The sequence below is a fragment of the Pholcus phalangioides genome, unplaced genomic scaffold (genome assembly GCF_987345545.1).
Source record: "Pholcus phalangioides strain wild (caught in Gottingen) unplaced genomic scaffold, Ppha-v1.0 ptg000015l_1, whole genome shotgun sequence".
NCBI classification, from domain to species: Eukaryota; Metazoa; Arthropoda; class Arachnida; order Araneae; family Pholcidae; genus Pholcus; species Pholcus phalangioides.
This window is the reverse complement of record NW_028301608.1, coordinates 83,494,829-83,631,477: the sequence shown is the minus strand read 5'-3', so window position 1 is coordinate 83,631,477 and position 136,649 is coordinate 83,494,829. Positions and strand designations below refer to the sequence as shown.

The 136,649-nt window shown below is 36.2% G+C and overlaps 2 protein-coding genes across 2 annotated transcripts; one reads left to right on the top strand and one right to left on the bottom strand.

The window, feature by feature from the left end:
* Positions 1 to 9,496: 9,496 nt before the first annotated feature.
* On the bottom strand, positions 9,497 to 21,513 carry LOC149076867 (uncharacterized). Its single transcript, XM_089244591.1, has 3 exons — positions 21,163 to 21,513; positions 17,418 to 17,531; positions 9,497 to 12,614 (listed from the first exon to the last, which is right to left on the bottom strand). Exons 1-3 carry the CDS (start codon positions 21,238 to 21,240, stop codon positions 12,183 to 12,185), a joined length of 624 nt encoding a protein of 207 aa, XP_089100717.1. The 5' UTR covers positions 21,241 to 21,513; the 3' UTR covers positions 9,497 to 12,182.
* Positions 21,514 to 36,951: 15,438 nt separating this feature from the next.
* Positions 36,952 to 116,323, top strand: LOC149076866 (band 3 anion transport protein-like). The gene is made up of 25 exons (XM_089244590.1): positions 36,952 to 37,191; positions 78,846 to 78,902; positions 79,489 to 79,660; positions 82,049 to 82,251; positions 84,038 to 84,228; positions 85,072 to 85,238; positions 86,169 to 86,247; positions 86,480 to 86,622; positions 88,205 to 88,353; positions 90,320 to 90,503; positions 92,576 to 92,798; positions 95,532 to 95,652; positions 96,805 to 97,014; positions 97,525 to 97,626; positions 98,905 to 99,091; positions 99,837 to 100,043; positions 100,992 to 101,140; positions 102,993 to 103,187; positions 103,890 to 104,090; positions 104,856 to 104,945; positions 106,274 to 106,428; positions 107,122 to 107,375; positions 108,814 to 108,983; positions 112,423 to 112,593; positions 113,881 to 116,323. Exons 2-25 carry the CDS (start codon positions 78,858 to 78,860, stop codon positions 113,953 to 113,955), a joined length of 3,843 nt encoding a protein of 1,280 aa, XP_089100716.1. The 5' UTR covers positions 36,952 to 37,191; positions 78,846 to 78,857; the 3' UTR covers positions 113,956 to 116,323.
* Positions 116,324 to 136,649: the final 20,326 nt, after the last annotated feature.

Sequence of the window (136,649 nt, the reverse complement as noted above, 5' to 3'; positions counted from 1 at the left end):
CGACGAACTGATTCTGCGACAAATTCGTACCGCGACGAACTGATTCTGCGACAAATTTGTACCGCGACGAACTGACTCTGCGACAAATTTGTACCGCGACGAAATGAGTCTGCGACAAATTTTCACCGCGACGAACTGACTCTGCGACAAATTTGTACCGCGACGAACTGACTCTGCGACAAATTTGTACCGCGACGAGTTTGTAGCACGACGAATTGACGCTGCGACAAATTGATTGCGACGAATTGTCGTGCGACAAGTTGATCGCGACGAATTGACCTAGACCCGCCCGGCTGAAAGAGAATCTAGTTGCGGCCGTGAGTAAAAAGCCTCCAATATTTAAGTGCAGATGGGCACACATTTGAAAATGTTTTCAGTGGACACTGTCGTCGATATTGACAAATGGTCTTATTTACGACTGCAATAGTGATTTGATAGTCATTCTCGAGTGTCAATGTAAACGCGGTGCACGCCCTGATCCCCTCCCCCGTTTGCGTACATTAATGCACTAGGTGGGAGGGAGGGGTTTGGAAACCCTGTTTTAGAGGGACCAAAAAGCTGTTTTTGTCCCTTGCCGCAAAAAACTTGAGTCCGTCCCTGAAAAAAAGCAATATATTTTTCACCTTCTTCCTTAGTTCATAAACAGAATTGAGAGGGAGGTTAAACAATCAGTCATTGAAAAAAAATCAAATTGGATTTTCAACAAAAAGTCCTCATTATAGTTTTTTGAAAGGGTAAAAACATAATTCCTTTTGGCGGCCCGATGTGGCCGCACCTTACGCACAGAGCCGCAGCTAAGAGGGAGAAAGCAGGGGGAGCCAGGTGCCCCGGGCGCTTGCTGTGCACTGCTTAAATAAATATATTACACTTATGCCATGAAATCTACATAATTGTAATCCTTGAATGCAATTTTTACACGGTGGTGTTTACATTGAAACGTTGATCAAGTGCTCGAGAGCACGAAATCGGACACGAGCATTGAGCACTTTTGGCACCATGGTTCTCACGAGCAACAGGTTGAAGATGACTGACCTAGAGTGTGTGCAATCATGTGAGTGAACTGCAGAGTCTGTGAGCATAGGGATGACAAAAAGAGTGATCTGCAGAGTCTGTGAGCGTGGGAATGACCGAAAGAGTGACCTAGAGATCAAGGAACCAAAACAATGTACAAGCATTCAAGTGACTAAAACAATGTCTAAGCATGCGAGTGACCAAAACTGCGCAAGCATCTGAGTAGCCAAAATAATGCGCAAGAAAGCATATGAATACCCAAAAGAGTGACCTCCTCCCCTCCCCCCCCTAGTTGCGGCCCTGAGCATGGGAGTGGCCTAAAGGGTACGCAGTTACGTGAGTGACCAAAAGAGTTTTAGAAACAGTTGTATTTGAGAAGGATCGTGGGAGCCAAGCGGGTTATAATAAGCCTTGAATTCGCCGCCCTGGGAGACGAATTCAAGGAATGAGTGATCAAGAATGGGAGAAGAGCTGTAAAATTTGTGAAGCCCACAGGCGGCAAAACCATAAATACGCCTCTGCTTACAATTAGATCTATTTGAAAAAGACTAGATTTCCCGCTCTATATATATATTTTTTGTACTGTTTTTCTTTTCTAGAAGAAACATCAAACGGAAAGAAATCCGAGTCGTCGCTTTCGCTGATTGTCGGCTGTTCTTTTTACTCAGTTAAAAAAGAAAAAAAAAGAATTCATTTATTCTTCTATTGAATTCACTTAAATTGCCCCCCGAGGTATGATCGTCGCCATTCAACTTTGAACCATTGATGGGTGATGGATTACTACTTGAGGAACAACGAAAGTTCGGCAAGTAGTAATTCACGTAGCTTTTGTGGTTTCGGTCTTCCTTGATCGACATCACAAAAGCTATAAATACCGTGTTTTTATGCAAGTTGTTTCACGGTGATGCTCTTTTCCCTTCCTTGCATATCTTTGTTGCGCTAGGACTGTGGTTCTCAGACTTTTGCTCCACCCACGACTTCCCAGAATAGTCTTTAAAAAAAAGAAAGCCTTCAAACCGAAGTTCCTAGAATATATGAGACTTTAAAGCACTGAATAAGCACTCATAAATCTCAACAGCGGGGGGGGAAGAGATATATTTTCCAAAAACTTTTTGGTTCGTTGTTCCTCCTTCAAAAAATTTTCACATCGTCTCCCGATCAGTGTTCGCCTATATATGTATATAAGCATGGAATTTAATTTTACTCATCCGAATTTCGATGAGGAGTGAAAATACACTCCTTCAAATCTTCGGTAATTTTTTTTTAATCGATCTCTGTATTTCTGTTTTTGATTTAAAAAAAGTACCTTCCCTCCAACAAAATTACTTAGAATTTTTTTTTCAGATAACGCTGCTTCTCCGAGTGAAAAAAGCCATAGAATCCTATACATTATACCCATATAGCTTCTACATCTCCCATGAGGCGGTATTGCCCACTTTGGGAAACACGACGGTATAGGACATTTAGACGGTATAGAATTTTTTTTTTTTTTCATCGCCCCCAACTTAGGAATCCCAAGAACCCTATGCTGGTATCTTTCACGGACCCTTCTATAGTTAATTTATAACGTAAAACAAGGCCGTAGCGGGGGTGGGGCATCTTAGGGGTCTAGTTGCGCCCCCGCCCCCCCCCCCCAAATGTGAGAAAATTACCGAAAAAAGGTGGCTTATCTAAAAATCTATTGTTCTACCACTTTAGTCCCCTTCCGAACGAAATTTCTTGCTACGGGCTTGGCGTGAAAAGTAAAAATGAGAATTGCCCAGAGCCGTCAGCTCCGCCCTTGTGGGGGGCCTAAAAAAAACTATTATTTTAGGCATACTTATATATCACTGCTAAAATACAATGCAGCATAATACACTATAGTAACTTATTGTATTTTCGGCATACTATGTTTTACTGTATTGTTGTTAGGAACCATCGAGTCGATTTCGACTCTTGGTGACTATAGATCACGGCTCACCAAGCTGGTCTGTCATTCACAGTATTATAGTCATTCAGTCTGTATTATACTGCATTGTATTTTAGGCACGGCCCGGCCTACACACACATGCTCCGCTTCCTCAATGAACACTATACCAGGGACCCAAAAATTCCCATTTGGCCGAACTTGCGTTCACCAATACTCATCTAGGTGCGTAACACACATCAAAATTCAATTTTACTCCAAATTTCGTGAAAATACTCAAATTTTACGTGAATCACATTCGCACGTTTTTTTATAATTTTTTTTTTTCTAACAAAGAATACTCTTAACAAAATTACCCCCTCAAAAGTTTTGAGTGAAATTACTCTGGGAAATTTTTTCTGGTAAAATTAAGTTGAACGTGTAAGGTACAGGCACTGAATACCGAGGGTTCTTAACCATTTATAACCTCAACAATACTTTTTAAGCAAGGGCAAAGACGCATTTTGACGCTCCCGTATAATGTAGGAACAGCAGTTGAAGGACGAAATTTTGGAGTCCCTTCTAATCAAGCGCCCAGGGCACCATACCTCGGGTTTAACGATTGACTTATGGGAAGTATTTTTTAAAAATGTTAAATTTTTTTAAATTGACATTTTTTTTAAACTAAAATTTCATAAAATTTTAACGAACGGCGAGATATCTGAGTTCGAGGTCTGTTTTACTAGCACATGTCGAATAAACATTTCTGCAAAATTTCAGAATTTTTCGGGTAATTTTTTAAATCTTACGGATGAACTCGAAAACTACATTCAAAGTTGTTTTTCTTGTATAAAATTTACATTAGTAATTCATTCTTTCTTTCTTTAGAACAAATTAACCGATTGACATGAAATTTTTAATATTTTATTTTCAATTGAATGGAATATTTTTGAAGTTATTTTTGAAAAATCAGCTTCGAGAGCCTTTAAGGGTAAAATTTGCGCCCGGCTGGGCTGGAAGAGATCTAGGCAACGGGATAAGTCCGGTAGCAGTCTTGGCGCTTATTCATTGCCCTAGACCAGCGTTTCTCAACCTGTGGTCAGCAGACACTTGATAATTCAATTCTAACTGGGTGGAAAATTATTCAATTGTTACAATTGATATTATAGTAATCCATATGGGGATTCACAAATAAAAATTGTACCTTCATATTTGGGGTAATTATACCTCAAAAGAAAATGCTATCCTAAATACGGGACATCACTAATTTGCAGCCCAAAAATGCAATTTACGACAAATTCGCTAATTACTGCAAGAAAAGGGGTGAAGGGTGGGCAGGGCCACAACTAGGGGGAAGCAGGTGGGTCTGGTGCTGGACCAGAAGGGGCGCCGAATTCACCCTTAACTGAATCTTATACTTGGCAAGAGGCGCCAAAATGCCGGTTTGCCCCGGGTGACAAAGTATTTAATTACGGCCCTGAGGGTGGGAGAAATAAAAGGTTGCTACAAATCGCAGTAAACAAAAATTCAAATGATTACTGTAAAATAAGGGACGTCACCAACTTATCTAAAGTGCTCTTCATTTGATGGTAAACGTAGGCAATGCTCGCGATTCAAGAAAGGTTGAAGACCCCTGCTTTAGACAAATATTTATTTTGTTTTTCCGATACTTCAAGAAGTTTTTTCCCCCCAATATGCATTTCAAAATTTATAAAAACACCAAATTCACCAATCATACCAAATTTATTTTTTCGGAAAAAAATAATTGTGGCCCAGAGATGAACACATTAAAATAAACCCGCATAACGAAACATACATCTTAAAATAAATATATCCAGGGCAAAAACAAAATAAAACTCACTATATACTACACTTGGCATATCAAAATCATATGCGAAAAAAGAAAAAGACAGTAATACCGTATATACTGGAAAAAAAAAAGCATTGCATACATTCAACTCGACACAAAATAAAAATTTCAGATCCCTGTTTCTCGAACTCGAATATTGAGTTCAAGTCAAAAATAAAATAAGAAAAAAAAAACTATAGCCATTGTGTTCAATTTACTACACAGGAACAGGTATTATTTGAACTGAATCTGGCTCCTGATGGGAGCCAGAGACGTAATTACAGGGAGCGAGGTCATTAGCAGTTATAGTCCAGGACGGAAAATCTGAGGAATGAGTGGCCAAAACAAAATTTGAGTAGAACGGGAGAAGGGCAGCAAAATTTTTATGTCCCACAGTCGGTAAAACCATAAATCCGCTTCTGTCTAAAAATCGAGTGGACCTACAGAATATGCAAGCATGCCAGTGGCCAAAAGAGTTACCTAGAGTTTGCAAGCATGTGAGTGAACAGAAGTGTCACCAAGTGTTTGCAAGCATGTGAACAGAAGTGTCACCAAGTGTTTGCAAGCATGTGAACAGGGGCGTCGGAAGTGTTTCGAACCTGTGGGTGCCCGTCTTGAGATTCATGCAGGAAATTTCGATTTTTGAATCAATTCTGTGGGTGCTCGAACCTGTTCTACAAACTTCCGTGGGTGCTCGAGCACCCCCGGCTCCGACGCCACTGCATGTGAATGAGCAAAAGAGTGACCTAGAGAGCCAGGGGATCAGGTCAATAAAGTAACCTTGAAGAGTTTGCAAGTATGCGAGAGAACAGGTCTGTAAATGACCAAAAGAGTGACAGGGGCTAAGTGGGCTATAGCCTAAGGCAGCGAATTTGTGGGAGTCGTCAAGGAAACTAATAGAATGTGGGGGGGGGGAGGATGGCAGAGCTATGACTACCTCTGACTGGACCTGTTGGGATTTGAGTCAAACAGGGAATTGTTAGAGATTCGTTAATATACTCAAGAACTAAAAGATTTTTGATGGGAAAAACCCTGTTCAGTGTTTTTTTGACGCGTGTCATTTTGAAAAACAGTTCAAAAGTAGCACATAAACAGAAAATCTCACAAATACAAAATTTCAATACAGATATCCCTATCAAAAATACATTAACAGCTTTTGTTATATATAAAAATACAATTTATCACACCAGGGCTGGGACATCACAAAAAATCTAGGTGCCAGAAGAAATTTTTATCCAAAGAAAAAGGTCTAAAATAATGCTTCTTTTGACTTTTTCAGGGAATAATGTCTTTGTTTCATATGTCAGAAGATATGCTGCTATAAATTCCAAACATTTTGTGCTGCCCGCGGCCTGTAATTTGGCAACTACACAAATAAAATTTCAGGCATCAATACCAATTTTTTAGTCTCCACCTGGCGCAAGGGATTTGTCCAGCTGTGTGATAGAAAGTACCTGAAATGACTGCTAGTCTTAAATAGGTCGAGGCACAAATGCAAGCCTATCTCCTGGTTAAAAATCTCGGCACAGAAACAAACAGGCCTACAAAAGTGCAATCATTACACTTCACATAGAGAAATCAATGGCAGTGCTACACATAACAAGCCATTACGCAGAAACAAACTTCACGATAGGTTCACAACATGTACACACGTACCAATTCATTGGAAGTTCTGCAGAGGAATATAGACGAGATGTATGTGTGGTTTAGCAGTTTTAAATACGTTTCTACTTTCTACAAGAATTATTTGTACAAACATATGTTACAGTTTTTCCGATAAATACTTTACATCATTTATACCATATACAGGGTTGTTGTCCTAACATGGCCTGCTGCTGTCTGAAGGAAGATATTTTTAGCAAGTGGTCAAAGACCTGGACCATGCTCTGGAAGCTCTGCATGTACGTGTTGTGAACCTAATGTGAAGTCTGTTTCTGCACAATGCTTGTTATGTGTAGTGCCATCATCCATAGTAAATTTTTCTAACTACGAGTGAAATGTAATGATTGAATAATTGTATCGTTCTAGGCCTGTTGTTCTGTGGCGAGACTTTTCAATGGGGAGATCGGCTCTCATTCACACCTTGAAGTTGGAAACCGAAAAAAAACCAACCTCATCCGATCACCACTGTAGCAACGGTGGGGTTCAAAACAGGGTCCTCACGATGTGAGCACATCACTATGAACACACCATCACAGTGACTGGGTGTAACTTTTACAATAGAACCTTGGGCCAAAACACAATTTAGTTGGAAACGACATTGGCAACAGGAGAGCTGCCAAGCAAGCAGCAACATATCCAGGGCAGTGCTTGACCTGAATGGACTGGGCTGCCTGCGATGCCATGCATTTTCTTCATTTGCCCAATAGTACTCTTGGATGCCACTTTGAGCAATTTCTGTGAATGCTCACATAGCTTGTTACATTCACAAGTTTTACGTCCTCTGATATCCGCAACCTGCGGCTATTTCTGGACTTGCTTAGTTTTCTGATTGAATGTATTTTGCCCTAGGTTCCATTGAAAAAGTTATTTGTCTTTAAGTGTACAATCACCCCTAGAAGTTTGTCAAAGTTCCGAACCACCCTGTATATATACATACACAAGGTTAATTTCCTTTTTTTTTTTTAACAAAAATATTGCAATTGCTTAAAACTAGGCAAAATATTACAATGCATCTGACCAACACAGAAAAGTGAACAACTAGTGAGTAAAATGATTCCACTCTAAATTTGATACTAAAAAATATTGACAGACACTTGTCAGTACAAGTCTCACTTTACACGTTCTGTAAACAACCTTCGAAAATATCACAATCATTCACATTAGGATCGCTTTCTTATATCAACATTCTGATTGCATTCTTAGTATAATAGATGTTTGTAAATGAGCTCTGGCTAATTAATTTGAAAGCGAGTAAAGAATCACATTTTAGTTTGATGGGGGAAAATTTTTTTAAGTTTTTTCCTTTATAACATTCTTTTTTTGCATGCAATTTGGAACAAAATACACAAACATTCCTCCATAGAAAATGGATGAAGTATCTTTCACATTAATTTTCTAACCAGGGGTCTGTCCAGACTTTTGTAGGGTCTTATTTCTATGAATATTTTCCTTATTTTTATAAAAAGGATAATTAATTTTGTGAAAAATTCTGTGGCAAGCGAAATACTATAATCACAAAAAAATGAAATGCCAAATTTATGGTTCAATTAATTTTAACTGTGAAAGGTCAGTTTTTAGACCCAGAATTTTACAAAGGGCCCAAAAAAACGGACCCAAATTTTGGCTAGACAGACCTCTGCTAATATTGAATAGATTTTTATACTCTACATCATATATTGGTCATCAATTTTTAAATCATTCTTTATAATACTTTTCCATGACGGGTTAATCAGAAAGTCTGAATGTAAATCAGTCTACTATTGAGAATATATGAAAAATACAACATACATACAGTATTTAAAAACAAATCTCAATGCAAAAATATATAGCACAAAATTTTCAAAATGTAAAATAGATTCTGTTTATCTAAATTTTTACATTACAGTAAAACCTCCACTGTTGGCTGACAGCCAGCACATACCATGTGATTCTGCGCGACTACCTAGAGGAAGTCCATTCCACAATAGCAGTTGCCTTCCTTACACCTCCCACTCTTAGATTCGTATAAAATTGTTAAAATGAAAATGGTCAGAATTCAATCGGTGTAAGTAAATTTTCTGAAAATGACTTTCAACAACGAAATGAAACTTGCAACGTGAAACCAGTGCCATCTTAATGCATGGGGCCCGGGGCCTCGAGTAAAAGGGCCTCACAAAAATGAAATCTAGTTGAAATTTTCAAGAATTTATCTGGTAGGGCCTCCGAGAAACCACTTGGCTCAGGAGTCCACGATATTTTTAAGATGGCCCTACATGAAACTTTCAGTTGCCCTTACTGTGGATGCCCTGAACTGGTTCTCAACATCAAATAGACTTTTTACACTCAACATAGCTTTCTATATCACAGAGGAATTTAACAAATAATTTCATAAATATATCTAGAATATTCCAGTTTCCGCAACATAAAATATTTTATGAACCTTTAAAAACTAAAAAATATCTCAAACACATCTTTAAACTATACACTCAAATATGCACAAAACATATTTCAAGTATAAGCTTCCTTGATTAATATAGATCTATATATTTCTTGACTAAATATGTACAGGTAAAAGATATGAATATATTACAGTGAATTCAATAAATCAGGATTATGCATAATCAATGACCATTTTGGTTAGTTTGATAAATTTTACCACTTTTACCAGCGATTTATGCATTTTATCCAAACGTCATTGGTAAATATGAAATTTATCACTTGCCAGTTATAATGCATAATCACCATTTCTTATAGGTAAATATGATGAATTGTTCCCACATTGCCATTAAAAGATTATATACTAGCTATAATACCCGACAGACCAGACACATCCAGCTCTGTCCCTCCCGGGATATAAGCCTTTTACCCTTACGGGTTGGGTCGCGCTGGGGAGTTAGCTATAATACCCGGCACTGACTGGGTTTTCTTCAATTACTGAGAGGATTGAAAAAGTGACAAACCATTATAAAGGCATATGCATGTCTGAAATGTATTGCTAGGGAACCATGGTAACCCAAGTTAACATTCACTTTGGGAATGTTTAAGCCCAAAAACCATTGTTGCCTGACAGTTTTTCGCCCATTTCAGGTATTTGCCCTACTCTGACAAACTTTTAAAATAGCCTATCATTCAAGTCAGGTCCCGTTTGATATACAAAATTTGGCGACGATCGATCTAAAATTGTATATTTTTTATAAAGAACATACATACAGAAAATCCATTTTATACATATTAGATTTAAATGATCATACTTGTGAGCCAAAGTCTGAACCAGATACAATGAACTCTGATTTAACAAATTTTTCTGAACATCCCCCAAAATAACTACTAAAATTAACTCCTGTTAGATGAATTCTGAAATTGGAACTTGATAAAACAAAACTCCTGTTTAACAAATTTTACGATCACATCCCCAAATATAATAAACTCTCCATTTAACATCATTTAGGATTTTACCCCGATATTACAAACTCTCCACATAAATTCAATTTAAAGAATTTTTACAAGCTTTCATTTAACGGATTTGCCCAGGGACTGGATTAAAAAAATATTTTAATTGCAAAATTCATTAAATAGGAGTTTGTTATATCTGCCCCAAAGCAGAATGTTTTGCATTGTTCTGCAATGAGCCCTTTGCTGAGCTGACTGTTCTGCAGTAAAAATTGTCACAATAGTGTTTTCTACATTTTTCTGAAAATTCTTCCAGATTGTTCTGCAGTAGCACTGATTGTTCTGTGACGTACATCACTGATTTTGGCATATTTTGCTTTGGAATATATCGGGGGAATCAGACTATATTCAAACATACAATCGAGACTCATTTGGGAATATTTTTATTTTAATCCAATCCACCTACACTAGGATATTATGTATAACTGCTGATAAAAGTGATAAATTTATCAAACTTTAATTCATCAGAGCTTGAAGGCTTTATGCTTTCAGGCTATGTTTAGCTTTCTTAGAGAAAAATGTCTCCCTGGACAAGTCGCACAAAATTCAAAAAAATAAAGAAAATCTACAAATTTACCTTTCTTTTCCTTAGGAGGGTAAAACATTACTGACTGAAAAAATTTACAAATTTACCTCATATTTTTTTAAACTGAAGTCATCACACAGTCTTGGAAATGCATTACCGATGCAAGTCAGGGGATTTATTACTATGCAAGATTATTTATAAAACCAATCAACACAGACCATGCAGATTAAAAGAAAGATCAGGTAAAGGGTACGCAGGTGAAGAAAAAAACTACTGCAGTTTAAAATTGCAAATGACAAAAACTATGAAACTTTTCATTCAAAAATACCTCATTCTCCCTGGCCATTTTTTTTAACGACAAGCAATTATATAAGTACACTCATGTATAAATGAAAAATTTCAAAGCATAAAAAACATTGAAAATAAGCATTTAACTTGATGCAAAAAAAAAAATTAACAGTGGTAGGAGGTGGTAAAATGGTGTTCTCTTCCCCCCCCCCCAACAAAATCCTAGTTACGGGCCCCCCCCCCCCCCAATTCTGATTAGGGCACCAGAAAGATATTTTTTCCATGGTTTCGTTAAGAGGAAAAATATTCTGAAAATTCTGTCCTAAAAAAAAATTATGCTGATTTACGTTGCATTCATGACATGTAATAAGATATTTAACACACATCTGAACATTAAAATATGGATATTAGCATATTGCACAAAACAAAGATGTCTATAAAACATTGTATAAATTTCTAGCAAATACTTTAGCACGCACAAGAAAGAAAAGCACAAGATATTCTTGACTTAAGAATATAAGTTTTCAGTCATATACTCATCATATGGTTGCAAGTTCTGGAAATCCAAAAATGCAGATGCACAAGCATAGTTTCCCCCCCCCCCCCATCACTATGACGAAGTCACTACACTATTTTTGTCAATTGTGCGTTGTGAGCAGTTTTGTTTAGCCAAGGACCTTGCCTTTGATCGTGTCCCACCATGATAACTTTCTACACCCAAGGACTGATGAAACTAAAACCTTGCAGTTTACTGCAGATTCCAAACATCAGCATTTGATATTTCTTTTATACGTATGTAATACGCCGAAAGGTTGGTACGTTAATTGCCTTGGGAGACTATCACAGAAATGCCTTCTGTGTAAGAAAAGATTCTGAGAGGGACGAATTTTCTGGTATCAAACTCGCAACACTTCTGAACATTCATTGGCACAGTAGACATCTGATCAACCTAGGCCGTTACATCCGATTCCATTTTCTGTTTACATTTAGTGGTATTTTTTAAAAAGCTTTCATAGCATTCATGTTGAGTGTAGAAACAAAGTTTGTTTTTTTTAGGGGGGGGGACTGCTTTTTGAAATTTTTTAAAGCAATTACTGTTTATTTCAGTTGATGCATATTTATTCTGGAAATCTGAAATAGCAGAGAAGAGGGGGGAAATCTTAGAAATGTGGTCACCAATATTGCGGACGGTTAGTATATCATATCACAGATGAATCAGAAATGTCATATGCATAACTTATCAAAACATTTCCAAAGTTGACAGACTCTGAACCCTTATATAACAATCACATGTCTAAGAATAAACGATTTTGAATATTTGTTAAATTCTAACTCCAATAAAATATCATTTGACAACTTTAAAAACCTTTCGTGCAAAGCAATATAATAATGCTTACACAGTTTCACACTGTTTTCACGTATCAGATCTTTGCAGACTTCACATAGATTTAAATGTATTTTTTTTACCGCTGCTATTTGGATGTGGTCCGATCGATAACATGTTTGCCTTCAGCAAGTATATGAACGATAGACTAATCGTTCTGATTTGCAACTGTAGACGAGTCTTCAGAATTTTCAGATGAAATAACAGCCACAGATTTTTCTACGTCCTTCTTCTGGACTAAAATTTTGAGCTTACCATTAACAATCTTACAGGGAACTCCTTGGGTGACTTTCTTAACAAGTCTGTTCTTCCTCTTTGGAAAATAACCATTTTGCGAATGGGAACTCTCTGAAGGCGTTTCATCAATCTTACAATTATTTTGCAACATCTTATCTAAGGGTGCCAAACGTTCTTCAGCATCTTCCATGACTACTTTGGAAAGCTTATTGTTGTCTTTGTGCTTATATGGATCGATTCCCGCCCCTTCAAAACAATTAAACGGGACGTCAACTTTCACAGGCACAAGCACACTTCTCGTAAAGATTTCTTCGATAATTCTCTCCTGTTTCAAATCTTCTTTCTGGAAAAAAAATACTAAAAGAATTAAAATGAAAATTCATGGATTTCTCAATCAGAATAAAAATACTAGAACACATCAGGAAAAAAAAAAGAATTTGATCCATTTGTTGCACCAGTCATTTTCTCCAATGAAAAATTTGATCTCACGTCCACACATGATGCAACATTTAATAATGACCTATTTTGGTATAACACTGCTTGTGAGTTGCGGGAGCAGTAGTTCAGTGCATTCCTTATATTCAGTGAGTAATGCATAGGCAGAGATAAGACTTGGAAGTCTGGGGGGGGGGGAACAGCCATTATTGCTGAGGGGCACGATGATGTCAATTCATATATGTACATATTAAATTAGATCAATCGACTCCGCCTTTGACGCTGGGAGGCACTGCCCCCCCCCCCCCCCCCCGTATCTCCGCCCATTGAGTAATGAAACATTGGTCTGCACAGTAGCCTGTGACAGAGATTTGGTGGTTATCGAAAATGTGACGCTACACCTTCAAGGCAAATAATTTGTCAGCAATAAAAGACTGTCTAAACCTCTTTACTGGTCACTTGAAACTTTGTCAGAATAACCTTGGATACAGATCATGATTGTCATTTCCAAGATGGTAATACAATGCAACCTCTATCTCAAAATCCACCAGAGCAAAACAAAATTTAAGATGGCGTTCGAAAAAAAGTTTATATACAAAGAGGAAAAATATGACAAATAACAAGCATACTCTTCATATTTTTTTAAATCAGTTCCACCAACTCTGGAATTTCTTCTGCATTGTGCCCCAAAGCAGAATCTGTCAAAAACTGCAACGTACATCGAAGAATAATTATTTGCTGCTGCAAAACAATTTGGAAGAATTTTCAGAAATGCTCTGTGGTAAAAATTCCCCATAATAGTGTCTGCACTTTTCTTGTCAATGGTTCTTGTGAGCGAACGTGTTGCTCCTGATGGTGGATATGGGTGGTTGGTATCTGCCATGACCTTTGTGGTCACTTTTCTGCTGACTAGTTTTTTGAAATCCTCCGTTTGGAGGGCTTTTGTTGTGGCGGAGTTTCTGGATGGTTTCCACCACTATGACTGACGCCGCTTGGATTTCTAGATGCATTGGGACACACTCCCTCAAGAGTTCTCCCTTCACCAGTGGACTGTTGGCTCGTTATGGTAATGGTTCAATCGTGTCCACTGGCTGTATCATTTGCGCACTAGGCGTCTCGATCAGCTGTTTTGCTACTTCGGCACTATATCTAATCAGAAGCCTCTGTGTGTGTGTTGGAGTGGGCTCTTTTATGATCACTGCATCAGTGGGCTGTACTGGAAAGTTTTTTTACTACCAGAAAACCCATAGCTATGACGATCACACTCTCAGGTGGATGTTTAGGTGCAATCATTATGCCCTACATACTGAGACCACTTTTCAGTGCGGCAGGCATGCACTACGGCTTCCTTACACTGTCTGGAATTTGGTTGTTTATCAGCTGAGGGTTCGTTGCAGAACAATGCAAAACTTTCTGCTTCTGGGGCATTATGTGAACACATCCTTCAATATCAGGAAAAACTACTGTTTTGAACTTTTCAATTTTCCTGATGTTTTCACCTTTTACTCTTTTTCTGATTACACTGGACAACAATGAAACTGCGACTGATATGAAAATGTACAATTTCCAATGGTTTGAACTGTTGAACATAATCAGAGACATATGCAGGCATAAGAAACCAGTGCTCCCAAAGCAGAAAGTTTTACACTGTTCTGCAATGAGCCCTCCACAGACTGAAGATGTTCTGTGGCATTAATTCCTATAATAGTGTTTATATACAGTTTTCTTAAAATTCTTTCAGTTTGTTTTGCAGTTGCACCGATTGTTATGCAACATACGTCAGATTCCTGCATATTTTGCTTTGGGGACCATTCCCCCCCCCCCCTCCCCAAGCCAACCAAAATTTTATTTATTCAATATTGCTTGGCCGAAGCCCATACAAGAGAGCGCAGTGATGAAATTTGACAAAGTTGATGATTATGTTAGAAATAAAATCGGAAACAGTTGTGTAGTTGATAATATTTGATGGAAGGTTGTTCCAATCAGTTATAGTTCAAGGAGAAAAAATAAATATGAAACAGTCTGTGGATGCAGGGGTGGGGGGAAGAGTTAAAATTTTTTGGAAACGGTTAAGTCTATTGGAAAAATGTGAGGGTTGGGTGAGAATAAAGGAAATGTCGATGCTAAAAAAAATCATGGAGGATTAAGAAAAAAATAAATCGAGCGATATGTCTATGGGTGGAAAGCGGTTAGATATTGAGTTGGTGCTTAAGTTAATTTTATTGACCCTTGTTTTTAAGGTAGTCAAATCCTGTTTTAATCAATACCACTTTAGCCAAAATCTTGTTTTAATGAATACTTTTCCCAATCCCTCCAGATAAATTTTCCTAGGAACAATGCAAAAACCTGTAATGCCTTTATAACAAAATTTTGCTATAACGAAGTGATTTCTCCGATCTCTTGAAGTTCATTATAAGGGGATTCGACTATTACCCTGTTGACAGTTTAAATTTTCTTTACAAACATTACTGTATAGTATAAAAGTGATAAGGATCATGGAACAACATTACCAAGAAAAATGATCACGCTCAATACTGGCGACTACTGCTGGCATGCACAGACCTATGGATGGAGAGGTTCCCCTTCCAAGTGAAACATGAAATATTGCTCCTAATGTATATTTGCTATTCATGAAATTCTTAACTTCTATATGATATTTCATTAAGTCAATCCATTGAAAATTACATGTGTCAACGTTTTTGATTAGATAACAAATTCAAGAAAACTTTAACTAAAAAAACAGGAAAAACGGGAATGGAGGAAAAAACTGAAAAATGGGAACATTCCCTGAAAATACAGAACAAAATGTAGGATGTATGAATCACCTTATTCACAGCAATTTAAACTCACCCCTCCCAGCAGCAAGCTCTAGATCCACCCGACTGTTGAACAATTGTAAGAGGTGCTGCTTTATGTCCAGTACAAGTATTATGCAAAACAAAGTAACGATAAACTAAATTGTGTTTAATACAAGTGTTTCTATATAGACTAATTTTGTGCCTCTGTATATTGAAGTTTCTATATTTTTCAGCTGTATTTTTCTGTACATTTGTTTTGTTTTCTATATACTTATGTTGTGGTTCAATAAATTAAATAAGTAGCAAAAATATCCGGCGCTGGCTGGGTTTTTCTGTACACTAGGAACATAAGAGAAGTAACAAACCATCGTAAAGAGAAACATTTTTAAAACGCATTGGTTGGTAACCACAGCAATCAAAGTAAACATTCCAAAGGTCACCATTGAGGCCGACGAACCATTTGTTGCCCGATATATGTTTTTGTCCATTTCCCGCATTTGCCCAACTCTGACAAACTTAGCCTACCATTCGAGTCCAATCTGGTACATATTCCAAATTTGGCAATGAGTGGTCTATTGATCTGACAAGTTAACGGAAATGGAAAACATTGTTCGTGAAAAACACCTGCTTTGCAGGAGATCTCTGGGCTCCACATTGCTGAAATAAAAAGGGGTTTTAAAAAGGCAAGATATCTTGTCATTGCTGCTGAGAGGGTTAAATTCAATTGCATCCAGTGGTATATTCACACACAGGCAGGGCCATCTTATTATCTTGGGCCCCTGGCCAAGTGCTTTTTCTGACTCTACCTGGCAAATTTACATGCTCGATCTCAAAATTTTAACCAGATCTTATTTTTGTAAGACTCCCCTCTTCTCTTGAGGTGCCTACTACTTTACCAAACACGAACTCCGGCCATATCGCTAAATTACAATTTACTGCCATTAATGAATTAAGTTGGAAGTGAAGGCATCATTTATCAGTGGTCACTTCAAGCTCGTTAGAGAATATATTTTTATTCCCTTTCCCCCCCCCCCCTAGATTGGAACCTGGGACTGACAGCAACCTTCACGTGGTAGATGAGCATCTTACCACCACACCGCTCAGGTGCAACCTTGAGGTGCCTGGCACTGTTTACAGGGGCAGTAATTTTAGCAGGCTATAGAGCCGGGTCACAAGTTCAGAGGCTGGCAGAAAATTTGAAGAATGAATGGTCAAGAAAATTAGAATAGGAGAAGGGCGGTAAAATTTGTATAAACCAATAAAATCCACCTCATCTCAGACAGCAAGGGACTAGGTGAGTGAATAACTTGCAGAGTTTGCAAGCATGTGCATGAGCAAAATAGTGACCTATAAAGCAAGGAACCATGTCAGTCAGTGACCAAAAGAGTGATCCAGTGTGCCCAAGTATGTGAGTGACCAAAACAGTATGCAAGCACACACACACGTGAGTGACCAAACCTGATTTACAAAGTGTGAGCAGGGAGTGATTAAAAAAGTGACTTAGAGACACAGGTGTACTTGCAAGAGGAAACAAGCAAGCTGTAGCAAAGGGTGGTAAATTCTGAGAAAGAGCAGCCAAAAAAACTAGGAATTTAAAACTATAATAGGAGGTGGGCGGGAAAATTTGTGTAGCCCACAGATGGGGAAAACCATCAAATTGCTGATCTCAAATCTTTTAGGAAGGTACGCACCTTTGCACCATTACGAGGAAGTGTCCCAGGTTTATATATTTTTTGTTTTAGATACAAACCTGTATTATAAGCATAGGTGTATGCAGAGTTTTTTCAAGGAAAGAATGGAGTCTTAATTTTTTCTTCCGAAAACTGCATTTTACAGCAAACACTATAATCTCAGCTCACCCCACCTTCTCCCACATATGCAAATTATTACAAGTGTAAGAATGATCAACTTACTGTTTTCCGACGTTTCACACAGCATGGCTTTCGACATGGACGTTGAGCTGGAGGCACATGAAAACGTTTAACCTTCATGTCCCGACACTGATTTGTTGTATGCGAAGGATCATCCTAAATAAAGGAGAAAAGTAAAAACTGAATATCAAATGATTTTACATACATTAATACATAACACTTTATCAGGATCAGTATTAACAGCACCATAGGAGACCCCGGAAAAAAAGTGATGTTTGGGGTGCCCCCAGCCTCATGGCCCCAACAATGAACAAGGGTGGGGCTGGAGAGTGGGATGAATCTGATTTTTGTCTTTTCACACTATAAATTCACTATAGAAAGGGGGTTTCCATGAAGATCCCAGCCAAGGGAACCCCTGCTGCATGAGGGAGAGGGTGGCATGTGCCTTCCACTTGACCGAAATTACCCGCCTAAAAATTTACATATCTACTTCGAAAAAATAATAGTGTCAAAATTATCATGAAGTGCCAGGGTGTACCAGTGCATCAAAGCAGTCTTCAGTAATGGCATCAGAGCCAGGGGTGCTTGAGTACCCACAATAATCTGCAGCATGGGTCCGAGCAACTCCACAATTGATTCAATAACAAACTTCCTGCATAAAGATGAGCACCCTCAGCTTTAAAACACTTCTGACACTCCTGGTCTTGAGCCTTATGGGACCCCTGGCTGTTACAAAATGTAGACATTCATCAATTTTTACCAAAGGTGTGCTCAACCTTTTACACAGTGCAGGGCCCCCTTAAATGTTCAGGAACCAGTCTTCGGACACAGGAGTGCTTATGTTACTGCTTGTGACAGAGCTTGGGTATCTTGTAGTTTCTCCAGTGAAAGGGAGAACAGTAAAATCATGTTTGCCCCTCCCCTAAAAAATTCTAGTTACAACCCTGCTCTAGCAGTGTCAACCCAGCAGTTCCCAGGGTAGCCATAAATAACAGTAACAAAAATTATCAGAATGGACATCTTTACAAATTTGGAGGATTTTCAGATGGAGGCTCTTAAGATGGCCCTGCAAGGTCCAATTCAGGGAAGTAAAGAGGATTTTTATGGGGATTTCATTTACTTCTGCCCACCATAGACATATGCTACGAATCTGGTGGGGGTGATCTAGAGCTGGACAAATTTCAAGAAATTCTCATGCCTGAATCAGTATTTTAAATACTAACATAGCTGCCAACTTTGGAGAAAGAATTGGGTATTATTTATAATCGAATAGATCCAAATTTCCATTAAAAAAATAAATATAAAAGTGATTTTTGAAAAACAATATAGGGATCTTTAAGAAAAGTAATGTAAGGATTTTTCTCCTGTGAAAAATGTGACATCGTGCAAACCATCGCTGATTAGCACCAGCGTAGTAGTTGGTGATGATTAGCACCAAGTTGCCAATCATCACCAACTACTATGTTAAATTGCATGCGATTACTACTCCCAAATCAAATCTCGCCAAAAAAAAAACAAAAAAAAAAACCACCATTCTGCTTGAAACACTGGACAGACTCAACAGGACATATAGTTGAAGCAGATACAAGTCATCTTGTCAATTTCAGATGTCAAGACCGAATTGATATTGATTCTTCGTAGTTTTTCTCCCTGGCTGTTTTATGAATTGTCTTACCCCTCTCTCCGAAAATGAAATATTTTTTCGTGATTTGACGTAAACATTTACTTCACTTGTGTCATTTTGAGAACAAAAAACAAAATTGGCTTTCTTTTGGTGTAAATTATTTGGAAATAATTTTATCCCAAAAAGTAGATTTTTTTACATCCATGATTGAAATTCGGGAGACATAAGAATTTTTCGGGAGTCCCAGAAATGGAGTAGAAATTTGGAAGGCTACCGGAAAATCCAAGAGACTTGACAGCTATGTACTAATGTCAGGCATGCCCAGTCAAAATTTTCACATGCCCAAGCAAATACATTTATCCAGCCTTGGGAGCGATTTCTTTTCCCAAGAACCCAGTGGGAGAATGGGCCTGCCTCGTCAGTACCATTTAACACAAGGAACGAAACAAAAATTGGTAGCCAGGCATTTCTAACCAGGTAGAGGGCCTCAGAAAAATCACTTCACTTGGGGAACCCATGATACTCTCAAGCAAAGCTGCAACTAAGAGGGGGCAGGCATAGGCGGAAATAGACTTGAAAGTCTGGAGGGAGAGGGGCCATAGGGTCATTACTGTTGGAGGATCAGGATGTCAATTCATATATATACACATATACATTAGATCAGTCGACTCCACCTTTGACCCTTGGGGTGACATGCCCCCATATGTCTACCCATAGGGACAGGTCGGTCAGGTCATGGGGCACTGTACATGGCAGATTTTGTCTGGGAGGCCATGACAAGAGGGACTAGCAGGGCTCCAACCCTAAAACGATTCCAAATTTATTTATTTTTCCAAGACAAATTCACAATAGACGAGACCAGTCTGGCAAGGGACCCTGCACCAGGACGTGTGTGTGTGGGAAGGAGCGATGCTCATTACCCCCTGGATCTGCGCCTGCCACCACAGAAGTAATGTAATTTACCCCCGGACAGGACAGTCATAAGGTTATCGCGAGTCAAGTGATTTCTGGCAGGTTTTCCTTGACAAATTTACATGCTGAAGACCCGTTTACACACGTCAATAGATTTAGTAGCTAGTTCACTAATCCAGGACATATCGCACTAGGGTGCGCTAGATTGCTGGAAGAAAATTCAAAAAGCCTATTTAAATAATATATATTCCTGCAGAAAGACATTCTGTGACATGTTTTCTTCAATATGCTTGAAGAAAACCAGTCTAAAGAAACAGCAGATTACTGGATGGGCAGGATCTGCCGTAGAGAATCTACTGCACTTTAAAATACATGCAGACGTTAAGGGCCATTCACACGCCGCTAAGTTGTCAAATAATACGTCTAAGTGTATAAATGATTTAGTTTAAAACTAGATTGTTTTCAGTTAAGTAGACCTATATACATGTCATGTGTCAGTGGGTGGGTCTCAAAAATTAGCCAGCCAACGAGCATTTACTAAATCCATTTAACATAGACACTTTTGAGAGAACTTCACATTTTTAAATTTAGTTTACTAAATCACTGAACTGCATGTAAATGTACCTTAACTCTCAAAAATTTCACCCAGATCCCTTTTTAGTGAAATACCTGGTTGGACCCATGTATTGGACTACCACACCCCCCATAAAGGTAGGACTGATGGGATACTTTTACCATAATTTTTTGTTTTTTAAAGCTATAAATTCACTATAGAAGGAACCCCCATGAAAAGCCTGGCTTGGAAGCCCGCCAAAGATACCAGCTCTAGGCAAGACCATCTTAAGAGCATCATGGGCCCCCGGGCCAAGCGGTTTTTTGTGAGGCCCTACCAGGTAAATTCTAGGGAATTTGAATCCGCTCTTGTCTTGAGGCCGTGCCTGGGTGGGCCCATGCGTTAAGACGGCACTAGCTCTAGGATATGGGGGGCACGGGTCCATGCATTAAGACAGCACCAGCTGTCGTGACCCAGTTCACACATTATAAGTTTCGTGAACGAATCGATTTCAACATATTTTTCCGTGAGTTACCAACGAAAAAAAATAACAATTTAGAGTCCCCCGTCCAGACACCACTATTATATATAGTGAAGAAAATAATTTCATGTAAACATTACCAGTCAATATTCATTAATTAATTAATGTAATAACAAAACATTCATGCGAACTAATACTAATGAAAATAATGAATTACCTCGTCGTTTTTCGGAGACGGACTCGAATTAATTTCCCGGAGACACGCGGCAACTTCGTTGCGCCACATTTCGGACATTTTGTATGAGGAAAAATAATTTGATGCAAAATCCCCAAAAACGCAACCATGGGAATGGCACGGAAGAAGCTCTTTAAATACAGCTTTACTGAATAGATGTTGCCAGCTGAGTTACCAGTTCCTGAAGAAATTTCCAGCCAATAGGATCACTAGATTCGAAAACTGAGAAAAGAGGGCGCCTGCGCGTGCCACTGAGCTGCACCGCGGGGCTAACGAGAAAGAGAGCGCGGGACACTCTTTCTCCCGCGTAGAACCAAAGTCTCCTAGATACTGCTTCTAGGAGGCTTTGGTAGAACTCCTTAATATACTCCTTAGGCTAAACGCAAATTGTGTCGCGTGCAGCGTTCGCGAGCGGGCGGGACCCGAGTACGATGACGTCAACACGCCCTACGCGTAGCGAGGGGATGCGCATATTGGAACGCGTTCCCAGTGCACGAGCGTTTTCGAAAGGAAACGATTTCGGGGGACTGGAACCTTGTCATTTGGGATTTTCCCGGATCCTGGATTATTGGTCATCAAAGTTGACATTAATGAAGACATAACATTAATTAAAAAGAAAATATGAATTAAAATACCGTATATAAAAACGTGAACACAAAGAAATAAATTAGGATTGATGAGACAATTCAAAATCAGCGAATAATTAAAAAACTATTGAAAATTCAGATGTTTCTGATGAATTATTCCTTAAAAAAACTAAAGGTACATAAATTAATGAAAACTTTACATTAATTAATCAAAATTGAAAATGGATAAAAATGGAGATAAATTTAGGAGGGATAAAAATTTTAATGAAAATTCATGGCTTACGAAAATTAATGAAAATATAAAATTTAAGAAAATTCAAAATTTAGAATGAATCACACAATAAACTTAATTAAAGATATATAATAATAATATATAATTAATTAACATATAATTAACAGAAATTGGAATGAATTGATGTTCCGAAATTAATCCCATAACGAATGAAATTTGGAACTTATTATTAGTTAAAACAAATGAAACGATTGATCACAATTTAAAATTAATAAATAATTCCAAAACTGCTGGAAAATTCATATTTAATGGAAAACAACCAGATTAATGAAACACCAGAATTAGTGAAATTAATAATTAAATTTCAGATTTAATGAAAAATTATTCCTCTATCGATCGATTAAATATAATTAATGAATATTCGGAATTAAAGCCGAATTCGGAAATTTAATGGAAAACATTTCGTAGGCTATTAAAAAAACAAAAGTGGATTTTTTTTCTCTAAAAATTAATAAAAATTAATGAAAATTCAGAATTAATGACAAATTTTTAAATTTGGAATCACAAAATTAATGAAAATTCCGTGTATCAATGAAAATCCCGAAATTAATGAATCCCCCCCAATAATGAATTCCGAAATTAATGAATTCCATAATGAATTCCGAAAAATAACTCCATAATGAATTAAAATTTAGAGCTAATGAAAAACCTTGGAAAGAACAATAATATTTAATAAAAACTCAGAAAGAAAGTAAATAATTCAGGAAATAATTATAAAAATAATTGATAATATATGTAAATAACGTTGATATTAAACAACATTTTTCATAAGAGAATACGAACTTTATCAAAATGACGGTTTAGTTTTTAAAAAACCCCTACCGAATACGAAGAATCGTGCGCGCGGGACACGAAAATCTGCGGCTCAACAGCAGCGCCAACGAGTGCGTGCGTACACGCGCTTAGCGTAGTGTCACCTCGTGTCTCAATTTGCGCTGTCCCTCTGATTTCCGTTGGCTGCAAAACAGGGTGCTGCCCTGCTTCTTGTCGCGAACGCTGCACGCGGCTCAATTTGCGCTTTGCCTTATAGACGTATATGAAGGCGTCTTTGCCCCGCGCGGACCCTCAGTGACGTCATTTATCCTAATATTGACGATAGATGGCGTCACTATTTTGACTAATATAGAATAGGTCACAACAATAATTTTTCCTCTCTTAGGGACACATAGTTTTCTATTATGTTTCTGAAAAGATACATCTTCAAGTGTAAAAAAAGAAGAAGGGTTTTTTTTCCCAAGAAAGTCTATATACACTGCTCAAAACAATTAGGGGAGCAAGCAAAAAAGTGAAGAAAACCGTGCGAGACAGCCACGTATTGGCATACAATGGATAGTACACGCGCGTATCAATGCGCAATACAGAAAAAAAACGTAAAAAAATTTGGAATTAAGCTTTAATTCTTTGAAAATATGGAAAAAACATGAAAAGATGATTTAGGGCAACAATTTGGTTACATGTAAACGATAAAAGAAAGTATTGTTTAGACATGATGCATGAGTTTTAATAGGGCGTGTGGTCTCCTCGAACAGCTAAGACTGCTGCACACCTGTTTGCCATGGATGCGATGAGGTTATCGATCAGACTTTGGGGAATACTGTTCCACTCCTCAAGAAGTGCAATCTGCAAGTCTCGGACAGTAACAGGCGGCCTTGGTCGCGCAGCAATGCGTCGTCCGAGCCATTCCATACGCTGTATTGTTTCAGCTTCAAGCATGTTCTCCACCAGACGAGCTCTATGCGGTCGGGCATTATCATCCTGGAAAACAAAGGAATCTCCAATGGCTCCAGCGTAAGGGATGACATGAGGTCGCAGTATCTCGTCTGCATACCTTCGGGCCGTCAAAGTGCCATTCCGAATGATATGCAGGTCCGTACGTCCGCCTATGCTGATTCCACCCCGTACCATCCAACCAGCTCGTCTGTATTGTGACCTTTCACGAACGAATGCGGGGTTATTTCGGATGCCCCTGTCCCTCCATACCAGAACACGTCGGGTGTCACACTCCAGACTGAATCGGGACTCCTCTGTAAACAGCACTTGGCTCCAATCATGTTGCTCCCAATCTCGATGTTCAGCAGCCCATCTTCTTCGGGCCGCACGGTGGCGTGGGGTCAACGGAATGCAGACCATTGGCCTACGTGCATAGAGCCCTCCCTCATGAAGCCGATTACGTACTGTTTGGCTGGACACCCTTCGTCCTGTTGCCAAGAGCAACCGTCTTTGCAGCTGCGTAGCATTCTATGTTCTGTTTCGTACATACCGGTCATCAGTTGCTGTAGTGGCGCGTGGCCGACCTTGCCCTGGTCGACGTCTAACATTTCCTGTTTCTTGGAATCGATTCCACAGCCTTGCAACAACACTTCTGGCGACTCGAACAGCGTCCGCGACACTACGTTGTGTTTGCCCGGATTCCAGTCTGCCTATAACACGCCATGCCATGGATTCCGGTAAATCACGTTGTTGAGACATCCTCAAGTCACCTTGTCTCAAAAAAAAAAATACTGCGCAATCGAATTTCACAGTTACGGCAGTAAAACAGACGTTTCTGCAACATCCCGATTTCTGCCCTTATCTCCTTTTTCTGGTTTTTGACGTCACGAACTTTGATTTGCATATGAAGTTTTCTTCTTCCGTTTCCTGCTAGGCTTTAAATTATGGATGATTCATTTTATGTTACTTATCGGTATACATCTTTGCGTAATTTTGTTAAAACCATGTGCTCCCCTAATTGTTTTGAGCAGTGTATATGCTTTTCGAGAGGGAAACACCGAGTCTTTTAATTCTTTTACAATTATTGATAAATTTGGAGCATAACAACAAAGTAATATTTGTAACATAAAAATACATTTTGCCAATCCTGGATACCCAAAATAGAAAAGGAAAAATTTTGATTACATTTTGATAATGAACATGTTTTTTTTGTGATACAGAGACAGTATCACTTCGTTATTTCTCAAGATTTTTTTTGTAAATATAATGGAATATTTATATGTAAATAATTTGAAAATATTAGCTAGTGTTACCCGGAACCTATTTAATCGCATATAACCATTTAAAAAAAAAAAAAACAACTCCTGACAGAGAATATATATATAAAATAAAAATCTATCTTTTCTCCGAGTAATGACTTGGAAACAGGGGTATATTATTGAAGAGATAATGTTTTCTTGAGCACAAAATTACAACAGTGCACAATAAAATTAGTGTTTTTTGCATATGTACATAGAAGTTATAGATTACAGAGATATGTTTGTCTCAAAAGAATAAGGAAATATAATTTTTCACATGGAACCTATTTATCAAAGTTAATGCAAAACTGGCATATAAAAAATAGATTATGTAAATATATTTCGACATAAAAATTGCAGATGAAAATGTGCAAATGGGCATAGAGGGGCTCATTATTGTATATGTGCTAAAATACAAATAAAACAAAGATTATCATAATATAATAGTGTAGGAAAAGAGAAATTTTGAAAAAATGAAAAAAAAAGAAAAAAAGAGAGAGAGAGAGAGAGAGATAGAGTATGAGAAAAGAAAAAAAAGAATAATAAAGATTTTCAAGAAGAAAATTTTCAGGATATAACCGAAACTACGTGTATTGACTGAGTGCAAAGGGATTTCTATTACTATAAGATTCTAACAGTTTAAAAAACAAAAGTTTCTTCACATCCTTTCCTGGGGAGTCTGTTCATGACAGAATATATATATTAAAAAAAAAAAAAAAACCCTTGGCCTGAAAAGACCAGGGGCAAAATAAATTGATCTTCTTAATGATCACGCCATTAGTGATCCCTAAGATGAAGGAGATGTAGGCCCCTTTAATATTTTTGGGTCTGGCGCTCTGCATAACAGTTCACGGTCACTGTCACATAGTTTCCCAACCTTTTTTGTCCCATCACCCCTTCTTCAGAAATTATTTTCTCCAATCGCCCCCCCCCAACGCAATCCAACCCATAGGATCCTATGTTATACCCGTAGTTTCTACCGCCCCCCCCCTCCCCTGAAACTTTCCATCGCCCACGTTAGGAATCACTGCTCTAACAGAACCGTATTAAAAGCAGAAATAGAAAAATTCTGGGAATTTCAACGGCTATTGGTGAAAGGGGGGGGGGGGGGGGAGAACAAAAAAAAAACACATACCAATGAAGAAATACGTGTTTCGAAGGCGAGAAAAAAAAAAGATTTTCCTAAAAAGAAAAAGAATTCCGGAGACCCCTGGAAAGGGGGGGGGGAAGGAGGACAAAAGGGTGGTTTTTCCGAAACGTGTAGGAAGACGCTTGAAATGATATAAAAAAAAAGAGGACATATGCCTTCCTCAAAGAGGACGGCTAGTAACTCTTGGTACACTTACCAGACGTCCCCCTTTTTGATGTCATTGCGAGTGTTCTCCTACGTTTCGAAAAATTCGCGCTTTTGTCCTCCTTTTCAAGTTTCTCTGGAATGATTTTCTTTCTTTTCCAGGGAATTTTTTTTTTCATTCTGAAACATACTGCAGTCGGACTCGCTCATAACGAACACGGAAATGAAGAATTATTTACATACAACGCAGTTTTTTCGTACCCCGTGAATTTCGTATTGCTTATCTATGCTATTTTGATTGATTTTAACGATTAGAGGTAGACTTTTGTCCTCCTTTTCAGGTTTCCGGAATTATTTCTAATTTTTTCTGGGGAAATATTTCTTTTTCCTCCATTTTGAAACATATATTTCTTCATTGATATGACTGTTTTTGTGTTTTTTCCCCCCACGCATTAACAAATAGCCGTCGAAATTTTCAGAATTTTTTCTGTTTCGGCTTTTCTTTTAGTGGTTCTGTTCTAGAGTTGGGAAAAATTATTGTGTTGTGGCTAGGGTTACCGTCCATCCTCCTTTTTGGTGAACTTTCAAGCGTCCTCCTATGTTTTATAAAATTCATCCGTTTGTCCTTCTTTTAGGTTTCTGGAATCATTGTTTTTTTGTTTTTTCAGTGGACTTATTTTTTGTACTCTAAAACCCGTCTCTTCTTTGGCATGAGTGCTTGTGTGTGTGTGCGTTTTTTCCTCACACTTTTTTACACGCTTTGACCAACGCTGTAAAAGTTCCCAGACGAACCCAAGTTGCCTCCAAGCAGGGCAGATGCTATTCTAACCGTAGCCCAGCTTGCCTCCTTATAAACATCCTCCTTAAAACAATACACATCACAGTTTGACTGTAATCTGAATTATACGATTTTACCACCACCACAATTCCCGCCCTGGGACAATAGTCTTTTTTTTTTTTTTCACGCCATAAATTCACCACAAAGGAACCCGTGGAAAGTCTGGTCTAGGGGCCCGCCAAGTGTTCCAGCCTAGGGACCCTGCTCCAGGAGGGGTAGGGGCATGGTTCAGATCCGAAAACTGAGAAAGGAGGATGGGCCTATGTATGCACTGATAGGAAAGTCACTTTTCTCAATTTTTACAATAGATGGCGTCACTATACTGGTTAGGGGAAAAAAAAAAAACTCCTAAAGAATAGGCTTACCAGCAGTGTTGCTAACTTAATTTTCCAATTAGATCTGGGGTCTGTTTTTCGCCAATTTACTTGAAAAAAATCCCATTATTGCTATTTTTCGTGTTGTTTTGAGCGCGCTAGTTATTTTTCTATATATATAGTCTATTTAAAAAAAATAAAAATTCTGTGCGCTGGTAGTCTATTATTAAATTGCGTAAAAACACGGAAATTTCCCTTGAGATACGGGACGTATGGCCATCTACATCATAGCTAAAATTAATTCTGATTGTTTTAAGACTGGTTTCTAATTATTTTTGATGAAGAATCTAGTTGGAAATTTTTTTCACTCTTAGCAACACTGCTTACCAGATTCGAAAACTGAGAAAGGAGGACGCCTGCGTCCTATAGGCTCTATCTAGAACCAGGGCCGTCTTAAGAGCATCATGGACCGACGGGCCAAACGATTTTCCTGAGGCCCTATCGGGTAAATTCTCGAAAATTTCAACCAGATCTCATTTTTGTGAGGCCCCCCGGGCCGTGCCCGGGTGAGTCATTTACACACCTTCCTGAAGTTAGAAAATAGACTGTATTAACACATAAAATTGTTGAAGTTCAATCACTTTAGCGCAAACATGTCATTTTTTTTTTGGAATATTTCATCTCAAACTCTTTTTTTTTTTGTGTATATATATTAAATTTATTACGGGCTGCAATGTGTGTTATATGAAATATTGTATTTTGTTTGGGCCAAATCACGCGTTGCTTCGTTCGCCTGCGAGAGAGAGGCCACATTATGAACCAAAAAGCCATTTGGAGATACGTAGTTTGTAATCCATATCCAAAACACGAGACATCAGATGGAATTTTTGACGATGATGTAAACCTCAAACTTTCATTTCAATTTATTATATTTTTTGACTCCATTATATTATTTTTATTTTGCTTTTTCATTATTTTCATAAATTAAGAATTAGTTTAATTTAAGGCGAGAGCGGCACGGGAACGAATCCCGGACGTGATTATCGCTGAGTGATCTTCAGAAGCGAAAGTATGCACGGCATGCGATTGTCGTAAATATCCAAGCTGTCGCCGTAAATCCTTGGACGAAGGTGACGCACGATGTGAGTTCCCGCGTGAATTGGCTTCACAAATTGTCCACAAGTCCTGGCCTCAATGCCATTTCCATTGATGTCGATGGTACGTGTTTCGAGTCCTAGGGTCACCACTAAGGCGAGAGCGGCACGGGAACGAATATTATTATTTATTAAAACATATTTATATATTAATTACACAGAAAGAGAAATGCGACGGCACATGGCGCACTCAACGGTTGAAGACGAACAACTCACCGTTCGTAGATTAGTGGTGTCGACAGATATATCGTGTCCTCACAGAACAAAGCCGCTTGAAAGGTTCTCTTAATGCAGCTTTGTCACAGAAAGACTTTCTCCTTCCTTCTCCCAGTATCCATGCTGCCATCTGTCGGGTATTTACTTGACGGCAAACCCCACAAATTCAAACACATACTTTAAACAATATTTTAATAACTATCTTCCAACAGAGAAACGGGCGGGGGGGGGGGGGGGGGTGGAAATTAATCAAATTTATTTGGTCGTAGGGGCACAGGAATGAGAAATGGTTGAATGATGGAAAGGGGGGGGGGGGGGTTATAGACAAAAAAAAGGTTGAGAACCACTACTCTAGAATACGAGCAATTAGCATAACGAGCAAAAATTTTGAAAAAAAAATTTGATTCGATGAACGAGTGATGATTCGCGTTACGAGCAAAAATTTTGAGAATTGTTTATTCATTGTCACGTTATCACAACTGAGCTGATGGTTTTCCGCTTTCGTCCACACACGTACTGTGGAATTGGGGGTAATATTCTCCCCTACAGTCTCCAGTCAGCGTGCGTTACTCGAAAAATGAACACCCGTATAAGGGCTTGACTAGTTACGATAGGAAACTAGATGTCGCAGTGTAACCACGCGTATGAGCTCTTGGAGGTTTCTTGTTCGTTTTTTTATAAATTTTGCTTGACCAGGAGATGACTATAGGCAGACTGATGGACCTCCATTGCCTGCAACAGCAAGATCTTATGGAGGGTATCTTTTCTGAGGAAGAGAAAAGTGTCTTACTTCAAATAAGATGAGAGAGATGTGTAAAATGCGGGAATCTGTGCAAAATTCTGTAGAAAAGAACCAATCAAATAAAGCTGTAGGTGAGAGAAATGAATCTGTCCAAGAACAATGCAAATTAACCGTTTTTGAAAAATCCTAAAAAGGAGGCAAAAGCAAATGCCATTAGATACGTTCTTTTTCAAAGTCGAACAAAGAGAATAAGTCTGCAGAAAAAAAAAAGTGTCTCAAAATCATCCAAAATACTCTCTAGCCCCTCCCCCTCTCGTCGTTTAGAGTAAGTTAATATGTAAACATTATCGTATTTTTGCATGTTTGTTTATGGTTTTTGTTATATCATATATTTTGTTGTATTATTTATTATATTATTATTATTGTGATGTATTATTGATGAAACCATTCTTATTCATCACTTTTATGTGAATGAATAATTGTCGAAATTATGCGAATTTCCATTATTTCCTATGTGGAAGTTTGATTCGAATAACGAGTGATTCGTATAACGATCACGTTTGCTGAACGAATTAAGTTCGTTAACCGAAGTATATGCGACTGTATATCCTTATACAGTCGCATTACTGCGTGCTTGATTTTTTCATTTTTGTCATTTCTCTTCGTTTTCACAACAGATGGCGCCACGTTTTTCTCCAAAAAAAAAAATAAATTAAAAAAGAAACCCCACCACCTCAATAATTTTTCCCAACTAAAACAGAACCATTATAAAGACTTTTGAAGAGGGGGGGGGGGGCACAAAACTCTTGAGGGGTACAAAAATTGTCTTCCCGAGAAATTTTGAGTTATCACCCTTTATAGTGACAGACTCGCGATGTGAGGATCCGGGTTCGAACCCCACAGTGGTGGTCGGATGAAGTTGGTTTTCTGTGGTTCCCAACTTCAAGGCGCAAATGCGAGCCGATCTCCCCGTTAAGAAGTCTCGCCGCAGAGAGCAACAGTCCTACAACGATAAATCATTCAATCATAACACTTCACTCATAGTTAGAAAAACTGGTAGCAGATGGCAGCACTACACATAACAAGCATTACAGAGAAACAAAAAAACTTCACGTCAGGTTCCACTACACGTACACGCACATTCCCGCATGAACCGATTCGTTGGGGGTTCCGCGAGGGGGGGGGTGCATGCGTGGTGTAGCAGTAGTAGGTAGGGCCTCCAATAAATGGCTCGGGGATCCATGATGTTCTTAAGTCAGCCACCTCGTTGGGCAATTTGCCTGTTGTGGCGTTGTATTTGTATTTGTAAAAAGCATTAAAATTAACAGAAATTAGTTAAAATAGCACATGAAAGGTATTGATACTTTGATTTTTGTTTGAGAAGAGGACCCTATCCTCCTCACCATGCGTAAAGGTCTCTGCTCTTAATATATGTATTTGTTGCCATTGTGCCAGATCTTATCGTGGAATCCCTTTTCAACTGAGGTCCCGCATGTCCTCTGGAAGGGGGTGGGGCTGGTAGAGCTCCAGCCGGGGGGCCCGAGATTCTCATCATTTTTTTTTCACACTATGAGTTCATAATGGGGGGGGGCGTGAAGACTTACCTGGGTGCCTACCAAAGATCTCAGCTTAGGGGGCCCTACTGCAGGATCGAGAAGGGGCATGGGTCTCCGTGCGGTGCTAAAGGTCTAGTAGTATCTAGGAGGCTTTGGCCGTGCCCGATTGAACTCATGGTTGGGACTCAAGAGGTTGGAGCCCTGTCATCCTATTGGGAGGCGTATTCGCGAATCAAGTGCTTTGATTATAACTATCACCAGAGCTCCCGTACAAGAACTCTTGCGTGAGCTTTAAATAATCATAAAAATGCCTGAAATAATCATGATGTTAATCATTGAATCATAGGGTGTTTATCTGAACTGTCGGTTTCCTACATAAATTCACTATAGAGGAGGATCCACTAAAGATCTCAGTCTAGGGGGGACGTGACTCCAAGATGGGGGAAGGGGGCATGCATGATGAGCACAGAAATGCTAGAGGGGAAAGGAAAAATTTTATTCCTACAAGAAAAATGTGCCCTCCAACTTTGTTTTCTTCTAGATCGGGAGGGGGGGGGCATAATGTCTTTTATTTTACCTGCACTGACCTGTTTCTCTGCGCAGTCTCAAAATAATATGATTCCTTATAATACAATATAGGGAATTCTTTTTCTGCGCAGCAAAAGCTCTATGAACACGGAGAAACATTTTCAGTCACTCTCAGATCATAAACGTCCGTATTTTGCAAACGTATTAACCATGAAAAAATGGTGCCTTTTTCTTTTGTCCGTAACCAACAAACAGATAAAAACAAAATTTTATTAACCACAAAATATGTCTTCCAGAAAACAACTATACAGTACAGAATGTATTATATTGGGAAACATCATTAAACTGAAACTCTTTCTGCCACCTATCAAATAAAAAACACAACTGCTACGAATATTCGATTAGAATTGGGTGATTGGTTTTTTATTAATGTGCTGGGTGAAGAAAAATAGTATTATATTAATAAATATTTTATAAGCAATAATATTGGTTGAATTGTTAGTTTGCTTCAAAATTTTAACAGTTGTGTACAGTAAAGTAACGTTAGTAATAGTCGTGCAGCCCTTATTAGCTTCTTGTGATTATAATCAAAAAGCATATTAAACGGGAGTGAAACTGTTTTTTCGGTTTGAAAGCTTTTCGATTTTTGCAGTAAACTTGATAATTCAATTTATATTGTGGCTTAAAAAAATATTTATTAGTATCGTATTATATTGTTTTTTCATGCGGCACCTCATTCTTCACCAATTTTTTATTGAAGGATCATTAACGGTTGTGTGTTTTATTTTATAGGTGGCAGAAGGGATCTCAGTTTAATGATGTTTCTCAATATAATGCGTACTGTACTGTGCAGTTATTTTCTGAAAGGCATATTTTGGCTGATAAAATTTTCTTTTTACCCATTTGTTGGCTATGGACAAAAGCAACTAAAAAAGGCCCCATTTTTTTTCATGGTTAATAAGTTTACAAAATATGGACGTTTAGGGTCTGAGAATGATTAAGAATGAGAGTATTTCCGGATACATAGAGTTTCTGCGGCGAGGAAAAAAATTCCCTGTATTATACGTATATGAGATAGTATATTTTTTTCATTCCACACGGATATCAAAATTCTGTGCGTGGAGAAACAACCGGCAGAGCCGTCTTAAGAGCATCATGGGCCCCCCGGGCCAAGTGATTTTTCTGAGGCCCTACCTAGCAAATTTTCGAAAAATTCAACTATTACTCATTTTTCTGAGGCCCCTATTCTTTTGTGGGCCCATGCGTTAAAACGGCACTGACAACACGTGAAATTAAAGAGAATGCACACACTATCTATAAAATAACAAGGATCCTTGGCACCAGCGAAATTGAAATTTTTTATACAAATACAACGCTGCAACAGGCAAATTGCCCAACGAGGTGGCTGAGAAATGATTCACCTCAGTTATGGCTGAGTTATTCAGCTCAGCACGATTTCTTTCCTCATTTAAGCCTCATTTTCCTACGAAATTCGAGCAATGACAAGGACCACATAATTTTAGCCCCTCTCTGCTCCGAATGTAGATGTGGCCTGTGGGCTATACAAATTATTTTTCCGCTATTAATTCCCCCACTCTAGTCTAGTTTTCTTGACTACTCATTCCTCGTAATTATCCGCCTGTTTAGCCCTTCACCCCCCCCCCCCCATTCCGTAAATATGTCTCGGTTCGGTGTCACTATCTTTCGGTCGTTCACATGCTTTCACACCCTCCAGGTCACTGTTTTCGTCTAGCGCTGTAGTGTGGGGCCTCAGGGCAGATTTTTCCTTGGATCCCTCTTGAAAGGGTTATTATTATGTAAAAAAATGTGTAAACATTCGTGGGAGCCCCATTCGCTCTGAGCCGAGGGCAGTGCCCCGGTTGCCGCAGCCTAGTTACGGCTCCGTTTTCGTCCCTTACTCACCAGGTCATTCTTTTGTTCACTCACGTGCTTCCACATTCTCTAGGTTAGTCATCCAAGTAGTCTGGATTTTTTAAAAACACGACACTGTCTCGTTAAAATTCAAAACAAAGAACAACTTTGCTAATACCAGCAACAGAAAGGTTTTCTTCTTTGAAAGCTCTTCCGGATTCGGGATTTTTAAGCATTCCGTGTCATTTGATCATGCGGAACCCCAGAGAAACTGTTGCGGAACACGTGTTGGAAACCCGTGGCTTGGGGGCAGCTTGAGTTCTCGTATTCTGGAAATTTCGACGGTGATTGGTCAAAGCTTATAAAAATGAGGGGGGGGGGGAAAGGAGATACACATATTAAGAGTGCGGAAAAAAAATTCCTAGTAAAAAAAGAAAAATAATTTCGGAAACTTGAAAAAGGAGAACGAAAAGAGTGAATTTTTGCCACAGAGAGCAACAGGCCTACAAACAGTACAAATATTCACTCACTACACATCACTCACTTCACTCCTGAGATATAGATGGCAGCACTCAAAAATCATACACAACACTAGATACGTACTCAGACTGTTAGGTACACACATATACACTTCCGGCACAACTCACTAGGTAGTAAATTGCCTATGGCGATAGACCTGAGTTGCGCTCGGTTTGAAAAAAAAAAAAAACCTCTTCCAATCTCTTCGTTAGAGACGGTGTGTGTGTGTTTATGATTTTTACCTCTTCTAAAAATTTCCCTCCTTTTTCCTCATTCAGACTTCTTTCCCCCGAAAAAATTTCCGCCCCTCCCCTTGTTTCTTCAATGAATTTGGCTTGAGTTCGTAATACAACATTGTCAACAACAACAAATCGTTAATGAAGATAATTTACAAAACTCATAAATTATGTTGCGACAATTATGACTAAAAATATGAACAGTGTTTCCGCATGTCCGTCATATTTACTGCTGTTATACCTATATGCGAGCTGGTCCACTACCACTCTAGAAATCTATCTTTAGTGTGGTGTGGTGATGGATGGTTTCTCATTTAAAAAAGTCTCTCCGCACAGAGCAGGTACATTCGTGCAACTTCACTTCAAAATATGGCAGCAACTTCCAGGGCCGCAAGTAGATACTTTGTCACCCGGGACAAACCGGCGTTTTGGAGCCCCATGCCATGTAGAGGAAGCAGTTAAAATGGGGGTGAATTCAGCGCCCCTTCTAGTCCATCGCTCGGGGCACCAGATCCACCTGCACCCCCCTTGAACAACGCCTCTCTGCTGGCACATTCGTGTGTTGGTGCTTGGTGTTGAGCTGTGAGAGCCAACCAATCGTGCGTACCGCCAGGAGGCTCGACGAAGTCACCTAATGGTACAAATATGTTATTCCATGGGAATGTTCCACTTGATGGTCGTATCCCATGGATAGAAATGAGTCACCAGTCTCTGATAAAGAGGCAAAAAAATAGTATAACAAGAAGCGGGGGTCAGCTAAAGTTTGTGACGGTTTTCTATAGTTTCCATTATCGAGGCACGAATGCGAGCCGATCTCCCCTTAAAAAAAAGTCGCCACAGAGAGCAACAGGCCTACAACGGTACAATTATTTAATCAATACACTTCACTCATAGTTAGAAAAATGTATGGCAGATGGCAGCACACTACACATAACAAACATTACGCAGAAACAAACTTCACGTTAGGTTCGCAAAACGTACCCACACATTCCGGCATCTGCCAATTCGTTAGAAATTTCGTAGAGAAATGTGTACAAGCTGCATGTACGGTTAAGTAGTAGTACTAAAATGCACGCACAACACTAGATACCGACTCATGCACGCTCCCGGCACTACTCTTCGGTAGTATAAGCGTTAGGAGCTGTGCTCGGTTTGAGAAAAAGAAAATGTAACAAGAAAAAACAACTCTGACAACGTAAATAAACGTTAGGGGCCACACGCGTACACACACTCAACACGTTTCGGCATATACCGATGAGTTTTTTATATATTTTTTTATACCGAGCACAACTCAGGTCTATCGCCATAGGCAATTTTCTACCTAGTGAGTTGTGCCGGAAGTGTAATTGTGTGTACCTAACAGTCTGAGTGCGTATCTAGTGTTGTGTATGATTTTTCAGCGCTGCCATCTATATCTCGGTAGTGAAGTGAGTGATGTGTGGTGACTGAATATTTGTACTGTTTGTAGGCCTGTTGCTCTTTGTGGCGAGACTTTTAAACGGGGAGATCGGCTCGCATTTGCGCCTCGAAGTTGGGAATCACAGAAAACCAACTTCAGCCGACCACCACTGTGGCGACGGTGGGGCTCGAACCCGGGTCCCCGCGATGCGAGTCCGTCACTATGACCACTCGGCCACCACAGCGGCTACCGATGAGTTACAAATCCCCCAGATGGAATATTCACTAGGTTGATTACGGTTGAGTACCGTTAGTAATAATATTGTTAGCGTTAGTAGTTAAGTGGCTCTATATATTTGCCAGCCCCTCCAAAAATTTTTCTAGATAGTTTGATCACTTCTGGCCCTTTTGGCTAGGATCAAAGTGAAATGTAATTTAAGTACAGTATTTTAGTTTAATTGTTATTTTATGTAAAATATCAGTTTTCGGCAAAATTGGCAACCGTTTTGTCGAGAGCTTCATGCAAAAAAATATATATGCAATTAAATGTAAATTAACAAAAAAAATGAAAATTTTAAATTGGTGAAAGGAATAATTGCAGAAATGATTAAAATTTTCAGAATAAATGAAAGAAATACTTTCGGAATTGATGAAAATTCAAAACATATTTAAGAAATAATTTGAGAATCATTTCTTTCTGGATGGAAATGCAGAATTCCAGAATGGATGAAACTCAGAATTTGTGGAAGAAATAATTCCAGAACTAATAAAAATTCAGAATTTATGAAAAAATTATAATAAATGTAGAGGAGGGGCATCGCGACCGCAATTTTTTCCCCTCCCTCCCTAAGGACTGCGGCAGTTTTTGCGAGAACCAGCAATTTTCGGTATTTTTCTTGGTGAAATATGGTCTGTTACATCAAGCTCAGGTCGTCTGCTGTATTTTATTCCCACTGATTTTCCCACAGATTGGTGAAAAGAAAAAGAATCAAAAACAAGTTAAACTGATGGATGATAGATCTTCCGAATCCTAGAATAATTTTTCCGAATAAGATAGTCATTTATTTATTTATTTATTTCATTCAATGGAGGCGAAAAGACCAAGTACTGCGAACTGATCTAGAGGAAAGAAACGGGGGGAGAAGAAAAGCAAGGCGGCTCGCCGTCTGATTGGCTGCACGTCTAGGGCCATGTGCAGTTGTTGACCGGATGGTGACTGGTTAGATTTGTTGTTGTTTTGATGCTGTTTCGGGCCTTGGGCTTTGACATAAGAAGATAGATTTCCGCCGCGGATTTTATAATTCCCAGAGCATCTAAGTTTATTCAGTTTTTTTTTCCTATCAGCTACAATTATTGTTTTTCGCTGTTTTTTCCCCTTCCGCATCCGACTGAACAATTCACATCGTTTCCTTGTGTTGTGTAAGCAAGCTTGGGGGAAAAAAAAAATCCCTTCCGGGGTGAGATATACATTTATTGATATGTTATGTTATATATTTTCTATTTTTAATTCAGTTTGTAATAGATGGAAATATCATTATCACTTTACTACTCGTTGGAAGGAAAAAAAAAATCATTTTAAAGGAAGCAAAATTGTGTGCGTCAATGAATACAGCATTATTTTCCATTAATTGATTTTCTCTTTCGATATGTAAACTGATCGATATGGTACTCGTAATGACAGTTGTGTGTAGATGTAATTTTTTTATTGCGTCGTCGTATAATTTTATTTTTCAACAATTCCATATTTTATGGGCCTCCGGGCAAAGTTATGCTCTACGGCAGGGGGGGGGGGTGCACACCCTCGGGACAAATGCGGCTCGCTGAGCAGGGCCGTCTCAGTTAAAGAGTATCATTGTATCATTGTCCTCCCTTCCCCCCCCCCCTCCGTGCCAAGTTAATTTACTGAGGCCCTGACTGGCAAATTCTCGAAAGTTTCAACCAGATCTCATTTTTGTGGCCCCCCGAGAGCCCGGGTGGGCTCATGCTTTAGGACGGTACTCCATCTATGGGTTCCCATCCGGCTCGCGAAAGTGTTCAGTAAAACATTAGGTTAATCATCTCCTTCATAAAAATATGAGAAATCACGAAAAGAAATTGTCGAATTCAAGTAAAGTTGCCTATTTCTGACAAAAAAAAAAAAAATGTCTAGATCAGGGTCCCCGGGCCAAGTGGTTTTTCTGAGGCCCTATCTGGTAAATTGTAGAAAATTTCAACCAGATCCAATTTTATATGAGGGGCCAGGGTTGGGTTTTTGATGTGACAAGCGTCAAAAACTGGTTTAATCTGTCAAAAACCTAAATGAATGCTTGTGGATATTATTTTGAACACAATAGGTTGATAAAGAACTTACTTTGTTTGTATATTGCGTTTTATTTGTAAACACTAATATATTACAGTAATTAAAACTAAATATTAATTATAATTTGCAATTATCCCGTAATTTTCGTTGTTCCGTTTTTTTTTATACATTTGCCCCGTTTCTTCAATGATACTTTTATTTCAGTTTATAATACTTTTTTTTACTAATGTCGTGAATACATATACACACATACAGTTTTCCAAATATAAATTTATATATTATGATAATTATTTTCTCTCTCTCAAAAATTATAAATAGGTATTCATCTCACATATTTGTCAGGTTTAACGTTTTGTCAATTATTTTTGGTAATATGAATTGACCGGAGATTATTCCTATTTCTGACAAGGTTTTTTGTTGACAAATGGTGATGTCCCGTATTTTACGATCCCAGTTTACCTCATTTTATTTTTCCAAATGAAATATGGTCATCAGATCACATTTAAATATTTTTTTCGTGAAATACGTTTTTGTTTACTGCGATCTGCAGCAGCCCTATATTTCCACACCCTTCAGCAATTTTGGCAGTTATTAGCCAAATGCTTATCAGCATATGGGCTTTAAGGTAATATATAATGCTTAATGCATATAAAGCAATAAATTGCAATTTTTGGCAAAATTTAGTGACATCCCGTATTTAGGATCGCAATTTCCTGCATTCTCCTCGATGATATATGGGGTGAACCTAAGTATATGAAGACCCATATGGACATTTATTAATATCAATTACAACGGCTGAATAAATTTATCAAGTCTCTTCCTGCGGGAGCGCCTATGACATCATCGTGGACCATAGCTTAAGAAACGCTAGTCTAAGGCAAGGATTACACTGTAAAAGTTTTGTAAAAGCTCTTTATAAAAAATTTGAAAAATTCAACTAACATGCATCGGTTACATTTCCTCGAATGTAATCGATGCGCTTATTTCCAAGACCTTTTATCAAACTTTTATTGTGTAATCCCGACCTAATAAGTCAAGTAAATTTGCCAACTATCGCTAAATGTGCTGAAAAATCGCCAGTGGCTGGAGTTGAATGACTATTGCAATGAGTAAAAATTCAATTCATCAAAAAAAAAGTATGTGTTTGGCAAATAGTGAGCTCAATATATTTGTGTGACCATAATTATGGAAAGAGAGCCAGTGCAGTATATTTCCTACCAGGCAAATTTACATGCTAACTCTCGAAAATTTCAACCAGATCTCATTTTTGTGATGGCCTCTTCTTTTCTCGAGGCCCCCGGACCGTGCCCAGGTGATTTCAGAAATTCAAATCAGCCTCGTAGGAAATAGGGAAGAAAACGGGACATTTTATAAAAATAGAAAAATTCAACGGCCGAAATCACACACACACACTGGAATGTCCCGTTAAATACAGGCGATATGAACACTTTACACGTACAAGTTTCTGTCCCGCGGACTGAAAAGAAGTGCATCCCCCCCCCCCCCGTCCAACAGCATAGTTTTCCAAACTTTTTGTTTTATCGCCTCCCCCAAAATTTTTCATTTCTCATCGCCCCCAACTCTCAAGTCAATCCATAGGATACTTTACTTAACCCATAACCTCTACCGCCGCCCCCTGGACCCTTCCACCACTCTCTCCTCCTTCAGAGAGTGATATGATATTTTGCCCACTTTTGGAAACACTATTGGAAACAATATAGCTTCGTCACAAGTACCAAGAAAAAAAAATCTGTGTCTCAATATCCCATAATCTCAGTATCTGAGGCGGGGCGGTTTTTTTTCCAGTTGATTCTATATTCTTTATGTTCCAATGTTACTTAAATTGTAATTATAAGTATTGCAAACATCAACGCCCTATTATCTTGGAGCCGAGATTTGTCGAGGGCCCACAGTCCCCGGATTTTAATGGGCCTTATAGGAGTGCCGTCTTAACGCATGGGGCTCCTCCTAGCATGGCCTGTGGGTCTCAAGTGCAGAGGGGTCTCACATGAAAATTAGACTTCGTTGAAATTTTGGATAGCAAGTGGGTAGGCATTTTTAAACCGATTGGAGGGTCTCAGAAAAATCAATCATTCTTCCCGTGGGCCCACAATGCTCTATCTAATGTACAGTAGCTATTTTCTAAAAATGCTGGGCGGGCCACATCAAAAAGCTCGAGGGCCACGGATTGAAGACCCCCCCTGGTGTAAAAAAACAAAAAAAGGGGGATAAGATTCATCCTGGGGTCCACATGATGTAGGGAGGTTTTTTTTATTATCGCAATTTTATGCGCATTTTTCTTAAAATATGTGATATGTTTAACATAAATTTAGATTCATCGTCTATTTTAATACACACAATGTGGTTTTCCTTCTTACACCACAAAGTGTTTCATGAAATTTCTCATGAATTTGAGTATCTTATGCTGTATGTTTGGTCAAGCTTTTGGTTTTTCTGTAGTTTTCATGAAGAAAAATCATTTGTATTCTTTTTTCCAATGTATCCTGTTCCAACATCTTGTGTTGTTTTTAAGATATGAGATTCAACTTAGTTGGCGATTCAAATATTTGTTTGATAGACAGGCTTGGTTAGTGTGAAGAAAAAGGCAATTTTTCTATATGGATGATATAGGAGTTTCACTAAGAAATGTTAAAATTTTGTACGCTTCCCATATGAGGAACTGCGTAACTGAATGTCTAAGGCTGAGATCACACTATAGAAGTTTGATAAATGATTTTTTACAAAATTTGAAAAAATAACCTATTGGCTTATTCGCTTGAATGTAACCAATAGGCTTATTGGTTGGTTTTTTTCAAGTTTCGTGAAAGATCTTTTATCAAACCTGCATAGGCCTAAGTTGATACACGTAATAAAAATCTATTGCAAAAAATGTGAGGCATGAGCTATATTATACTATATTTAATGATTTTATTTGTGTTTGAGAAATCCTGAGAAGTTTTTTTAAAGAGATTATAATCCTTGGTATTATCAAATAATTCAGTTTCATATATACAAATGCATGCAGTTAATTTTTGAATGAGTGAGGCAGTCGAACTGGGACAAAATTTTTTATTGCACTATAAATATTAACCTGATGAACCAGGTGCAACCAAATTCCCATTACTCCTTCAGATTTTTCGTAATTTTTTTAACCGAGTTTTTGTTCTCTGTTTTTGTTTTTTTTTTAAATATCCCATTTATATTAATAAATATATTTATATTAATGAAATAAATATTTTAACAGAAATACACCTTAAAATTTTGGAGAGGAATGAAATTACTCTTCAAAATTATTTTCTCGGATAGCATTGGGTGGGGACCCCAAGTTATCTCCATTATACAGTATTAGCACTAGATAGGCTTGGTGAGATCATAACCACCTTTTCTCTAGCACAACTGCCACAGTCGTTACATTTCATGCTTTCTTAATTTTTCATTGTAAGGAAAACCAGAGAAAATTAGTCGGATCGATGGAAATGGAGCACGTGATCGGTAGGTTCGTAGACTATCTAAAGATATCTAAGAAATCACTAGTCTACTCCTATGCATGGCCGGTGTAAGAAGTGTGCAAGTGCACGCAGTAAAATTCCGTAAAGGGTCGATGATTAGCGGGAGAGGACCTAAACGGGTGTGAAATTTTCTTGCGTTGTTGTTGCGCTCTACCAGAGGCGTATTTATATAGGGAACAAACAGCAAGTTCGAAGGGAACGGCAATTTGGTTGGAATGGGCGGTGAAAGAAATTAGACTAGCATAGGAGGATGATTCCTAGAAATAAGCACCGCAGCTCTTATGATTTTAAAAACAAAATTTTAGAGCATACGGTGCACGTGCTAGTTTTCATTTTGAAAATAATCAGTTTCTAGAGAAGTTACGAGAAAGGAAAAGCTGACGTTTTTTCAAATATCAGTTTTCCTAGTTACGCCCTAAACTTTAATATTTTTTTTGTCAGTCAGTAAACACATTGGCGTTTTTCTACCCGAAATTTATTGGATGCTAGAAACAAACGGGTACATTACATGAACGTTGAGTATTTTCGTGAAACGCTGTGGTGCATTCACCTACTTGACGTTTATTTCGTAAGAATACGGTGATGTGCTATAATTATCAACGATTGATGGTTCGTTAGTGATCTGTAGGAATAATTACTTCCCTCTATCTTTCAAGGAAGGCGTCCAAACGTATATACATCGAAGTTTTAATTTCTTAAAAAATAAGCTATAGAAACCGGTTGGTTTTTGTCGCATCATGAAATGAAATTTCTGCTAATTAGGATGAAAATGCCAATTTAAAAAAATAATAATTGCTGAACAATACCAGAGACATTATTGCGAATTTCCGATTCATTTTGTATGCTTCAAAATGTTGCCATTTTCAGTAATTTGGTTTTTTTAGAAACGTAATGTGTAATATGGGTGCACAACGTCTGGCCCCGCGGTTTAAAAAAGGCATTCTATCTTGTCCGCGGTAGATGTTAGGAAAAGGTGAGCGCTAGCCACCTCGGATTCTGGTCTGCAGACAAAAAAGTTCTGCACCCTAATGTAGAGGATTATTTTGAATCCACACAGTTTTGAAATCTCGACTATTTGTGTGCATAAATTTAATAATTACGCGATTTGTGACACGTTTCCATCCAGCCGAAGTAAGCGAAAGGGCCAATCCTTTCGACACGTGCAAGGGAAAGAATTCTTTTAAAATGGTTGACCCGAAGAAAGAACTAGTAAGGTATTATTCTTCATTTCTGTTTGTTTCAAGATTCTTCATTCATTGGTAGACAATAGGACATTGGTAGACATCACTAGGGAGTCTTCTCAAACAAATCGATAAGATCGTTCCGTATACTTACTGGCGGCGGTCGTTTTCATCGTAGTATTAAAACAGTCAACACCGAGAGAGAGAGAGAAGATATGATGTAAAAGTCGATGACACAATCACTGGGAAAAACGAGCATTTAAATGACAGATAGCTAAGAGGATAGCTAGCAGTTTCTGTGCATGTCGTATGTGCGAGAAATGTTTTTGCTGGAAAAATTAGAACTGATCTCCCCTCCCCCTCCATTTCCCCCCCCCCCGTTTGCCGCTGGTTCACGTTTGTGGGCCGATTGTGGCACGTACATAAGAGACAAATAGAGTAACAACACTGCACGTGCCTATTGGTAAGGGCGAGTAGTTTTCAAGGTCATATGGGTGTAGTAGTTCTCATGTAATTTATTCAGATATATCTAATAGAGGTGGGGAAAGAGGTTAGGCTTTCTTGTGGAAAGTTTTCTTTTTTTTTCTCGTAAGTTTTTTGGGTAAAAGAAAGTATATAGTAAGAGTTATAAGGAAAAAGATGTATTGAGAAAGGGTATAGGCATTGTTTACGCTCAAAAGTGAAAGAAATGAAATGTGGAAGAAAAAAAAAAAAAGAAATATTTGGCGCGTGTATGTACATGAGGCGTTCATTTTTCTGTCTTTCTTTTTTCGGTGTTGGGATTTATGTATTTTGTAACGCACAAGATTTCCGTTTGTCCAATAAAGCTCGTTATTTTTATGTATTATATATGTGCGTGAATGGAATCGTGTGGACATCTTTCACGCACCTTTCCATATTTTTCCCCCTCGAGATTCTCCACATTTTCTTTTTCATTCTTGAAGAATGTGGAATCTCGAAAGCACATTATTCAGGGTATTGTTTCTCTCGGACCATTTCCTAAAAAGATTTACGATCGTCGGTGTGATTTTTTTTTTTTGTTTTGCCTCATATACGCATTTCCGTGAGGCTTCCTTTTTTTTATGATTATGGTTTTCGAATGAAATCCAATATGGAATTGATTTATTCACTTATTTTTTTCTTCGATCCGACTTATCCAAAGTCGATGTAGTTAGATGGATGAACGAATGATAAACTTCATTGTTGTAGACCTATTCCCCCCTCCCCCCTTGTTCTTAAAAAAATGGTTTTTGTGTCAGAATTAACGCCTATTCTATTCCTAATTATTGCTGGAGTAATGGAGTAACCGCAGTAAACCACGTCTAATCAACCGCAAATACTGGTGGTTTTTTTCAGAATCTCTGTTGGAGTGACAATCTTTTTCTTCCTTCTTCCCTTCTTAGCGGATGGACTAGAAGCAGAGAAGCAAAAAAAAAAAAAAAAAAAAGGTGCGCGGCGCGGAACGCAAAAGGTAAAGAGCCCCCTAATTTAAATAAAATTCAGTCATCCAATGCCACTTTTAAAACACGGTTCGGTTGATATGAAGAATGGACTCAAACAGCAAATGCCTAATTCGATTTCGCCCATTCAACGATTCCAAAGGATTCAAGTTAAGTGAATTTATCAGTACGTAGCAACTTTATTATTAATGAGGAGTTTGGTTCTACTTTGTTTTCCTCACGAGGAAATAGCTATATTGATGTGATGTTGTCGGCAGTGATGTGCTAAACCAGTGTTTCCCAAAGTGGGCAATAACTCCCCTGATGGACGATGGAATAGTCGGGGGGGGGGGGCATAACAGTTATGGGTATAACATAGGATCCAATGGTTCGCTTGATTTGGGGCGATGAGAGAAAAAAATCTCTGAAGAAGGGGGCGATGGAACAAAATTTTTGGTAAACTATGTGCTAAACCATATAACGAATTGGTTCATTTCAGAATGTCTGTGTGTGTGTGTGTGTCTCTCTCTCTATCTCTAGTAGAAAATGCCATCAGAAAACTTAAGCCAAGTTAAAATAAATCTCCTGGAACAGATAAAATCACAAATGAGATGATAAAAATTTTTCATGAGAGCTGTCCTTTCACTCTGCTCTTCGTTTCTAATTCCTGTCTACACTTTACTGGCTTCCCAATTTGCTGAAAAAGGCTGATGTCATTCCGGTTCGAAAAGGATCGGACAATCTGCGTCCTAATCTCGATAACATAAGATGTATCAGTTTACTTTCTTGTCTAGGAAAATGTCTTGGAAAAATCCTTGCTGGAAGACTCACCTTGCTCAAAGTGGAACTCTGTGGAAGTCCTGGAAAGTTCGGCTTCACCCCTCCAAAATCAACAGAAGATGCTCTTTCTCGTTTTAGCGAACTGGTATTGTAAGGGCAAACGCGAGAACTATTTTACTGTTTTTGTTTTCTTAGATATCGAAATTGCAAGTTGCCTGACATCTCGATTCTTTTGAAAAAAGCTGCCACTCCTGAAAACATTTTTAACTCATATAAAAGTTTGTTTTCTGCATCAGCGCTCCGCTGAGCTTGCACTTGATGGTGTCTCAAAGATCTATGATTTGGAGAAAGGCTGCCCACAAGTCTCTATTTCAGGACCAGCTCTTTAGAATTTAATCTTGAATGCTCTTTTGCTGAAATTGTCACGCTCCCAAAACTGCCATCAAATTTCTTGATCTCCAACAAGCATCTTGTCATCCAAGGATAGATTTTTGGGACTGTCTGCTATCTAGCTCAAGATATTCTTGATTTCATAGTTCAATGGTCGAAGCTCTACAAGTTAGAATTCAATCCAAACAAAAGCAAAGCTGTGATGGTACATAAAAAAAATTAACGATGAAACGTAGCTGCTTGTAAAAATGGAGGAAACAAGATAGAAAATGTCGAAGAAATAAATCATCTTGGTGTTATCATTGACAACAAGTTTTTCTTGAAAAAACACATCTCTTACCTGTCTCGCAAATCAGAAAAACTTCTCTGCTGCTTTTCTAAAATCTGCAGAAATAATTATAGCGTAAGCATTGATGCCATGAAACTTATTTACTCCCGGGGGGGGGGGGTGATAGTCTGAAGAAAACAAAATGAGTCTGAGAAAAATTACTCTAAGTATTTGAGAGAGATACAGAGAAGGCTTCTTCGCTAAGAATAGTGAAGGGGTAGAGGACAATAAGATATGAAGCTCTTTTTATCCTTGCAAGAATTCCTCCGATTGATACGGATATCTTCAAGCACAAGCTTGCTCGAAGCTCCTTCGCCTTGACATCAACAACGCTGTTGAAAATGGAAATCTTAGTGTGTCGACAATCTTTCATCCGGCTGCCAGAAAACCTATCTCGATTTAAATTTTTGATAGTCTAATCCAGGAGAAATATACTATTTTGTGGTACACTGACGAAAGCAAAATAAACGGCCAAGTTGAATTGGCCTTTGTTCTCTAGCAATAAGGGATTGAAATTTCACTTCATCAATTTCGCATTTGTGATGGCTGCTCGGTTTTCCAAGTGGAACTCCTTTGCCTTAATCTTGCTCTTAAAAAGGTAATAGAATTTCCTGGCTCCAATTTTCTTATTTGTAGTGATTCCGGAAAATTACTAAAGTTTGTAAACCACCTCTGAAAACGCCTCTACTGCGGGGAAATCGAGAAAAGTTGGAACACCGAATATATTTAAAACCAATACTGCAAAACGGACTAAATGCTTCTTTCCAACCGTACAATATCAATTGAAGTGACCTTTTCTTCTATTCTATTTCACCCAGTTTTTAACTGGGCACGGCTACTTCAAATCTTAAAAGATTCAACCTGGCACATACTTATTAGTGACTTATGCAGTTGTGGCAGGGGAAATGAGAATCCCGACCATCTGATCTTTGAGGGTTAAAATGTGAGAATTTAGAGAACTTCAATTGCACGCTATCTGCACAAGCTGTCAACCCAATGGCCATTGATACCATCAAAATTGGTGTACCTAAAAGGGACTCTATTTTGTATATACTATAACGGATTGAGGCTTCTGTTTTCTTTCTTTCGTGCTGTTTTTATCATATGTATATGTTACCACTAAAGTGCAGAAATCAGTTATTCTACAGAGTATCTAGGTATCAAATCAGTTGATCTGCTAGGTAATGTGCACATTACCTCCTTCCACTATTTTCTTTTTCTTCTCTATTACAGGTTTTTTAAAATAATTATTGGTTTTTTTTTTCATTATTATTTTCTTTAAAAACTGTCATTTTTTTCTTGTATAAAGTATGTTGTCATTTTTAGAGAGATGTTTTTGTGACAAAAATTAAAAAAAAAAGCCACCTTTTCACTTCTGATTCGGGAGATGCCTACGCATCTGACACCTGAACCGAAAAATACAGAACTAGATTACAAAAATAATACTTTTACGACAAAGTCAACTTTTCGGAGATAAATTATGTATGGCTTATCTGGCAATAAACGGTGCGATTATTGAATGAAAGGTATCGCAGGTTGTTGTGTTTTCCGCGTTGTAAGGATGAGAATACCGGAAAGTAGTAATGTCGCCAGTTCTTTCCCTGGCCACAAAGGTAGAAGATTCAGTTGATTGAACTGATTTTCATAATTTCTTCAAAACAAAATTTCTCACCGATTTCTCGTGAACAAATTTATATTTAGAACGAACATAGTTCTCGAACTGTGTTAGTTAATTAATTGCTGTTGAAGAAAAAAAAACTTGTTCTGTGGCTAAATCGGCAATGCTCTGTTAATGATAGATTGTGCAGCAGAAACATACAGAATCCGTAGCAGACAAATGCTGCCAATAAACTTGGTAGAAATTTATATAGTATATAGCCTACCCCCTTGTTTTTATTTTCAGTCACGTGTCTCATTGCGGTTTAGGTCTTGTTCTTTTTAAATCAGTCATTGGATCGCTATTGGTGAACAAACAATGGGAAACAATGCAACTTTATTTTTAAACCCAAGTCATAAACATGTTATTTCGTGAATCCGCTTTTTTTTCTTTTTCTTTTGTCTATCCCCACTCTTCTGTCGTGTCGCGTTGTTCGTATCAAATTCTAGTTCTTGTGTCAGTGTCATGAAAGTTTATTGAGACGGCTATGATTTAAATTTCCAACGTGTAGACGTTTCGAAACATCTTTTCAAACAAAAGAGATTTCGATTTTCTTCTTCGCCCTCTGTTTCTGATTATCTTGCTGACGGAGGTAAAAAAAGAACTGCTGGGAGTCTCATGTATATTATAATGATAGAAGTTGGGCTAGTCGATTTTTTTGTTTCCAGCGGCGAATGCGATTGGGCGTTGTTACAAGAATCGATCGATTATTATCATTGTAGCTCCATGACATTTTTAGTAAGTACGCAGTTAAGTCCGTAATGGTGATCATTACTGCTCACGCGCATTCATTATATGCCAACGGTAGTGTTTGTAGAACTGCTCCCGTGACCACTGGCAGTGTGTCTATCTGCCGTTGGTGATGACATGCATGAGAAGTTGCAGAAATAACAGAAAATTGGCCAGCAGAACATTTCTTTAAAATGGGAGGAAGAAAAAGGTTTTCCAAGATTATGTAGATGCTATATGGTGGAACACACACACATAAATCCTCTGGATTCTTTTTTTTTTATGTGATCTTGAAATCTTGTGAAAATATAGTCGTGAAAAATAATAACGCAAAAAAATGCAAATTCCCCTCACCCTCATTTTTTTTTTAAATTCACTTACAGAGTTCAAAGTACTTCATGCGTCATTAGGTGACGGTTGAAGGTGAAAATAATGTTGAAAATCTTCCCTAAATAAAAAAGTCGAGAAAGCAGAGAGAGAGAGAGAGAGAGAAATACATTAACGATTGAGCGAGCGAGCGGAAAAAATTATTTTGCATGCTCTCCTCGTGTATTGCCAATGTTTCCTTTCCTTCGCTCTCAAGAGACCTATATTTTGTATCTGGTGGCTTTTTCCATGCACGTGTGTTGTGAATTTCGTGGACTAAACGTGCAACCGGTTGCCTAACTTATGAAAGTATGTTGGTTTCTGTCCCCCCTCCCCCTTCTCACCCTGTTTTGTTTTTTATTCTTTTTCGTGCAAAATAATCCCTTGTATCAGCTACAACGTATTTGTTATTCTGGTTTTAGAAATGAACGGTGACGAAACACTGTTTTTTGACGACCGTTTAAACTTTGGAAGGTTAACACACTTATAGTTTGCGTAAGGAGTGGTGTTTTTTTTGGAAAAAAAGAAGTTAGTAAAAAATAGAGTCATCGACCGGAAGTCAGGTCACTCCGTAGTTCTCAATTTAGCACACTTTCACATTGAGTACAAATTGTAAGATTCAATTGACGTTTTCATTTTGTAGGGCGTGCTTAAAAAAGAAAAATAGACGCGATAGTTTTTTTCTTTTGGTTTCATATATTTCAGTTTTTTCCCCCCAACTACTAATCAGGTTGTTTATGGATTAACTGTCATAGAACAATCAAATAAAATTGATTGAAAACCTTAATTTTCTCGCGATTTGATTTCCACCGTGTTTTTCTTTGTTTGCTTGCTTGCTTGGTTTTACCTCCGTTGGTAAAATTAATAGAAAATATTGAGGTTTTCATTTTGGGTTATTTCTTTACTTCCCAGGAATATTTTCAATCGGTGTGTTTTTGTATAAAAAAACAGGCATTGTGCGTGATGTATGTTGTAGCAGTAGTGGCTAACCTCTCTCTGCCATTGTGGTGATAGAACCAGGACTCTGTAGTTACCTACTACAGATGGTGTTGGCTATGTACGGTTAGTAAAATGAAGTAGTAGTTGGAAATGGCAATGTGATCTGGATGTTCAACCGCAGCTAGAGCTACTGGAAATATCAGTCTGACCTATGCGCCATTTTTGAGCAATAGTGTGACGTCAGTATCATCGCTATATCGAATCGCTGTTCCCTATTGAGCTTTTTTGTGACGATTTTTGAGACCTCTCTCTCTCTCATCGGTAAACCTGTTATCTCTTAAAAATAGATGACGAGCCTTCTCTTCTTTACAGACGCCTTTAATATAGCTACACATACTTTCACTTTTGTATGGGGAAAAATGACATAATAACACCGGAATTCTATCAATCTCATCCACACCATCATGACTGATAGACTCGCATCGCGAGACCCGAGTTCGATCCCCGCAGGCGATACAGTGGCGGCATCCTGGAGTTTTCTTCGGTTTTCTAACTTCAAGGCGAGCCAATTCTGTTGTTAAAAGTCTCCAAAGAGATAACACACCCCACAACGGTAAGTGTAGATTACCAGCATTATATTCACACATAACACTAGATATGCATGCAAACTGTTAGATCTACACACACTTCTAGCGCAACTCACCCCTGAAAAAGGGTAAAACGGTGGTTAATTGCCCAATGGTGATACACCGGAGTTGTGCTCTGATTAGGAAGAAAAAAGGTCTCACCTATATCTTCGGTGACTGGCACAAATGAAATATAAAGCCTACAGAGAATGTGCATCTTTTCTTTGAGCCATATCAGTTCCCATCGATAGAGTTTCGTACTCTTCGAAACTTTAGAGAACAGTTTCCCAAACTTTTTGTTCCATCGCCCCCTTCTTCAGAAATGTTTTTCTCTTCTCGCCTCCCAACTCAAGCCAACCCATAGGGCTCTTTTTTCTTTCTCGTAGCTTCTACCGCACCCATTGGACCATTCCATCACCCCCAGGGAGCGATATTGCCACTGTTTTAGTCGTATTTTCCAGACTTATTCAGAGGTATTATTCGGTTATAACATGTAAAATCATTAGTAAATAATGCTCTACGACGTCTGTGTTCCGAAGAGTGCCTCCAGGACCATCCGGGCCGACCAATGAGCTGACTGAATGAAATGAGTAGAAGTATTATATTGTTTCGGCAATCGACGAATCATCTTCTCTGAGAATTATAAAAAAATCCTCTTAAAAATATACAAACAGCTTCGTTATCCATATTTAACCGTCCAGATTTAACTTACATGAATGCATAGGCTCCGCCATTTCCTTATACTGCATTTTGTATGCGAATAAATTATAATTAATAAAGATTTGCTGAGTATTTACGTCATACAACGAGCACGTTATCCTGTTTGAGTTTCGAGTCCACGCAACGATATAAAAGGGGAGGGTGAAAAAAAAAACATAGCTTTAATTTACTACTTCTTTATTCGGAAGAATAGAGCAGCAGGATGAAGCTGAAACGAGAGATACATCCTTGATGGTATTATGGTGTGCTGCGGGCTTTGGCAGCCGACTGAATTTTAGTGCGCTGGGTAGCTTTTCCTTTTCTCTATGGATGAAGAGAAGATACATCGAACAAATAATTAGTCATTTTTTTTATGAATCTCCTATGACCGCCAAATGAGTGTCAAAGTACGAATATAAAATTTGACATTCCAGGAACGCATTTGTGATGGTGTCAAGTAAGGCACCGGTAAAAAAGAGCGGACTCATCGTTCTTCATAGACTAAAGATATATATGGATGGCGCACGCTATTCATAAAACTTGTCAAACTTGAAGAAAAGGTACACAGTATTGTCGGGGAAAAAACGGGTTCTGCGCAATTACATTTGGCTCGTTTTCGCAGAACCTGGTGATTTCGTGTTTACGCTAGGATGTTGCGGTAACAAAATTTGATGAAAAATTTCCTTCATATGTTCAATGAATTTCATTCATTCTTTCGTAAAATATGTAGGGCGTATCAGATTTGAAAAAAAAAAGAATTCTGTAATGTAAACGAATATTGAAAAAAAAAACAATTTTTTATTTTCCATTGGGGACAGTTCTTGTAATAACATCTTAAGACTTTTTGAGTTTTTAAATTCTAATTCTCGTGAATATTTGAAGGAAATGAATATAAACAAAATGAATTTCTTGAAATAAAATTTTTTAGCAGTATTACAAAATCCTGTATGCAACAAATATACTGCATAATACAATTATGCATAATTACCAATAGTTTTAGTGAATTTGATAAATTTAACCGGCGATTATGAATAATTCCCGAATGGAGTTCGTAAGTTTGATAAATATGGCAGAAATATAACTTTATTTCAGCAACTTAACAGTACTGCCCATATGAGATGCTTGCACTGCACTACTCATATTTCGCCACAAAAATTAAATTAAGTGTGAAGAAGGTAAAGAAAGAAATAATTTTTTTTTTCATCGGCCTAGTTCATGTTGTCTTTTGTTGTATTTATCAGCCTATGCAAACATAACCAACATTACCGATCGAATTCATCATCCTAGACGGAATTTCGAGCATAATGTCCTTAAAATTGAAATAATTGTTTGACGATTTGTCATATTCATCAATACGAGCTGGGTATTATACATAATCACCGGTAAAAAGTGATAAATGCTTCCTCTATATACTATTATTACTCTATGATCGTCCACCATCTTTGAACAAATAACTGGTTTTGCCGCTCCAAGGGACACCTGATCGTTAATAAAAGCAGGATAGGAAACAACGATTGGCAAAAGCGATCATACTGACGTCACTCATTTGCTCAAATATGGTGGAATAGTTAGCGTGGGGTTTCAAGGAGCTGTGGTGCTAGGGTTTGTTAATTAAGCTCGATTTTTTTTTCGTTCGCATGCATGCATGCAAACACACGGGATGGGGTGGAGATTTCCCAGTTTCGAGCAGAAGATTGAGGCTTTAACGTTTTTATCTAGTGTCCCCCCCCCCCCCCGATTCAAACTATAGTTGCATCTGTTGACGTTGAACCAAAGCAACTATTGCCAATTCATTCATCCCTCACTCTAAGCTTAAATTTTCTTTGCCAAATCTGGAAAACAAAAACAAAACTACAAGAAAAAAGGGGGTGTTGGAGAAGGCATGAACGCGCGAGAAAATCGAAGCACGCGCACAAACTGGAATTCCTAGTTCAGCTGAACAGAAACTTTTCATTAACATAACCTTCAGGTAAAAGAGAACAATTTTTCCATCATGTTTCCATTGTGTATGTACTGAGAGTATTTTTCTTTTGAGAAATTCGTTATTCATCTTTCAGACAGTCGTCTAGACACCAGTTTCTACTGTTTGCTGATCTGTTTTATTTATCGTGGAATTTTTTTTTCCATGGGAAGAGTCATTACATATTATATCTCTCTTTTTTTTAAACATTTCTGGCTCTCCTAGGTTTGTATTTATATGCCCTTTCCTCGGGTAATGGTTGACAAGTATATAAACCATCTGCAGAAAGAAAGCCATTACTCCCGGCATGGAACTTGTGGTAATAACTACGTATTGGACCACTTCTGTTGCTGCTCTTCTCACCATACTTCCATCTACATTCAACCGATTTCCTTGCTTAGACTTCTACGTGTGCATTCCATGCAGCAGAATTTATCATATCGTTTTATGTTCCTGCACTCATTCGGCTTTTTTCCCCCTCTGAAGTTTCGGTTGGTGTGTTAAGAGTATGAAATTTCTCACGGTGGTTCTTAAACATTTTGTCTTCCATTATCTAATGTTATTCTCTGTTATATCAGAATCGGGATATTTCTTAAGTGAGGGGGAAAAATCTGGAAAATTCAGCGTAGCAAAAAGAGTAAGAACCCAAACTTTCATATTTTTGCTTTTTTAATCATAAGTTTCAGCACTTGAGAAAAAAAAATTTTTGGGCTATAAAGAATCTTCGTGAGTACTAATTTAAGTAGTTCCCCCCCCCCCCATAATTTAGCTTGTCAAGGGGCAAAAAAAATTAATAATAAATATAAATATTGTTCTGTTCGTTGCTGTCAGTTACATCCAATATCTCACGGTGATGTAAACCGCCGCTGGTTCTTCGACGTGAAAAAACGCCGCATCGATTGACTCCTGTTCACATCCCATGGATCAACAAGTCATTTTAATATTTACATACCAATTACATAGCTCCATACCAATGAGTTTTTTCAAAGATGTTTTGCAATAATGTGTAGTATAGAATTGGCTAACACTCAAAAAATTCTGAAAACATTATTAAAAAATTCTTCATTGCATAGACATATGCTTATTGACGAAGCGTGTCTTACAGAACCATAAATTTGGCTGGCAGAGATTTTAATGGTTTTGTCACTATGATTACAGATAGCAACGAACATGGTTCTGTCATATAATTTTCATCTCATCAGTTTCATACCTATGGTTATTTTTCAAGTCCTAGTTTATAGATTTTCAATGATTTTAACGTGATCCACAGGAGCTGTTATAAAAATTCACACTAAAAATTTTCGGGATCCGAGAAAAAGATCGATTCATTTTACATCGATTCCTATAGGATAAATTGTTTTGGTTTGCGGGCAGTTCGGTTTAAGAACTGACTTCAGGAACGAGTTAAGTTCGTAAAGCGAGGGTTGACGGTAAACTTCTGAGCAATGGCATTTTTTTTTCTCAAATGCTCGAAGAAAACCCGCCTAAAAATACCGGATTATCGAGAGTGCTGTACTAACTTATACGGTGAAAGTCCATTATAACGTGATATTACAATCACGGGGAAAATTTTCATTGAAACGGACTTTTCGAAAGAGTGAATTTCAATTTTTTTGCTCTGTCAGGTTATAAATTGTAGATGCATTGTAATCGCCTTTTAGATCATTTTGTTCTAATATGAACAAGACTCCGGTCGTTGAAAGTGATTTTTGTCTCGCAGTAGTAGTTCTCTAAAATAAGTTGATTCTCTTAGATGTTTTTGTATAGAATTTCGTATTTTCAAAACGATTAGTCAAGTGACCGAACTATCAAAATTCTCAATTCCATGGCTTTATGATTCATTAACATTTTCCTGTTAATCGTGAAAGTTTTTAGCATGATTTGTTGAGCCGTGTGGAAACGACTTTCAACTTCAGTTCCGGTCAAATAATCCCTGGCAGTCACCATGGGCTAAGTCACAGGAAGATACATAAGTCGAACAAAATCGTTACATACCCCCATGAGTGTCGGGCTTTTACTGTATATTTGATTTTAGGATAAAATCATTATATCACATTTCATTCGCACTCGGAACATTGTTAATCATAAATAAAATCTTTAAAAACCGACATTAAGCAGTTCGGTTTAATTAGCCCTTTCGTGTGCATAAAGGGACGACCATGATACGAAAAAGTCCCACCAAGTAATCGTTAATCGGTTGTTGTATCAGTTTGGGAATAATCGTCGACTGAACACTCATGAGTAGGGCTCGGATTTCTGTGTCTTTGCATATATTTTTTTTTTTTTTTTTTTTTTTGTATATTTCGCTATTTTTACGTGATGAAACATATTTTAAAAATTTTAAGGCATATTTTATAAATTTTGATAAAAGGTAAGTTTTTCCTGGCTATTCCAATTCAGCTTCAGACTGATTTTTTCGATTCCGCCTCAGACGAGAGCTCTTTCTTCTTCTTTCCCATTGTTCACAAAAGCCTCCAAAACGTAACCTTTTCCCCACCAACCTAAGCCATCTACGACCATCTATTAACCATTTTATTTATTCGTTAGGGTCAAATTCCTGCCAAACACTAGAAATATGCGCCACAACTGATAATCTTGGCAACCTTTTTGAAAATCAAGCCCATGTTTAGAGTGTATCATTTTGGACTAGGATTTTCATGCACTAAAGTGAAACGTCATTGCTCATTGATAAAAAAAACCGGAAATTCAAGTTTTTCAACAAATCAGCAATGATATTGAATTTTTAGAGCTTAAAAATATTAGCCCTTCAACGACACAGGTGTGTGACTGTAAATAGATTAATCATCTGAATCGGTGATAATAACGCGTGGGAAAAATTTGCTTAAATTGGTTCATGGGGGAAATTTTTCAGCGCTTGTGGGAAATTTTGAGAGTTTTTGTGAAAGAAAAATAACTGTTCAATTTTTTTTTGTTTAATTTTGTGCAATGCTTTTCTAAAGCTGAATACTTGACTAGATATTTTTACATATAGATGGGAGCACATTAATTCTGAATTTGTGGGGAAAAACTCATAAAATAGAAGCTCTGGTGGGAAATTTTGGCTCGATGACATTACCATCAATGCATCTGATCAAGTTCGAGCAGGTCCAGATAAAAGCCATAGGGCCTCAATTACTTTCAAATTCTTCGGAAGTTACCTTTATAGTAACTAAGCAATTTTTTTGTATCGATTGTGAATGATTCATGTAATATTGTGAAATAAAATTTTCAACATGCCTAAAGTTAAGCAAAGGACTTCACAGAAACTGAAAAAATTCGTTTCCGAATATGGTGAGAAAGTGTGTACAGATGAAAAAAATGAAAATCTCTGTGCAGATGAAAAAAATGAAAATCTCTGTGCAGATGAAAAAAATGAAAATCTCTGTGCAGATGAAACAATATTGTTTTGCAAACTGTGTGTGCGATGCTAAAGGGATGCCACTGTGCTGCAGCACATCAACACCGAAAACATAAACGAGGTCTTTAATGACTAGAGAAAATGAAAAAATCGGTTTTTTCCCTTCTGTTTTTACATACAAAGATTTCTGTGTGTATGTGATACAATAAGTGTAAAAAAAACAAAAAAAAACTGAAAGCTATGTTATTGATTATCTGATACTCTTAGTGGTTTGTAAAACAAAGAATTTTGTGTGTTTTTGAACCATTACAATGAGTAATGGTTAAAACTAGTTTAGACTAAATCAACACTTCTCATTATCATATTACTTTGCTAAAACTAATGTTATCTGAGATAGGAATAAAAAAATTTTAGGACGTATTTTTTCGTTTTATAGGATATATTTAGTTTTTAAGAGCATAAACGCATTTTTTATAGAGTATTTTTTTAAAAGTTTTTAGGGCATAAAAATTCTAGCCCTGCTCACGAGTGTTATTATTGATTGGCTAGCTGTGTGATATGTGACAGATGTGATCTATCTCTCAACACAAGCGGATACAAACGAGGGGGGGAATCAGGGCTTGTATAGTAAATTGGGGGGGGGGGGGGTCGAACGCCCACTTCCACCCTTCTGCCTATGCAAATAATACAAATTTTATGGTGAACGGGGGGATTGCCCCCTCCCCCGTGCCCGCCTATGTCTCTCAATACTCATTCAGTTTTTTTTCCTTCTCAATTTTTGCTTTTTTTCTAAGCATGCGTAGAAGCACGAGTGGGTTCGAACATCCAAAAGTTCCAGTTCAGTAGAGAAAGAGTGGAGCGCCGTCTGGGCAATGCAAATCGATGTTCTTTCAAAACTTTCTTGAGCTTCTTTGTGAAACTTTCAAAAAGAAAAAGTAATATTGAATCCAATTTTTTCTCGTCCTATTTCACATGTTAAATTGGTAGTGATTAGTCACATGACTCAGGCATTTATTTTTCACCATTTGACCAAGCAGCTACATTGTTGAATTGTTGTTTTTTCCCCCAACATGTCGAAAACGTCCTTCAATCCAAGGGCTTGCTGAAACGAATTTCTCAAGTAGTCATAATTCCAAATCAGACAGCGAAAACGTGAATGATTATAACGTTTCTATACCGTGAACTGTGTGAAAAAGCTTTAAAGTACAGGGATAATACAATTATAAATTATTTATTTATGGATATACTTTCCCATATTGAGGAAAGATTAAAAGAAGGAGGGGAAGAGAGTCAATTTTTCATAATTTAACTTTTTTCTTCTGGGATGAAAGATTACTGTATTTACGTGCAATGTATATCTTCGAATTATACATAGGCTAGCACACTGCTACGTCGAACCCAATCCGAAAACCCGCTTAATCTTCTTACAGACTCGAATGAATGAAGACAATCAAATGCACTCTTAAAATAACTGTTCCGGCGTAGTTAAGCGTTATGTTTCCATGTTTTCTCATCTGGGGATGCTAAATCGTTCCCATAAACTATTTTCAAACATCACATGGCACACTACTGATGGGATTGATAGTATGCCATGATGTAATAGTTTTTGAATAATTGAATAAGAAAATTCGTGCATGATACGTAAATCCGAACAGCTCAGAAAAAAAAGACACGTGAAAATAAAATGTGAGAGAAGATCCACTTCATGCGCATGGCGATTTTCAACGGCATTACACACTACTTGGCAAAGCAATGCACTTGGACCCCTACTTCCATGACCCCGTCCTCCACAACTATGGGGCTGACAGGGCTCAGGCAACACCTCCTATAATTACAACTATAGCTATAGATGGCGTTGGCTCAGGGCGATTTTTTTTTTTACACTATAAATTTACTATAGTGGTTGGCCCGTGAAAAGTCTTTCTACTTTGGTAGGTTCATCAAAAATCCCAGCCTGGTGGGCCTATTGCAGAATGTAGGAAGTCGTAAAGCTCGCCACACTATTGCAATGCTAATTGCAATGGAGAGCTATCACTAGACCTATGCATCAGAAGTTCTGAGCCGTGCCCTTGTATTGAGACTCACGCTCATGAACGGGTTTGATCTGCACACACCTCCTAAAAATATATCTCTATCTTCAGGAGGTACTGGTTTCATCCAGTACATTCATTGCATTTCCTAGGAAGAAAGATAGGTCCCAAGCCAACACTAGCTTTAGTAGAAAAGCTGGTGTTGAACAATCTCTATTGTTGAACGGGATACCCACTTTCATTGATGTTAAGAAAATTAATGTTCTAAATTTGAATGCCTATAATTTAAATTTTTCGCTGCACCACCCTGTCCCAATTAGTTCGAATCAGTGGGGGTTCTACGATTTTTATGCATAATTAATTGGATAGACTAAAAACGTATCTATATATTTTCACCGTATGTCTCAGTGCCTCTACTCGCATGTTGGTACTGTTCGTGACATAAACATCTTCCCTGCTGCTGTAAGAAGTCGAGTAGAGAAGTGAAGGAGCAAGCAAAGTTTATTTTCGATTCAGCCCGCGTTTCCACTCTTTCCTTGAATAATAGGAGTTGATGTCGCTGGGTATTATTATTTTTTCACGCCGAGTGATTGAAACATTGTTTACGATTTGAAAAGCAGCTCCTCGTTTTTGTATAGAGACAACGATTTTTAGTAGGCAGTTCTGGAACAGACATATCGTGACATTTCCTGGTTCGCGCACCTGCCACAACCGCAATTATTTTATGGATATCTATATATAAGAGATAAAGAAGAAAAAAAAAGATGTTTTGTGTTACGGTGGTGGTTGCAGTGATCCAGTAGGTCAGTGTTGCCTGACCTTGAGAGTGAGAACGATTGTCGGCAAGAGGGCAATGAAGAGTGGATAACCGCTCATTATCATTGGAGAGGTGAAAGGAAAAAACAAAATTACAGAGTATATCAAAGATGCAAAAAAAAAAAATGTTTATTGTAGTTGTTATTATCATCTTACATTTAGTTTTTTTTATATTCTAATTTTTTTTAAACCGCAATGTTGCTTCCGCTGCTCGATTTTTAATTCTATGTTAATATAGTGGAATCTCAGTAGTCCGACACCTATCAGACCAGGGTGTGCCAGATTGGAAGTCAATTGAAAAAGCCTATTAATGCAATACATGCTTCCCTCTTCTATGCCCTTTTAAGAAAACCCGCCTCCAAAACTGCCGGATAACTGGACGGGCCAGACTACAGCGCATGTCCGGATTATCAAGAGTCTACTGTACTCGGAATCTGTCACTGTGTTCAACAAATTTCGTAACTTAAGGTATGTTTTTGATTCTTAGGGCAGTTGTCGACTGGAAGCGTCTTGAAGCGATAAACAAGTTGCGCAGTTTGTCTGTGTTCGCAAGACTGATCCTACTGTACCGATAATAGGAGAACGTTTTCCACTCGATTCGATCTTGAGGCGAGTGACTGCCGTTGACAGAAGCAGACGAGCGACAAATCCAGCCAAATTGGAATTTTACCGTTGTTCCGTTTTTGTGCTGATGCAGTATGGTGGTTTGCCTCCCCCCCCCCCACTTTAGTCTCTCTCTCTCTCTCCCCCTTCCTTCCCCGCGTGAACGTGGAAGCTGACTTTTATAATTACTGTTTATAGGTTGTGATGGCAAGTAGTACTCGATTAAATATTATTATTAATTTAATTACAGTATGAACGTCTTCTCCGAGTTTGTGCCAGATGCGTCATTAAGTATGAACTTACAAATGCAGGTCCTCTGTGGACCTACGTCACGTCAGCGTGGTGGTGCAGCTCACTTACCATGTTCATCCGGTAAATACAAAGGCCAGAACAGACAAAATGCTCAACGAGGTAGCTGAAAAAAAGATGCCCATAAAAAATTCGGATGTCGAATATATATCTAAACTATATCAAAAATGCACCAACCCAATAAGAGCAATGATGAAAAACCAATAATTATGGTAAAATATAATAAAAAAAATTAAATTATGCTTGTCTTATCTAAGTATGGATAGCTTCTCGATTTATCCCATTGTGTTATCTTATTTCCTTTTAAGCATTTCAATTGTGTTAGAATTCACGACCCCCCCCCCCACGGAGGTAAGTTATTCCATTTATTGACAATCCTATTGGAGTAAAACTCCCTGCGAAGTTACAACCTAGAATTATCTCTTACTAATCGATACTGGTGTCTTGTCGAAGCAGTTGATTGACGATATATTAATAACTCAACACTTCAATCATATTCCCCCCTACATCTGTACTCTTCCAATGTTAACATTTTATAAAAATCTTTGTTAATATCTTAAGCCCCGAGTGCCATCAAGAGCACGCGTTTCTCTTCTCTGCACCCCCTCGACCAAGTCAATGTCCCTCTGTAAGTATGGTCTCCAAAACCTGGCGGCATATTCCGATCCATGACGAACTAAGCCCCGGGAAAGTGAAAGGATCACTTTAGGTGAACGCGAAGAGACCTTTTTTGAGAATGGAACCGAGCATTTTATTCGATTTTTTGATCACCGTTCAACAATGTTCAGAAAACCTAAGCCGCTCATCAATAAGAATACCCAAATCGGTGATCCTAAGTAAGTGAGAGGACGTGGGCTCGAGATTTCCCGCCGTTGAATTTTCTTTTTTTCCTGAATTCATCTTCGCATCAGCCAGCTGTTGAAACCTTCGTATGAATAGTGAAGAGTGACATCACCCTTGGATAAACATTTTGTTTTAATATTTCTCTGCAGTTATTTTTTCTCTTCCCCCCTGATTTGATGCTCTCTTCCTATAACAGTGCCTCTGGCAGTCGCATGGTTCGCACAACCCTGGAACTGTCCCTGGAGAAGAGAACTACGTAACGATCAATTATTTTTAATGACAATACTGATATATAAAGAAAAGTATGATTAAAAACTGTACGACATGGATTTTAACAGTGAACTCACACTTGGTTACCCTTGCTGGATACATGAAATAGAGCTTTACGTCTGGACTTGAGAACATAACTGAATACGTGAAAGAGCTCTCAAGTACTGTCATTTCTCGATATGACGTCTTTTACGTTTAACGTCACCCCACTTGTTATGTCATTTTTTACAGTTACCTACAAATAAAATTAGCAAATCATGGTTATTCGGTATTAAGTCATCCCGCATATGACTTTTATTCGGTCCCCTGGGGTGGCGTTATACCTAGGTCTGACTGTATTTGATTGCTATACTGGTTTCTCTAGCACTCCAGTGTATATATTATCGCTAAAGCTCGAAAGCCGTTAATGTGCACATTACCTAGCTAATCTGCAGATTAACTGATTTGATACCTAGATAATCTGTAGAATAACTGATTTCTGCACTTTAGTGGTAACATGTATAGACCGTAAAAACTTCATTTATGCCCTTCTGTATCATAACTCGTCATTGTTGCGCAGCATAAAAGGGAAATTAATGTGTTTATACTCACATAGAGTATTCACGTGTATATGCCATTGAATTCTTTGAAATGAGAATTATGTACCACACATTCTCTAGATCACTTTATTCGTTTGTCATTGCTCACAGTTATGATAAAGAAGCCTAATTATGCTTAACAACGTGCACATCGTGGTTGTATCGAAAAGATTATTCATCACATGCGCAGTAATTGAGATGGGATTGAAAATCGCTTCACGTAGTAGAAGCATCGTGATTATAACAGCGTGTAATAGATAAATTATGTCGAATTTAAACTTTTCTTACGAGAGTATAAAAATCATGTTCGCTTGTCGTAAGACGAAATGAATTATTTGATAAGTTTCTCCCGTTTGTCATGCTCTATTTGCCTGCGTCATTTTCATTCAGTTTTCAGGTTGCAGTGAACCGCAGTGGAACTTTTTTTGTTGATGCCCTTGAAAACTTGATCCTTGTTTTGCTAGAAATCCTATGTTTACGTAAACAAAAGTGGTTTTAATAGGAGCATTTGTGATTTCAATGTACAAATAGTTCCGATAACTTATGTGAATTAGAAATGACTTGCTTTTTAATATGCTCTATCAAGGACATAGGCAGAGATAGACTTGGAAGTCTGGGGGGGCACGGTCATTATTTCTGGGGGGCACGATGATGATGTCAATTCATATATACATTTATACATTAGATCAGTTGACTCCGCCTTTGATGGGGGCGGGGGTGCCCCCTCCCGTATCTCCGCCCATGATCAAGGACATCTTTAAAAAAAATGTCAAAGAACATCTAATCTTGCTTTTCGTCCGTACTTTAATCCATTTGAACATTTGCGAGTGCTTTTCATCTGAAACAGTGGTTCCAAATTGCATGCCGTGATCAGCTGCTGGGGGTTGCCATGATAACATGTCCCACACGCGCGCGCACGCGGAGCACATTTAGTAATTCAATATTATGATACTGTAGTTTATTTTAACTGCCGCTGTGATGGTCGAGTGGTCATAGTGACGGACTCTCATCGCGAGGGCCCAGGTTTAAACCCCACTGTCGCCACAGTGGTGGTCGGCTGAAGTTGGTTTTCTGTGGTTCCCAACTTCGAGGTGCGAATGCAAGCCGATCTCCCCGTTAAAATGTCTCACCACAGAGAGCAACAGGCCTACAGTAAAATCTTCAATCATTACACTTCACTCATAGTTTGAAAAATAGGAGGCAGATGGCATCGCTATAAAGCATTACACAGAAACAAGCTTCACATTAGGTTCACAACACAGACACGCACATTTCAACATGTACCAATTCGTTAGAAGTTTCGCAGAGTAATATGGACGAGGTGCATGTATGGTTTAGTAGTAGTTTATTTTAACTTTTACTGCTTCTTAAATATACACGTTTTTTGAAATCGGGTATTATTATTGTTTCTTAACCAATCTAGCCATTGTAACCGTTAGGTTGGCTTATGTTCTAACTATGGGCGCCGTGGGGAAAAATTTCGATACGCCATTTGTGTATCGAAATTTTCCCCATGGCGCCGTGAGCCGCAGAAGTTTGGAAACTACTGAAAAAAATAATGATTAATTTCTTTGGGGAAAGTTTAATAACCTCTCCAGTTGCACACTATTACTGTCCCCAACGCAATAAATAAATAAGTACGTGTGCAAGTTCCATAAACCATACAGGATATTCTGTAAGTGCTAATGTGGTCTTTATCTCATCAACCGTCCGTCGAAGAGGTATGATTCCAGTTTAAACAATGCTTAAAAGGCGTTCAAAAATTACCCTGTACCAGTTTTAAGAGTGAAAATTCGGTGTGTAACAAAATAAAAAAATCTAAATTTTTATACGGTCCTCTTGTCTTCAAGAAATCTACAAGTTTATTAACCGAGACGGGCATTCCCAGAATTGGACTACATTAATTGATTAAAAAAAACAACGATTTGCACAATTTAAAAAAGGGGGGGGATAAAAGGTTTTATATGAATTTATTATGTTTTAATCACATGCACCTCACACACAAACGAAACACTAATCAGTATAGATGAACGACGACACGTTAATGTTGAATTTTTGTACTTTAAATGTAAAGATCGAACTACCATAGAAAAACTGTGCCGATAAACGAAAAAGAACATTATTCATACTAAAAAAAAGCAGGTGGTTATGCTTCCACAAATGCCAGCAAAACGTTGATATGGGAAGACGTTCCGTAGAAAGAAGAGAAAAAACATCTGCCGTAAATGGTAAACAATGTAAGTGCATTTCATGTTTACAGAATTCCTTCTCCAGCAAAATTCCGGAGGGAAATACTAATAAATAGCCGATTTAGAGATTCGAAAAACTATTACTGTTTCCAGGTCACCTATATCGATTTCAAGTGATGGAAACAAATTCAAGTGAAGAATTTGGAGTAACAGAAAATGAGGAAACGAGGAAATATATAAATATCTAAAAAAGAATTTCGGCTACTTTTCATCTCAGGATATCCTGACATGAAACATTCATACCCATCGACACATCTTAAGAGGTGCAATTCACCCTTAAGCTAGCTGACCATGAGAATGGCCGTCCTTGGGAAGGACCGGTCTTTGGTATTTTTCTTTCTAACGAGAACACAACAAATTAGCAATTTTACACTTTCATCATACGTAACAGGTCATCACCATGGAGAGGGTGAGTCGTGACTTGGAAACAGTCGCGCAAGAAAGTCTGATTTCGTGAATCAGTTGTGAAATAAGGAGAAAAACGCGCTTACAGACTATAAAGCCCTGGCGATTTTAAAGGAATGATTGGATGCATGATGATTTCTGATAAGTTCTATTCTAATCTTGAATGACTTAAAAATTGTGGCTAAATAGACCGAGTCCAACAGTTTAAAAATCGATTTCAAACAGCTATTAAAGTAAGCCACGCTTGATTGATTCGTTGAGTTATAAGAGCGATCGGGTTGATAAATCAGTGAATTAATTCCTTGGCAGTCTGTTTTTATTAACGTACTAGCTATAATACCCGGCGCTGCCCGGGTTTTCTACAATGAGGCTTTTTGGGTCACGTGATTTCCCCCTTCTTTCTTTGAGGGACATACAAACCATGTTTAAGTTAACCAATATGGCGACTTCCTGCGCGATTCATGAAAGAAACAAATCTGGATTTGAAGAAACATAGAAACGAATATATTTTCCCCCCCTTTTTTTAAGGGGCGCTAAGTATTTCGATCCCTCACCCCCTTGAACTTCAAGTTATCCATCCGCCTGTTTCAGCTTCCAAAAATGCTTAATTGAAGCTGTGGAATTTCTTCGATGTACCATAACTAATTTTAAAACAACCTAAACTATATGAATTTATGCAGTTGAATAATTAAAAGACAATACGGAGACATTAATTTTCATGCTTGACAGGATATAAATAAAAAGTTGAAATCAATGTTATTACATGGATATCCAACTCAAAAGTAGGTCCGGTTAATTACTTCATATTTAATCTCCTGGGCTTCGTATATCTCTAAGCGAACTCAATATTTCAGAAATTGAGAATTCAATACAATTTTTAAAATTATTGATGTGACAGAAAACCCCACCAAATTTCAACATTTCTATAGTAAAATCGGCAATTTTAACACTGATTTCTATTGGGATAATCCTTTGCCTGTTCCTCAAAGTGATGCTGATGATGATTCTGACGTCTTCAAAAAGCTCTCAGTACTGGGAGGATTGAAAAAGTGGCAAACCATTATAAAGGCATATATACTGGCAGCGTTAAAGAAGTGACAAACTATTGTAAAGGCATATACACGTCTGAAACGTATTGCCAGGGAACCACGGTAACCAAAGTAAACGTTCCGAAAATGATTGTTGAGGCCCAAAAACCATTGTTGCCCGACAGTTTTCTACCATTTGGGAGACATTTGCCCTGCTCTGACGAAATTTTAAAGTAGCCTATCGTTCAAGTCGGGTCCCATTTGGTATATATGCCAAATTTGGCGACGATCGATCTGAAATTGTAGATTGGTATAGAGAACATACACACACGCACAGAAAATCAATTTTATACATATAGACTAGCTATAATACCCGGCGCTGTCCGGGTTTTCTTTCTTCAATGAGGCTTTTTGGATATCACGTGATCTCTCTTTCTTTGAGGGACATACAAACCGTACCTAAGTTAACCAATATGGTGACTTCCTGCGTGACTCATGAAACAAACAAATCTGGATTTAAAGAAACGTAGAAATGGAAATATTTTTCTTCCTTTTTCAAGGGGCGCTGGGTATTTCAATCTCCCCCCCCCCCGAACTTCAGGTTATCCATCTGCCTATTTAAGCTTCCAAAAATGCTTAGCTAAAGCTGTGGAATTTCTTCGCGCGCGATGCACTTTACGGCAGTGCCGTCTTAACGCATGGGCCCATCCGGGCACGGCCCGTGGGCCTCAAGAGAAGAGGTGCCTCACAAAAATTAGATTTGGTTGAAATTTTCTAGAATTTACCTGGTAGAACCTCAGAAAAACCAACTGGCCAGGGGGCCCATGATGCTCTTAAGACAGCCCTGTTTTACGGGCCCATAATTAATTTTAAAACAACCTAAATTATATGAATTTATGCAGTTGAATGCTAAAAGACAATGCGGAGACATTAATTTTCATGCTTGAGAACATATAAATGTAAAGTTGAAATCAATGTGTTATTGCATGAATATCCAACTCGAAAGTAGGTCCGGCTAATGGCTTCATATTCAATTTTCTGGCTTCGTATCTCTAAGCGAACTCAATATATTTAAAAAAAAATCAAGAATTCAACACAATTTTTGAAATTACAGATGCAGCAGAAAACCTCATTAAATCTTCGCATTTCTACAGTAAAATCGGATATTTTAACACTGATTTCTATGAGGATCACCCTTTTCCTGACCCTCAAAGCGATGCTGATGATGATTATGACGTCATTCAAAAAACCACATTACTGGGAGTATTGAAAATGTGGCAAACCATTATAAAGACATAAATTATTATTCATATAGTAACAGGATTAGAGAAGTAACAAACCATTGTAAAGGCACATACACGTCTGAAACGCATTGCTAGGGAACCACAGTAACCAAAGTAAACGTTCCGAAAGTGATTGTTGAGGCCCAAAAAAACCATTGTTGCCCGACAGTTTTTTGCCCGTTTGGGGCATTTGCCCTGCTCTGACGAAATTTTAAAGTAGCCTATCGTTTAAGTCGGATCCCATTTGGTATATATGCAAAATTTGGCGACGATTGATCTAAAATTGTAGATTTGTATAGAGAACACACACACACACAGACAGAAAATCAATTTTATATATATAGATAGATTTGTCTATTTTAATTTCGATGCGGCCTCTATAGACTTCACAAAAAATTATCCAATCGTTTGTTAGTTTTGATCATTATCTTGAAAAATATCGTAAAACTTAAGTTTCATCGCTTGGAAAAATTAATTCACCTGGTCATTTTTATTCTACATACACTGTACTGAACCATTCTAATTTATTTTCATACGAGTTCATTTTGTTGCGAGGATATGGAACGAATTATACGAAGGAAATACCATCTCTGTACTTTCGTTACTCTAAAGTACCTCCAACTTTTTAACCCCCTAACATCCCTTACGCACGTTGTTGAGTGTTGGTATTTTGAAGCATAAAGGCTGTATAACTATTTTACGATTACCAAATGACAGCACAAGTGTGGGACTATTCGTTTTGCAAATATTTAGTTAAAGTTAAGTTAGATTGTTTCGCCCCTGAAAAGGGTTTATTACATTACACCAAATTGGAATGCAGTAAAACACTACTTTTAACAAAATGTTCCCTAACAAATGTATAAAACAAATTACAGCTTTCTTTGTGGTAAAATGAAAAAAAAAAATTCATTATTATGCATTAATTCAACATATTTGTGTGTGTGAATTGGTATTTTTATCTTTATTATAAGCGTATAGTGCTGACTTGCTGACGAAACTTTCAAGTATCAGGTTAATTAATCACAGTAAATAAGTAATATTTTGAAAAAAATATTTTTTTTCGCTTTTAGGCCTCAATTAGAACTAAAGTCACCTCTACCAAAACATTTTCGTGATAATTATTACATTTCTTCATAATGTGGTACTGAAAGGACTGACTTTCTTGAATTATTGTTTTGAATGGAAAAGTTTGTTTCCAGATGCGAAGCTTTTCAAGAACGAATTAAACTCGTAAACTAGTTGAGGTTACTTCTTTATTAAAACAGTGGTATGTGAATGAAATAGATGGTTACATTTTGAAAAAGAGTGCTATAAGTTTTTTGGCAACTTTAACTAGTATTTCATCCGCAGAATTTGTACTGCATATGAGAGGATGTTGATAATGAATTATTTTGCTGTTGGCTTTCTTCCCTGTATAGCGATTTTGTTTGCCGTGAAAATATACGGAGAATTTTTTTCCCTGTTTACACGCTTTGTTTAACAAAGATATTTTGTACAGTAGGCTACTCTGAACACATTTGTACGTGGAAATTTCTAAAACAGGCCTGCTTTAGATGGAGAAGCATCAAATCGATGATTATTCATTACTCTTTTTTTGTGAGTTGTTATCATTTGTCCTCTTGTACGTCTTCGAATACATAATTTCTGCAGCTCGCATTATGATAAATACAATAATTGCTTCCTTCATACTTTTAAAAGTATAGTTATTGTTTTGTTTTTTTTACGCCTCAAAATATGAAGTACAGTCAATTCCCCGTATTCGCGGGGGTTACGTTCCGGGTGTGACCGCGAATACGGGAAATCCACGAATAACCGAAACCATAGGTTTTTGTTTATCTCGTTTATTGAACATCATGAGAAGAGCAGAATGATGCGGACATGTATGTATGTTTTCTTTCAGGTGGCAAAGGAGCTGAAGCGAGTGATTGGCAACCGAGATCCCACGGGTCCATCTGCGGATGGATTGGTGGGGACGGAGTGCGGTGGTGACATGGATGGGCACGGACGTTTGGTTCCGTTCTGTTGCTCCTTTGGGCGATGAGTAGCGGACGGGGGGGTGTTCTTTCGTGGACTAGTGGAGACGAGGGCCGTCGGAATGTTTTTGCTGGGTCGGAGCTCTGGCGGGCGGTCCACCTGCGCTCCTTCTTGACCATCGGAGGTTTTCGGGAGCTTCCCGGAGTGTGGCTGTTTGGGATGGAGTGGGGTCCCGGCGGGACAGACCCGGTGGCTTGCGAGTCGGGGGATGTTCGCCGGGTCCGGATGTCAGGAGAATTCTTCCAGCATGGCCCAGCCGCAAGGTAATCCACTTATATCCCGCAAGGGACAGCGGGGGCCATGTTTGGTGTTATGTTAGGATGATGCGGAGGTATAAGGGAATGTAAAAGAGGATGCAGCGATTGTTGGCGATGTTTTCTGAAAGAACATTGTTATTCTGTTTGCCGTTTCTTCATATCATCAAGTATGTTGGAAAGACTTCCTCTACCAATTTTTCTACATGTGAAGAACGTACCATAGAGGGATCTATATAATGGAAATAATCTATTTATGATTTGAACTGGCGAAGCCCTCCCGCTATGTTACCCATGGTGAACTTGTCTTCCACTTCTTTATCTTGATGATCTTCATTGATACCGCTTGTTTCATGAGCAGTCAACTGCATTAATTGCTCCTCGGTCGATGCCTCTGAATTGCTATTAATTAGCTGTTCGACTTGTCTTCTATATCCATATTATTGAACCATTCTCCACCCACTTATTTCGCTAACGTGACTGTCTTCTATAATCTCTTCAATTGGCTCTGTAGAAATGGTTGTGTCCTAAAGAGCAGCACATTGTGGCCAAATGTTAATCCAACCCAAGTTGACTGTTTCTCTCTTAAGAGCTGCCACAGTCCTAGTGATGACAGTAATGGCATTAGCGATAGTGTATTTAATTTTTCCATATCTTCAAGACATTTTCTGCATTTGCATCTTCTTCATTGCATGCACAATTATCTTCATTGAGTGACGTGTATAGTATGTATAATGAGCCTTGAATGCTCGCATTACCCCCGGTCAAGGGGCTGAATGATAGATGTTGTATTAGGAAGCATATAATGGACTTCCACACCATCAGCTTTCAACTCATTGACATCTTGGTGTCCGGGAGTTTTATCCAGTTATTTATGGTTCACACTCAAGGTTTCACCTGACTTTTGGAGCGAAACACCGTTTAAACCCATCCAGGAAAAGTGTTTTCGTAGTTTTTTTATTGTTCATCCAAAATACTGTGCGGGAGCTTTGACTTATCCTTTCCCTTCAATGCTCGCGGATTCGTAGGTTTGAAAATGACGGTGGGCTTTATCATGTACCCATACACATTTGCACAAAACAACGTAGTAAGTCTCCCTTAAATTACCTTAAAACCAGGAGCTCGCTTTTCTTCTTGGGGTGATAAATGTTCTGTGCGGGCATTTTATTCAAAAATAGTGCCGTTTCGTCAACGCTAAACACCATCTGAGATGTAACTCACCCAGCTGTATTGTCAGCAAAGCTGAAATTAGTATGCGAAAGTATACCGATCATACCCTACTGCATATCGGTACTGCATTAGTTTCCGTTGAGAGGGTGAAGAATATAGGAGTACATTTGTTTAGTGGGTAAAAAAAAAGGTCATGTAAATTGTAAATGAGATAGATATTTGACGAGTCATTATGATTTGAGAAAAATGTTGATTTATATGACGTCAAAGGTCTCATTAAAGAATCGACGGAGTGTGAATCCTTGTGTTTTATATACAATATCCTCATCATTGTAAAATTCGTACCGTATTGAAAGATGCGTCATCTTGTGAGGATAGGAGACCTTGTCCCATCTCATGTTATTGAGTATTTTTTGTAGTATAGTAATGTGAATGGGGGGGGGGGGGTCAACCTATTCTTCTTGTCTGTATTTATTTCAGTTATTGAATAGGATGTGCCACGCAATTTTATTTAACTGTTGTCTTCGTTGTATCACGGTTGGGTTGAATAATAGCTCTAATTAGACAGGTGGTTCTTCAGCTGACGAGGAGAGAGGGAGGTAAAATAATGTAGATATTTCGAACTCCCCCGTCCTTGAAAATAAGGACAGGTTGAAATAGTGAGGAGGGTGAGCAATGGAAAGAGAAGGCAGGAAGGTGTGGCATCATTCATCGTAATTTTAGATTATTATTACCACTTTTTCTTCTGCTTGAAGGGAAAAAAAGAACATTGTCTTCTTCCCTGTTCTTTTTCGTTACCAATGTCTCCCACGCCTTGTATACGGATGGTTCTTGCCATTAAGATTCGTTGTCCGTGGGAAGTTGTAGGTAAACTGATTCACCGATTTCAATGTTTGTACATACTTTTATGTGTAATGAAAACATGTTTTTTTATGATGAAATAGCTTCCATATATTCATGTTGCATCTGTGTGAATCGTAGATAAGATTTTCTCCAGATAAAAAAATGTGAACTGAACAATCTTGGAAACTTGTTTGAGTTAATTAGTAGGAATATTTCGAGCTAAATAGCCGGGTCAAGAAGAATTTGTACTTCTAAATTTTTTGTCTAAAACTGTGGTATCGTATCATCTTTGGAAGTCAGTGTCCCTTTTTTAGTTATTTCAATTTATCTAGCCCAGTTTTAACGTTTTCGTGTGTCGATTTTTTTTTGGAGTAAAAAGAGGGTAGCGACTTTAAATGTTCATCAAAAACAGCCTGTTCCAATTGAGATGTTCACTTGTAAGAATAAGACAGAGGGAAACATCCTCAGTGATTTAATCCGAAAATAGTGATTAGTACTTGTATTGAAATTTGCAAACTAAATCTGTCCCTTCGCATGTAGTTTCTTTTCCATTTCATTGCTTTTATGATTGGGAAGTCGATGTCAATTTCTTTATGATTAAAGTTATTGAGCACATTAAATATGAGATTACAAACATGAGAAAAGAGATAGTATTGAAGTTCACTCCTGAATGATGAGTTTGTAACAAATCCATATTATCTCTCCCCCCCCCCCACCCAGTCTGAAAAACTGTCTAATAATTCTTCAGTGCCAAAAAAATTAATTTTAGAATAATTTTGTATTCACGTATTTTCTACCTAAAGACAATGTTTGAAAATCGATTTATGGGTACAACCCCCCACCCCTCCCCACTTCCTTTTGAAATGTTTCGATGAAAGTTTCATCACTTTTATTCTCCCATCTATATCAGTAGAATAAGCGTACGAGATGACATTGTATTTTCCATTCGCGTCGATTCCGTAAACGGGTATAGCAAGCAAATACCTCGTAATAGACAAGGTCAACCTTCTCTATGCCAGTATTCCTCAACATTCTGTGCTTAATCATTCTGTTGTTTTGTGGTAACTACGGGAAAGATTAAATCACTTTCCTATCCTTCCATGACAGTTTATACCAAGAATCAATAATCTATATCGTCATGCAATGTTGTTTTCTTGGTGCGTATCCATCACCCATTGTTCATTTTTATTATCATTCTGCAAGCGTCATTGGCGATTGCTCTGTGTCATCCTCTTCCAATCCAGAATTAGTTTTCTTTTCTTCTTTTTTTCAGTTTGCTCCCCCCCCCCCCCCCACAACTATTCATTTATTTTCATTATCCCTCACTACAGTTAGTTTTAAGCCATCTTGAATTTCTGTGCTTCCGATGACTTTAGGTTAGGTTCCGGTTAGAAAACCAACTGCGATTATGTATTTTCCCCTCATAGCGGAAATCGCGGTTTGAAAATAAGAAGAAAAAGTGGCGGGGATTATTCATACGTTACCAAGAATTTTGAACGAAATTATGAAATATTGTAAAAAAAGTTTCTACTTATTCGGTGTCATTTGGTGTCCCTTTTTATTTATTGCCTGAGCTGCCGAGTCGTCCCAAAACACGTTTCTTCTCAGTTTGTGGTTAAAATAACAGGTAATTTCTTATTTATAACTTGGAATACCTGCATGTTTTTTATTTTATTTTAAACATTTTTTACATAAGTTGCAGTTCTCAGGTCCATGTGGTGATTTTTATATAAATAAATAAGTGTGTAAAAACTTTAGAAAATTGAATGACTATTTGAACATCAAATTAACAATTTTAAATTTCCTTTTTTATCACTGACTTCATTGATTATTTAAAATTATGTATAATCTTGTATCGTTTGTAAATTGTTTTCTCTGAATCGTATAATGTTTGTTACTTACATTTGTAAGCCTCGTGGCATATCCTGTAGTACACGAGGAGTTGCTGTGGATCGAATTTAAAAAAAAAATTCCTTGTAGCAATGCAGTATTTTGTGCAATATTATTTTACGAATTTTCGTTCTTCGGATAATTCCAGTTGGTCTTGGTCGCATAGTTCTCGAATTTTTGTGCATAAATTTCGCGTGAAAAAATATCGTACAGTGTAAATACAGGAACATGGAGTAGCTTAACTTATAGTTGTATAGTTAACTTAAAACTTATTTTCTCTAATAGGGTTGTTAATAAGTGGAATGGCTTACCCTCGGGAGTAGTAAATTCAATTGACACGTCTAAAAAAAAAATACGATAAACATGTTGGGGTAAATCGAGAAGCTATCCATACTTAGAATAAGACAACCATAAGCATTCTTTATGGGCATTGTATAATATTTTATCATGTACATTCAGACCTGCCAACTCTCCGGATTTAGGCGGGAGACTCCGGATTTTTCATTCTACCTCCTGTTCTCCGGATTTGTTAAAATTTCTCCGAATTTTGGCAGAAAATTAGATTTTACGCGAACTTTCACGTTGTCGTGGCGTCAATGACTGCCGTTGTCGTTAGGGAAAACGCCCACAGAGGACAGCAGTGGTCGTTTCCATCAAGCAGCCGTAAAAAAAAGTCTTGGTGATCGTATTTAAGCAACTGGCAAAGACGTGACTGTTTACGTAGCGTTTATCTGCAATCATTTATCAGGGCATGACCTTGGTTGCCGACATTCCTTTATAATCGCTATTGTATTCCACTAACAGTCGTGTGGTAAACACAATTTTTTTCGAGTGAGATAGATGGCTTTTTTCTCAGGCCGAGATATCAAGGAAACAGTTATTTTCCGGATGATTATGATGACTTTTCTTTCCGAGTTCGCCTTAGCATAATAACAAGTTTTTTCGTCAGCAGCTTTGTATTTCGAAGTTTTTTAAATGTTTCCTCCGATTAAACATGTCTTCAGAAGCAAAACATAAAACTTTAAGCTATATGAAGCTAAATAAAAAGCTTTTAAGAGTTCATATACCCAAGATTATCAATCACTGATAGCATCCACGAAAGGAAATACTTATGTTTTATGAACAGTATATAGATGTGATTTCTCTATTCTGCATGGAAAGACTGACATGGAATTGTATTCTGCTCAGGGGCAATGCAGAACCTGCCTTGGGGGGGGGGGAGGGCTGTAAATTATCAACTCCAATAACACTTTGTTTTTAACATTTCTACGCGTATCTGCTAAATTTAAAATTTATTTTCTTAGGTAAACATTAAACTTTCGATTAAGTAAGTTGTAGGCACCCAAGAAGAAAAATCGAGATAATTTACGGGTCTCGTGCATTGTGCCAAAAAAAGCTCGTAAATTTATTGGGACGGTGATGATCGTAGGTCGTGATGGCAGCGAATGTGCGAAATAATTTCGCGCAAGGGATAATAAATTACTCTCTCACGTATGGGAACAAAACGCGTATTTTTTTTCTGGTATTGGGAAGTGGATGCATTATAATCTTTAAACTTATTCTCTAAAACACAGGAAAAAAAACGCACACAATGTCTGAGAGATTTACACAGCATTTGTTGAAACAATAAATCATAATGAAGAATTACTTTTACAAATGAGTAGTTTCTTTCCAGCTTAATCTTCCTGAGCTTTAATATCTCTAGATTAGTCGCTCGCTCTAGTGTTTATTTTACCGCGTCTGTTTCATCCAAAATTTCTTTCCTTCCTTTAATATTTGTAAAAGAAAATTCCCTTACAGTGTCAACAGCGATACGATTCGTATGAGAGCAGTTGTTTTCTTTTCGTGTGATATTTTTTATGTATGCGTGGAGATCTTGTTTCTTTAGAATATGGAACACCTGCAGCTGTTTTTAGCTAGTGATGTTAAGTTGAGGCAATACCACACTATACATATCTTTAGTGTGGCGGTGTTGGTGAAGGTGGGCGACTTCTTATGTGTGTACCATGCATGAAGAGGTCGGGAAGTTCTCTTGAGGCCATGTGTAACACAAAAACATTTGTAATTCGTGCTCTAACTTGTATTTTATTTTCTTTCATTCTTTTGCTGTCTGGTTTCTTAATGTATTGTATATATTTTTAATTCTTTTATTATTAAAGCGAAAGAATGTTATTTTTGAAATCATCATAAAGGGGATTTCTATTATTATTACTAAGCATAAGTTCCTTTGGTTTTGTTTTATAATCGGTATCCCCACATCTTCAAGCCCGAATTTTAGGTGAGTTCTAAAGCCCTTTCTTTCCGACTTTTTCGCGGCTATAAGATAATAAATTTTTATCCTAAAAAAATAATGCTATTCATTTCCGACTAGTCATTGTTATACACGGTGTAAAAAGTGTGTGTAAATATACAGTAGTTGAACTCTCTAGTCACGCGATAACGGTTAGCATATTATATCCCATTCGCTCAGCGGCGAACAAATCTTCCAGTCAAGAGGTTCTATTATTTATTGCACTAAACATTTTATGCATTTTAAAATTAATAAGTTTAATTTAGGGCCCGACTAAGTTTAATTCTGACTTGAGTTGTTTTTTTTTTTTGTGTATTTTCCTTGATTTTATTTCTTTATAAAATAGTTAAATGTGACAGAGGGCGCGGTAGCCGAGGTCGATAAGATACTCGCTTAAAGTACCAAAGGATGTTTAGAGGTGTCGCGAGTTCGATACCCTGTTCGTCCTTGTCAAAAAACTTTCCTGACACAGGGGTACAACAAAACGGTGACGTGACCACAGAAAAAATTGCTACCGCAGGGACCATCGAGGGGCTAGCGCACCAACCTCTCGATGAGTATAAAAAACAAGCCTGCCGTTTGGAATCGGCATTAAATTGTAGGTCCCGGTCTAATCAGCCCTTGTATGCAGAAAATGACCGTGGTGCGACAAAAATGATTAAATGTGACAGTTTTACCACTTTTGAACTCTGTTCTACGTCGAGTCAAGGGGTGCTAATTAAAGAGGCATTTTGAATTAATTTTTGAGCTTTGAATTTGTGAAGAAATAACGCCTTTAAATGGAAATAGTGGAAAAATTTCAGTGGTTTTAGAATTCAGTTGAACACCCTGAAGAGAAAAGCTGGCTTGACTCTAGCCCGAGAGTTCGATATTACTCATGGAAAATTGTGTGCGCTATAAATTTACTTAGAAATCAATTTAATGCGTAGAAAGGGTCTCGCTCTTGGACGGAGATGGGGCGGCGCATGAGTGAAAAGGGGGTTGAGAAACACTGCTATAGAGGCAAATCATTGACATTCGTATTTTCCCAGCTGAGCCCGCTGTTCATGTTTATAAACATTTCGAATCCACTGCTACCATCCCCGTTCCAAGCCACAAGTTTCCTCCTCGTTGATTTAGAACATTATTTCAAAGTGCCATTACCTGTAACACGTGGATAATGACTCAACAGCGTTCCCCGTGTTCTTCGAACGTTCCTTTTGACCTTGAAACTACTTTTTCTCCTTTCCCATAATTTTCACTTCCCTGGGGATAAATCACGATTCTAAAAACTGCTCATGCAAAACATGTTGGTGTTTTGTATGGTTTTTTTTTTTTTTTTTTTCTGACATCCTCAATTAGATATACGGGAAGATTGTAGAGGAAAAAAGATATACATATTAGTTTTTCTTTTTTTCTTCCGTAATCACCGTATCATCTTATTGCCTCAAGTATTCTACTATCTTACTGCCCTGTAACGTTGTTCCTCCTCTCTCTCTCTCTCTCTCTTGGAATTTTTTCTTTTCAATTTTCCTTCCTGCCATTCTACTTCACTTATTTTGTTCATTGTTTCTTAATAGAGGCTCTTCTCTGCTCCATCATGCTCAGCGTTTTTTAAAAAAAAAAAGCGCTGCAGCTCCCTTCCCATATCATACACCAGCTATGCACGTGACTAGCTTGCTTTATATATTTAGCTGGTTTCGTGGTTTTTTTTTTCATAGATATTTTGTCGCGCTTGGAATGTTGATGCGATGATTGTGGAAAGTGGCTTTCTAGAGGCTATTAATAGCTAGAGAAATAAAAAAGAAATCCACGCTCCAAATTTTTAAGATGAAAGAACTGCAGTTGGGAGGGCAATGGAGGGCGCAATAGTTGAGGCGATCGATTCCCTGGGGGTATGTTGTTTCTATTATTATTATTCAGAAAGCACGTGAATTGCATAACTTCTAGTGAGACTTGGGTCTTTCTATATCCCTGTGCTTTCCACGGCAGATGACTTTCATACACCTCTAGACTTGGAAATTTCGGCTCCACTATATTCATCATATTGGCTGGGTGACAGTGTCGAGTTGTTGAAAAATGGGCGAAGGTAACTTGTGTTGTGCTTTTAGGCAACATGTTTGCATTCTTGCCCATTGAACTTGTTTTTCAAGAACAGATCTCCCCGTTCCATCTTTGCTTGCGTTCTTGCTTCTCTTCTCGATACTTCATTAAATCCTAGATACTATTGTTTCTCAGCCGCCGGGCCGCGAGTGATTGGTCGTTTCCTTTTCCCCCATTCATTTTCCATTTGTGGTATGTTTGGCCAGGCTTTCTACTTAGAAAGTAAATGAAACCTGGCCGCGGGCGGTCGGAGGTTGAGAGCCACTGCTATATACTATCCTGTAATCCAAGTGGTTTTAAAAACATCAAATTTCGTCATTTTTTTCCTGTTTCCGTTTGCGAGTTTGGGGGGGGGGGGGGCTTTGCTCTTGAAATTTCTCAAAAGAGATGATAGTTCCGGTGTAATATTTTGCCCCCTTTAAAATGCGTACGTGTTCGAAAGAATACGACAAACATATTTAAGTCCGGATTTGCAAGTCGTGCGTAACACTTTGGTGTGATATACTAAACTAGAAAGCGTATAAAATTGGCTCAAGTGAATTTCGTCATGCGTACTCATAGGGAATGTGTAGCCAGCCTAGCAGGAGTAGTGCAAACAACCCTTTAGGGGAAGATCACTGTTAACGAGTTTCTTAACCTCGCGTCTATTTACTTAGTGATTAGATCATACATGCTCAACCTAGAACCCGTTGGCCAAATGTGGCCCTCGATGTCACTCGTTGTGAACCGCGAACTGTATATACAAATACAATAAAGCCCTTCTTTTGCTGCCACCGGCGGGACTGTAGAAAAAGGGGGGAAGTCCCTATTGAAGCCTTCCAAATAAAGCTTAATTATTGATGTTGTGTGGCCGGCAGAAAGATGTTTTCGTGAAAAAAATTTTTTGGAAAAAATTGTTTCTCCGTAAAAGGGCGGGGGGGGGGGACCGCATATGCGTGGTGACCGTTATTAAGGGTATATGTTGTATATTGTGTTACTTGGAATAATCTGTAAAAAGTAGAAAATTATTTGATGATCATTATTAAGTTATAGTTACCGGCATAATATTAACATTTTAAACAATACGTGTTACATGTAATCAACGAATACTATTTTGAATTGGAGTTTTATCCTCTTTGCTCCAGAGGTACACATCAGTTTTCGCTCAGGTGTAAAGAGGTTATATAAAGATGCAGTTGGTGTGACAGCCACTGTTATAACCTTGAAAACTATTGTGCATCAAAAACCTGCTACTGATTATCACTTACTCAAGGAATACCTTGATCAAACAGTGATGGAACCCCCCCCCCTCCCCGTGTAGCTGTTCGCTATATTCTTACTCCAATTCCTGCTTTGGTTCGGATAGATTTAAAAAAAAAATTTTTTTTTTTTTTTTTTTTTTTTGTAATTTTTAAAGCAAAAATGACTGATTTTTCAGCAAATAAAAACAATGATTTTCGTCCTTGATTCATCTTTTTATTTTTTTCAAGATGGTTGTCACTTTGTCTGCAATATGGCCACCAGCAGGAGTGTAATAGGGGTGGTAGGTTTGGAAGGTGGCAAATTTGGGTTGATCATCAACAAAATTAGACTAGAATAAAAGAAGAGGTTGGAAATATTTGTATAGCCCACAGGGAGTAAAACCTTAAGTATGCTTCTAATGACCAGCTGCTATGCTGTCTTTTACAATTTATGTGAATTGTTTTTTTATATGAAGACGGTTCCAATTGTATGTGTATCAAAAGTGAATTTTCTTACTGAGCTTCACATAACTAGTTTCAATGTATGCAATTTTCATCAAAATGTTTTTTTAAATCTCTGAAATTTTAATGCTAAAGCAATATAAGGTGCACTATAATTGTAGTTCTAATAATTTCTGTATGTTACATTTGCAGCCATAGCCACAAATGTTATCAGGCATGGAAGGCAAACGAAATCAAAGTTGTTCATCAGTGAGTTGAACTTATTTTCATAGTTTTGCCAATTATATTTTAGTCTAGAGCAGGGGTAGGCAAACTGCAGCTCTTTGAGTACATAAATACTTCTTCATTTATTATGTGGCTCTCATAGAAAACACATAGATTCATTCATAAAATTTTTACAATCACTGTACATACTCAAAATTTATACAAACTGAAAGAGGGGGGGGGGGGGAAAGCAGTCTCTGATTTCACTGACCAAGCAGACTGATATAACAGACCTACATGAGAGCGAGTAGTTTGCTGACCCCTAGTATAGATCATCTAAATTAACTTAGATTTGAGCTGGAACTTTTTTGATACAGGGTGTCTTTTATTAAAATTGTCATGTTCTGATGTGTCTATAACCTTAATTATTCTCTGATGAAATGGGTAAACAGCTCAGAACATGTCAATTTTAATTACGGATACCTTGTTTATACCTGGGGAAAGTTTCAAGATGACTGAGAATTACTGAATAAGGAACTTTTCCAGAGGCATGAAATTCTCGCCTGTGTGCTGCTGTGGAAACTGGAATTATCTATTTTTAATATTTTTTCTTCATTAACTGAATATGCAGAATCACAAAGCCCAGAAAGAAACATCACTACAAAGGTTGCGAAGTTCTTCCCTTGATGAGACAATGGAACAGATTTTTCATCCAAGTATTGACAGGTTCTCTCTCGCTGATCTGGGTGCTGGCTCTCAGTGTATCGAAACAAAAAACAGATTTTGTGAACGTGACTACCAATGTAAGTATTTAAATTCTTATTCGTAAATCTAATTTCCAGAGGTTATATAGCTTTTATTGCCTCCCCCCTCCCCCAATTTTTTTTTCTGTTTATATTCGCCCATACCAGATCAGCTCTAAACTCTCCAAAGGTTCTAGTCTAATTTAATTAACTCATCAAAATACTTGAAGATGTGTTGCTGATTTAATTTTTAAAGATCCATTTCGCAGTTGGCCTATTTCATGTATTATATTTTCGTTTATTGATTGTATGGCATTGATATAATTCTCATAATTGGATAGCAGTCTTTCTTTAGACAAACATGGTCAATTTGTTTTGCATCCAAACAAATATTATTACATTTGAAAATATGCAAAGTGAGAATCATTTTTATCAGTGATTTGAGAATCATTTTTATCAGTGATTTGAGAATCATTTTTATCATTGGTAAAGCTAGGCGAGATAATCTTTATTCGGGTGATACTGATTATTTACACCTTTTCTTATACAAATACAATGGCCACAACAGGCAAAATATCGAATGAGGTGGCTGAAAAAAGATAGTCATAAAAATGTGTATGCCAAATGTAACCAAATTACAGCAACGCAATATAAAAGCATATACGTATCAGTAAAGAAAAAACGAATAATCTATATATATAAAATTGATTCTGTTCAAATTTTGCATATAGTATACCAAATGGGACCCGACTTCAACGATGGGCTACATTAAAATTTCGTTAAAGCAGGGCAAATGTGACAAACGGGCAAAAAACTGTCTGGCAACAATGGTTTTTGGGCCTCAACAATCACTTTCAAAGAGTACCGTCTTAACGCATGGGTCCACCCGGGCACCTCAAGGGAAGAGGGACTTCACAAAAATGAGATTTGGTTGAAATTTTCTAGAATGTACCTGGTAGGGCCTCAGAAAAACCACTTGGCCCGGGGGCCCATGGTGCTCTTAAGACGGCCCTGCTTTCGGAATGTTTACTTTGGTGACCGTGGTTTCCTAGCAATGCGTTTCAGATGTGTATATGCCTTTACAATGGTTTGTAACTTCTTTAACGCTGCCAGTGTATGTGAATGAGAGCTTTTTCAATAGTCACCATCATCAGCATCACTTTGAGGGTAAGGCAAAGGATGATCCCATAGAAATCAGTGTTAAAATTGCCGATTTTACTGTAGAAATGCGGAAATTTATTGGGTTTTTTCCACCACATCAATAATTTTAATTTGAATTCTCGATTTTGGAAATATTGAGTTCGCTTAGAAATACGAAGCCTAGAAAATTGAATATGAAATAATTAGCCAGACCTACTTTTGAGTTGGATATTCATGCAATAACATTGATTTCAACTTTATATCTTCTCAAGCATGAAAATTAATTTCTCCGTATTGTCTTTTGATATTTAACTGCATAAATTCATGTAGTTTAGGATGCTTTTTAAAATTAATTATGGGCCCTTAAGAAGTACATTGAAAACATTCCACAGCTTTAATTAAGCATTTTTGGAAGCTGAAACAGGCAGATGGATAACTTGAAGTTCAAGGGGGGAATCGAAATACCTAACGCCCCTTAAAAAAGGGAATAAAAGTATTCACTTCTACTTTTCTTTAAATCTAGATTTGTTTCTTTCATCAGTCGCGCAGGAAGTTGCCATATTAGTTAACTTAGACACGGTTTGTATGTCCCTCAAAGAAAGAAGGGGGAAATCATGTGATCCAAAAAGCCTCATTGAAGAAAACCCAGGTATTATAGCTAGTTAATAGTATATAATAGACTGCCCATGAAAAAGATTATGGTTGTCTTAATCTAATTATGGATAGCTTCTAGATTTATCCCACTATGTTTATCAGAGAAAATTTGACATGACTTCCAAAGAAAGGAATCAAACCCTCACTCAGAGTAATTAAACCTTTCAACTTGATCCCTCTCTTTAAACAACACTCTACGATAACAAATAAAATGAATCATTTCAAATACAAATGCAAGGCCACAACAGGCAAAATGCTCAACGAGGTGGCTGAGAAAAATATGCCCACAACAAATAGGATGTCATAAATTTCTAAAATACAGCAACCCAATTAAAAATCGAATTATAAGAACTAAAACTATATGTACATGATAAAACATTATGCAATGCCCATAAAAAATATTTATTTTCCCAACATATTTATCATATTTCTTTCTAAACATGTCAATTGAGTTAGAATTTATTCCATATATTAACAAAACAAACAAACATTCTGTACGTAGATTTGAACCTGAGTCCCCTGAAAACTTCCCATTTCTGACTTCATGACTTACCGACACGGCACTGCATCACTTAGTTAGCTTGATTGGTATAATATGAAAACTGATTTTTTTTTTTTGTGCTTGAGAACAATTTTTTTTTTCATATTTCTCAGCTCATCGAAGGGAAAGCTTGCATCATCATCAGCCATTACATAAGTTGTATCACAGGCACAAAAAATCCATTGGGCATCGAACTGACCAAGAGGAACCTTCTTCCCCATCATCTGTAGCTACTGCAGCTGCTACCAACCCTGAAGCTTTGAATGTAGAACCAAATGTTGAAGACCCTCTCATCAGTATTCCTGAAGAATCACAGGTGAGTGATCATCACAAAAAAAAACTTTATAGATTAAATTTTTGTTCAAATCAAATGATGAGGGATTTGTCAAGTTAAAATTTATATTTTCAGCTGAGAACTTGAAAAATTTTAGTCAATTTGACTAACAGTTATGTCACATATTTTAGCTTTTTTTTTTTTTGAATTTTCAATATATGAATATGGATATAAATGGATATAAATAAATGTGTTCATGTAATTACAATTTTTTTTTTTTACTTTTGTCAAATGGAGTAATATTTTGGGCTTTACACGCCAAAATGGATTTCTCATGAATTTTGAAAAGACTAGGAATGCTTCTTTAAAGTTAAAAAAAAAGTAGTTTACTGCATTTTGTTATATGTTTTCTGTTGCATGCATTCAGGGTTGTAACTAGGCTGGAGCAACTGGGGCCCCGAGGTGAATGGGGGCCTCACAAAAAATTTGCATTTATTTTGCAAGGCCCCCTTCCTCAAGAAAATGTCTGCCCCAGGCCCAGAGAAAGTACGCTATGGACCTGCATGTATTGGTGATTGTTGCTGTAATTCACACATTACTTCCAAAAAAAAACTGATTCTAACCTAACCTAAGTACTGATACAGAATAGGTGGATAGGTAGAAATTTATTTCTGTTTGAGGCTGAAGCCTGTGAGCATACATATAAATATAGTTCTATCGAACCAAAAAAAGAAAAGGGTAGATGAATTTTGAGATATTATGTATGTTAAACAGATGCTGGTATACATAGATCATTTAGACACTAAATATATATAATTCTAAGTATAAAATAAACACTTTACAACAGCATGTTACAAATGCAAGTTTTTACAAATTTAATAAAATTGCAATCTCGACCTGGCTGGTATTCAAAACACTGGTTAAATTGGAAAGAGAGGAGTGAGAGGTATCATAAAGGTGTTCACGTTAGGAAATTAGCATCAGATTTGTTGAAAGGAAATGTAAAAAGTCTGTTGTGCATCAACTCCCACAGAGAGGGCAATGGTGATTAAAATGGTTCCAACCCAACGCAAAATTGCAGCGAGCCTTCAAAAGGGCTAGTGTACATGTTTTGGTGTTAGGATTGTTGAGGTATATCTCTAAGCAGGAGAAATCAAGATATCTGTATAAAGGATTAGAGTTGCTGAGAGGGCAATTTTTTGTGTAAATTTATTACAAAAATACTAATCACAGATTCCAAGAACAGTCCTAAAGAGAATGTGCCATTTTGTTCCAATTTATTTCGTAGAAATTCTGACAGAAAGTTACAAACCCAGTTTCCCTAGCCTTGTTGGGTGTAGAGACACCATTTTATACATAACAGAATATGATAATTATACTAAAAAGAATTTTTTCCCATAATTGATGATTTATCAATTGGCATTATAATAAACCACATTTCTGGATGCTCTCAAATTTCTGTAATCATATCATTGGAATTATTGGTCAAAAAACATTAATGATAAAAGAAAATAACCACTCTTCATCCAATTGGAAAAAAAAATTGTCATATTGAAATATTTCATGTTCCATATAATACTGGAATTACCCTTATAATGCATTGCTGCAAACATAACATAGTGTTTTATATGCAGATAAAAATATAAAAATAATTTCACGTATATATTTTTTCAATTTGTAAAATTATGCGAATATTTACCTCTAAATAATTGAATGAATCATGTTGATCTATTGAATTAATACAGTCAATATATGAATCTAATCAATTGAATCAATATTTTCATATCTGTCTGATTTCTTTTTGTGTGAATTTTTTTCATTTTTTCAGCAAAATGGTTCAAAGGTAGAAGTCCAGTTCTACTTAGATAGCCCTCCTCCATCTAGTCTTAATTTTCGTGTTTCAACACCTAAGAGATCGTTTGCAGAAAGAATTGGCAGTGTTCTCCATAATATTTCAAGCCCATTCAGGTCAGCTGTTGATAAACATTCACATAGCAAATCTGTTCATGCCTATACCAGGTAAGGATATGATATTCTGAGAATTCTGCTGGTATCGAAGCATCAACTTACATGCTAATGTGTTCATAAATGGACTATGTTTTGTTACAGGATATTTTTTGGAAGTTTCATATTGCTGCCTTAAAGTTTTGATCTCTATGTTTGATCATTGGTTTCTACTTAAAATAATTTCATAATTATGGGCAACAAATGAAAAAAAAAGTTGTATTGAGCCCTCTATAAAACAATATTTTAGTTACCAATTCTGATTAATTTCAATAATGATTAAAAAACGAAGATGTTTGTGACTACTAATCAGTTTAATTCTTTAAAAAAGAATGAGAACATTACATTGACTGGAAACAGAAGAAAAGCTATGTAGCTTAACATGACAGTTAGGTTCTCGTTCTTCTTGAATGAGTTAATATGCTTATAGTGTCATGAAATTCATCAAGAATGCTATCAACAGATACTTTTCATATAATAGATGACCAGTTGCATATCTTCATGAATTTTTTCAGTTCTCAATAATTCCATCTTTAATATCATAATACTAATTCTTTCATTAATAGCATCTTCAAGGTTGTCTGTTTCTCTTTCAGTTAATGCAGCACATTGAGTTCAACTAATTTATATCAATTTGCAGTTCACACACACGTGCACACACAAAAAGAAAGAATGAATGAAGAGCCAAGCAGCCATTAAAAAAATAGTCAAAAGTTGGTTTGACTTTCAACTAGAAAGGCTGTGAGGAGATCTTTTTGTGTTGTCAGTTTGATTAGCCCTTGCATCTTACAAAAGTGTTAGATTTTTTCCTTTTGTTATGCAGCTTCTGTGAGTGAAGACAAACGATTTACCTTCCAGCCCTTCTCTCAATTCACCCAGCTCTGCAGATAGTGCATCGAAAACCCTGTTACAGAGCAGCTCCTCTGAAGTTCCCATCATCCGAGTGACCAATTCATCATCTAGCACCCCATTCCAAGAGCAGACTGATGCTATTGAAGATAAACTCAAAGTTACTTTCCAAGTTGGTGAGTTGCAATATGATATATTACATAATCATTTTCTTTTCTGTTTGGTACCGTGTTATTTGTATAAGCATGTAATTGTCATAATAAAAATACAGGCATGTATGCCATTGGACCACTAAGTACAATATATGAGTTTTGAGGAGTGATGGGAAAAAATAGAGTAAGAGTCATATCAACCAAATTGCCAGCACATTTTTCATTGGATTGTGTGAGGTGTTTCAAAACTGGAGCTTTCCTATGAAAACTTCATTTCTCTGATCATATTTTTTGGTGTGACTTATTTACCGAAAATTATGTGTGTTTTTGTTTTCATTCATATCTATTGAGTCATGGTGTTGTATATCATTGTTTCAGAATGAACAATTGCTTGAGCATTTACTCTGGCTGCTAATCAATTTTTATAAAAGTGGTGAACATGCATATCAGCCCCACTTTAGTTGTACCAGCACAACCCAATTTGTGTAGCCTTATGTGTGGAGAAGGAACTTTTTTTTTTCCTTTAGCCAGTGTCCTATGTTCCATCTGTCTCTTTTCTGGAGTGTAAGGTCTGAAAAAAAGTTTCTCATTGATGAATCAGTCTAGTATTTTCTGCATGTACAATATGAAGCCATAATAAATGGTGGTGAAAAAAATAAAAATGATGGGTATATAAAACCAAAGGTTCTACTTTTTGGGACTTTCAAAATTCAACCAATCTTCATTCCCTCTCAATGTTTGTACCCATGTATAGCAGTCAAAAGGCAGTGCTCAATGTTTCTCAGTAAACTAGTAACCTCACCTAGTTGTTGAACCTCAAGGTATTTTTTTTTTTTATCATTGCGTGAAAAAAAAAAATTCAAAACATATACAAGGTATTTTTTTGTTCATTTGAGGCTGCAGCATACTTCATAATTGAGACTCATTTTGTTCACACGAATAATTCTTTTCCAGGTGAAGAAGGCATTGAAGAACAAGAAAGACCTGCTGTTGATAAAACACCACCGTCATTATTGTCTAAGAAACCACATAGGTTTGTGTTTTTATGTGCAAATATGTGAGAATAATTCTCATGTAGCAGTATGTAAACATCCATACTATGAGAATTTTATGAAATCAATTAAACTTTACATGAACTCTCCTCATATTACAGAATTTTCTTCATCACAATAGCCGTTCTTATTTCTCTGTTATAATTTTTTTCCTTTTTGTTGAGGATGGTCCCATGATGCAGAAAATATGATTTACTCTATGATTTTTATTAGGCATTCAAAAAAATATCATAGACATGGTAGTCTTGCAGAAAGGCAGCACCAGGGTTCAGATTTGGAATCAAAAAAATATCATGATGTTGTTGAACCAGAAGAAGGTGAAATGCTGCAAATTGCTGACATTGACGATTTGAAAAGTAAGTGGAAGATTCTAAACTGCGTGATTTTAATGTTTTGTGGCTATAGATATTAGCTTAAAAAATAATTTATAAAATTATATATTTTTAACTATCTAATTCTTAAAATTAGAATATAATGTTTTGGTTAATATATACTTGATAAATATGAACAGTATACTAGGGGCTTGACTAATCCCAGACACCATATCAACATGGTGATTGAAAAATTGGCATCTGCACCTTAAATTTTAGTGTGTGATGTTTAAATTGAGAGTACAAAGAAAACATGAGATTTTTAGAATTCATGTCTGTCTGTGCATCTACTGACACAGAAAGGGATCACCAAGCCCCAGAACAGCTGAAAAAGAATTATTTAATACAGTTTTTCTTTGAAATTTTGGCTACTGAGAAATTTAGCTTTCGTCTGAATTTTTTTTTTGATTTGTCAACCTCTGCAATAAACAACAAAATTGCTGAGATAAAAATACTACACTGTCTACAAACTCTGAATAAGCTATCTTTATTCAACAGTGTATAAAAATAAACAGATAGTAAAACCTTGATATAACAATATTTTGGGGGCCAAGAAAAAATATTGCTGTAGAGGAATTGTTGAGAGGAAACATTATCATCACATGCCAGCAGATTTATACTGCTGTTGGAATCTTTTCTGAAGTTCTAAAATCTTTTCTAAGTACCACCAAAAAATGTACTTCTGTGTATTTATTTTCCACAAAAAAAATTTAATAGATTAGTCGATAAACAAAATTCATTCAGATGTATTGTCCCTTTTAAAGAAGTTTATGGCAATATACTTTGGTATATCTCACAAAACGTTATGATACTGAAAGCCTCATCAACATTTTCTGTGATCAGATGGTATTAGATATTGATGTTATTAGATGTCCTTGGAAGAACTAAAATATGTGAAGAGTTAAAAAATATATTTAATGATATTTCAAGTAAAATATAAAAAATATTGTTGTGTCTGTTTCAAAATTTTCTCAAAAAATATTTTTATAGCAGGGTTTAACGTAGTATTGAGAAGAATTTAACATTAGATTATAGGTGATTCCAAACATGATTGGAGAAAATACCACTGTAGTGAGGTTTTACTGTATATAGCTCAGATCATATTCTATGATTGGCTGGGTCATGACAAATTGGCTGGCAATGACATACTGTAGCATGTCATTGACATGAACACAAAACAATGTGAAACCTTTTTCCGAATACATAAAGCTTAAGAAAAAAATCTTCCGCTGTGAAGTTTATAATATAGAAGCATCACATTATTTTTGAACATTAGCAGTGATGGAAGTTTGAGAAAAAAAATTGTCATAATCAGAAAAAAAGAGGCACAATTCGTAAACATTTTAGAGCAAAACAACATATAAATGCTTCTAGAAAACTGTTCTATATTTTATATTTCTACATAATATTATCATTATGATGAGGCTTTAGATTGTAATACTGAATTTATCTCTATGAACCACCAGATTTTTCCACTATAAATATAGGGTTTTAATCCTTTTCTCTCTCTTCTGAAATAAACTCCATGAAATAATGAAATTGAATTCCTTATTGTGGTTTTTTATAGGTCACAGGTATGATAATCCAAAAGCTATTCGCAGACATAAAATCAGTGACAAGAACTCTGTATCATCTTTTATGCAGCTATGTAAGAAAGATGGCCCAGGAATTGGTCAATTGCCCCTAAAGAAAGTATTTGATCACCAGCCTCATGAGGTATGTTCAGCATTATATCTGTTTATAAATAAATGAATGTACGGTAGATTCCACTTTATAGAATTATTGGTTAATTGAATCAGTTATTTATTATGCTCATTAATCAAAAACCAAAATCAAATTAATTTAATCTAATTTATTCATTTTTGATTTATAGAATCATTGTTTCCACTTGTTGAATCATTTTGAAATTTCATTTATATATATTTTCTAATTAATTGTTCTGGAAATTTTTTTTGAATGTACTTGTTGATGCTTAATTCTAAACGCAGCCTACTGACTCATCTCTCACAGCTCTTCATCAGCATTAGGTAGTGATAGGAAAAAAATAGAAAATGATGTCATGAATAAAGTCATAGGGTACCAAGCAAAATGGCATAGGAACTAATGCTTATTGAGTATCCCTTTCTCAGAGTATCACCTTAAAAATCAACCTCCTTGTTCAGATTTTCATTACATGATTGTAAGCGTGTGGATGTAACTGTCTGTGATCAGTTCAATTATAACTGTTCCATTTTCAATGTGGTGTACATTTGCAAATCATAAAAAAATTTCTGCGAAATGCCACAAAAAGATTTGGTTTGACATCCTAGAAAAGAATAAACATTTTCAGTAGCATTTTTTTAAAATTTAATTTCAATTTAAAAAAACCAGTAAGAATGTCTCAAACTACCCCATCAAGAATTTCAGGTGAAAAGAAAATTGCTGAACTTTAATCAAATTCCAGAGATTTGATAAAGATGCTAAAGGTGAGACAGCTCTTTTGAAACGCACCCATAAATTAATGAATATTGATTGAAAACATATAATTTTTTCATTGATGAACATTGACTTTGTACATGTAGATAGCTAGCTACAAATGAGAGAAATGAAATTGTATACAAAAAGTTTCAGAGGAAAAAGAAATTTGTGACATTCTTGTTGCTGGATTCATCAGAAATATAATTATGTTTTAACGTGTACGAAAACCCCTTTTGCAAAAAATTGGGTCCCAAAAGTGGGTGTTTCTTATACACAGATAGTATTATAGATATTAACAAATTACTCGATTCCTTCCACTTTATGGTGAGTGGCTCTGATGATGATAATGAACTATTTGATGTAGCTGATTGTGATGTGCAGATGAGAGTGATAAGGAATCTATTGGTTTCTGTAATGAAGATATTTTTAATGATAAAAAATATCTTTTTTTTTTAATTTGAAAAACAAAGGCAAAACAAAAACCACATAGAAAAGAAAAGACATGAACACATATATAACCATATTGGGGGCCCCAAGGGACACAGTGTCCTTTCAGGCAGCCCTGTGAATCAAATTGTTATATTTTGCCACCATTTCCCAACAACTATGTGTTGTGATCTTAAAAATATTTTTTGATGAAAACTTTTTTTCCAAATTTTAAGCCCAAAACAAATCAGGGGTTCCTTATACACATTAAAATGCTGTAACTTTTCAAAATGCCCTGCACGATGCGTGTGAGTATTCTTTCCACAGATGAGTATGCCTTGAGTTTTCTGAACTTTGCATTTTTAAACTTTATAGCGGACATTATTTTAAAATATTAGTAATTATAAATATATAATATTTATTGATATTTAATAATATTATATAATTAGATATTATAATATATATTATTAAATATAATATTATTGTATAATATTTTAATATTTAGTTTAAAATATTTAATTAAATTTTCATTATTCTTCATTAAGCTGCAATCAGTAAAGTTCAGTATAACATATAATGCAAGAGCACTAAATTAATGATAAAAGTATGAAGAATGCTGACATTTTTAGAAAAATATATTTTCATTAATTTTGTGCTTTAGTAGAATTAAGTTTCAAAAACCAAAAATGATTACATTAAATGGAATCTACTGTATTTGAATTTTCATCATGCAGTAGAGCTAGCTGCTGCACAATGTTTTAAAGAAATTGATGCAGATCTTGTAATCACAATTTTGCAGATTTTTGTTGAACTAAATGAATTGCAAGTCGATGCTGTCACTCAAGAAGAAGTTTGGCGAGAGACTGCTCGATGGATCAAATATGAAGAAGATGTTGAAGTTAGTGTTGATCGGTGGGGTAAACCTCACATTCCTTCTCTAACATTCAACAGTCTTTTGAATCTTCGCTATTGCCTTGAATCTGGTTAGTGAATTTTTTACAATAGTGTCCTGGAATATTTTTTCAGCAATTATATACTTTCATATGATCTATATTCATTTGTAGATAAGATACTCTTTTTTCTTTCTTTTTTAATTCAGCTATTCACATTCTTTACATCAGTAGCTTTCAACCTTTCATGGCTTGTATTCCTACTAGAAACCTGCATGTTATTTGCATATTCTCATGTGTAATGTATCTGCTACATTATATGAGTATTATAGTTATGCCATATTATAACATGACTAATGCTTTGAATTTTTCAATACTTTACTTGTCCCCCATTAGTAATTATTTTATAGTGACACACCTAAAAAAGTATTTTTGATCATAGAATGTGTGGTCGAATCACAATAGCAAAGGCGGTAGAGGGTATTTTCAGAGAATACATAACAGCACTTACCAAAAACAAATATATGTTTCAGACAGATTTGCTGTGATATGTGCTATCAACCATTTGATGGTGCATATGCGCCTTCGGATTGGATTGGAGTTTGTTTTTCATTGGGGAAAGGACTGTCAAGGTTATGCTACTCCAAATAATGATCAAGTCATATATTGACTTATGGTAGGATTTGCGTTACCCTGGTTGCACCATGAGAAGGCCAACCACATTTTAATATCCTGCATCCCCAAATGTTTGATTTGATTACACTTCTTGCAGCAAATGCATCAGAAAAATATGATATTTGCTTTTGGTGAAGTGCTATTGTGCACTCTCAAAAACACCCTCTACCGCTTTGCTATTGTGATTTGACCAAAATTCTCTTGCACATTCTATGATCAAAAATGTTTGTTAGAGGTCATAGATCACCCCTTAAAGTTTGTCCCATGAATTTAGAAACACTTTGTATATTTTCAGGTACATAGTTTCAGGTTATAAACCTGTTGATTTATCTCCATTGATATCAATTCACTGTTTTATTTATCAATACCATTTTAATATCTTTGTGAAAATAACTCATTCAAAAAAGAAAGAGAGAGACTTGGGTGGTTCCAATTTATATTCACAGGATGATTCTAAATTCATGTGATAAACTTTAAGAGGTGATATGAGGCACCTAAACAAGTATTTAATCATAGAATGTGTGGTCGAATCACAATAACAAAGGTGGTAGAGGGTATTTTCAGAGAGTGCGCAACAGCACTTACCAAAAACAAATATATTTTTCAGACGGATTCAGATGAAATTTTTATTTTTGAAATATGTGACATCCATATTTGTTATGTGCATCTTTTTCTCAGCCACCTTGGTGGGCATTTTGCCTGTTGTGGCGTTGTATTTGTATTAATACCAACATCAATGTTATATTGTACTTATCGATTAATATATACCAGAAGATCCATCAATTATTATCAAATCACAAACCTGTAATTGAATAATTACAGCTATACTACAACCTAAATCTACATCTACAGTAAATTAATACAAAGTTAGTTCAAAGAAGATTGGTGTAGTCTGTTTTATCATGGTGAAAGAATTTCAATCACCTGTCTGGTGCTATTTAATGAAATAAATTTAAATTACAAGCTAGTTGTTGTTTATGAAGTTGTTAAAGATATTCAATTCTTTGTTTATCACGTTTTAGTGTACATTAAAAAAAATTTTTTAATAAAATAATAAACCAGCTTTGATGATCATCAAATTTCAAGAAAATGATAAAATTACATGTGATGAAACTAACTTTTAAGATAAATAAGCTATTAGTCATATTTTCTATAGTCTATATTTGGCTTAAATAAATAAATATATATTTATTTAAGGTTTTGATTTCCCCCCCCCCCCCAGCATCAAAGGTGAAGTTGACTGATCTAATGTATATATGAATTGACATCATCATCATCGTGCCCCCCCCCAGACTTCCGAGTCTATCTCCGCCTATGATCTGAACTTATTGTCAAGCTTTTGATGGCTTAAATCATTTTTTTTGCTCTTATTATCTAATTCTTAAGAAAAATTACTCAAGTGTTAGAAGCTGTTATCACTGATTTTTCATGCAAAATAATTGACGTTAAAACTTATAAGTGATGTAATAATTTTCACTCAATTATATCAGGTGTTGTGATACTTGATTTGGAAGAATCGGATTTCCTCAGTATAATAAAGAAGATTGTTGAAGCTATGATTATCTCAGATCAGCTGCAATCAGAGCATCAAACTTTAGTGATGAAAACCCTTCTTGCTCGTCACCGCCATGCTAACGAGAAGAGCCCAACGCTTTTTATGAGGCGAAGCACTACTGCACATGCAAATGTTGGTGCTTTCAACCATGAAAAAAAGTATGGAGATGAATTTTTTTTCCAGTGGTTCTCTTTGAAATATTTTTATTCCATGAAACAATAGTGTGACTGTTACATTATCTGTAATGTAGGGATTGATGAGTATTTTTTTCCTATTTATCACCCTTACAATAAATAATGTTGAAAATTTTCAAGTATTGAGTGCTTACATATTCCCATATGTATTAAAATTTCAAACATTCAAGGTCAAGAAAAAAAAAGTTTAGAATCACGTGAGTTAATGTTTAACACTTTTAAGCAGGGTTGGTAAAAAAACCGGGTTTTTTTGGTTTAAACCGGGTTTTTTTTGTTTAAACCAGGTTTTTTTGGTTATATTAATTATATTAATAAACATTTTATTTTAGTTAATTATTGGAAGTTTGAGTGATTTTTCAGAAATTTCATTGTTTTTAATGTTAATACTATTTAAAACAAAAAAATCGGTTTAAACCAGGTTTTTTTTGGTTTAAACCGGTTTTTGTTTTAAATAGTATTAACATTAAAAACAATGAAATTTCTGAAAAATCACTCAAACTTCCAATAATTAACTAAAATAAAATGTTTATTAATATAATTAACACTATTCCCAAGCTAATTAATCAATAAATATTTATTACATTTTAACAAAAACCAACTTTTGCAATTTAATTATTTTTTGCTTAACTCAATGGATTACTGTGTATTTGAAAATTCTTTTAATGTTATTATTAATCATATAATATATAAAGGTTTTTCTCCAGTTACTTTCAGTATACTTAATTAGGAAGCTATTTTGCAAAAACTAATAAAAATTAGGTGAATATAATGTATTTAATGAAGTATAAATAATGCAGATTAATTAGCAATGATTTACGATATACAGAGTGATTATAACTAAGGTTCTGATTTCAAAACACTGTAAAAAAAGAACGATTGTCAGAATGACTTGAAAATTGACATGAATGTTTCTGAAAAAATTCAATTTTATTTGATAAAGGGGAAAAAATACTTAAAAATGTAAAATTAATGACATCATCCAACATGTGGGAAATTTTCTCGCAGAATGGAAACCATAGTCAGTCATGGCAGAATAATACCTTAATTATAGCATTTCGTGATTTGATAATTCATGGGAACATCACAAAAAACGAATAAATTGAGCACAAATAACTACAACTTACTTAAGAAATGTTAAATATGTTGTCCACCGCGTGTTCTGGCTATGAGGTTGAAAGCACAAAAATTCTTGTTCAACAACAGAATCGGAGTATGCCCCATAGTCATAATGTGGATGTGCTTGCAATTCAGCTTTATTAAACCAAACGCAACCCCCCCCCCCCCGTTAATATTCCTGAGGAACTTCTAACATATAGAGAATGTGCTGGAGATTGCAATTCACCAAAGTTTGCAATCTAACCACTGTTTATAACATTTTGAGGTACCCCCACAGCCAGAAGTTGCAAGAGTTAAGGTGCATCCTTTCAAAATGGGTCTTCAGCAGCTGCTTTGCTGGTATTGCAATGTGCATCTTGATAGAAGTTCTATCCACACACTGATGCTGTGGAAGTGTCGAAATGATGTGGTTGCACAAAATAGATTATACTGTTGGCCAAGTACAGCATCATTTACTTGCACATTTTGCACTTTTTTCTTTTGTGAAAGAAACTTCCATTGCTTCAGGAGTATCCATGCAAATTTTCAAGTCATTCTGATCAGTACTTATTGTATAGTTTTGGAATCAAAACTTTCACCCTGTATATAGCCGATTATTTTTTATCTGTTACTACTATACAGTAGAACCTTGATTAACTGGGCTTAACAGTGTGTGTGTGAAAGTATAAAAAAAACAACTATTGAATATTAAGACTGGGAGATATACAGTAGGAGATGTGCTACTTCTTATGGGAAAGAAAATGAAAAGGTATGTGAGGTAATGTAACAACTAGTAATAGTAATCACTAGTCTTTGTCCTTTAAGGACAGCTGGTGTGTTTATTGGATTATAGGACCACCTGCCCATAACATGATGGTGTCGCTACTGTAGCTGCTTCTTTGTCAAGGGAAAAAGAAACCCTGTGAGATAATACACCACTACATTTAGATGTGTGATGCAATCCTTATTCATGAATTTGCTAAAGATAGAGTATCAGAATGTAGCCAAAGGTTAGAAAATGTTGTAAGAATGAGCAATTTTGGCTTTTATATATAACTTTAAATAACTAAGATACTTTAAATGAAAAATATATATATATGTTCTGGCCTCTTTTATGAGACTTTTTGAAAAAAACCACTTATAAAATCTTATGTCATTTAAAGATATACCATCAGAATGTACCCCAAGGATATAAAATGTGCTAATAATGAACCAATATGATATTTTTCAAGGAAAAAAATGATATTTAGGCAACTTTTATTAGATGTTTTGAAAAAAACCAAAGTGGTTTTTTTCAAAACATTACAAAGTGGTTTTTTTAAAAAAACCACTTGGTTAAAACCAAGGTTTAAACCATGGTTTAAACCAACGTGGTTTAAACCATGGTTAAAAAGTTATAAACCAACGTGGTTTAAACCAAACAACCCTGCTTTTAAGTGATGATGTTCAAAAATGTTCTGGAATTTTATATGTTGTTCAAATATATGGTCTCCCCTTCAATGCTTTTAGAATAAACCTTAAGAAGGTTGTTTCATTCTCAGATATTTTGCGGTGAAATAATAGTTTTCTAGAATTTTGCTAATTAAAGGTTTTTTTCCATAGGTCTCCAAGGTTTTTGCCTACAAGAAATAAGACAGATAACGAAATCTACCATACCAGTGAAAATCACAAAAATAACATTATACCAGAAACTGCAGTTCTGATTCCAAATGATGGCACTAATGTAAGCATTCTTCAGTGAATAAATTAACTAGCCATTTTTTCTATTATATCGAAGAATTATATTTATTATTATTATATATTTTTGAACCAAGAATTATCGCATTATCACACGTATAAAAATATTTAATTCATTCTTCTGAGTTGTTTTTTTTTAACCACATTGTGATTGGTCTTTTATGTGTTTCTTTTTATTGCCCAGGATATAAAATTTTTGATCTAAGTGAGGTTATTTGATATGTAAATGTTATGAATCCGATTACTGTGCATAGTCGAAAAGTTCAATAAATCTAATAAATTAATCACTTTTACCAATGATTATTCATAGTACCCAAACGTCACGTCTTTGATAAACATAATAAATTGTACTATATGATATACTATACATGGTAATTCATACATGTATTGTATCAATCATAAAATTTATTATCATTATATCAGGGTCTGACTATATTCATCACACATACTAGACTCGTGGAATTTTTTTCATGTATATCAAATTTACTAATTACACTAGGTTATTATGCTTCATAATCGCAGATAAAGGTGATAAATTCCAGGTATTTATCAAATTAACCAAGGACACTTGTTTATCATGCATAATTGCTGCTAAAAGTGATAAAGGTTTTCAGTACTTATTAAATTTACCAACGACGCTTGGGTATTCTGCATATTTACTGGTAAAAGTGATAAATTTATTAAACTTATCTAGGTGATTGCTAAGTATGCATAATAACTGGCTATTATATATAACACAAATGATATATCACTTTTACCCTAACGTATAGATACATAAGTTCCACCCCCCCCCCCTTAACTGATTTTAAGTTTCATCATCAATCTACATTCATTTTATTTGGCTATACAATATAGCAATTCCATGCTAGTTAAAATACATGCTTTCCATTTCTGGTGAGCATGATGATAGATATGGTGCTTAGCTTATATATTTAAGTTCTTGCATTACCAAACATTTCGTTTGTTGCATTAAAAAAGTAATTGAAAAGTCAATTGCTACTCAAAAGGTGATTAAAAAAAAAACTTCTATTGATACAGAGTATTATTTAGCTTTATATCATTCATATTATTTTATCATATCCATTTATACACATATTATTGCAAAGGTTTTAAAACATGTTTGCCCTTGTGTTTACAGAAGCCTGTTGAGTTGATATCACCAGCAACAATCAAGTCAAATATGTCCACAGATGAAATGTCAAAGTTGTTTGATATGAGCATATTACGTCGAATTCCCGTAAATGCTGAAGGCACCACAGTTTTGATTGGTGGTCTTGATATATTGAGCAAACCAGCAGCAGCATTTGTACGATTGTCTGAAGGGAGAGTCATTCCACATTTGTTGGAGGTTGGTCATACCTAACTTGTCTTGAGTAATCACAATCCGAAAATATATTTTTTCAGAAAAAAAAAAGTTATAAAAAAAGGAATTTTTTAGTATTTTCTTTTATTTACCTTATATTCGTTGAAAATTTTTTGAGTGTTATTAGGCAAAGTCGTCTTCTCTTCCGTAAAAATACTTATATGACAAACACTTCTTAATTAAAGCATTTCTTTAGTCATGAACTACCATAAACTTTAAAATTGTCATTAATTAATTTATATTATTTATTGAAAGATTTCTGCTCACCATGTATCCTTACCATTTATTTAAGATTTCTATTCATGTATGAATGTGATATAAATGCATTTAATGCATATATTTATGGCTAATTTCATTTTCCATACTGAGAATGGGAAATAAAATGACAAAAAACTCAACTTGATAATAAGGTAAACCCATATTTTTTGTCTTTCATTAATGACTTTTTTTTATGTTACATAACAGTTCTGAAGTATCGCCTTATTATCCTAACAGATTCCTCTTCCAGTTCGTTTTTTGTTCATTTTATTGGGTCCAGAAGATGGTTTGGAATTCCATGAAATTGGTCGATCCATGTCCACTTTGATGTCTAATCGTGTAAGTTGATCTATGTTTATGAATATTTTAAAAAAAATGTTATGCCAGTTAGAATGAAACTGTCGTAATAGTAATCATGCCAAATTTGCTTAGAGCACATCACCCATACACATGAATGCATCACAAAACAAGCTGATTTGTGAAAAGTTTTGCTTTGTTTTCTGAAGTTAAAAATTTTTTAAAAGCTCTTACTCTTTTCACATCTTTAAAACATTTTCTTCAGTATTTTCATTACATCAATAATTACAGTAATACCAATGGCTAATGTAAGTTTTTGAGGAACAGAAACAGCAAGGTTGAAAAAATTTTAATTTGATTTTTCAGGAAATTTCCAAATACCTTATGCTTTGTGGTCTAAATTGGCTGCAAATATTTTTTTCCCACTTTTCTCCCACAAAATTAAACGTTTTTTACTGTTTAGTGAAAAATTAGTTACAGTGAAACCTCCTATAACAGCTATTTCCGAATAACGCCACATTTTCGTGGAACACGCACACATAATGCATTCCAGTGGATTAACATTGAGGTTAACATCTGAACAAGAATTTTTAAACAAGTGTCACCTTTGGTCATAGAAAAAAAAGGAAAAATTCTGTATATATCCTAAGAAAAACCAGAGTAAAAGATTTTTTCCTAGAGAAATTCCCTCATCTTGAACTGCATTAAAATAAGAATAAGCATGGTTCTTTCCTATATAGCAAGAAGTAGCTGGGTGTATCAAAATCCAGTCAGTTGAAAAATTTATTTGCATTTTGTATTTGCTTGTTTCGGCTATTGATTCTGGTGAGTTCAAAACAAAAATCTCCATGTTTTAAAGATAAAGTGATTGAGAATAGTGATGGCATTAGTACATGAAAATCAGCTGAAACCTGCTGATGTGGACATATACAGATGAACAAGATTTTGAAGAGCAGTGTTCAATGCAGTCTTTTTAAATTGTTTATCTTCAAGTATAAAACAAAAGTATCTGAAGAATTCGACAGCTTGTTGTTAAAATAAATTTAGAGGTAAAAATAGAGGTAATACAATTTAACAATAGAAGAAAATGCACAATCTTAAATATCTTAAAGAAATTGAACCTTCATCCCTCCAAAGTCTGATGGGTTAAAAAATCACTTTGTCATTGATGAATTGTCATAATTTTAAAGACAATCAATTTTTTTTAGGAACTGAACCTCTCAATAACAGTAACCCACATTTTCATGGTCCCATTGTTGGCCGTTGTTCGGAGGTTTCGCTGTATATAAACATTATTCATTTGAGATTTGTGCATTTCAGGAATTTCACGAAGCTGCATACAAAGCAAATGAAAGCAAAGATATTCTCCATGCCATCAATCATTTCCTACAACACAGTGTTGTGATTCCCCCTGGAGATGTTGCTAAATCATCTCTACTTCCCGTCAGTGAAATAAGAAGGAAAAGTGTGCAATACAAAAAAGATGCTATTCCTTCGAATACAAAGGGTTTGTCTGATATTTCATAACATTTACATGATATTGAATGTTACATGTCATGAATTTGTTTTAGAATCAGATGTTTAGAAAAACGCTTAATTTGTCACAAATAAAAATTACACACATAAACACAATTATAAAAAAAGACCAGTATAAAGACAAAATATAAATTTAACTCAAAAAAGTTCTATATAAAATCTCTAGCATTTATTTTGAAAAAAGATATGGCAAGTTTATTCAATTAAAGTTAATCAAAATTACTCATTTTCTTGTGAGAAAAATATTTGCAGGACCTCCCTTGGTTCTCTGTCTTGCCTTGAGTTATTTGAAACATTTAACTGGTAAATCGTTCATTTATGTATGTGAATTTAAGCTTTTTAGTTGTGTTTAAAATTATTCTCCATTTAATTTCAGACGAAATTTTTATATTTTCAATCATATTCAAAATACTGTTGGAAAAATAAATTGTGTAAGTGCGAAGGAAATAAAAAATAGCATTTTCAACCTGAAATATAAATTTCAATGCAGATTTCAAACAAGTGACTTAAAATTTTCTCATATTTTAAACACAATTTTTTCCTTATCAAAATGTCATTTATAAATGTTTTATTTCCATTATGACTCAATTATAATACCAACTTTCTCTTTATAAAATTCATAATATCATTATGCATTTGATATTTTTCTCATATCATTTTTCTACTTGTGTCTTAATGAAATGTAATGTTGCAATGTTATTCATGTATTATTTTAGAGGAGCAATTACTTGTGAAAACTGCTACATATGATCCATTGCAACGCACTGGAAGATGCTTTGGCGGATTCATTCATGATATAAAAAATCGTTTTCCTTGGTACCTCAGTGATATATATGATGGTATAAACATGCAGTGTTTTGCTTCAACCATATTCATCTATTTTGCAGCTTTGTCTGGTGCAATAGCTTTTGGTGGATTACTTGGTTAGTTTCCACTATTTCTGTGTATTGTTGAGCCTCATTATTTTAAGTGTAGTAACATATTCGGATGGAAACAGTATCCTTCTCTAATATTTTTGTTTCACATTGAAAAATTTTTGCCAAAAATAATAAGCTTGATTCTAAGTTTTGTCACATTTTTTGAAGTGTTTATCTAGACACCAATTCATAGTCTGTCACTGCTTCTTTTCTCTAAAATAATAAATTGCCTTTGTTTCATTTCTTGCGAATTTCCATATTAGTGTAACAGTGAACAATATGAAAAGATTTCTGTTAACCTGTTTTGTTGACCAGAATTATTTGTTTATGATGGACACCTTTGTATGATATTTGATTAATAATTAAACATATAATATTTGATTAATTAATTAATTATTATATTTAAATTAAATATTATAATAAAGAAATTAATCAAATATATGTACCATTTCAAGGCCAAGAAAAATTCTGATCATGTTTTGTGATAAAAAAGAATGTAATGTATGTTGATGGGAATGTATATGTTACAATCCATGTGCAAAGTCTAGCATCATACTTGGACTGCAACATGCACAAGCATATACATAAATCACTATTCTCATTAGAAAATACTGATTACAATGGATCTCAATATGCTATTGAAGAGACCATATAAGGTAAACTCTCTCTTATGAAAGGAGAAAAACTTCTCAAATGGGGAAAAAACATCTCAAGTAAGGACTTCTCAAACAAAAGATCCACTGTATACAAATTAAATAATTTTCATTTTTTTTCAAAATGGTACAAAAATCTTTTGAATGGAATTCCATCTGTACTCAAATTATGTACCAAGTACAATTTTTTTTTCAATGTTCTCATGAATGATGTGCCATTGTTACTATATAAGACAATATTCTTGTTCAAATTTAAATCTTCAATAGATTCTTTACCATTGAAAATTTCCAATTATTTCAGGTGATAAAACTAATCAACTTATTGGAGTCTCTGAAACTCTCATTGCAACTTGTGTGTCAGGGATCATATTTTCTCTTCTATCATGCCAGCCCCTTGTTATTCTTGGAACTACAGGACCTGTGCTTTTGTTTGATGAAATACTGTTCAGGGTAATTTTCTCTTTTCTTTTTTTGTTATTTCTTAAATTTTGTTCATGCACAGTGTTTCTGAACACATTATTGGAATAGGATATACAAACATCTATGCACTGAATCTTTAATCTGCAAATAGCTTAATTTTCATTTCGTACTTTGTTTAAAACATTTTTGGCTAGAAGAGCTCTTGTTTCTGTGATTCATTCATTGAATGAATTCATTATTTTGATTCACAATCAAAATAATGAATTCATCAAATAAAACTTTAATTTTGAACAGAATCCTCAGTTTCGTGCACCAGCATTCTTTTGGTGTAGTAGTGGCAAAAATAAAATATAAATAGGCTGAATAATCTTTTACCATTTTTGTCGCACCACCGCCATTTTCTGCACACGATGGCTGATTAGACTGGGACCTACAAATTATTGCCAATTTTGAATGCCAGCCTTTTTTTTAAACTCACCGAGAGGTTTAGTGCACTAACCCCTCGATGTGGGACTCCCTTTCGGTAGCAATCTTTTCCTGTGATAATGTTTTCATTTCTGTTGTACCCAGTGTCAGGAAAGTTTCTGACATGAACGAACCGGGTCACGTTGAAACATCCTTTGCTACTTAAGGCGAGTATCTTATTGACTTTGGACTACTTCGCCCAATATAAATATAAAAATATTATACATATTATTATTTTATGAAATATAAATCAAGATTGAACTTATTGAATTGTTATTGTAATAGAATAATATAGAAAGAAAACAAAGACAAATATATTAAAGTAAAATACTACCAATATGTGTCTGCTTAAGCCAATAATATTTCCTAAATAATTTTTCAGGGTTTGTACAGTCTTTGAAAAATAAAGTTCATTTCAAGTCTTTAAAAGTCCTCAAAAAATCATTGCAGTCCTTGAAAAAAATGATATCCATTTTTTCAAGTGCTTCTAAGTGCTTGAAAAAAATTTTGTTTGTGTGAATTTCTTCTATAAATTTTTGTTTTCCCCTCAAGTAAATCCCCCAAACCATTTTCTACTGGGGAAAAATAAGAACCGGGCTTTATAGTCACTCATACCTGAGATATTTCTGGGCTGAAAAAGATGTTGAGTAAAATCTGGCTGTAATATTTTAAACTATTGAACTAATATATTAATAAATTGTCTGTTGCATAAATGTAGGCTGACCATATTTCCTCAATAAAAATATGGCAAAATCTCCAATTGTCACCAAAAATCATGCTAAAGGTAAGCAAAGTTGCCAATTATTGCTAAAATTGCCAAAAAAATCACCATAGGCAGAAAATGAATCACCATTGCATTGAAGCAGTATGGATTTAAATGAATTCTATGGGGGAAAAAAAGTTAACATGACAAATATGTGAAATGAAAATAAAAATTTAAAGCCATAATTATCATAATGTAATTTGTACAGTTTGAAAAATTTCAATAAAGAATAAAAATTTAAATGACTTTGTTGAAAATTTGGGAAATCACGGTACATTTTTATGAAAAGGTTGGGATGGCCAAAATTTGCATGAAAATACAGGAATGTCCTGGGAAATATGGGTCATATGGTTACCGTTAGATAATTAATTGAATAAATTATAACTCTATAATTATTCATCTTTAATAAATTAGCATTTCAAACTCAAAACAAAAATGAGTAAATATGGAATATAAATAAAAAAAATTCAATAAATTTCATTTTTTGAAAAATCATGATTTTTATCAAGCACGATATGAATGTCCTTCAATTTTTGCCTGGAAAAGTGCTTGAATAGTCCTTAGATTTTTTCACTACTAAAGAGTATGAATCATGTTTTTAATTTACTCTATTATCATCAAATTGAATGACTGTTTTTGTCTATTGAATTTCAGTTCTGCCAAAGCCAAGATATAGATTTCTTGAGACTGCGGGTATGGATCGGAATATGGACAGCTGTCATTGCAACAGTTGTTGTAGCATTTGAGGGCTCAACTCTAGTTCGTTTCTTCTCTAGATTCATGCAAGAAATATATGCTACAATTATTTCCATGATGTTTATATTTGAAAGTTTCTCAAAGTTATATAATGTAAGTGGCTATATTACCACTTTTCATACACACTATACCATAATGTACAGACTTAATGGGCTAGGGGGGGGGGACATGATGATGATGCCAATACATGTACAACAGATTGGTCAGCCCCCCTCCCATTCCCTATCTCTGGACTCTTTACAGTTGTATTTATATTAGATCAGGATTACACTATAAAAGCTTTACAAAACTTGAAAAATGTAACCAATAAGCACATTGTTAAATTCGAGCTAATGTAATTGTTGCAAATTTTTTATAAAAGTAATTTTCTGAAACGTTTATAGTGTAATCCCATCCTTAGACACATTTCAGTTTTTCAGGTACTTCAGTAAAATATTTGAGGAGGGGTTTTAATGCATATATATAGTCACCCCTCTTTTATGGCCAGTAATAATTTGAATTGTGTAATAAAAAGTATACATTTCAAACCCCTGATTAACAGTCGCCCTCTTTTACAAATGAATTTTTTTTTGTCCTACTAGTGTCTGCAAAAGAGAGATTTCACTGTATATTGTTGTAATATTTCTTTATGTATTGACATAAGAAATGAAAAGGCTTGACCCCTCCACCTTCTTGTAACATTTATAGAAATATTATTAAATATATGTATAAACCTATAAAAATCTTCATGTAATATGTTATTGTGTTAAGCACATTTATTTTTCACTAGTGAACAATAGAATCTTACTGTTTCAGGTATTTTTAGAACATCCTTTACAACTTGCATACGAAGACACTGGTCAAGCAAATATTACACTCAATGATTCTACAATAATATATGACATACATTTTGCTAAACCAAATACTGCTTTACTCTCTGTCATACTGATGATTGGAACATTTTATATCGCTCTGTTCTTGAGGCACTTTCGAAATAGCATATTCTTAGGAAGAAGTGTAAGTACTTATTGAAAATGACAGATTAAATTCTCTCTCTCATATTCTGATAAACCTATATTTTTTATTATAAAAATAAAAAATAATGTATTTTTTTAATTTTTATGTCAATAGCTTTTCTCAATTCTTAGGTTATAAAATTTGTTGTCTTTTAATTCTACTCGTATTTTTTATTTATAAGCGTTGGAATAATATTTTTGTTATTCAACGTGTGCAAATTTGATACACTCGGCTGATTTTTAAAAGAAAGCTGAAGTTGTGTGGTTTTTTTTTTTTTCAAGTGAAACATTACAGAGTTCCTAACAACTTAGAAAATCAGGAAAATTAAAAATTGTCAGAGAAAATGTAGAATATTTGTCAAAAGAGGGGAAATATTTACAATTATTAGAACTGAAAAAACTGCAACAAAAACATTTAGAAGATTAAGAGTTTGAATTATTTTTCTTTCTTCTGGAGTTTTGGTCTGGGGAATGATCAATCAGATTTTACTAGGAAACGTGCATTAAATGCATTTGTTGTATTTAAGTTTTAAGCAAAAAAAAATTAACATCAAGAAAAGAAACATGTGCTGTAATAAATAAAAGTAATTATATTGAACGCATTTATATATATTTCTTTAAATATACACCACTGAACAGCTGCATGATCAACATGCAACATCTTAATCTTACTCAGAATTTGTGATTGTATGTTACACTAAAACTCTTTATAAGCTTATGAAATTCTTATAAGTGGAACAAATGAATTTTTATATTGATAATCTAGGCAAGGCGAGCATTGGGTGATTTTGGAGTACCGATTGCGATGGCTCTCATGGTAGCTATCGATTATGCCATAAGAGATGTCTACACTCAAGTAAATACCATTAGTTTTGACCTCATTGGATTCATAAAACAATATAAGTTTTAAATGAATTATGTGAGTGCATATAGGTTATACACTGAAGAGCCAAAAAAACTGGTACACCTGCCTAATATCGCGTAGGGCCCCGCGAGCCCGCAGAAGTGCCGCAACACGACGTGACATGGACTCGACTATTGTCTGAAGTAGTGCTGGAGGTAATTGACACCATGAATCCTGCAGGGCTGTCCATAAATCCGTAGGAGTAAGGGGGGGTGGAGATCTCTTCTGAACAGCACGTTGCAAGGCATCCCAGATATGTTCAATAATGTTCATGTCTGAGGATTTAGGTGGCCAGCAGAAGTGTCTAAAGTCAGAACAGTGTTCCTGGAGCCACTTTGTAGCAATTCTGGACGTGTGGAGTGTCGCATTGTCCTGCTGAAATTCTCCAAGTCCGTCGGAATGCACAATGGACATGAATGGATGCAGGTGATCAGACAGGATGCTTACGTACCTGTCAGAGTCGTATCTAGACGTATCAGAGGTCCCATATCACGCCAACTGCACACGCCCCATACCATCACAGAGCCTCCACCAGCTTGAACAGTCCGCTGTTGACATGTAGGGTCCATGGATTAATGAGGTTGTCTCCATACCCGTACACGTCCATCAGCTCAAAGCAATTGGAATCGAGACTCGTCAGACCAGGCAACGTGTTTCCAGTCCTCAACAGTCCAATGTCAGTGTTGTCGGGCCGAGGCGAGGCGTGAAGCTTTGTGTCGTGCAGTCATCAAGGGTACACGAGTGGGCCTTTGGCTCCGAAAGCCCATATCGATGATGTTTCGTTGAATGGTTCACACGCTGACACTTGATGGCCCAGCATTGAAATCTGCAGCAATTTGCGGAAAGGTTGCACATCTGTCACGTTTAATGATTCTCGTCAGTCCCGTTCTTGCATGATCTTTTTCTGGCCGCAGGGATGTCGTAGATTTAATTTTTTACCGGATTCCCGATATTCACGGTACACTCGTGAAATGGTCGTACGTGAAAATCCAAATTTCATCGCTACCTCGGAGATGCTATGTCCCATCTCTTGTGCGCCGACTATAACACCCTGTTCAAACTCACTTAAATCTCGATAACCTGCCATTGTAGCAGCAGTAACCGATCTAACAACTATGCCAAACACAAACACTTGTTGTGTTATATAGTTGTTGCCGACCGCAGCGCCATACTCTGATTGGTTCCACATCTCTTTATTTGCATATGCATGCCTGCACCAGTTTTTTTGGCTCTTCAGTTTATATATATATATTAATTTTAGTTTTTTTTTTTAAACCTAGAAACTGAATGTTCCCAGTGGTTTATCTCCAAGCAAACCTGATGTTCGTGGATGGTTGATATCACCTTGGCCAATTAGTGTTTCTGAGTTTTTTATTGCTGCATTAGCTGGAATTTTAATATTTATTTTGTTATTTTTGGAAACTTTGATCTGCGAGTAAGTATACAGTTTTTATACAATGCAAAACCTTGTAAATTCTGATGAAGTATGATGAAAGTTTATTAGGTCTATGATCATTTGTTATTTAGTCATGAAACATATGTTAACACTTGTATGTCGTCAGTATACAAGGAATTACAATGAGTTATTTATTTTTTACATTTATTTAAATCAAAGTTCAAGTGTGTCTTTTTATGAAAGAAAATGGAAACAGCATTGAAGAAAATTTTGAGATCCTTTTTTCGATCTTTAATCTTGATTATTTTTACAAAAAGCATTATTTTGTTCAGAAGCTAGATGATTAGAACTAACTTCAATAAGCCTGGGTTTAAAATTAGCTTTAAACTATAAGTTCTTAGTCTGATTAGCCTTCATGTATCTAAATCTAAGTGGACCATAATTCAGCAGAGGGATGAGAAAATAATTTGAGGATGAAAAATTAATTTCATACATGAAAAGCATTCATTCTGAAAGTTCTCATTTTACGAAAGATATTTATTACAATATTGTGTATGCCATCACTGATACGCATTAATACATTCAGATGTTTTTTCAGTATGTAAATCTGAATTATATGCAGGAAATTATGGATTTAACATATAAATAACATGAAACCATGAATACTATACGTAAAAAATATTTTAAATAATGCAAACTTTTTGTAATGACACGTAACTCTTTTTTCTTTAGGTTAATAATCAGCAAAAAAGAAAGGAAAATAAAAAAGGGGTCTGGTTTTCATGCAGATATGATAGTAGTTGGATTCATAACGATTGGTAGTGCTATGATTGGTGGCCCTTGGATATCTGCTGCTACCGTCCGTTCTATAAGTCATGTTTCCAGTCTTACAGTAATGAGTAAAACACATGCCCCAGGAGAAGCTCCACATATTGTTGAGGTGAAAGAGCAAAGGTTGACCAACTTTTTTGTGGCAATTTTAGTAGGTAAATATCTTTTAACAAATAATAATTTTAATTATATTGAACATTGCAGAATTATTATTTCCTCATATTATTTTCTAAAAAATATTTAGCAATATAAAGTATGCAGGTTCTTAACAGGAGTAGATACTTAAGAAAACAGGAGTTATATATCTAACAATAATACTTGCTAAAGGTTTAGGGGTACTGACTGTCAAATCGTTTTATTTAGCTGACTTATTAAACTATTAATTTAAATTTTGTGGCTCTACAGAAAGTATGAAGTAAATTGAGATTTATTTCAGATTCATATTTATCTTTATACATGTATTTCTAATAAAGAATACCAGCTAATCAGACACCAAATTGTGTTATATATGCATTAATGCCTGCTCTGGCTCCTGAGGAGATGCAATCAATTTGTCCTGATGGGTGTGGGCCAAAGGATGACCGAACTGAGTGCCCCTGCTAACTAAGACACTGCCACCAGACTTATTCTGTTGCTGACATATCTCTCAGCCAAAGCTCCCTCTAATATATATTTTTTTTGGTTTGTTTTTTCTCTTCACGTTATTGAGATACTACCATAAATGTCTATGGTTTATATTAAAATTCTCTGTGTAAAGTGTACTAGCACAGCTTGCAGTGTCGTCTCAATTCATGGGTCTTCCTTACTATGATGAAATCTAGTTGCAATTTTCTATAGTAAATTGGTAGGCAGGCATTTTTAGCCAGATAGAGGCCCTTATAAAAATCGCTTTTCCTGATGACTTGTGATGTTCTCAAGACATATGGCCCTGGCAGCTTAGAGAAAAAAATAAAGCTTTTTTTTTTTCCACCAAGTGAAAATTAATTAGTAGCATTTTTGAAATCCTTTCCCATCCCGATCAAGCCACCCCATACTTAAACAGTGGTATTTACTGGGCACCACTGATGATAATCCATGCAAAAGCTAGATGCTTACCATATGTTCCCTTTTTCATATCACTTACATGATTATTACCTCTATAGTAGTCATAACACCATATTAATACTGTTGTTGCTCTATTAAAGTTTTAATAATATTTTAATTATTTTTAATTTAAGGCTCAACTAGCTTGAAGAATTTTCACGCCTGTTAAAGAACATTGAATTAGGACATTTCTTTTTTTTATACTGTGTGTTTTTTTTATATGTGTATGTATCATTACTTTTCTGTTTAGCTGTATAAAATCCTACAAGATATAATTAAACAATTGACTGGATACTAAGCAAAGGTAAATGTCTGAAAGAAAATTTCACATTATTCTGTGTGTAATCAAACCACCAACCTCTCACTGTCTGGGCGATAGTTCAATTCCTACAGAGTAATGTGAATTTTCTTTCAGATATTTATGTTTGCTGAGTATCCAGGTAATTTTACCTTATATAATGAGCGGAGAGGTTCATCGTTTCATTGTATAAAGCCTTGTTTCATCTTCAGGTGTTTCAGTTCTGATGACACCGATTCTACGTCAAGTTCCTGTTGCTGTTCTGTTTGGTGTCTTTCTGTACATGGGTGTATCTGCATTGAGTGGTATACAACTGTATGAAAGGTTTTTGTTGTTGTTTGTACCGACTAAGCATCATCCAGACTTTCCCTATGTAAAAAGGGTAGGAAAACTTTTGGCTCATATAGTATTGGAAAATAGATGTTGCATGTCCTTACATTTTTTTAATACATCATTTATGAATATATGTTTTGTTAGTCAATGAATATATGTTGTTCAAATTTTATATCTCCCCCCCAAAAATCATGGGGCCCTGGGAAAATGTCCCACTTGCCTATGCAAAAACCTGATCCCCCCCCCCCCCGTGAGTGGCTATGCACGTATAAATGTACATTATTTAAATTGAGTTTTTTCAACTGCCTTCCGTTAATCTGGCATAACCCTAGTCTGATATGTGCCAGATCAGTGAGAGTCTACTGTATCACGTTATTGCAATTTTGTTGGAATAATCACTGATGACAGTCTGTGGATTAAATAATTACTAATTTAATGAATGAGTAATTTTTTATCCCTATGATGAAAACCTTAAATGGTATATATTTATTGGTTTTAGTTTTTTTTCCCCAAACAAATACTTTTGTCATTTGTCATTATGCTGTGATTTTTCTTGTTGAGAAAAATTTGGTCCTTGTTTTAAGATACCTGACTACCTTTTTTGGCACTCTTCTATAAAATGGTACTGGAATGAGTTTTAATTACATTTTTCGATAGAAAGGGTGTAAAAATGGGGAAAACTATAATACATTTTGGGCTACTTATGTCATTTTCTATGGGGAAAAAAGTCAATGATTTTAAGCAAAATTCATGTAATATTCAATTAAAATCTTAACACAATTGCAAAAATTTCTATGAAGGAAATGTTTTGTCGTTTTCACAGTACATTAAGCTAGTGATAATACACGTAATGAACTGAATTTTAAAGGATTGTATGGTATGCTTACGAGTTGCACCCAAATCTGTTAATGTACATTTTTTGAAGTTTCATTTGGCATATCATGTAAAAATCACTGTAATTAGACATATACATGCCTTTATATTTTAGTTTATAATTTTAACAATATATGGCAAATTTTCATATTGAAATTTTATAATGATACAATGTTAAAAAATAGATAACAAATAGATTTTTAGAAATCATGTTTCAAACTCAAATAAAATGTCAAAAGTAGCATTCTATGTAAAACATGTTTAGCTCACAGATTTTATTCACGATTACTTTTATGTAAAAAATGCACCACATAAGTAGACAAAACTTTGGTTCTATTTCTAAGGATCATATAAACAAAACAAGGCCTGTTTCGGAATCCCAAAAAAAAATAGGGCTTTCATAAAAAAATCAATATTTTTTCCAAAATGATGTTTTAAATCATAGCCAGATATCTTAAACAAGTTCATGGTTATGGTTCAAAAATTTGTTCCTATTTTATGTGCAACCAAACTTCATTAAAAATGGTCAATTGTTCAACCATTCTATTACTTTCAAAATATTTTTTTTTTGTCAAATATATATATACATGGTGTTCTGTTAATAGACCTACAAACTCAGATAGTTGTTAGTAGGTATCAAGAGGAACAAAAATTGCAATGGAATATGGTGTTGCAAACCACTTTGAGTGGGTGAAAATCTCAAAAAACACTCGCAGGCTTTGAGTACAGAGGAGACAAAAGGTGGATGTCAGTTGATCGCTGAATGCGTTCGTGGGTTCGCTCACCATATCTGACGTAAACAGCATCGCGAAACGCTTAAATCACTTACTTTAATAACTCGTTTATGCGATGCCCGTGGACACACCGAAAGATCTCATAGCGCGGATTGTCGTTATTGCGGCAGACATCAAAAGCATGCCTGGTATCTCTGAGCGCATCTGGGAATCATTTTTACATTGTTGTAGACTGTGCAATGACGTAACCGGCCGCTACTTCCAACAACTCTTGTAATAATTAATCAAATAAATATTTTTGTAGTTATTATTATATTTTTTGTCATTCTAGCGTGACGTCGAAAACTGCATGTGTTTTTCACAATTTTCACCCTCTCAACGTGGTTTGCGACACCATGTTCCATTGCAATTTTTGTTCCTCTTGATGTCTACTAACGACCCTTTGAGTTTGTTGGTCCATTAGCAGAACACCCTATATATATAAATGAGTCGTTCTCACGAAATTAGCCTAAATTGTGTTCAAACCATTTACATTAAATACGAGGATGAGTCATTAAGTAAATCACAAATTGATATGATATATCTTAGAGTAGTAGTAACAAATACTTTCAGAGAATGTTAATAGGTGACAACATTATCAAGCTTTATGATATTCATTTCATATCAACTTGTAGCATTCACACTCATGCATAATTCAGTCTGAAAATGGCGATGGTGCTAGATGATAGATAAGCAGTATGCTGTTGTCTGATTTTTGTGGGCAAAAAGACATGATGCAAAAAATATTCACAAAGAAATGTTTATTGCATAAAGTAGCATACAATTGGGTTGAGAAATTTTCTCAAGGGCACTCAAAAAATTTGTGACAATGAATGATCAAAGTGGGTGTCCTCTTTTTCCATTTTGATTTGAAACAGACCCAATACTACAGCAGGTGGAGGAATTGATTCGGGCTGATCGACATACAGCTTGCCTAACATGGGGGACAATTCAAAAATTTGGTTGGAAACTTCTTCAACATCCACCTTACAGCCTCAAGCGATTTTCATCTGTTTAGTCTACTAAAAATCCATATTGGATGGAAACACTTTGCAGATGATGAAGATGTTCAAGAAGAAGTCTTAATGTGGCTGAGACAGCAACAAAATATTCAAAGTATCAGTGCTTGTTCAAGTTGAAAATGAGCTACCAAAATGGATGGAACATGTTTTGACTATCAAACATAAATATCAAATTAAGTGCAAATTCAATGTACAAAATGCCTAGTCAGATTTACCTATCTCTTAACATGGTTTTATTTAAATTCATTTTTTTCACAATGAATTTTTAACAAACTTCATTGCTGACTATATTTCATTTATTAACAGGTAAAGAAGTGTTCTTAAATTCTCTTTTTGGATTTTTTGGTTGACATATTTTTTTGTAACTTTCTATTTTTATTGTTTTGTCCGATTTCGTGAGAATGACCCGTGTATAAAAATTTAGTCCATTTACGAAAAAGGAAAAATTAGAGCTAAATTCTTTAAAAAATGTATGAAAGAAAATGTATGTATGAAAGAAATTTAAATATTTTATTTTGAAGTATGAAATGATCATTGCACCAAGTGATGCAAAAGTGTTACCCAAGTATACTTTAGATAAATTTGATAAATGCCTCTGTTATTTAATACTGATTTGCTTTATATAAATCCAATTTCTCCAAATCATTAGACAGTTTAGATGAGAGTATGATGCTGTATCAAACTTCATGAGCAATTTAGGAATTTTTATCTGAAGAAAAATCATTTTAAATTGCTTAAATACATATTTTGGTATTTTTTTAGTTCTGTATTCTTCATTTCATCATAATTATTATTTACACTTGAAATCTATTTTCCAAAGGTTCGCACATGTAGGATGCATTTTTTTACTGTTATACAAGTGTGTTGTATCATTGTGTTGTGGGCAGTCAAGTCAACAGCTTTGGCTCCTGGATTTCCTCTGGGTTTGTTGCTGCTCATATTGCTTCATTATTTGTTGAAAAGAATTTTTACCCCACAAGAAATACGAGCTGTAAGTTTTTTTCCCCTTTCTATTTTAGCTTCTGAAGTTTTCTTTTTTCAAATTAAAAAAATGAACTGAAAGAATGTTTCAGTGAAATAATGTTTATTCCCGTTAAAGGTTAAACTTTATATTTCCTTTGATATAAGCTATAGTGAAGCTCTTATAAAATGGTACCCTCTATTATGATAATTGCCTATAAAACTATATTACTCTCTGGTTCTGGTACACTTCCTATAGTGTGATAAATTCCATCTACAATGATGATCATATATAATGATATTTCTCCCCAGTCCTTTGAGTATCATTACGTATGAGTTTTGCTGTTTAAGTGAATAAAAACACTATAGATGAAGCTTAATTGAGGAAATAAATTAAAAAATTTATTCTAGTGATCAGTTGCCTTTATATCTGTTATTTTTGGACACATCTTACATCAGGTAGTATGAAAAAGAGGATATCAGTGCAGATTATAGAGTTTAGAAATTGATATAAGTTGTTACTAATTTATTTGATTATAAATCATTTTTGTAGCACCAATCATTTTATGCATGTAAAGAACTCATTTAACTAATGCTGATTCTAAAGTGGTTATGCTTCTGTGGTCATCTGTACACAGACCTATTAAATTGGCTAATTATTAGGTTGTCAGATGGCTAATTTGTCAGTGGATTTATTTTATAGGCTCCTGTTTTTGTGGAAAGCAAAACAATCTAGTTAATTTTGCACAAAAGAAATGGAACTTCAAATTTATGGTTCTGTTAATTTGTACGTTATAAAAGGTCTGTTTTTCAGATTCTGAATTTTGTGGAAAAATGGACCCAAATTTGAGCTGGACAGACAGGTGTCTGTTTATTTCAATTTTAGTGAATTGCTATTTCTAGAATAAAGACGTGAATAATTGATAGAAACTTCTTTTATTTCAATCTACATCAGTTTATTTCAAAAATGGTTATCCAGAGATCTTTTCCAAACATGTCATTTCTGAAAATTAAATTAACTAGAATAATTTTTAGCTAGAATCTAAAAATTTTGGAATGTTATTTTATAGCAATAGACTAATACTAAATTTTTAAACATGAAGATAATCTAGTTATGATATTTCCTTCTTCGAACCATTGCTTTGAGCCATTCTAAATGGAAATCAATCAGACTGTATCATAAAATATTATATATAATAGAAAATATTTCTAATTCAAATATTCATCGTATGTAAAGATTTAAACAGAGTTAATAATTTCAAGATTTTATCCTCTCATTAATTTTATTGACCATCAACACTCTCTCTCTATTTTGTAGCTGGATGGTGAAGATCATGAAGAAGAAGAGTTAGAGGAGGATGAACCTGATTTCTATGAACAAATAGTAGCTTGAGTTGGGTATATGTAAAAAAAAAAAAGTTGCTAAGAAATTTTATACCAAGAAATCTAAGAAAACAGTAATTCTTTATTGTTTGCTATTGAAAGTGATAGTTTGTGGCAATATAATGCACAAGATTTTAATATACTCTGAGATGAGAATGCTGTTTTGTTGTTTAAGACATGCTTCAGCAACTCTTGAAGTATGCCTATACTTAAAAAAGTTGTATATTTATATAATCTTTATACTTTCATTTCCCATGCTTTCTTCAAAACTGCGACTACATCATATACATTTATACTCCAGAACATTATGAATTCCAGAATGTCATGTAACTAGTTCGCTTCGTGTTTGAAGGACATGAAAGCTAAATACCATTGTTTCAGCATCGTCCATTGCTTAAATATGATTAATTTCATGAGGAAATGAGTTTTTTTGTCTAATCCTCAATAGTTAGGTGTTAAGAAACATATTTTACTAACCCATTTTGTATTCATCACCATTCACTGTCTTGAGCAAATATATATGTGTGCATTATGTGATTATGTGGCAGTCACATAATCACATTTTATTTTCAAACTTTTCTTGGATAAGTTTGAAAATATTATGAGTTGAGAGCAAGCAACTCTGGAATAATGGATGAAACTTTGAGATGCATGTTTCAACCACCTATTTTTTATTAATACAAAAATTAAGGAAATTTTATTTATTTTTTATTTTAATTTCCTCATCAGGATAACAAAAGAAAGTGTTCAGATCACATTCCTTTAGCTATAAGTATGGATCACAAAATTTTTGATTGTAGAGTTCAGGTGAAGTGACTGGTAAAAGATACTGATTGTAACCAGGAAATGCTATTGGGGAAAAATTCTCTTGAACATCAATCTTTGTTTTTCTTTCTTTCTTTCAAGTATTTATTCAGTGTTGTCTTTTTGTTTTTCATTTCAAAACTACTTTCTTATTTATTTAATTTTTTTATTAATGATACTCTAAAAAATTTATGAGCTGATTCCAAGAGAGTAAAAAAACGCTTGATTATCATAAACTTCGATATTGATATTTTTCCTGTAAAAAATCTTTTTTAGCCTATATCCCTGAGAAATTTTGAAATTAGAGTATCAGCTTTGACTTTATTACAAAAAATATTGGGCTTTTCTTTTTCCTGGTAACATAACTGAATTTTTGTTATATTTTTCAGTTTATTTTACTCGCTTCAGTGTTTAAAAAAATTTAAAGCAGAGATTTCATGCAGTGATCAAATAGTTAAAATAATCTGCAGTATTATTTCTCTATTAATCGAGAAGAATAAAGTTTTCATGAGTTTTAGATTCAGTTAATCAAGAACACGTGAGATGTGGAATTTTTTAAATTGCTTCTTCATCCAGAGTATAAATATAGTTATTTAAAGCTTCCAATATGGAATGACTGATGTCTAAAAACATTGGCTGATATTGTTTGATATTTTGGATATAGCTTCAGACATCACTCATTGAAATTTTTTTCTATTTCTTTGTTCTGTCTGAGTAGGCTGATCATTTTGTTTTTGCTATATTAATGTGTACTAAGTGTTTTGAAAACATGTTCCTATATGATTCATAATCATAATTAATCGATAACAGCAAGTTTTTACCCACCGATACAAAGTTATTTGCTGTTGCTATTTTACGTCTTTTTATAGAATCTCACTAATTTCTAATATTTTCTTTATAACATTGATTAACAGATTTTAAATAAATTTATCTATTGTTATATTTCTTTACTTTATCACAAAATTTATTGTTATATTTCTTTATAGTATAACTATATTTAGTTATACATATTTCCTTCTTTGCTCATTTAGAGAATTGCGCATAATTTTCTAACCCTTCTAACTATTCTACGTCGGATCTTGTCTGACATGTTTTTCTTATGGGTTTGTACCTTGCTTGACAGTTTGGGGCCACTTCAACCCTTCGATTGTTTTGTGTAACCTAATACTGTTAATAAAACTATCGGGTAAGAAAATTTTTCTTAAAATTCAAAATAATTACATGTAATCCACCAAACGCTTTCCCGCCGAAGATAAAAGAGTTGGGGAGTTTGCAGTTGGCTGAAAAATTGGATAAAAAAGGGTTAAATGTGCGAGAGGGTTAATATGTGCGAGAACATAAATGTTTCTGTGCTAATACTCATACAATACGTGACAAATTATTTTATGTGCTGTAATATTGTAAATTTTTTTACAAAAATTCCAGTTTTTAACATGATCAAAACATTGTTAAATATTTATATTTATAAGCATATTACCATTTCTGTATCATTAACTATTCTTGACCTATTCTTTTTTTTCAATACAACTAGCAATTTTTTGTCCATTCACTACAATATGTATGTATGTACAGTTTTCAACTAGACAGTTTCTTTTTCTCTCTCAAAGAGTAAATATAAAAATTTTATGTACTATTTCAAAAATCTCAAGATTTATATTTTTCCCTTGTTACTTTTATCAATTTCATGTACATGTAGATATTACACATGTATTTATGATGGTCTAATTATATCTACTTCATTTTTTGTGTTTGTTATTTATTCCCTAATTATAGTGAGTTTACTTTTTCTTTTTGTTAGTTTTTATTCCGAAAATGCTTTTTTGATCTTAATGTGTGTGTGTGTATTATATTTGAATCTCTCAATACCTATAGAAGTGCAAGGAAGAAAAAAGGTGAAGGCTTTCTTCCTTGAGGATAGATCTAGTTGATTATGGTAGTTTCTGATCAACAAAGTTGTTTTCTTCCACCAAAAAAAAAAAAAGTTTGTACAGGGAGTTTTTCATAGAAAAGTAATTTTCAAAGTAGTAAATTTTTTTTTTAATGTGAGTGTTCTGGTAAAAAGTTTTTTTCTGACGTAAAAATATTATTACTTCTAGTATCATTTCTAGAAGATAATTCACAGTTTATATGGTTTTGAAAATTAATTTTTGATATCTCAGGATGATAAGGATGTCCTGAATGATATCTCATTTTCCCCTCTCTTCGTACTTCACACACATATACAAAAAATCTAAATGTATATAAAATTCAATTTTATTCACTGGGCATTGATCAGTATTTACTGAATGGAATATAGCTCTCTTCAGTATTAACTGAAGTTAGTGAAAATTCATAGGCAACACAAAAATATATGACAGTGACAAAAATATATGACTATATTTTAGAATTACAAACTTTGTTTTTTTTTATGGAGGGGAATAATCTAGACATGATGAGCGTGATAAATAGGTAGTAGACGTAGTACCGTGCCTTCATATCATACTGTATTTCTTAACAATATTAAGGAGAAAAATGTTCTGAATCAAAGAGCTTGTCTAAACAGAATGTGAAGAATCTCTAATACCTTCGAGACCACGTGTGAAAAATTTGGTTTTCATTTTTTTGTTCTGAAATCATCTGATTGCAGAAGTACTTGTAAATTCTTAAATTGAAAATGGAACATTGTTGTTTTGATTTTATCAAAAAGTCTGTTAGTGCTTTAGTTCTCAAATATTAAAATTTATAGCAGCTAATGCCAAGGCCATAGTGAGAAGATGGGTGGGGGAGACTAGGGGTCCAGTCCCTCCCAAAATGATAGAAAATGGCTGATTTTTGTGGAATAACATAGTTAAGTCTATTGTTCTGCCATTTTGATCCCCCTTCCCTGAAACATCAGTTATCCCACCCCCCTAAAACAATTTTTCTGGCTATGGCCCTGGCTAATACAAAGATGCAGAGTTAACTATTTCAAACTTCTGGTAGTTATTTCCTTATGTATTGAAAAGATGTTGTTGTTGTCTATCCTATAAGGGATGTACCGAAAGTAAGTTTCACATAGAGGTAACCGAAAAGGGGAAACAACCATGACAAAGATACACATTTTCAAACTATCTTGAATGCATGACAAGAAGTTTGAGTGAAATTGAAGAGGCTCAGAGGTAAAATATAGATAAAAAATATGATGGCAAGATGTGTTTAGTCTCTAATTTATTTTTGAAGGTCTGGATGTATGTGCCTTCGTAGAAGTCTAAATTGGCCGTGGATTTCACAAAGTGAAAATAGTAAATGACAATAAATCAACACGACCGATTGCAGCGCCATGGCTTGAATTAATTACAAGCAGGAATTTAAAGAAAATTTGAATAGACCAATCGGATAGCTCTATTTCGCAAGAAGTCGATCAGGTTGTTGCAAAAACTTACACACAGGTGCTTCACTTCATTCTTGCCATGTCATTTGACTTGAACAGACGTATAATTTTTTTGTTCTGCTGAGCAACCGAGATTGAAGATTTTGTACTCAATCCAAGTAAGAAACTCGGTCAGCGCGATACTCATATCCTCTGAAGACGACACCCATAGCATGTTGAAATGCATTAGGAATATTTTAGTATTTCCTGGTATTTGCCTTATTCGTTGACGATTTTTTAAACATAATATGTTCCTGCATGTACCAATTCAATGAAAATTCCACAGAGGAATATGAGTTTTACATGGAAGTTTTCTTCAAATCGATACGACATTATCCATTTTGTGTCAACTGATTCGAAAAATATCTAACATTACATTGTGTACTGACGTTGCATGTATCTGTGCAAAAAACGATGTCAAAACTTTCTCTTGAAACGTCCCTCATAGTTTCATTATATTCAGTGTTGAATACTAAAAAGCTTTCTTTGCAATGTTTCCTATAATCATATAATTCATTAACATGTTTAGCCTGTCATCTATGAAAAGTGATAATTGATGGAATTGGATGAATACTGTTATTATATAAATTGTGTACATACATTTATCTATCTCGGGTGCACAACCTCTGCCCGCGGGCCAAATGCCATCCACCAAGGGGTTCCACCTGGCCCACGAAAGATATTCCAGTAGAAAAGTATGAACACACACAAACACGATAAATGCCTGAGCTGAGCATATTTCCTTCATAAAAAAGAAGGAAATCAGATTATGATGCCAATTGTCACTAAAAAATGGTCAAAGCCAAGTAAAGTTGCCATTACAGCCCATATAATGGTCAAAATCAAATAATGTTGCCAATTATAACCAAAACCATCATCAAAGGCAAGTAAAGTTGCCAATTACTGTGAAAAATTAAAAATGCCAGTAAGGTTGCAATATATCTCTAAAATTACTCACAAATTACCAATGACCTTGAAAATAAAGGAAAAAAAGGGACATTTCATAAAAAATTTGGGTGGAATGTCCCATAAAATACGGGTCTTGTGATCACCCCCTATACATATACAAGTCTCTGGCGCACGGACTGAAAAGGTTGTGCACCCCAGATCTATCTCTTGGATCTGAGCTATTTACCTGATAATCTGCCTTATTTATAACAAAGTTTGTTCGTTCTTGTAATAAGTGATACTTGTGCTATTACAAGTTGTAAAAATGATAGGATTATTACGAGTCAAATTACATACACATATAGTATTTTTTTTCTATGTGAACTTGACTGTGATATGAAAAATCATGACTGATGGACCAATTTTAAGAAGTTCACGTTTCATTCCATCTGGTGAATAACAGTTGAAGCGAGAACTGGTATACTGCATGGAATTCAGGTTTTTGAATGAAATGTTTGATTGAAATATCCAAGCAAGTGAAGTAAGTGCAGCTGAATGGAAGTGTGGAATGAGACGATATCGCTGTTTGATATATATATATATATATATATATACACATGGCCGGCTGTACTGAAGACATGACCAATAATTTCCAACCGTGTATCACATTAGCATATATATACAGTAAAACCTCCCAATAATGGTCACTAACGGGACCGTGAAAATGTGGCTGTTATTGGCAGAGGGTAGTTTTATTTATGAAAAAAAACACTAAAATTTGCAATCGATGTATATGTATATAGCAGGTGAAATGACAATTCATATGAATATGTTTTGATAAAACAAATTCGATAATGTATTAAAATTATGTATTATCTATCTACAACACTATTATGACATCCTAAAATTTAGGCTTACAGTGTTCAGGTGGAACACAACAAGCGAGAGAAATTGATATGGACTAAGACGGTGTACCAGCAACCCCAAATAGTTCTTTTTTCACACTGAACCTTCAACTAGACCTTTTTGTCCCTGGGCGTTCCCAAGTCCAATCCAATAGCTGAAGACATAGACATGCTTGTTATGTCTTCAGCAACATGACATACATGCTTGTTAAAAAAAAAGATTGGTACATCCCTCTCAAAAAAATAATATCCTGCACATTTTTATTCCTATTTGCAAGCACTATTTTTTTAGACTGTACCATCCCTTGGAGTAGGGAGTGCCGAATAAACAAAGGGTTTCTAGTAATCAGGTAACTTGCATATCAGGTAACTGACCTGTTGTCAGTTACCTGACAACAGGTCTGATGTTGTCCCTTATATGATCTCTTCAAGTTTTTTTTTTCTCTCCCCCATTGCCTTTAATATACCCATCTAACATTTGTACCCAGGGAAAGAAAGCATATATAATCTTTTCCCCCCATAAAATTCGGGGAGCGGGAAAACTCTCTTAAAAAATCAGCGTAAAAATTATTTTTTCTCATCCAATATGCATACTTTTCCCCGACTCCATGTTGAAAGTGGTGAGATTTCTTGCAATGTTAAGTCTATGGGACGCTTTCGGTTCCAAGAAATGTGGCCCCTAGAGGAAGTTTTACTGTATATACAGATTTCTCTCACTCCAGAATCACCAGATGACAATAGTGGCTATGACACTATATTGTTTTATCATAAACAACAATGAGGTGGGCATCTCTTGATGACGATGATGCAGCATTGCATCCGAACTGACACTGGATACACCAGATGACAGACTTGTGATTACAAGGGGAAATAATTAATTAAAAATATCATTAATTTTTATAGCACTTATAGATGGAGTGGTTTATTTCCATCTGTGGGTCTGTGCTCTTACATTAAGAATGGAGGGTTAAGTTATAGTTGAAAAGAGGGGTTCTCTATGTTTTTACTACACCAAACACCAACTCCGGCCATATCACTATATTGCAATTTATTTCTATCAACAAGTTGGGTTGGAAATGAAGGTATCATCTAATGGTGGTCACCTCAAACTTGTTAGTGAAAATATCTTATCTATATTCTTTCCCTGATTCGAACCTGGGACATGACTTCAACCTTCACGGTGGTAAATGAGCATCTTATGCCCATGCCACTCTGGTGCTTCTATGTTTTTACCGGAACCTTACCACCCATTGAGTCTCAATTCACATTTTCGCCTCCCTCTCAACAATATTTAATTTCAAATTTTTACACTCACCTCCAACTTTATTTGGTAATTTTCTACCACAATAACTAACCAATTAGAGTGGAATCTGAGTTTTTAGCTACTTTTGAGCAGAAATATTTAACTTTTTCCTTTTCGTTTGGGTTTCTCGCTGAGAACTTGTGCACTAACAACTTTAAGGAGGGGAAAGTTCCAGCAGTAGCAACGTGGGTGTATGCACCTCACTCCCTCCCTGTTCACTCTACACCACAACTTCTGTGATTCCTCCTCCCACCACCCCCTTGTTTGAGAAGATTTATTTGCTTATGAGTGCGAATTTGCTCTGCAGTCATCTTAGCACTGTTTCTGTTGTACCTCATTGTCAGGGAAGATTCTGAGAAGGATTGAACATGTACTACACTTGTGATGCCTCTCAACATCCTTTGGTATAGTAGTGCTGCGTCTTACCAATCTAGGTCACCATGTCTCCAAATAACAATATACAGTGAATTGATTTGGTATTAAGTTTTAAAATGTGTCCAGGACTTCTTGCCCACCCTGTATATTGTGGAATATTTTCCAGCTTGCCTTCCTAAAACTTCTTTGCTGCACCACTGTTTCAAAATACCTCTAAACATTTACGTCTTCAGAATGAAATTTTGACGTAGGTAAGTTTGCAATGTGTGAGCTTGGATTAGAACATAGTTGAAAACAATTTGAGAGAGAGAGAGAGGCTTGAATTCAGAATGAGGGGTGGGGGCATAAATCCAGGAAAAAAGGCCACTCAGTCAAATGTAGCAGAAGCTCAGTGAGGGACATTTATAGGAATAATTTTAATGAATCAATACGTTTTCAATGACAGAATTAAATAAGTCTCTGCCTTTTATCTTCATAGATATATTTCATTTGCCATGTACAGGGTGGTTATAATTAAACTGATCCTACTCAGACCAATGTGGAGCCTGTTCTGGTTAGTGTATTTCATTGGAACTTGGTATGTATGTTATATGAACCCATGGAGGAGAAATAAAACTGCAGTAAAAAAACAATAATCTCAAATTTCAACCACACACACCAGGTGAAAAAAGGGTGCACAAAGAAGAAGAAACATAAAATTCTTTTTTCATTTGATCACAGCATTTGTTCAATGTGCATTCCATTCCATCACATGTTTTAAGTGTGTTGCAGCATGTTCAACATTAGTGTGAACAGTTTCCTAAGGAATCGCAGCAACATGGCGTGATATGTTTGTTGTCAATTCAGGCAGAGTCTATGTGCTTCCTCCATAGACACGATATGTCAGGAATCCCCTCAGCCAGAAGTCACATTGAGTCAAGTCCGAAGAACGAGGATCCCAGGCTCTTATTAGAAAACTTCAAAATTACCTAAAAATCTTTGAAGTGAGCAGAAAACAGTTCCTTCACTTGTCAGCCAATATGGGTAAGGATACGGGCCATCCCCCCTCCCCAGCATCAACGACATAGCCACTACTGTATGTGCATATACAGTGAAATCTCAATATAACGATACTCTGGGGACCAAGAAAAACTAGCATTGTAAAAGGATTATCATTATATTGAGAGGGATTTATCATTATATCGAGTTTCGATTTAGCGAGGTCTTACTGTATATGAATCAACATCATCATGCCCTCCCCTCCCGAGCCTTCCAAGTCTATTTCCCGCCTATGATAACACACACAGTAGCCTCTAAACATTCTCATTCTTGTAAGGCAGGAATGACTTACTGCTGTGCAGAAATTTGCAGTAACAGGTACTGGTGACAAAACTTCTTTTAACTCTTTGGGGATAGGTGGGTTAAAAACTGTCCCACCTTCTGCTTAGCTTTTTATGCATGATGGGATATATTTTAACCCACCTTGAAAAGTTGAAGTTACTCATAGTCATACAAATTCATATTTTATTTAAAGTTTTTCATTCAGTTGGGGCAATGCTGTGCACCAACGGTAAATGCATAAATAAGTGAAAAAAATTCTTATTTGGAGTAAATATTTTATGTTAGATAATCGAAATGAATGTTTTTTTCCATTTTTTTATAAAAAAAAATTCTGTGCAACTAGGGTTTTTATTTTCTTTAAAATTGTGTGCCTCAAAGAGTTAAGGCTTTGAGGAGAGAACTCCTCAAGACACATTTGGACATGTGGTTGACGCGAAAAGAACGCACATCAAACAAAAGCTGTAATTAAATAAAGTTTCATAATTCCAATTTCTGTTTCATGTTCTTCATGTTACACTTTTTTGCCTGGTGGTAAAGATTTGAACTATTATTATTTTTTCTTTTATTATTATCTTTTCCCCCATGGTTCATATAATGCACTGTATTCCCTCTCATTAGCCAACATGGCGTAAAAAATCGGGGGACGCTCATATCCCTAAAGTTATTGGGAATTATAGGGGGCACACACCTAATATTTTCATTGGTTACTATGGAGATGGTGGGTGCTCAAGCCCATGGGCCAAATACAAGTTTACACCTATGAGGACAATGAATGAATGCCAGGGGCTCTGTCACTGGACTTATCCCGTTGCCGAGATCTCTTCCAGCCCAGCTTCGTGGCAAAGTCTGGAACAAAGTGAGTGCACCTAACAGTCTGAGTGTGTAGCTAGTGTTGTGCATGATATTTCAGTGCTGCCATCTATACTTCCAATTGTGAGTGAAGTGTAATGATTGAATATTTGTACGTTGTAGGCCTGTTGCTCTCTGTGGCGAGGCTTTTTAACGGGGAGATCGGCTCGCATTCATGCCTTAAAGTTGGAAACCACAGAAAACCAACTTCAGCCAACCACCACTGTGGCGCTGGTGGGGTTCGAACCCAGATCCTCGCGATGCGAGTCCGTCACGATGACCACTCGACCACCACAGCGGCCACCTATGAGGACACCAGCTATTTTGAATGTAGGAGTCTGGTCCATTCCCTGGCATGCTGGGAAAATCTAGGTTCAGTAAAGATCATATGATACATTCAGAAGAGTGATATGAATCTATATATATTAAATTAATACATAAATTGGAATATAAAGATAGTTTTTAATGTAGCAAACACGTTTTGTCCAGAAAATTTTGTATTGTGTTTTGCATTGCAATTCTTAAACTTTTGCCTTTGTTGGTTTAAATATTAAACACTTCATCAAATAATACAAAAATACTTCAGTCTTTTAATTCTTTCATTTAACTCATCTAATGTAGACGACATTTTCAATAAGCAAGATTAATGGTAGCTTGAATGAACGTAAAATTCGAGGTATCTCTAATGTAGTTCATAAAAAACAAAATGATCTTAAAAAATGCAAAGAGCAGACAAGCTTAAAATCATCCAATTCCTAAAGTCCAGAAATCTGATAATTTCGCATAATGCCAGGAAATATGGGTACTCCCGATGTGCTTATCTCCCTCTGTGTTTCTTGGCATGCCAGCTAATGCAGGGGAATACAGTAGATACAAAGTTTCATTGAAATATGTCAACTAGAACAGGCTCTATCTACTTTACCGCACATCAACTCGGGTCACATCGGCATACGACAATTTCCAATTGATGGAGTAGTGTGGGAAATGAGGGCACCAACTATCAATAGTCACCCCATGCTCGAAGTTAAAGAACTTATTTTCAATGGTCTTTTTCGAAGTTAAACCCGTGGATCCTGATGGCAACCTTCACGGTGGAAGATGAGTATCCTACTACAGCACCACTCGGGTGCTAACAGGCTCTAACAGGTCTGAGAAGGGTCAGTTTAATTGTAACCATCCTTTATAACATGCATATATAGGTTAGATGGATATCAAAACCATAAGAGCAAATGCCTGGTTGTCCCTACTCCAAACAAGGGGGGAATAATAGCAGTCCTTCCCCCCCTCCCTGGCTCCAGCATTCCTTCTGTATCGAAAAATTAATTTTGGAAAATGATGATTTCTCGTGTATTTATGTACAATGTAAAGCATTACCTAGATTTCTGCACTGAGTCTATAATGTTTTTTCGCACATGATAATGACACAAAGTGAAATAGGAACCTGCCTTATCTCTGATGTAGAGCGAAGATCTATTTTGTTAAAAGGCATATAATGCTACAATATATGATTCCTACGAGTGTGTATAATGTATATAATTTTGATATCGCGAGCTTCTTGTTGCTCCGTGCGAATGTAATAAACATATTTTTCTTATACGATGGTATAATAGTGATTGGGATGAGTGACATTAATCAAAGATGTGTGTAAGTAGTGACATTGTGTGTAAGTAAATGTATATTTTTTATCAGTATTTCCTCATCATTCGGTAATATATTCACCGTTTTATTTCTTCCTTTTTTTAAAAGATCTGTGATATCATTTTTTTTTCTCGCCTTGCTTATAGTCTACCACCTGGTGATTGATTTTGAAAAAATAAGTGGCATCAAAATATATTTGATTTGCAGCAAGATCTTAACGATTATTGAATGTCATTAAATTTTAATTATGTTAAGTTCATATTTGATTTTGTATATTAAATATTTGTGCGATTCAAAATAAAAGCACTGGCAAAAATTATTTGTTTTATCGGACGACATTCCTTTTACGCTTCACATTTTATAAAAAATACATTCATTTATATTTCGATGCTCGAATACTTTTACCGGTATATTGTATGATATTTAAAATGTAGTATGTATACATGCGTCCTGTGATGTTCTTGATGCCGCATTGTATGCGATGATCACATTGCCTTACTCGCTAGGGGATATGATTTCTGTCTTGACACGAATGGTACGATTTCCTATGGATTCATAGGTTGTGTTTTGCTTTCTCTCTTGTCATGTTCTTATGGATCCATTTTTTACACGTAACATTCTTTATTTTGTTTTGTTTTAGAGGAATCGACAGGGAATTCTGCGCTTTGTATATGGAACATGCTCTTTATAAAATAAATGTATGTTGATATTGTCAAATGGCTGCCCTGAATTTTTATAATTTACATTATTTGAAATATTCATATACAGTAAAACCTGTCTTCAACGGAATCGCAAGGAACTGAGATTTTTTTTCCCCGTTGGACACAGATTTCTGCTTATTAAAGGTTCGGTTGACATAATGTGTAAAATTATTTAACAATCTCATATGTAATTGAAAGAAACGATTAAATAAGTAATTGAAAGAAACGATTAAATAAGTAATTGAAAGAAACGATTAAATAAGTAATTGAAAGAAACGATTAAATAAGTAATTGAAAATAAATTAAATAATTTAAAAATGCATAAAAAAAAGTAATGTATATTATTTACTCTATAATTATATGATAAACGTTTAGGTTTTGACAGCATCTCCATAAAACTTCACCCTAGGGCCGTCTTAAGAGTATCATGGGTCCCTACGCTAATTGATTTCTCTGAGGCCCTACCAAATTCTCGAAAATTTCAACCAGATCTCATTTTTGTGAGACCCTCTTCACGAGGCCCCCGGGCCGTGCCCGAGCAACACCTCCTATAACTAGCTATAGATGGCGTTGGCCCGGGTGGGCCCATGCCTTAAGACGGCACTGCTTCACCCTCGCTACACTGTTGTTCTGCTGAAAAGACGAAATTTACGTTCTTTTTAAATTTTATTTAAAATTTTCAATGAGGGTGTCAATATCTGTTGTGACAGGTTCAATTTGTACATTGCCGTCTATATGTTTATGTAATCCTGAGTACCAAGGCCATAACTAGGGTTTTTTGAGGGTAGGGGGCATAATCATAATGCCCCCCATGCCACTGTAAAATTCAATGATTTTTTAATGGTCTTTTTCCCCCACCTAAAATTTGCCATCCGAGTAGTTGCCCCTTTGCGCCCCCCCCCCCCTAATTCCGGTCCTACCCAGCACTGAGAATTTGGAAAGCAACTTGCTTACAAATTAAGTCTTGCATATCATTTGGAAATCCAACCCTTGGTCTTTTTTCTCCTGCTCAAAAGCATACTTTTCTGGAAAATTTTGCAACAATTTCAGAAAGAAACTGTTTTACTCTATATGCCTTATCAAAATCACTGCATCAAGTGCAAAAACAGTTTTTGCTAGTTTTCCTCAATTCTGGAATTCTAAATTTTCCTATATATTCTAGAATTCTGAATTTTACGGAATTCTTTAATTCTGAATGTTCCTCAATTCTGAATTTTTCTCAATGTTCTAAAAAAGTTCCATTTATTCTAAAAAATTTTATCAATTCTGAAATTATTTCTTGCATTTATGCCAAATTTTTGGCATACTCCAAACCTTCGATACTGCAAGACCTTAGAAAAATCCCCCATGGAGTACAACTTGAAAACCCGATATGACTAAAGCTGTATGAAAAATATTCCCAAAAGCATCTTTGCCGTTGAAGTTTCTCATGGAGGCTTGAATTAATTTTTTATTGTCATAAAAACATCTCTATACTCTCACAGACAGGCCCGCCTTAATGCATGGATCCACTTGGAAGGGCTCGAATTAAGGAAACTAAGTAAATACAGGGTCCTTGAATGGGGAAGAGCGATCACACCCCTCCCCTCCCCTACATTAATTTATGGAAATGGGGGGGGGGAGCATGGATCCAGAGATGGGGAGAGGCAATGGGTGCGGTCGTCCCTCGCAAGAGCTGAATAATATTGGGTAAACTTGTGTGTCCTGTAAAATATATTATCTGCCTCGGCTTCATCCACAGCTGAAAATGCATGCCTTCTTTTAGACATGGATCTAGTGGTGGGGGGAATAGAAATGATTGCCCCTCCCAACAGCCAAATAATACGAGAAAATTTGTCTGTCCCGTAAAATATGGGGTGATTCAAATAACTGACACGATTTGCCCTCCTCCTAACACATCGTCCTGGATCTGCTTATGAAAGGGGAATGTCATTGGCTTGGGGGGCAAATTTTAGGGGAAACAAAAAAAACCTTAATATCGATTTTTACAGTGAAGAGGGGGGGGGGCAACTACTACTACTTCACCAAAATATCCCAACTCTGGCCATATTGCTACATTGCATGTACTGCCATTAAGAAGTTGGGTTGGGAATGAAAGGTGTCATTTGTCGGTAGTCACCTCAAGCTTGTTAGGGAATATATTGGTGAAGGAGCAGCAAAATTAAGTTTGCCCTCCGGAAACATCCTATGATAATTGGACATGACACTATTTTCAAAAATGTATATGTACATATGTGAATTATATATAGTAAAGTGGTACTTCCAAACAGGTTAGGTGCCTCTGAATATTTTGTCCGGGGGAATCATGGTGGGGCCGCAACTAGATGCTTATTCAGCCGTGGCAAGCACACATTTTGGTGCCCCCTTGTAATGTTGAAGGGATAAATTAGTGCCCCCACCCCCGTGGCACCAGACCCTCCTGCTCCCCCACTAGTTGCGGCTCAGTCATGGTGCTGTTATGATGGCCTTGCTCACAGAATATCTACTGCATGTTAGTTTCCAATACCAAATACTGGAGCACACACCGGCTCCGACGACGCTATCCTTGAGGACCAAATAAAATGGTTTCATAAGCAAATAACTCAACCGAGTGATGATTGATAATAAATTGACACAATTTGCTAAGTACATGATGGTTATCGTTAAAAAACTGACATTATAGGTGGGGTGAGGTTATACATTTGAAACTTGATAACGGATACCATGGAGCTGATAGTTTTTTTTCGGCTGCCCGGAAATGTCCACTGATATACAGCGAAATACATTGAAACAGGGCAGTCTTTGGAGCATCATGGGCTCCCGGGCTGCATTTTTTCTGAGGCGCCTACCACACAAGACTATAAATACTTTCCTACCAGTTTACATGTTTACTCTCGAAAACATTAACCTGATTTCATTTTCATGAGGTTTCCTGGGCCGTGCAAGGTGGGCCCATGCGTTGTATGCATTGAAGCCGAGTTTCACCACAACCTCTTCCAGTGCCAGATAGGAGGTGTTGGTTTCAGAAATTTAAAAGTGTGCTCTGACAAAAAGTGTCCATTATGGAGATTTGACTGTTATGACTGTCACATTTTTTATGATGTACCAAGCAGGGCTGTCTTAAGAGCATCATGCCCCCACCCCCATCTATAGGCTAAAAATGCTTGTCTACCAATTTGTATGCACACCCTCAAAAATTTTAACTAGATGTAATTTTTATGACCCCCTTCTGCTCTTGAGGATCCTGGGACCATGTCGAAATGCACCTGTGCTTTAAGATGGCATTGGTACCAATACGTTTTGCTGTGCACAGAGCTGCACATTATTTTTTTTCTTTAACTCTCATTAAAAACATTAAAGAGCTTGCGCCCATGTGGCTCACATAGTTGATTTTATCTTGAGAAAGTTCTTTTTTGGGACTCTTTAAGACCAACTCATATGCGTATTAAAAATCTGTGTTGATAAAAATTTTCAATAATTTGAGGCCCTTGCAGCAAGGCCGTCTTAAGAGCATCATAGGCTCCAGGACCAAGTGATTTTTCTGAGGGCCTGGGTGGGCCCATGTGTTAAGACGGCACTGCCTTGCAGTGCAACTAGAAACGAAAATTTGCTCTTACGCTCGGGCCAGTTTCATTTTGGCACCTCCTCCTTTCTCATAAACTCAATGCCCTTCCTGATCCAGTGCCTGGGACACCAGATCCCCTGTCCCCCACTAATTGTGGGACCGGCTCTTTATTTGACACAGAGCCCTAGATCTTGTGTGTTTGCTCACCCTTAAGTTGTTGATAAATACCACCCACATCAATTTTTTTTCACCCCTGTATTACGTATTGGCCTATAAATTTTTTGAAGAATGCAACATTAAAATTTTTGCTGGCTGTGGTTTTCTAGCATAGAGCGTGTGCGCTCCCCCGCGCACAGTGGCGCATTTATGGGGGACGGCTATAGCCCAGGGTGAGTTCAGAGGGTCAGCAAAATTTGTGTGGCCAACTTTATAGATGTGTGTCTGCCCACGGCGAGGTACTAGGTCAGTGATGAGTGATCAACTACAATGCAAGGGTCCAGGTCAGTGAGCAATCAGAAGAGTGTAAGCATGGGACTGAACAAAAGAGCGTTCTCTTTGGGTCATGATCTAAAGAGAAGGGTCAGTGAGCAACCAAAGAGTGACCTCAAGTTTGCGCAAGCATGGGAGTAATCAAAACAGTGTGTAAGCTTGTATTTTGTTGTGAATGACACAGGCGCGGATCCAGGGTGATGTGTTGGGGGGGGGGCGATTTTTTGCAGTGAAGATGTCGATCGGTGAGACCCAACCTTGTGTCCGCAGGTGCCAAACGTACTTAAAATAAAAAAACTACTAAAAAAATTAATTAAAAATTAAAATTATTTAAAACTTTCGTTTAAAACTTTCGAACATAAAAATTAATTATGATTACATTTAATTAAAAATAAAAATTAATTAAAAATTGAGAGAAGGCAGTTAAAAATTAAATCTAAATTAAAATTTATATTAATAAAAATTATATTTTTTCAATGTGCAACATACTTATTTAAAAAATTGCTTGCAGCAACTGGTGTTACAATTAATGAATAAGCTGTTTTTGATAATAAATTTGAACGTTTATGCCGGCTACCCTCGCAAAAAATACCGTACGAAAAAAAAGTTTGAGGTGCAGACTGAATAATGTGTTATATTTATAAACATTGTAAGGAATTCTGACGCACATTACCAGCTAAAAATTTTTTTTTTTATTAACAGTATCATGAGCAATTGTACAAATAAATAAAAACTTTGCAGATGAAAATAGAGCAGAATATGAAAAGCATATGAAGAATTATTATTTTTTAAATGTTCCTAGAATCCTACTTCTTCCTCCTTCGCTTGATAAAAATTAAAGCTCACAGTTAACCGGATAAAACAATGTGCACAAATTGCAGATTCATCCGGATGTATTCGATAAATGTTTTTTTTTCCAGCTTTTCAAGTCAAAGTAGATAGATACTTTCCGTTTAAATTTAATTTTTTTTTTATCCTTGTGAAAGTATTAAACGTTTCTCTTTGTGACGTTATGATAACAATTAGGCAAAATAATATGAATAAAATAAGGATCTCGGTCAACCAGAGGAAATAAATTCTAAGCTAACTCGGATACAAGAAACCTCGTTTAATAGAGACGATCCTTGAACATTTGAAGGAAAAAAATTATATAAAGATCTGACCATGGCCTCCACATCCTAGAGCGGGGCCCTTAGGCTAAAACATTTAGTGGGCCCCCAGACCAGACTTTTCACTGGCCCCTTTATGGTTAATTTATAGCTTAAAAAAACAAAAAAGATGAGAATCGTCCCAGGCCCTGTCAGCTCCACCCTTAGGAGCATGAACTTGACGCACAACAACAAAGTAGTTATCAAATAAATAGGTACTACGCACACACAATGACAGCCCCCTTACCCGTAACGGGTCGCACTGAACTTGTTGTGACCGCTCAAACTTTAAATTACTGCATGCTTTCAGATAAAAAGCTGAACCTATGCGGCGCAGCTTTTGTTCTCTCATATGTAAGGTCCGTGATAAGGCAGTTTCGGTTTCAGTTCAAAATAGGGTAGATGTTTTCCCTTTTCAGACTTTGAATGCCGGTGATGGGATCGGCCAAATGAGCTTTATTTACATCAGTAATTCCAGGTGAGCCCTCTGTGGTCTGTCTCGTTCGATAGAGAATTCTATCTATTTACCGGCAGATCCATATGGGGCCCTCAATTGGCTGTGCTTGTCTCGTACTAATTCATATCAGCTCAGTACTTCCCACTCGGCACTGGACCCGACCAAAGGGACTTTGTTTTCATCCGTGGGGTCCTTAAGGTGGTCCCTCTTGTTTCGCTCAATACCTTGTTTAGTATTTACTCATGATCTGCTTGGCGTATGCACTGAAACGGTTCGGAACCACTGCTGGAAACTCAAGCATCCAAAGCCGAGCTACGCTCACTACAGCAACTTTTCGTGTTCACGTATATGCTTCGAGGACTTGGCGATTGGTATAGGGAATATTAAGCAGTCTTCTTTCAGTTCTAAACAGTTAATTTGTCTTTCTGTGAACAATTTTATAGCACACCAAACTTGTATCCTCTCTTAAAATGCAAATAAGTACTACACGCAGTAAAACACCCATTTATGGCATGTCTGTATTTACAAATAATACCTTTAACTTCCTCATTTACCTCTTATAATTTTCAAACGAGACGACAAAATTAAAAAAAATTACAAATTTCCAGCTTTGTATACCCGATTTAAGAAATTTTTTTGCGTCTGAAACCCATCTTTGTCTTCAAATAAAGTTTCCCATACTACTACGTATAGAGTCAGAGTTTCAATAATCTCTACATTAATCCGGTGTTTTTAGGCCGGTTTTCTCCGAGCATAGAAAAGGAAAACATAGTGCGCACATGTTTATGAGCAGAAGTTTGTTATTTAAATGGACTTTTTCAATCAATTTGCAGTAATTCGGCGATTTCGTTAACCCAGTACACAAGGGCGTAGCGAATGGGGGGGCTTGGGGGTCTGGTCCCCCCCCCCCGAAATGTGAGAAAATGACCGAAAAAAGGGGAAAAAAAAGGCCAAATCCATTGTTCTGTCACTTTGGTCCCCCCCCCCGAATGAAATTTCTGGCTACGCCCCTGCCAGTACACCCTGGTGTGATATGTGCCAGATTATCGAGAGTCTACTGTACTAATAATTTATATCTCTATTAGTTCTAGAAAAATTCAATTCCATCAGCCTTTCAGTTTTTCCCCTCAATGTTTTTTTGCAACTGATTTTAACCATCCTCATGCCCCGCTACTGAAGACAATGTCCTATTCACAGGAGAACTAAGTGGGCTATAGCCCAGGGCGGCAAGTTCAGAAGATCGGCAAATTTGAGGATTGAGTAGCCAAGAAAATTGGCAAAATGGGAGAAGGGCGGTGAAATTATTATAACCCTCAAATAAACCCACCTCTGTCCAGACAGCAAGTGACTGGGTCAGTGAGTGACCTAGAGAGTTTGCAAGCACGTGAATGAGCAAAAGCGTGACTTAGAGCGTGAGTAAGAATGTGAATGAACAAATGAGTGACATAAAGAGTGAGGGACCAGTTCAGTGAGTGGCCTTGAGTCAGCCGTCAAAAGCGTATACTGGGCCCTAGGAAAAAATAATTTTTCTGAGCCCCCTACCTGGCGAGATACGTTTAGTTTTAAAATTTTAAACCAGATGCCTCTCTGCATTTGAGGCCCCCGCCCGCGGGGAATGCGTTAAGACGGTATTGTCTAGAGCGCGTGCAAGTAACGGAACAATTACCAAAACCAGCGTCAAACACGTGTGTGACCAAAACAGGGTGCAAACATGTAAATGACTAAAAGGTCCGTCCCACGAGAGTTTGCTAGGGGACGCTGGGTAAGATAATTAATAAAAGTCTAAGTCTTTGTTGGACATAAACCGCAAAAACCACAGCCGGCGTGAAGTAAACCGTGCTTGTTCGGTCATTCACAAAGGAAGACGCTCGTTCCTCTGCCTTTGTATTGAAAGCCATAAAAATTATTGCTACCCGAGGCTACTGCGGATCCTGACAAAGACTTTTATTATCTTTAACTTTAATTATCTTACCCAGCGTCCCCTGACAAACTCTCGTGAGACGGACCTCTAAAAGAGTGACTTTAACACACGTGTACTTGCAGGAGTGGGAGGAGGGCTATAACATCGGAAAATTCGTTGATAAAGTAGTCAAGAAAATTAGACTAGAGTGGAAGAAGGGCGGTGAAATTTGTGTAGCTTACAGGCGGCAAAACCGTAAATGCGCTTCTGACTGAACATAAAAATTACTCTCGATCTCCTAACCTGAATCTCTGGTTCGGTTTCAAATAAACAACTCATAAAGGATGAAAACTTTAATTTGGAACCACCTTAGCACGAGTTTCAGAGAATTACTAATCAGAGAAACACAAATACACGAATTACTAAATGGTAAATCTTTCTTATTCGAATAGGACGTCAAAAATATGAAAATGTTTTTAAATATGAAAATATAGCATTGAAAAGTTATTGAAACAAGCATAGACTGTTTTCGATAACAAGAAATAATTGACGCATATTTCAATAAAATATGAGGGTACTAATTTGTCTGCATAATTAAGAAAAATTTCAGAGTAAAAAACTTCCTAATGAAATTCTAATATTGCGCGATTTAAAATAATAAATTTCTTATTCAATTTTGTGCAGACAATTGTTGTCAAAAACCTATTCAAAAACAGTTTTTTGCCACAGATACGTTAAATAGCAAAAGCTTACTTTCATGCAAATTGGAATGATTTTCATTAATATTTAATTATGATTATCAAGTGCACAATATTAATTTTCAGATTTTTTGTCTGAAATTTAAATTTCAGAGATTTAGAATTTTTGTGGTTAAATTTAATTCCCTCAGAACATCCGACACCACGCAATCAATTTTATATAGTGGATTCTACTTATAACATTCCTCAAGGCCGAAACTTGGGAAGAGGAGGTAGGTATGGTGCCCCGGGCGCTGGACCGGAGGGGGGGGGGTGAATTTCAACCTTTTACCTGCCCTTTAACATTACAAGGGACACCAAGATGTTGACCAAGCATCTGGTTGCGGCACTGCTCTTAGAACCTTTTCTCGCTTAGTGCGATTCATTTTCGTGGTCCCATCTTCAACTAATGCTCAGACTACAAAGACGTTGCAAGGGGAAAAACGACTTTTATGGCGGTTTTTGGAAAAGCCTTATACGTGGGACGCGGGATCCACTTATAACGTTTAATCTAGGTACTTATTTCAAATTAAAAAGGCTTTAATTATTAGATGGGGCCGAGGCCTATATTTTCATAGATATTATAGAGAAGCTATGTGTGTGTGTTCAAATGCTCACCTTCTGCAGCAGGACTTTTGAGCTACGTTTTTGAGGGGGGGGCTTTGCTGAGATTTTTCATACTTTTAGGCCCCCCCTATAGTGAATTTGTAGAGTGAAAATCAAGAATTATGAGAATCGTCCTGAGCCCTGTTAGCCTAACCCTGTGGGGAACTCCCCGTTAATGTCATTATCAGTGAATCCGTAAGCGAATGCAGCTTCATTCTCTGGGAAAACCCCAGATGTGCTACATAAGTAATAGAATTAATTTTCTTAGCACCCATTTATTTTAAAAGTTTTACATACCAAAAACAGTTTTTTTTCGAAGATATGGCCATTTTTTGATCCACGTCAAGCTTGCGTGTTTCAGGACTGAATTGAAGAAAAAGACATAACAAGGGCTAGAAAACAATGATTCATCTCATTGGATGGCTTGTGCTTTATTGCGCGTTACCAAGAAAACTGAAGGGTGTACATTTTTTTGTCTCCCTACACGGGCCCTTAGGCGCTAGGGGGTATGTTGCAGCGAAAAGGCAGCGTGACGGCCGAATCGCATGGAATCCCTGTAGAACCTTGGTGGGAATACAATTGACCCTCCTCCGGCTATGACTTCTTTATTTTTTCGACCTTACCAGCAGAAGAAATCTCAAGGTGAAAATTTTTCGAGTGCACAAATTTTAGGGAAAGGAACTTTGAGGAAAAAAAAGGAAATTAATTCAAAAAATTAAGGATTGATAAAGAAAAAAAGTGAGGTAACTGGAGTTATGTTTGCTTGAAAGCTCTTGGGAGGGGCGATCGCCCCCATCGCCCCCCCCCCTGGATCCGCCACTGGAATGACAAAAGGGTGACCTAGAGAGTTTATGAGCGGCTAAAAGAGTGACTTAGAGAGTTTATGAGCGGCTAAAAGAGTGACTTAGAGACATGGATGTATTTATAGAAGGGAGAGGGGGAAGGGCAAGCGGGTTATAGCATAGAGGCGGCGAATTCAAGACTAGAATGTGAGAAAGGCGGCAGAAAATCGTAAATCTGCCCACACAATTTCCTATTCAAAATAGAACCCGTACCGCCATCTAGTGGCGTAATTGTGTTCCATAATCTAACGAGCCCTATAGCAGTGGTTCTCAACCGGGGGCCATATGGCCCCCCTTGTGGCACTGGGATACTTCAAGGGGGCCACGGAAGAAAATGGAGAAAGGAGCCATGACAGGTGGTTTGTAGAGCTGAGAAGAAAAATTAAGGTGTGAAGAAATAAAGATTTTATATTAGTGACTAACACTTACAGTGAGAAGAGAGAATCCAACAAAACCCACCCATAAAACCAGGGCCTTCTTTAGGGCATGGACCCACCCAGGCCTCACCGCCTACATTTTGCAACAAGTTCCCTAGTTACCATAGGAATACCAAGTTACCATATTAGGTCCTGGGCTGTAGCTCTGTCAGTCCCACTCAAAGCAGCTTTGGTCCCACTCCTGTGAGGGGCTTCATGCCCATAAATGACCCCACCTTATGATATTTTGTATAGTACAATTAATTTTGAAAATAAATAGAGGAAATATGTAGGCTGTTTATATTTCCAGCTAAAGTATGGGACTACCATAGCATCACTTCGCCTAAGGAGGGGGGGCCCCCATGATATTGAGACGGTCCTGATCAAAGCTGCA

Excerpts from the sequence above, each read along its gene's own strand:
- LOC149076866 (XM_089244590.1), top strand. The coding sequence starts at position 78,858 with ATGTTATCAGGCATGGAAGGCAAACGAAATCAAAGTTGTTCATCA. Across the intron at positions 90,504-92,575 it reads TCGCTATTGCCTTGAATCTG|GTGTTGTGATACTTGATTTG; the intron begins GTTAGTGAATTT and ends CAATTATATCAG. Across the intron at positions 112,594-113,880 it reads CCCCACAAGAAATACGAGCT|CTGGATGGTGAAGATCATGA; the intron begins GTAAGTTTTTTT and ends TCTATTTTGTAG.
- LOC149076867 (XM_089244591.1), bottom strand. The coding sequence starts at position 21,240 with ATGTCCGAAATGTGGCGCAACGAAGTTGCCGCGTGTCTCCGGGAAATT. Across the intron at positions 17,532-21,162 it reads CGTCTCCGAAAAACGACGAG|GATGATCCTTCGCATACAAC; the intron begins GTAATTCATTAT and ends TCCTTTATTTAG. Across the intron at positions 12,615-17,417 it reads GTGTGAAACGTCGGAAAACA|AAAGAAGATTTGAAACAGGA; the intron begins GTAAGTTGATCA and ends TTTTTTTTCCAG.